This window comes from Trematomus bernacchii, unplaced genomic scaffold (assembly GCF_902827165.1).
Source record: "Trematomus bernacchii unplaced genomic scaffold, fTreBer1.1, whole genome shotgun sequence".
In the NCBI taxonomy this organism is placed as follows: Eukaryota; Metazoa; Chordata; class Actinopteri; order Perciformes; family Nototheniidae; genus Trematomus; species Trematomus bernacchii.
Genome location: NW_022987564.1, coordinates 4965427 through 5109605, shown reverse-complemented (window position 1 = coordinate 5109605; position 144179 = coordinate 4965427). Strand labels below are relative to the sequence as shown.

At 41.4% G+C, this 144179-nt stretch overlaps 9 protein-coding genes and 2 long non-coding RNA genes across 17 annotated transcripts; 4 read left to right on the top strand and 7 right to left on the bottom strand.

Annotated features, from left to right (window-relative positions):
* The first annotated feature begins 14871 nt into the window (after window positions 1-14871).
* Window positions 14872-22031, top strand: nfe2l3 (nuclear factor, erythroid 2-like 3). The gene is made up of 5 exons (XM_034124831.1): window positions 14872-15387; window positions 17162-17242; window positions 17783-17890; window positions 19177-19639; window positions 19740-22031. Exons 1-5 carry the CDS (start codon window positions 14872-14874, stop codon window positions 20513-20515), a joined length of 1944 nt encoding a protein of 647 aa, XP_033980722.1. The 3' UTR covers window positions 20516-22031.
* Window positions 22032-22429: 398 nt separating this feature from the next.
* Window positions 22430-25487, top strand: LOC117478248 (chromobox protein homolog 3-like). 4 transcript variants are annotated; one of them, XM_034125220.1, is made up of 6 exons: window positions 22435-22568; window positions 22688-22724; window positions 23331-23484; window positions 23684-23840; window positions 24065-24159; window positions 24870-25487. In XM_034125220.1, coding segments are annotated over exons 2-6 (534 nt in total). In that variant the 5' UTR covers window positions 22435-22568; window positions 22688-22723; the 3' UTR covers window positions 24997-25487. The 4 variants fall into 4 exon arrangements, with proteins under 4 accessions (XP_033981109.1, XP_033981111.1, XP_033981112.1 ...); XM_034125219.1 differs by having other exon boundaries at window positions 22463-22568; window positions 22658-22724; XM_034125218.1 differs by having other exon boundaries at window positions 22430-22724.
* Window positions 25488-29326: 3839 nt separating this feature from the next.
* snx10a (sorting nexin 10a) lies at window positions 29327-32331 on the top strand. Its single transcript, XM_034125102.1, has 7 exons — window positions 29327-29613; window positions 30452-30501; window positions 30660-30746; window positions 30827-30927; window positions 31028-31126; window positions 31539-31736; window positions 31831-32331. Exons 2-7 carry the CDS (start codon window positions 30469-30471, stop codon window positions 31904-31906), a joined length of 594 nt encoding a protein of 197 aa, XP_033980993.1. The 5' UTR covers window positions 29327-29613; window positions 30452-30468; the 3' UTR covers window positions 31907-32331.
* Window positions 32332-80558: 48227 nt separating this feature from the next.
* On the bottom strand, window positions 80559-95994 carry LOC117478269. The gene is made up of 3 exons (XR_004555404.1): window positions 95907-95994; window positions 93038-93132; window positions 80559-81015 (listed from the first exon to the last, which is right to left on the bottom strand). It is a non-coding gene; the product is annotated as an uncharacterized LOC117478269 (long non-coding RNA).
* Window positions 95995-97633: 1639 nt separating this feature from the next.
* On the bottom strand, window positions 97634-99020 carry hoxa1a (homeobox A1a). Its single transcript, XM_034125095.1, has 2 exons — window positions 98408-99020; window positions 97634-98001 (listed from the first exon to the last, which is right to left on the bottom strand). Exons 1-2 carry the CDS (start codon window positions 99012-99014, stop codon window positions 97634-97636), a joined length of 975 nt encoding a protein of 324 aa, XP_033980986.1. The 5' UTR covers window positions 99015-99020.
* Window positions 99021-102839: 3819 nt separating this feature from the next.
* LOC117478339 (homeobox protein Hox-A2a-like) lies at window positions 102840-107874 on the bottom strand. The gene is given in 3 exon segments (XM_034125341.1): window positions 102840-102993; window positions 102995-103670; window positions 104267-107874. Coding segments are annotated over 3 exon segments (1083 nt in total). The 5' UTR covers window positions 104622-107874; the 3' UTR covers window positions 102840-102941.
* Window positions 107875-107977: 103 nt separating this feature from the next.
* On the bottom strand, window positions 107978-121457 carry hoxa3a (homeobox A3a). 3 transcript variants are annotated; one of them, XM_034125340.1, is made up of 4 exons: window positions 121418-121457; window positions 116729-116789; window positions 112284-112860; window positions 107978-109685 (listed from the first exon to the last, which is right to left on the bottom strand). In XM_034125340.1, the coding sequence occupies exons 3-4, from the start codon at window positions 112741-112743 to the stop codon at window positions 108895-108897; spliced, it is 1251 nt and encodes a 416-aa protein (XP_033981231.1). In that variant the 5' UTR covers window positions 112744-112860; window positions 116729-116789; window positions 121418-121457; the 3' UTR covers window positions 107978-108894. The 3 variants fall into 3 exon arrangements, with proteins under 3 accessions (XP_033981231.1, XP_033981230.1, XP_033981229.1); XM_034125339.1 differs by lacking the exon at window positions 121418-121457 and adding an exon at window positions 118111-118353; XM_034125338.1 differs by lacking the exons at window positions 116729-116789; window positions 121418-121457 and adding an exon at window positions 114899-115267.
* On the top strand, window positions 115406-120344 carry LOC117478341. Of its 2 annotated transcripts, none has more exons than XR_004555410.1 (2): window positions 115406-115965; window positions 119743-120340. It is a non-coding gene; the product is annotated as an uncharacterized LOC117478341 (long non-coding RNA). The 2 variants fall into 2 exon arrangements; XR_004555409.1 differs by lacking the exon at window positions 115406-115965 and adding an exon at window positions 118499-119514 and having other exon boundaries at window positions 119743-120344.
* A 2345-nt stretch (window positions 121458-123802) lies between the features above and the next one.
* On the bottom strand, window positions 123803-125327 carry hoxa4a (homeobox A4a). Its single transcript, XM_034125342.1, has 2 exons — window positions 124823-125327; window positions 123803-124280 (listed from the first exon to the last, which is right to left on the bottom strand). The coding sequence occupies exons 1-2, from the start codon at window positions 125238-125240 to the stop codon at window positions 123952-123954; spliced, it is 747 nt and encodes a 248-aa protein (XP_033981233.1). The 5' UTR covers window positions 125241-125327; the 3' UTR covers window positions 123803-123951.
* Window positions 125328-132822: 7495 nt separating this feature from the next.
* On the bottom strand, window positions 132823-135308 carry hoxa5a (homeobox A5a). Its single transcript, XM_034125336.1, has 2 exons — window positions 134571-135308; window positions 132823-133959 (listed from the first exon to the last, which is right to left on the bottom strand). The coding sequence occupies exons 1-2, from the start codon at window positions 135151-135153 to the stop codon at window positions 133709-133711; spliced, it is 834 nt and encodes a 277-aa protein (XP_033981227.1). The 5' UTR covers window positions 135154-135308; the 3' UTR covers window positions 132823-133708.
* Window positions 135309-139077: 3769 nt separating this feature from the next.
* On the bottom strand, window positions 139078-142193 carry LOC117478336 (homeobox protein Hox-A7-like). Its single transcript, XM_034125337.1, has 2 exons — window positions 141720-142193; window positions 139078-140782 (listed from the first exon to the last, which is right to left on the bottom strand). Exons 1-2 carry the CDS (start codon window positions 142084-142086, stop codon window positions 140469-140471), a joined length of 681 nt encoding a protein of 226 aa, XP_033981228.1. The 5' UTR covers window positions 142087-142193; the 3' UTR covers window positions 139078-140468.
* Window positions 142194-144179: the final 1986 nt, after the last annotated feature.

Here is a 144179-nt window from a genome sequence, read left to right as displayed (position 1 = left end):
AACATCCCGTGAACACCTTTTGCTTCGAAACAACACACACACACACACACACACACACACACACACACACACACACACACACACACACACACACACACGTGCATTAAGACTCACAACTTGACTCCCTGTGGATTGCACCTCAAGGCCTTGCCAATCCCCTGCCTGTCCTCCCCTCCACTTTGCTCCCCAAAAGCCCTTGTTACTGGCAGGACGACAACCCAACGACATCTGCACAGCAGAACACACACAAACACAAATACATCCGGACATTCGACAGCTGGACAGTTAGACAGCCAGAGAGGAAAGACAGATTTGTGCATACATCTTAGCTGTAATTAGCCACACACACAAACGCAGAGGGAGATTGGTACATGACTAAACTGCGTATCGCTTACCTTCACACACACACACTTGCACAGGACACACACATAGCTCTCATAGAGAAGGCTTTGGCTACGAGACAGCACCCATCTGTTTTGAGCTCATTTAACATGGTCACTAAAACAAAGCAGACAAAGTCCCGTCTTGTGGATAATGATGACGTGACTGTCAACTGAACAGCACGTCTGGCTTTCGTGTGTTTGATTTACTTTCTATTGGTTCATGCAGCACAATGCGGCGTTTTAGTGGGAACATCGGCACGTTTGAATCACTGAGATGAGAGCTTTTGTTGTATACTTGGAATGACTAGAAGGTTTGAGAACTGCTTACATTCAATTTGTGTACATTACATATTGTAATGATATTTGTAACATACTAAAAAAAGATGTGACTTTATGTTTCATGTAAAAAGTTGCAGTTCAGTTTGTTACAGTCAAGATTGTTGCCATGGTTCACTCATCTTAATGCACAGGTAATGAACAATACAATGTACTGTATCATGTGTAAAGTTTCAGTACATAGAACATTGGATTTTTACAATATTATATGCAGTTGGGGAAACACATTTACTAATGTACTGTGCTTTTTGCTACTTTATGCCTTTTTAACTACATTTAATAGAGAAGTATTGCACTTTTACTCCATTGTTACATCCTTATAGTTAAACTCATTCTATCAGATATAATGCATTTGTATTTAACTACCCAAAAGCATATAAAGCATTAAAAAAAACTTGACCTCGTCCAATCATGTAACCTGCTGCTTAAAAACGTAATTTATAATATTCAAGTAAATTCATAATTTAATACTGACCAAAGACATCTATGAGTTTTGATAAGAGTTTTTTTTTTTTTTTAAGGCAGCAGGGAGTGAGTGTGTCATTCAATATTTGAACACTTTGGAGATACTGGTACTTTATTTTCACAACTTTACTCCACTGCATTTCCGAAGCAAATATTGTACTTTTCATTTTACGCTCATGTAAAGTTTACATACAAATATATCTTTGTTATATATTATGTTTTGTTTTTTAATTAGTACTTTTGAGTTCTATTTTAAATGCAGGACTTATAATGGAGTTCTATATTGCTGTATTGCTACTTCTTCTCAAGTCAAATATAAGAATAATGTACATCGTCGACTACTAGAATTTTTTTATTTTATTTTGTATATGCCATGAGATCAGGCTTGTGTACACACACACAGGCTCACATGTGTGTTCATGCAGACACACACTACACACACCGCAGAAGGGGAAATGGGAACTGTTGAACCATATCATTGTGACAGCTATTATGACGGATGACTGTATCATCTCAGAGAGGAAATCCCTCTTTCTCTTTGCTTCCATCTTCTGAAGTCTGATTACTCTGTCTCAAGTCTGATTACTCGGTCAAAAGGCGACATTTCAGAGGTTACGAGGGAAAATAAAGCCATTAAGCACATAGGAACACTTACATTTAATGACATATAAGAAAAAAGATAAAACATGCCTGGGTATTGCCAACAGGAAATCTAAGTTTATCTAACTTCTATTTGTCTTCTCGGTAAAGTAAGACGCAGATGATGAAAAGCTGTTTTTTCTTTGAATAGCAGTATTTTAAAAATAAGTTTGGGGTTTTATCTTGAATTCATTACTGATTGCAGGTCATAGTTTAGCCAACTATTTATTTACACTGGTAATTAGAGAGGGAAAATGTTTATTGTCTTTGTATAACCCCATTGATCTTGGGTGTACACCAATCAAACACAGGCACGCAGACATCCTTTGTGGAAGAGAGGCAGCTCTGCTGAATGTCCCTGCCTCTGTCTGTGATGTGTTGCCTGCTGACAGTTTTGTGCATATGCGAAAGCAGCCAGGAGGCTGTTCATGCAGCATGGCGGGCCACAGATTCTTTGAATGCCTCGCATGGATGCTCAGAGCGTTCAGAATGGTTGCCCGGACACTGTTGCTCACGGTTACATCTCATTTGGATCACATAAGGTTGCTACCCACAAAAGAACATCCTCCTTTCCATCATACTGATATTATCTCTGAATTGTACGTCTTGATGTATCAGATGAACGAGATCAGGCTGATGAACGTAAATCTGTACTCCTACGGTTATGACCTTTAGAGTAATAAAAATGATATAAAGCATGGACAAATCCAACGATTTCTCATAAGAACTGCTGAGTGAGTGGGAATGTTTGACCGCAGATACAATCAGAGAGCAGCGAGCCTTTTGTACAGATTTCTCGTTCCTTTCTTCTTTTATTTTCCTCATCTGTTTATCCTCCCTGGTTCTGCAGCTTAAAGTGATGTTGTTATTCCAGATGGCTTGGTGCTATATTGAGAACAGACAAGAGGAATACTTCATTGAAAATGGGAAAATATGTCAGCATGCGGACATCATTATGGCAGCCCCGATCATTTAAGCGCCCCTAAAATTACCTCCAGGCCTCAAGGAGAAAAATAATAAATGTGTGTGTGTGCCTGCCTGAAGGCTCACATGTATGCCTCCGCATCTGCACAGGACTCAGATGTGCAGATTTCAAACACATGCCTGCCTGTTTCTCAGAAACCTTGATAGCAAATCATATCTAGCGCTAAACCAATTAGCTTTACATCTGGCTTAGAAGCTTAAAACCTGCAACAACGTGGAGATAAAAAGAAAACACAAGACAAAGTGAGACACGCAGTCTCCAAGGCAGAAACCAAATAAACAGCAAGATGTATGTTTTACATTCGTCCTCTGCTCACTATTTTATATCACTCAGATTGGTGTAGAGGAGCCACTCTCCACGAGAGGCTCTGTATCTCCCTAAATCTGCCTCTGGTTGGTTCTGAAAGTGCCGCTGTGCCAAATGAGCAGCGTAAAGCATGCCCCAAGGCATGCCCCAAAACGACACCCAAACAGCAAAGCTGTCAGCCCATGAGCCAATGCACTAAAACATGAGTGCAGCCGAACCGTTGGGTTTTATGGCCTACAACTCCCAGTCACAAGCCCTCTAATGCCCCGTTTAACAAGCTGAAAATCCTCCATTTATTCCCACTTCATCTCCCTTTAGGAGCTCCTCCATTACCATTCACAAACAAAGGCTGGCTGAAATGCACTCCACGTAGCGCTTATGTGCTGGCATAAATGGTGTTAATGCATGTGAGTGAATAGATGGCGCTCCATGTTTGCATGTGTTGCATTCATGCATATAGCGTCAGCAGGGGAAAAAAGCTTCCCATACAGAACTTATATCATCAATGGCAACTAAACCTGAACTCATAACATTTTCCTGTATGCATGCAGGCCATCGAGCTGAGTAAGTGGAAAGTAGAATAAGGACAGGGAAGTGAGGGCGAAGAAGGAGAAGAAGGAGAGGGAAGTGAGAGAGAAGAAGGAGAAGAATGAAGGAATGAGATAGTGCTGTGGGGTCGAGGGGTTCAGGGGAGGATAGGGGTCACTCTCCCCGCTCTCCCATCATGAACACAGCAGATTGGATGAAGTCTTCATCAGCGTTACACTCCACCAGTCACAGTCCTGTGAAACCAGCACCGTGTCCCCAGTACACACACACACCTCCTCCCCATTCCACAATGGTGTCACTCATGGAGGCCGAAGAGACACAGGGAGTGCTCCATCATGGGTATTAGCTATGGGGATCAGTTGCTTTAAACAAGAGAGGAGGGGTGTGCTTTTGCAGCCTATCATGTAACAACCGCAGATTAATATACCTTTGAAGTTTTGTCTCTATTTATGAGTTGTATTTCCTGTTCAAATTGGTTTGTAAGAACCGTAATGTTGTACCACCGGCAGGACAAACACTCTGGATTGCTTATATAAAACAACTTTCCCTATTTCTATGCATTTAAATCATTTCCAGGTGTGTATTATAATTTAGTTTAATTTTCATCATAGGTTTACCACTTTCTATAGAAGTGGTGAATTCTTTCCACTTTGTTTCATTTTACTACACATACTGTGGGGTTCTATTTTACTATCTCTGGGAGAAGAAATTAAATACATTTTAAATGCACGACACAAAATAGCAATGAAAGCCCGGCATTTAGCAGATCTGGCTGAGGGGTTATTTTTTCCTGTGAGGTTTTGTTTGCTTGTTTGTTTTTGCTACTTTTCCACCCTGAAATACGGGGATGGAAACATGCAAACTATACCGTCTCAGTGGCCTAACGAACCAGTGGTCTTGGAGCTGGCAACATTCGCTGCAAATTGTTTTTCCTTCATAAAACCTTCTGTGATCCTCTAGTCAAGCATGGCAAATCAGGGGTCATCATCATTAATATGTTCGCGTGCCAAATCCAGCTCTACAATCTCAATTTAAGTCGGGCGATTAACGCTAAAATTCTACTCTTAATTTTCAAAAACGTTCCCTTTGACTGTCGATGGAAAAAGTGTAATTATAAGTGAAGAAGTGTGGAATGAATATTAAAAGACGGCCCAAACAGGAGTTGTCAAAATTGTAATTGCAAGAAGTGGGAATTATATTTCAACTAAAAGCATAGACTGGATTAGCCACACTGATTTTCACCAACACACCAACAACTTATTTTTTTGTGCTTATATCTTTGGGAGGACATGTTTATGTTCGACACCGTGACGGGACTAGAATTCTCCAGGGTGCTATGATGTGGACAGGAAACTCTGAATCTCTCTCCCCGACAAACATCGAACACATTTTCCCTCTCCTAACCCAGTGCTCTGAAATAACAGCTTTGACACGATCTGCGCCGGGATGCCGGTAACTCGAGAGCAGCCGTTTCTCGAACACGGAGCGCTGAGGAATCCTGTGGCTGTGAAAGAGGGGCAGTCAAGGAACCAGGCCACACTGAGGCGGGTAGATATCCTTGGGATGGATGGTATATAGGGGGCCTATACAGGACCCTCTGGACCTAGGCCCCTGGTGAGATAGACCCAGGCCATCTGGAAAGGGTAGCTGCCAAAGAGGCTGACAGGGGAGCACAGTGTTTTTTCCACAGCATTCACCACATGTCCCCTTACAGTGAGGATGGAGGGGACTGGGATTTTTGGTGGTCTCGGTGGTGGCACAAGCACACACACAATATCCTTTTCCCGTCTCATGGTCACAGAAGTGCAGTCAGGCCTCTGTAAACATCTGTCAGCCATTGCCTTCCTCGCCCCCTCCTTCTCCCCGAACCCCAGCAATTCAGCGTGCTCTTTGACCTTTCGTCTGAAGAAAGAGCAACTGTGACTTTCTGCCAAAGAAACTAGCAAAGACTTCAATACTTTGACAACTACCTTACCTCAAAAGGGGAGACAGATGTAACTGAATGTCTGTATATGGATAAATAAGTGTTATCATAACAGAGAAATAGTCGTTTGGCTCTGGGTTCACAGTCCAGCAAAGAGGACTTTAGGTTAGTGATTACTAAAGAATGTGATGAAGTGGAAACCCCCTCTGGGTGTTTACAAACGTTTACATGCTATACACTGTAAACAAAACAAATTGAAGCTCCTAGCTTGCATAAGAAATTAAAAGTACTTTTACTGCTAATTGGCAAAGTTGAATTTTAGGATCTTTTTTAAGTGTTTAAGTATGTAATCTTTTGTAAATAACCAGAGGGGTTTCCACTTGTTCACATTCTTTGGTAATCACTAAGCTAGTCCTCTTTGCTGGACTGTGAAAAATGTCTTAAAATTAAACAGAAATGTCCTTCTGAAATACCTCAACTTTGCCAATTAGCAGTAAAATACTTTTCATTTCTTATGCCAGCAAGGAACTTCAATATGTTTTGTTTACAGTGTATATAATGTTTGAATCAAACAACATTTAGATTGTATTCCCTTTTTGGTTAAGTTTGTTTATTAAGATTTTTCTGCAGTCTCTATCTTCCGTAAGTCTCCCACTCTGCCTCCCATTGGATTGAGACCCTCACCATAGCCCTGTGGACACAGACCAGAGCTCTCATCTCTCCGGACCTCAGGTTTACCCTCCCTCCCTCCCACCCTCCTCTGCTTCTACAAGCCCCCACAGGCCTCCCTCCCTCCCCACATCAATTACAGCCGATACCCTGTAGCGCAGGCCCCTCCCTCTGTGACCCTGGGGGTTACCGAGGGAGGGGGGTCAGAGGTCGTTCTCCCCACTGCTACTCCAGGCATCTCTCAGAAGTCTGTGCGTCTGAATCCCCGCGGCCAGGGGAGACAGGGATCCCCCCTTTTTAGTCAACAATGGTTTGTTCCTATCGGTCTTCACAACAAGATAATTGTTTCCCCTGAATATAAACCACATATGGAATTGTGCATCTCATTATGTTACCACACACTTTTCTAAAGTCACACTGCAACTAATAGCACAGCTTATAGCATCTTTCTCCCTGTATCACATGGTGCACATTCTTACTGCAATGCCATTGTTGGTTAAAATGTAAGTTTTGGTTTAGTTTCTACAAAGATAATTTTGTATAATTTTCAACTGTGTAATTTAATGTAGACGTGTTCAAACTAGAAAGGCACCATTAGAACATAAACCTCCTGCGAGACCATACCTTATCTCACATTGTTGACTAAAGTAAAAATGTATTTGTATATCCGCTCTGTGATGCAGAGTTGCTCCAAAATGTATGGATTCTTCCTTGGCCCTTTTTACACCATAATAACAGCAGATTTTCCATAAATCTGCTGAAAAACAACAAACAGACCAACTCAAACAAAGAAAAAATAGTACCTTTGGTGGATTTAAATATGTGTTAAAACGTTGCCATGTGCAGCGTGTTTTGGAGACCTATCAATAAACCAAATCAAATCAAACTAAGAGTGCTAATTATCACGATTTAAAGACACATTTTAGTTTTACCAAAACATTTAACTTTACACCTTAACTTTCTGAAGCCACCTATCAAACAACAATGATATGAATATGGAAAGCTTGCACCCATAAAAATCAATGAGTAATAGGATAAAAGGGTTTTACATCTGTTTCCTGGAAGATAGTGAGTGGGTGCCTTGCTGAGAAAAAGCGTCAGTATAATCAATTGTAATGCCTTTACATTCATATTCTCGTAAGGGGACGTGAGTAATCCTCAATACTTCATGTTTACATTTTGTAGCTATTTCTATGCGCTTTTAATCACTTTAAATGTATTATTAATTTTAATAAAGATATTAAAAAAGTGAAATTTGAAATCAATGTAGTGATTCAGAGGTAAATCTAACTCAATGGCCAACAGTGAAAGGATGTTACAGACAATCAAGCTGCTTAAACAGCAAGTCGATGAGTCAGGTCATTTCCCGTTTTGACTTGGACCTCGGCCTCGCAGAGCAAAACTGTATTTCTGTCATAGTACCCAGACTTTCACAGTGTCAATACCAGACACATTATCTCTAATGGGGGAGTCTGAGGGTGGAGGGAAAAGGAGACAGGAGAGAGAAAGAGAGAGACGTGGAGAGCGTAGAAGCACGGTCTCTCTATTGATTAACTGGAAGAGGACCTCCACCCTCTCCTGTCCAGACATATGGGGTAATAAGGACCACTCTTCTCCACTGCCATCCCCCTCTCTCCTCCTCTTCTCTCTCCTCCACATCTCCCCTCACCCCAGCTAGAAAGCCTTTTAATCAGCCCCCGGGGGAATACATGGATATGATATGGGAGAAAAAAGGAGGGGAAGAAAGAGGGAGGAAAAGGAGACAGGGTGAGAGCAGTCCATTAGTGAAGTAGACACAATAGCTACAGGAACAAAGTGGGCACAGGGATGTTTCCTTCAAACACAGAAAAGGCTTGAGAACACACACATCCTGCTTTCACTCACTTTAATGAACAGAAATGAATATACGTTTTGGTCTCTTTACTTTCTTCATCAAAGATACACCTATAAGGATGATTTGCAGCACTACGTGATTGCGTGCAGTCTGAACGCAACTGAGCTGATATTGTTCCAAAGTTACCAGGTCACCTCATACAGGATCTGTTTTTCTGCTCGCCCGGGGACATTTTCCTCTGTTTATGTAGGGCCTTTCTGTTTTCTTTTCCAAGGAGAAGGCTGCCAATCTCTGCGCGCCAGACCGACTTTATCAAGGCAGCCATCTCAGTCTCTGACATCAAATCCACAACTGCTTCTCAAGCTGAAAAAAAGTGAAAGAGAAAATCTGTCAGCGCCTCGCCCTACTGCTGGCCTCTGAGCGTCTGGACTCATGAGAGATGGTGAAAGAAAGGGAAGGAGGCAGGAGAAAGTGAGGATGAGCTATAAAAATATGTGCGGTTAAAACAGCTTTGATATTTTACGAGTAAGATGTTCATAATTATGTGTGCATTCAGCAAATAGCCTTATGGAGCTGCATAATTCAATAGTTAAACCAGTGGTTAAATTGTACCCTAACAGGTCAGGTTTTATAATCCACAAAACCTGGATGCTAGCGCCCCCTCGTGGTTAATGTGTCACTACCACATTTGGACAAAACAATTACTTTTCCAAAAATATTAGTATACGCCTGAGAGACTGTAAATGGAAATAAAAGTTGGGAATTATCGTGTCTTACATGGCTTAGTGTGGTAATAAAAACAGCAGTCCTATATTAGTGTCAATAGATGTATTACTGTTGCCGGTATAAAGTGGAAACACTGCTAACGAGCCTAACACAAAGCAGTCAGTTTCCTGCACACCAGTGGGACACATAACGTATAAGAGCTCTGCAGAGTCCATCAGCATTAAAACAAAAACCTTATTGAAAAGGAAGAGAAATAAAACCCTGGAAATAGCAAAGCATTTTTCATTATTACAACTCAATTTGCAGAAAGCCAAACCTATTTAAAATTGCTTCCATGTGTCTCCGCTGCGGGGCGCCACAGAGTCTGCCAAGGCGGCTATCGTGAGATTTATGTTGATTTACGCTCTGTGATTGGCTGATGCAGGGACATATGATGAACCAATAGGAAGACGGGAATGTGATTCGTTCGTTCTATTGGCTAAACGCAGGTGTCAATCAAGCAGCGATGGGGTCTGGAGGCAGAGAGCAGCCAGTCTGTTGTTTTGCTCTCTGGAGGACAGAGCTCCGCTGGCTGAGCCACACACACACACACACACTTCATGTCACAGTCAATGCACAAGACTTTCCAAATACATTTATACTTCATGGGTCAAATAAATTACATTTAGCCGGGCAAAATATTTTTAAGTATCGTAATTTAGTACAATTATACATCTATATATGTAAATCATTTTATGGCAATTTTGGTACACATTATTAAGATTATGGCATAGCTCCTATTCATAAAAAGCCTAATTATTGACAACACAATTAAACACGAGGGTAGATATAGTATTTTATATTTTATATCAGTATAAAAATTATTGTTATAATAATTGGGGTATAGGAAATTATAATATTGTACAGGAAAAAGTTTATTTAAAAAGAGTTGTATTTACTTTATGTTAATTTAAATCAGTATATTCTAAAGATGAGTTATAACTGTTACACTTGTTTAAACTATTAATATAATTGGATAGATATATTTCAACTGTATTATTAGTATTATTACTCCATAGATTATTAAAACAACTGTTTTGTTTTTAACTGAAAAAAATATTTTTCAAATAATTATTTAATAATGCAATTTCAAATACAGAGCTTATATCAGACCTGTAAAATGACTTGTTTAAATATGATTGTATTTACAGGATTCAACTTTCTATTGCTTTACAACATTCTCATACAGACGATGCCATAAAGCCTACAGTCCAATGTAGATCATTGAATAAGGTTCATTACATATTAAATCTGTGTGTACATTTCTTTTAGCCACTTTTAATGAAAAGTATACTGATCTGCTCCAAATGTCTAATATAAAATAATTAAATAAATTGATCAAATTAGGCTTATTATATTGTATGAAATACTCAATTTGTATGCCTACTTAGCATAGCTTTAAATCTGACTCTAGATCTTTATATAAGTAGGACTTAAAATCCGAGTCCAAATTGTAAATCCTGTGGTTAATTAAATAAATAACAACGACAAAATAGTTCCATGGAAGTCACCTCGATTTCCCTCAGGTTTCCCATGAGTCTTTGCGGGAACGCATGCGCACTGGCCTCCCACACATCATGAAAAATTCCACCAATCAGCTTCGTCCTCAGAGGAGCATGTGGGGGTGATTTAAGAGCTCTCCCCCCAATAAATCTGTCAGAACTTCACAAAGTTGATTTAAATGTGTTTCACATCGTTATGAAAATACTTGTGGATTAATCAAGTGACTGCACGCTGGCGTCAGATCAATTGGAGCAGATTACTCTTCAAGGCTTTTTTAAAGAGACGCGAATTTGGAGCGCGTATCTAGGATTTGTCGTGCCACCAAGTCAAATGTGCAAAGCTTGTATTAGGCGGACCGCAAAATGTCACTTGTTATTTTAAATGGGCTTTGATTATAGCTTTGCAGGACTTTGATGGGGCCAGGGCAATAAACAGCTTTGGACGCTATTAGACAACATTCCTGCCGGTGATGGACCATAGGCTACGATTTCATATAGCTGCACTATATCAGTCGACAGTTGCTCATTGTGTGAATGTAACATTATTGGTCTGTTAACACTGTTGCAACTATCTTAAACGAGGGGTGATGTAGCCAGCGTCAGATACTAAGCACTTTGACTTGTCAGCACTAGGACTTGTAGCCTACTCACCCTGAAGGACTCTGTTGCAATGTGTTACACTTGTTTTGTTGAACTAGACCGCTCCTTGTTGCTCCTGTAATTTAATACTACTTTCTGTGTTTGTGTTTAGACTATTTCCAAAAGGATTAAGGTGGATTCTCGTTGCACAGGAACACTTAAGTAAAGCAGCCAAGACGGAAATAGGCCAGTGCAGTAAAGACCAGGAGGAAATGTTGTTTTAAATCCATTTGGGCTTCAACACCTTACTCTCAATGTGTTTATGGTGGAGTATACTGTCAGTGTCATGATGGATTTTCTATATTCTTGTATAGCCTACACGCCATTCCATTTCAACTAAAGAAAAAAGATAACAAACCTAAATATAACCGGTAAAATGCACCCATGCAGAACATTACTCAGTTTTGTATCATTATTTATAAACAAAGACTGGTTAAACGCAACAAAATAGAGATCTAAACTAAATATATAAAGCATGTATACAAAACATCTCTCTTGCTCAAATCTACATGCCAGAAATCTACAAAATATGAGTTACTTTTTTGTATTATTACTTGATTTAATGTAGAATCCCGAAGAGCGACCTAAAATGATAAGCATTGATGTTACCACTGTTCACCAGCAGGGGTCGCAATGATCCAGATCTCTGACTCTCATGAGTTGAGTCCTTCAGCAAAGTGCAGCTGATGACTGAGAGCCTGCTGTGGCCAGACCTGTTTCCTGTTTCTGATTATTTGGATCCAGTGGGGGATTTGAACTCAGTAGGCTACTTATATAATGTACTTGAATATAATAAGTGTTGTACTTGAGTTTTTCCATTTAATGCTGTGTATTTTATGCATGATTTTTTCGGAAGTATTGCACATAATAAGAAATAAAAAAAATAGTGGAAAATTAACAATTATACAATATGATCAGATTCAGTGGTGGAATTTAACTCAATAGATTAACTAATATACTTTACTAAAATAATTCCGAAGTATACTTAAATGTTTCAGTTTCATGCTATTTTACTGCAATTTACTCCAATTTGGAAGCCAATATTGTAGCTACTTTTTTACCCCACTACATTTATTTGATAACACTAGTTATTAGTTACTTTGCAGATGTATTTATTTATGCATACATATAAATCAACTAAGAAATTATTACGTTCATTATATCTACATCTACCTGGTAGTAAGGACTGCCATTCAAATGAGGCACATCTTACCAACTGCCACATTAAAGTGTATGAACACATGAACTCATCAAAATTATCAAACATTTCTCCAAAATTAGCCATAATGCTGAATTAGTACTTTTGGTAGCCTAAATAAATAGGTGCAAATATCTTAAAGCCTACTTTTATTTTTGTTTTAAATGCAGTACTACATAACAGAGTATAGATATTGTTACTTTTTTCGTAATGATTCTTCCTCCACTAATTGTATTCATAGCCCACAGCGTAATACACACCCTGCTAAGGTATGTATTTGAGTATGACTTATTTAACCGGTGATTAACTTATTAGCGTATCAGTCGCTTTGAAGATTTCAAATGACATCCCAACATAAAAAAGATCCGTTGGACAAGCTTCAACGTCTAAATGATGATTAAAATGAACATTACAAGATAATCAATACTATATGTAAAGGAAATACTCTGAATGTGTTCATAAATTAATGTGCATGTGATATTTCACTTTTCTAGTAACGTGTGTATTCAAAAGTAAAGCATATTGATGTTAATTCCACCACTTGTTGTACAGTGTATGCATTTTACGTTTGTCTTCAACAATAAATGTTTTTTAAATGTGCAATCAATGTTTGTTTTTGATTTGAAGTCTGTACTCTGGTTCTGTTTTACTGATTCAACTCAAAGTTGTCAAACCACTCATAACAAGTTTGAGAAGGCCTTAGATAACGATATAAATAAACAGGTTTTTTTCCAGAGCGACAGAGACAGTGGATGTCATTTGTGTTTCATAAAATCAACCCACTTGATATGGTCTTGATAAAGTCAAAAGCCTGAGATCTTGGAAGAAAGATTGTGGCTCCTCTTAAACATGATGCTGTGTTACCTTTATCATATGTTTTGTGCATGTGGTTTTCGTCCTGCATGACTTTCCATTTCCTCTCAGGATCAGTTTGTTCTCTGTTGCATTGAAGTCGACTGTGCTGGATCATACAGGAGCTATCTTATTCAGTTGGAGGGTGCAACTTTAAAAGCTTCAGCTTGTTGTTGTTTTTAGACTAAGGGGAAATGTGCATGAACATTATGGGCAATGACATTGATGAGTATTATAAATGGACAGCCATAGAAGTATTGAAAACTATATAGTTGTACTTCAGACTTTAACATTCAAATGGTTGCTTCAAGGCCAGCCATAAACTGAGCTAGCGTCATTACATCACAACAACATTTCAGCATCTCAAAGAATATGGATCTTAAATTGCTGAAAAACATATGTGTGTGGTAAAAGTGTCCAGTCACGTGTGCTATCTTAGAACCATGGTGATATTGTTTCCTTAAACTGACATATTATTAAAGAAAATGTAGCTTAGCTTTAGCTTTGAAAGTACCCCTTTTTAGACTTTTGCACCAAGGATCATGAATAAGATAGATAGATAGATTTTAAAAGGTGGAATAAAGTAAACATAATAAAATAAAAATGAACTGCACATATCATAATCATAATACCTTTATTCATCCCACAGAGGGAACATTTGCATTGTTACAGCTAAAGTGAAGATAGGGACACAAAATAGAACGCTAATAGAAGAGGCATGCACATAATACGTGAAATTACAAATTAAACATTACAAAGTTATTTAAATGTACAAGTAACATTCGTAATAAATGTGTAGCCTACCATTTACATATTGCTGTTACAATATAAACATATCTAGTAGAAAATACATATTATTACAAATAATACACAATGTAAAATGTTCTGGATACATTCAAATGTTGTATACAAGACCCCAAAACTACAGCTACAGAGAGAGAACAAAACATATGATAGTATACATTACAGATGTCGTAAGGTATGAAGTAAATTGTTTAAGGCAGTTGTTAAGGTGTTTTGCAGACAATGGGATTCCGCTACTGGCCTGCCCCTTTGTGAGGAGGGGGTTAGTTACATAGGCTGCAGCACAGTTGAACAAGTTCAAAGTGTAATTCAGCCCTTAACCAGTAGTCCTAACATGGGCATGGGACAAATCAGGTCAGTAGAACAAACGTACCGGAACTGCATGTTCCTGAGAAATAACTTTAGATCATTGATCTGTTGGATAAACACAACACATAACGACATCTTATATGTCTTGCTGAAGTGAAATGAGTTCGGTTCCCTTTATTATTCCTGTAAACACAAATGTGTTGTTGTAAATGGGGGTGAGGGCTGGTGGTAGATAACAACAGTCTCTCGCTCTCATTGGTCAGGTTTCTAACGGACATTCTTATCGTCCAATCACAATCTGTTGTGGTGAGCGCTTGTGACCAATCTGTATGAGCTATGCAAATCTTGAACCGAAGTTTCCCCAGTAGCAGCACACCACGGTGACAGCATTTAGCTTCTCAGATGTTTCATTTTCTGTTTAAATTAGAAACTCCAGGGAGCTATTGAAAGCTAGTTGTCGCGGTTGAATAACAGAAAAGCAACGTGTTTGCTATGTCTGTGCCACGAGGATCCCAATAACCGGTTATTAAAGCTGATAGCTAACTGCTAACAGCTAGCAAAGCTATCTAACGATTTCGCCGGTACAGGCGGACCTCTTTGTCTGACAGGGAAGGCGTGCTCTTTTGTTACATTTCTCCCTTTGTCCATTCGGGAAAGAGGAACTGTTGGGTCAGTATTTCGCTATTATCTGCAGATCTAAAGTGTTTAGAAAATGCAAATCGCGAAAAAATACTTATCAGAAGGCCTGATTCAGTTAACGATCTTACTCAGTTTGATTGGAGTTCGTGTTGATATCGACAGCTACTTAAGCGGCTATTACACGCCTCTGATAGAAATTAACTTGGGTCCTAGCTCAGCCTACACTCAAACACCCTTTCATAATTTGAGAGACAATCTTGACGGATACAGTGTGCACCCAAAATGTCCTGAGTTGGAATATTTCTTTGCAAGTCGTCGGCTGCTAGACGAGGTGAGGACCCTTGGCTCACCACGGTTCCCCACACAGTTGAACGCATGGCTGGTGCACCAAGTGTCTGCCACTGACAAGGCTGACTGTGGGCCTTCAACCAGCAACAACACTGACACCAGCTCAGGGGTACAAAACCCCGGGGATGAGGCCCGGGATGAGAGGGAACACCTGCCTGAGAGAGGCCAAGAGGTGTGCCAAACATCCCCAGACCTCGGACCAAGGCCTTGTAGCCCTGGAGCCTGCGGGTTTCTAAAAAAGGCAAGTGTTTGTGTGTGTGTAACATAAAGGCAAACAGACTCTGCAATAAATACAAAGACGATAGGCTGCCCAGCTAAAGTACTGAAGTCGCCACAGGCGTTAAAACTTCCTCAATGGTTAACATAACAGCTAATGCTAACTAGCAGCACTAACCCATGTTATTAAATGATGGGTGTCTCTTTCTGACAAGTAACTTATTACTGTGCAACAATTCCTGGTGCACAAGGAAACAAGAATAAAAACAATGTTATGGCCACACTTTGTTTGTGCATTCACTTTCTCTTTGTATGGCTCTACCAGTACTGGGTAACTGATTGCAGATCAGTGATTAAGTTCTTGCCTAGTTAGATAAGGGGACATTTATCATGGTAATTTGGTATCTCAGTTAAAACAATACCTAACTGGTGTTGTTAAAAACGTAACTCATCATTATGACCAGTTAATAAGACAGCCATACAGTTGACCAGCATAACAAGTATTCAGCTTACTGACTGCTGCACCTGTTACCCTTCACTCAGGAAATTAAGCATTTCAGATAACATTAGCCTTACCTTCACAAGACCCTTTTAAGTGTATTATAGTATTGGTGGACCACACAGCTTTAAAACTGTTTGTTTAGAGGTACACTCACTTGTTGTTATTTACAACTTTTGAAAATAATTGCCAGTGATAACAAATTAAAACATGTGTTGATTTGTATATTATGGTGTTACTACCATCTGTAATCAGTGACTGACATTATATATCTAAGACTGTACTCAAACACAGACCTTTTATATTGGGCTGAGCCAGTAATCCATTGAAACAGCTGCCTGGTGAATGTTATGTCCTTGGGGTAGTTGATGTCGCCAATTGTGTAACTTTATCCCCTTTCTTCAGTCTCAACCGCCAGCTGTGGGCCTTGAGAGGTGGAGAAGTGAGGCTTAGACCCACACCCTGTTTGCTTACACAAAAGCGGTGGTCCATACTTGAGCACTGCCCCCTCTCCAGGGATTGTTGTTCACATGGATAATGTAATGTTGACATACCTTTTAATCCTTACCTAAAATAATGAATAGCTTAACTGCTAAGCTAACATTTTGTGGTTTTTAGAAACACATAGGTATAGTCTTCTTCTTTGAGGCTATCTACATTCACTCGGCTATTTGAAGCTGGAAACAACTCCAGTAGACGTTGACAAGCTCAGACAAAGCTCAGGCAAATCTGGGATGGTTTAAAATACAGTCTTACATAATTTTGCCTCAAGCATTAACGTCAAAAACAACAATCAGTCTTTCACTTTTTGGAATTGTGGAGAAGTCACCCCCTGTTATCACTTGGGCATTACAAATATTGTGTCAGTCAGCTGATGGCATACATTAAATACTGTACATCGTGTACCAGGCTTTTCTTACAACATCTAAAAGGGTTGGGTTATTTCTGAGAGTAATTACCCTGTATGTTAAAACATTATAAGCCCCTCTTTATTACACAAATACAGCTGCTAACACATTTTAGCTTGGGTGCAAAAGGTCCTTCCCAGGGTTAACAGGAAGCTGAGTTAGGTTAGGGTTAAATGTAATCTGTTGAGCTGGTCCCTCCAGAACAACAGCTGCTTATTATAGCAATTGTCTACCCTGTCGAACCAGATCTGTGAAATATTGCCTAATTATCTGCAATATCTGGATTGGGGTCACCAAACCAGAAATGTAGCCCACTCGTCTTCAAGATCTTTGGATGTCAGCTGTCTACCCCTAATTTATTTTCTTTGTTTACACCTGCCTTTCCTTACCAGGAGGAGGATGTTAAAGTTAAAGAGGAGGAAGACCCCGCCCCTCTCACTCAGCTGGCTCACAGTTCCACACTGGAGCAAGAGGTATGACTTGTCACACATGCCTTCATTCGTCTCTGAATACTGTTGAAAATGTTGCACATTGGTGTTTTAAAATGTTTGAGTTGTCTGAAATGTAGCTGTACTGGTTTTCCTTTAAAAGTACACACTACAGGATTTGTTAGTCTGATTCAAACTCTATGTCACGCTTGCATAAGATCTAGAGTCACGTGCGAGTGTTGAAAATTACATTGTACCTATTTTTAACCAGACAATTCTTGCTCTCACATGACTTCATCTCTCAAATTGCGCGGTTCTGATGACTGCGGCTTTTGGATCAATGTGTATGATTAGGCATGTTGAAGCACAATCCTTACTGTCTGTCTCACAGGGCACTAATCTAGCTAGCTTTTCCAAAATATTTAAGAGTATAATTGTACATTTTCAACTGTTTTTTTCACTTGTATTTTATGTTTTAGTCAAGCAGCTACTGTGGTATGATTTTAAGCATAAGCTCTATAATTCCCATTAGAGACTAATGCTGTCATTGTTGTTTTCCATGTTTCTTCTTTTTTCCTATTTCAGAGTCTGCTTGAAGGCATCACTGCTCTGTCTGATCCAGCACGCCAGCATCCTCCTACCATTGATATAGAACAGCACTGGAGCAATTTACTCTCTCTTACTGACCTTGATGTAAGTTTGTTTTCTTATGTTTATTAGTCGCCAAGAAATGTATTTTATAGGGAATTGACCATATATTGATATATAGCATTTATTTTCTGATTATCAGAATCCATAAAACATTTTTGCCAATAAACGTACTGAAAAGTGTGGTACTTCGGGTGGCACCGGCCAGTGTCTCTTGTCTGTAGTCATCACTCTTTTGCCTTACTCAATGTCCTATCCTCACCGCTATCGGATTGACTAGACGAGTAATACTCAATTAACACTGAACACCACTGTGCCACAGCATGCTAAGACAGAAGGGATCTTCTCTGGTGAGCGAGTGGAGCTCTGTGTCTAGCGTAAGGCAGCATCTTGAGCTAAAGCTATGTAATAAGTACAACAATCCGCTCCATGATGAAGTTGCAAAATCACAGGGTTTGTAACTTGTTGCCATTAGTATTGATAGTTACTGATGTAACCACTATTAGCAAATAGCTTTTTGCATTTTGGAATACATAAACTAGCCAAGTGGCTAGCTGACCTTTTCGTACTTATAACTCCTCTACTCCTACTTGGTTCAAGTTACTCCAAATATTGGTTTACAGCAGGGGTGTCCAAACTACGGCCCGGGTGCCAAATGCGGCCCACAAATGAAACTTGTGCTTGTCCTGTACTTCTTAAATATAGATGAAAACAGATATTACACAGTATTCATGTGTTAAGAGGCCCACTTTTCAAACATTCAGTCAATTAAAGTTGAAAACATTTTCTATCAAATCTAAGTTGATAAGAAAAAATCCCATTTATTTTCACAACACGCTTGAAATAAACCCTTTCTATTTCCTCTTCTGATAAGCAATCTGAGGCTCCTGTTTTAACAAATGAGCTGCTAACAAAGTAAATAAAACTCTATGGAGAGCTGTGATGTAGGCCGTTGTTTTTCTTAAAGCATATTCAAGTATTAAGCATAATGTACCTACATTTGATTCATTTTGCTAACTTATGAGGCAATATACCTCACCTCTAGTGAGTGGCCCAGCCCTTTGTATATTTTTCTGTATGTGGCCCTCGGTGAAAAAAGTTTGGACACCCCTGGTTTACAGTCTCCTTGAATACTAATCATTTGCATTATATTTGGCCCTAAAACATAATGATTGATCCCTAGTTTTTGACAATAATATTGGTTTTCAAACAGTGATTCAGTTGCATAATGTACAATATGACCCATCATTATGTTGCAATGGAGAATCTTAGCATCCAGTGATCTACTAGTTCTTTGAATATTTCAGCTAAATGATATGCCCCATGTGTAGGACTTGGACTCGCTTGTCACGGAGCGTCTGTCAGACCTCGACTCAGACATCTCCAGTGCCATCAGCCAAGATGTCAGCTTGCATGACGCTATGGTCACCAGTGCTGGAATGTTTGGCGTGGCGTCTGAAAGAGCTGAGTCCAGGCCAGTCACCCAGCAACAGAGAACCCTCTTCCGACTGGAATCCACAGGCTCCACACAATCAGACGCATCACCAGGGATGGCAATGGGCCTGGCTGCGCTCCCCTTTGCTTCAGTATGTAATTTAACTGGCAATGGGAATAGTGCACTGAGTGGCTGTCTGGACGAGGCAGTGTTTGACCAGATCAATCAGCTAGGGCTGGAAGGCCTGGACACCCAGCTGATGGGCTCTCTGGAGGGCATAGACCCCCAGGTCCTCGAGGACTTGGACTCCGACTCAGGTCTCTCTTTGGAGAGCAGCTCTGGAGGCCCTGTCTCCCCAGGTTTGTTTACATTTCTACAAATACTTAGTAGATGAAATGCTTTTTTTGCCTACACATAAGAAATTGTTACTAATCCGTATTTACCTCCTCACTCGTCCAGGCTCCTCTGAGATGTCATCGTCTTCCAGTTCATACTGTGAGGATGAGTGTGGAGCCACAGGCTACAGCAGTGAGGTGGATTCAGTCGCTTCAAAAGGCATCATCGACTACGACACAACATGGTCACCTGTAGATCTGAGTGAGAGTGTTTGGCATGACCACAGCTACTCATCCCCAGCTTTCTTCAACCAGCCACCAGTAACATTTCCTCACAAAGGGATCAAAGAGGAGCCCCTCAGTGATGTTGAGGATGACGAGCCACGGTTCCACGACAGAGAGATGAGTCGCGATGAGATGCGCGCCCGTTCTATGTGCATCCCGTTCTCCGTCCTGCAGATTGTTAATATGCCAGTGGAGGAGTTCCTGGAGGTCCTCGACAGTCACGGCTTCACCACTGATCAGGTGACCCTACTGCGGGATATCCGCAGACGAGGAAAAAACAAGTTGGCAGCGCAAAACTGCAGGAAGCGCAAACTAGATGCCATCACAGGGCTGCAGGAGGAGGTGGAGATGTTGCATGCTCAGAGAAACAAGCTACTGAGGGAGAAACAGCTCACAGCCAAGACAATGGGTGCTGTGGGCCAGCAGATAAAGCAGCTGACCAGGGACCTCGTGGCCCGGCTGAGGGACGACTCAGGACGGCCCCTGAACCCAGAAAGATTCACCCTGCAGTGCGGGGCTAATGGGAGGGTTGTAGTTCAGCCTGTAAGACGGCCGGCTGTCTCCACAACAACAGGCAACAAAACAGACAAGAGGAAGAAGGAGAAAAAGCAATGATGCAATATTGCCACTGAGACTTGAACTTTTAGGTTTTTGGATATTTCTGAACTTACTTTGCCTGACTATGGTTTTGGGATCTCCTCTTTTCAAAAAGTGTGTGTGGATTCACCGCTGTTGGGAGCCTAAATTGGCAAAAGCTGCGAACAGGAAAGAATACTCAGAACATCAATAAATAAAAAAATCTCTGTAAATAAAATTTCTCTTGGGGAAAAATGTAGCTTACACACTGGACATTTTTGCTTATTCAACATGGACACGGCACACGGGGCAGTTTAAGGGATAAGCTGAACTGCTGCCAGTGCCACCAGTCTCTTTGTGCCTGTTAACATTAAAGTCACTGAGTCCTAGCGTTTTTACAAACAGACGTAGGCAACCAGACATCTGAAGTCAACATGGCCAGCAGTGTGACACTTACTGGATAGAGATCTCGGAGGAGGATTTGTTTGTTTGTTTGTTTCCATGTAATCTTGCCTCTCAATGTATAACTATACAGTATAAAAAAAGAGGTTGAAGATTGTATTTATTAAAGTTTCTGAGGTTTCTGAAATGCTTATATGCATCATGAGACTGTCGATGGCAGTATCTTTTTTTTTTTCTTCTTAACGGTAAGGTTATCTCAAAGTGGTAAAAATATTGGGACATTGCCTATCTAAAGTTTACAGATTTGTTTCAGATATTTGAGGGCATGTTATGTTCAGTAGAAATGTATACTGAAATGTTGTTTTCCTTATGTCTTGATGACATACAATATACCAATGATTAAACTAACATGGCCTTAATTTGCATTGGATAAGTGTTTTGGTTATTGTGTGTGCACACAATCCACAAATGCACATAATCATAACAAAAATGTTTTTAAGTGGCTACCATCCAATTTTTTTTATATTAATGTTGAATAATTTGTTTCAAGCACATATTTTGCATAACAATTTCATTTAAATTACTTAAGCGTTTTGGAAAGATTATATTCTACCTCACGCCTTAGTTTGTTTTAGATTTTGGATTTAAAAAATATCCCTTTTTAAGGGAGCCTAAATGCACTCATTACACATTTTTAATTTTAGTGGGCCTAAATGGACCCTAACCATCCCATTTCTGGAAAAAAGAAAATTACAATCACCAACTATTTAATGATTGAATGTTGTTTGGATGTTGCTTTTTTATTTGAGATTATCTGGGAGTTGAAGAAAGTATTTAGTGAAGTTGCCATCTTATTCATGGAAACACCTTTATACAGTCAGCTGAGTGAGTGAGCGTTGACCGGAGAAAAAAAAGTGATAGTGCAACTCATGAAGAATTTTGTTTCTGGTCCCTCACAAATGTGTATTTAATTTTCTGGTTTGACCAAGAGTTTACTTTTGTTTGTATACATTTTAAACTGTTTTTCTTTGTTGATGAGGGCAAATGTGTTTGATTGCATGGTGATTGTTGACTGTTTATAGTATGATTTTGCTTAGGGAATTTGAAATGCTCTTGCTGACCTTGTTTTTTCTGATTAAAAAGAAAAAAAACAGCTTGTCTCATTCTTGTGTCACTGTTTTAGTAGCATAATCCCCTCTAATCAGGGGCGCCGTAAGGGGGTGAAAAATTAGGACGATTCTAAGGGCCCGTGACTGACATTTTAGAACATTAAGAAACAAATGTTTAAGTAACCAATGTGATATATTTTCATGGGGCCCAAAATCCCTGGCGGCGCCCCTGCCTCTAATACACAGCACTGATGATCTCATTATGCTTTTTGATTATTATGCAGCTTTCCCTTTATGTTGTAGTAAAATGTTAAGTAGTTATACACCGACCTTGCCTTTTAAACATTTCCTTGTTTTGCCATAACCTGTGAAGGGCGGAGGGCTAATGGCACCCACCCACCCACGAGGAGCAGACAAAGGTATGTGAATAACGAACCGCGTTTTCCTTATAGGCTCCCGTAGAAAACCTACGATTAGCTTTTGGCGCCTGCTAGTACTGCTGCTTCACACAATACATAAAGCGAAGGTTGTGACCGCGTGGTACTGAGGCATCATTCAAGCAGTTCCTCTTTGTTTTAAGGGTGCGTATGCAGAAGTATTTCATTTTTCATACGCTGCATCACTCCATCATGCAACACGTGGCGTAATTTTTTTTAAACGATTGACACAGGCAAGCTAACGATAGCATTTCTTTTGCAAGTCGGACGGTGAAGCAGGCAACGCAGCTTGCACAGAAAGTGAGATATAACGTTACGTTACCCCAATATGATTTAAACCTGCTTACGTGATAACGTTGTTACTCTATGTCAATGTATATCACAGTACTTTGCAATGTTTTGACTTAGCTTCATTCATGCTAGCTAGCTAAAAGTGTCTATTTCTCGATTTTGTATTTTTCTCGGGCCTTGAGCATTTGTATCTTAGCGTAACCTTAACTTTAATTTACGAATGAAAATGCTAATATAACATCACTCTAAGGTTATTTCTTTATATCATTCATCGTTATACACATTGCATTGCAGATGCCACAGTAAAGCCAATTACATATTCTCCACGACCAAGGCCTGCAATATTATTAGCTACAATTAGCAAGTATGCTAACCTACATAGTGTTATGTTGTGAGTGTGCTAGATTTGAATTGTGGTTGAAGTGTTGTTGCAACGTTAACCTGACTGCATAGACATTTTACTTCATAGTAACACTGGCATCAGTAATTACAAAGAGCTAGTTTATGGCCTTTTCATCTTATTTGGAGAATGTTGGTTCATCTCATGTGAATCATAGCCGTAGCTTGTGGATTGAAACAATCTTAGCAGTTATTACACGCATTCTTTTTTTCTAGTGAACAACATGGCGAAGAAGCAGAATACCAAGGGTAAGAAGGATGCTCAGGACCCGCAGGAAGAGCCTGAGGAATTCGTGGTGGAGAAAGTACTCGACCAACGCCTTGTAAACGGGAAAGTTGAGTTCTTTCTGAAGTGGAAAGGATTTACAGAGTGAGTTGCCTGGGACCCTCCCCCTGCTGAGCTGGAAGTGCTTCCCTGGTATGGGGTCGTGCTATGCTTTTGTCTTTAGTCATCTTGGTTGCATGAATAATCTGTTGTTCTGTATTGGAAGTTAGTTAACTATGTTGGCATCTGTGTAGAAATCCCTGGAGGTGGAGAGTAAATGGTGACCCTCTCCCCGCTTATTCAGGGCCGACAATACCTGGGAGCCAGAGGAGAACCTCGATTGTCCAGAGCTGATTTCAGCGTTCCTGGAAGCACAGAAGACTGTCAAAGAGAAGCCTGCTCCCGTCAAGCGGAAGTTATCAACAGAAGAGCCAGAGTCAGAAGCCAAAAAGAAAGATGTGGTGAGTTCACCGACAGTTTCATGTGCCTAAAATAATAATAATAATAATGCATTTCCTGTTGCTCAAAGCGCTTATCTACCTACTTATCAAACCAACATGAGATACGACACCAATTGTTTTTAGGATTAATTTTCAGAATCTGATAAATCTTATGACATGTAAACATTATCTTGGTGTTTAGAGCAATCCAAAATTAATAATGCAATTGTTATCAATGCTTATAGCCTGAGAAACCACGTGGATTTGCCAGAAACCTCGACCCAGAACGGATCATTGGCGCAACAGACAGTAGCGGGGAGTTGATGTTCTTGATGAAATGGTGAGTACAGAGGGAGAAGTCCTCTTTATCCTCAGGGCGGAGGGAGCTTATTCAGTAGGGACTCTGCTTGGGAACCGGGGGGGTTCACTTTGAGTTGCCAGTTGGCCTCCTGGGCATTTCCAAGGTTCCTTTAAATAAATCACAATATGCCAGCACTGTTTCCTGGGTTTTATATATATATAGCATATATATATAAAATATATATATATATATATATATATATATATATATATATATATATATATATATATATATATATATATATATATATATATATATATATATATATATATATACACACACACACACACACACACAGTGTCACAATTTATACTTTAAGGCCTCAAAGTGCAAACATTTGGAGCAAATTTAGATTATAAGGAGAACAAAGGGCAAGGGGGGGCCCAAACACCTTAACACACACACACCAAAACATTCATTCAGATCAATTTCAACCCTACGTTTCCATGATGTGCACACTGTAATCCTTTTATGCACATTATACAATTATTACTACCATCAATAAACCCATTATTTTGTGTGATAATACTACTGATTTGTAATATCCCTCAGAGATTACAAAAAATACATTCAGCCCAGTAGTGCTGCTGTAGCAGAATAAGGCTCTAGGTAGATAACAATGAGCTTAAGGGTAAAAATATTTGTTGAAACAGCATTTACTGTTATATTTTTCTTTCCTTTCTCCTTAGGAAAGACTCAGATGAAGCCGATCTGGTCCCGGCCCGTGAGGCCAACACTCGCTGCCCTCAGGTGGTAATTTCCTTTTACGAGGAGAGGCTGACATGGCACTCCTGTCCAGAGGATGAGGCTCAGTAGTGCTGTCGTCTGGTCCCGTTGCACCACTCGTACCCTTTTCCTCAGGACTGAATGTTCTCCTCTGGCTTGCCTTTTAGTTTTAGCAATGTTAGTTTTTTTCGAAGATATTTCAGCCCTCGCATTGTATGGCTGTTGAGGAGAAATATGTTGTTGTAAATAATAGCTGAACTGTTTGAAAGAGCGCAGGGTTTGGTGGCATAAGGACAAAAGTCTTCCGGTATATCATATGATGATTTAATGCGATGGCTATTTGGAAACTGTATTCTTTGATTGAACCCACCACTGCCCATATTCATACCTGATGACAGTTTGTAAATTCTAAATTGTTACTTTGGTCTGTTAAGGTTTCAACCACCTGCTCGATCACCATCGCAAAATATCGTAAGAATCTGGTCTTTCACAATAGTCTTAACGTTTTGTTCTACAGTGCATTTTGTATACTGTCTCTAAATATTATTTTGAAGTTCAAATAAAGTTTTATGTGAACAAAATGTCACTGCTTATTTTTTCATGGTTTCAAAAATAAATATGTCGTCATGAGTTTGCAAAATACAATACATAAGTTTACCTATAAATGTTCGTTTTAACTTTTGCAACATTATTCCAAACGCTTTGATCAAGTCGATTTTTTGGATTCCTGGAAATGTAGACAAATAAGAATAACATTTACTTGTATTGTTTGAAACCGAGTAAGATTTTATTTGTTTTCATTGTGTATCCAAATTTAAATCCTTGCCTTGATGCCACTTAATGCAATGAAACGACAGCAATGAGAAAATGTTTACACAGTAATAACTTTATTATTCAGCTGACCACAAAGAATGTATGACCCCATGTGTGATTTACAGGTCACATGTTTATCACTGGGTCCAAGACAAAGTATGCATGGAAATGTACCCTGTTTACTTACTGAAACAACATGTACTCATTACATGTTACTTAGACGCTTTTACCCAAAGCGACTTACATACTCAATACTGTGGACAGTCACCACAGGAGCAATTTGGGGTGAAGTGTCTTGCCCAGGGACATAACGACATGCTGACTGCAGTGGGGTTTGAACCTGTGACCACCTGATCCGAACACCTACGCCACACGCACTACTCTACAAGTAGTCAGTTGTCAATTCAGCACAGATTTGAGGCCACAGCACTTGAGCATTTTGATTTGAGAGGTTGTATACTTAATAACCAGTTCACTCTTTTCTTTTGACTTGTAAGATTTGAAAAGCATATTTTGTGACAGAATGTCTTTCCATTGCTACTTTAACCTGAGGAAATCTTTTCATCAGAGGTGGGAACTTACTCTGATGTACTTAAGTAGATTTTTCTGGTATCAGTACTTTACTCCACTACTTGTTTTTCTGACTACTTTTTACTTTGACTTCTTACATTTTGAACACAAATACCTGTACTTTCTACTTCTTACATTTTCAGTACAGGTTCGTCACTTTAGTTTTAATCTGTGTTTGATGGCGTGATCATTATTATTTAGAGTCATTGCGTGCCTATTGATTTGAACACGATCCGTGTATCCATCATTTCCTGGTCTTCTCTAAACAAAAGGGACCAATGAAAACTTTGTAATTTTGCCGTTGTTCAGCATTGAAACATTCATTAGCTAGCAATGACATTATTGTTCTATTATAAAGTGAGGTCAGTAAATTACTCTTTAAAACAGATTATGGGTACTTTTTACTTAAGTACATTTCTAAGCCCATACTTCTTTACTTTTACTTGAATAAAGAAGTGTAGTCAGTACTTCTACTTTTACCAGAGTATTTTCAAACAAGAGTATCTGTACTTCTACTTGAGTAAAGGATGTGTGTACTTTTGCCATATCTGCATTTCACACTTTTCAGCTCTAACATTTAAGAAACATCTGACTTCAGCTGTGATTGGTATCTCTCTCGGGCCAGACGGTATGTCTGCAGCAGTGTGGAGAACAGTCTCATGACTGGCATTATGGCATAGGAGTTGGACTTTGGACCTTTGGGCACAAGTGTAAAAACATTTTCCTAAAAAACCCACTAATTTTTGGGTTTTCTGTGGAAAAGTCACTAATGACAATAATAATAATAATTCATTATTTAGAGGCGCCTTTCAAATCACCCATGGACACCTTACAATTCATAAAATATTCTAAGGAACGGTTTAAGACCGTACAGAAAGTGACGTGCATCCTTCAAACATTTCGTCTGAAAGCTTTTCTTCCTGCAACTATGAACCACCACATGAAGGTGGACAGAGAAATGATGGCAGCTTTTACTGGAATATTTTTGATTAATCACATCTCCAATCAGTGAAGCACAGACATCACTTATGCTAATGTTAAATCATCAGATACTAATTTACAAGATACACCTATTCATGATAGCTCAACAATAAAACCCATGATCAAGCACTTGTAATGGAAAATGTTCTGAAAATATTGCTAGGATTTGTTCACGTCGCTGTATAAATATCAGGTTAAAGCACTTATATACTAATAAAGGACTGGCTTATCTAAAGCCAGTTGAGTAGCACTTGAAATGTTTTAGCTCTATGAAACCTGATGTACTTATATGATTCTGTTTTCCTCAAGTTTGTATCTTGTTGGTCGAATGCACTTATTGTAAGTCGCTTTGGATAAAAGCGTCAGCTAAATGCAATGTAATGTAATAATGTAATGTTAAAGCTGAAGAGTAAAGGTATATATGTAATGTTAAAGATGTGTAAAATCTGTGTTTTAAGATCTCATGATGAGTGAATGGAAGGACTTTGTGTTCCCCACAATGCTATCTATGGCTTTTTGTGTACAGCACATGACAGTTGTCCATAGTCCAGATCAAGTAAACAGTTCACTTCTTCAGCAGTTTTTTAAATGCATCTGATTATCTCTAAGAATAAAAAAAAAAAGAACTTTCAGTGAGAGAGACCTTTTATTCTGCTGACCTTACCAAAGATAAAGAGCCCTTTATATGCAAATGAGCAGACCATAATGAGGTGAAGGGTCTTTATATGAGTCCTCCTGGCACACTAGTGTTAGCCTACACTCCAGGCTGGATAGGATTTTAGAATTTACTCCTGAGGACTTTGGTAAGACATTTTGATTTATTCCTTAAATCGTAATTTTAGGTAATTTTAGTGCACAAATGTTAACTGTATTATTTCAATTGTGATAGCAATGCAGGAAATGACCTATAATAAGAGGATTATTCTTAATCAGCAGAGTAACGTTGCCAATATCTGACTCAGTAAAGGAGTAACAGTGACTGGTAGAAAAACAATTGACCAATGTAGATGTTACATCTTAAATCCCTTGTAAATGAACCCCTTAATGTCTTGGTGTTAAATAAGCTAAAGGTCTCTGTTTTATTTCAGTTATCTCTTTTTCTCTATGGGGAGTGTTTACTTTGCCTGCCTGGTGTCAAAATGCATTACCTCCTCAGCCACAGTTTACACCCTGCTGAATGTAAACTTTCTTTCTTACTGTTGTGGATGACCTGAACTACACTTTCTTGTCTTGAATATAAATGTTGTGGGTGTCACTCAATGGAGAGTTGGACAGCGAAATTGGTTAAAGGGAACCAGGTATTGTGTCTGTAAGGAAAATGTATTTTTGGGATTCAACAAAAAATGAGGGCAATAACCAGAATTCATAAAGTTTGCAAATAGCTACTTGATTCTTCACATTTTTCTATTCAGTGAACATTTACGTTAGTCTGTAAAATGTTACCTATATGCTAAAATACTTCTGTTTAGTCATCATAGGCTGCAACTGAATGCTTTGACTCATTGATAAAAAGCACGTATTAAAACAGAAACAGAAAACAATTATATTAGGTAATTAGGAACACATTGATTTACAGTAAGTCATGAAGAATGTGAATATTAAATAAAAAATAAAGCACCTGTGATTTTTTTTAAAGTGTGCATTTGGTGTCTGCAGTTGGTGGGATGTACACATATATCATAACTATTATAATTTTATAATGAGAGAAACTGAGTGACAGAGGAGACCTTTTCCTTTGTTTTAGTTGTCTCTGCACTCATTAAAACTTGATTTAAATAAGGAATTCACTGATCTCAAATCTTATTTCAGATATTATTATTTGTTATTAGGTCTGGTAATGGCACCTTAATTGTAATTTGAACAAAATGAAAGATTGAAAAGTAAAATATCTTTATTTGTGTCTACAGTATTGATGGTGTATGTTATCAATACATCCCAGATTTGATTGCTTTTAAATGTGGTCATTAGTTTTCACCACGTGCCATAGGCTCCTCCCACCAGGTGAAACCATTTAAACTGATTTCTCCACGTGATTAGGTACAGGTGCGCAGTGAGCACGTAGCCAGCACCTTTTACACAAGAGCGGTATCATTCTCCCTGTGTGTGGCTTGGTAACCTTATCGCAATTCATTTTTTACCACATTTTATTTCATGTATATTTGTATAACAATAGGGTGAAGAAGACAAGAAGTGATCAACAAGGAGGAAAAGGTCGCACTGAGTAGCTACGTTTGTGTGAGCAAAAGTTCAGTCCAGGCAGTGGTAAACCTCAAACTACCCTACTGAGCTGCTCCTTTTGGTACATAAACACCGGATTACTGCTCGGGAAGTGAAGAGGGAAAGGTAGGATACAAAACATATTGGAATTAAAGTTACATAAAAGTGTTGCGTTGTTGTACGCGTTTATTGTAGTTTTTTTCAAAACGGTTTTATCACAAACTATAGTAAAAATGTAATTGACTTAAAATAATGTCAGTGCCTCCTAAACTCTATTGGGTAATTGTATTCTTCCCTTTTTCTTGAAATAATGTACTTTAAAAAAATGTTTGTTTAAATGCCTTGGGGATTGCTCGTTGGCGTTTTAGGTTATACCTTTATTGTTAAAAAGTAGGCCTAATTTAAAATAACCCCAATTTGTATTAAAAATGTAAGACTTCATGGGACTAGAGCATTTTTTCAGTCCTGCTATTTCTGGATCAGTGTTGGGTTGAATTGAGATGCCTATTTATTTATCTATTTTGATCATAATTCAGTGCTTTAGTTTATTGCACTGTAGCAAAGTAATCTGTTATATAAGCATAGTGGCTGAGGAAAATAAGTGGCACCCTTTTGACCCTGTGTTTTTTCCTGAGGCTATTGTGTGGCCTTCTTTGATTTTCTTAAGCAGAACTGAATGAATGTGTTTGTGTTTGTGTGTGTGTTAAGGTGTTTGGGCCCCCCTTGCCCTTTGTTCTCCTCATAATCTACATCTGCTCCAAATGTTTGCACTTTGAGGCCTTAAAGTATAAATTGCCAAATCAGATCATTGATAACAAAAGGCTTTGGTTGAAGATCCTATTATTCAATTATTATAAACTGTTGTGAAAATGTTCAATCTCATGGCTCACCACAGGAAATCATTTGTTTGTGCTGAAACATTCTTTCATTGAAACCAACTTTTTCTCTTATCTTTTTTTTCAAGGTTTTTCTGTACCTGCCATGGAAAGTATGCTGGAAAATCTGTCAAACTCTGTAAGCGCTTTAGCATACTCCTTCACACTTTCCCTTGCTGAATCTGTGCAGTCACCACTTTTTTTACATTTTGATAACTTTGCTGAAGCACATTGTGTGTTTATTTTAAATGCATGCATCTTTACAATGTGTAACTGAACCCTTTTTGAATTTTATAGGACATAATCAGCATTTGTGTGCAAGATCCAAGGCTCTTAAAAGATTACCTCTGGCACACACATGTCGACTATGAGATCTGTTTACATGTAAGTGCATTTTGGAGAATTTCTTATTGGTAAATTCGACTGTGATAAAAGTATTGATTTGTTTTTCTGTTATTTTGCAGACCAATAGCATGTGCTTTCGAAAAAAGTCTTCATGTGTAAGACGGCGTTACAGTGAGTTTGTTTGGCTGCGACATTGTCTGGAACAGAACGCTCTGATCATGTATGTTCAAACCTCAGCTTCAAACCAATTATTGACTTTAATTTGGCATGCCATAGGTTTCTCTAAGCAATTTCTTTTTTTGGTTGGTTATTCTGTTCAGCGAGTTGCCCAAATTGCCGTCAAGGAACCCCTTCTTCAGTTCGAAGAACCCGGGACAGGTTGCACAGAGGATGAAGGGCTTCGAGGAGTTTTTAGAAAGGTGAGTTGCTGCTAAAATAATGGCAGCAATCAAATTATAAGACTGCCATATAGAGCTATGCTTTTATGCCCCCCCTCTTTAAAAGGCTGTTAAGAATTAATCTGCTGAAAGCAATAGCCCTGTTGAAGGTGACCTTACCTCACTATATTTTAACTATTTAAAAAGAAAAAAAGTTGTTAATTGTGCCATAATTATATATATTAATAATAAAGGGGAGGCAGTGGGTTGTGTGTTGGTGTTCTGAACAGGTTCAAACCCCACTGCAGTCAGCATGTCGTTGTGTCCCTGGGCGAGACACTTCACCCCAAATTGCTCCTGTGGGGATTGTCCACAGTATTGAGTATGTAAGTCGCTTTGGATAAAAGCGTCTAACAAGTGACATGTGATGTAATAATTATCCTTCCTCTTTTAGTATTTTTGAAAACCCTTTGTTGCTGTCGGACAGCCGGCTCCATCTGTTCCTCCAGTCAGACCTCAGCATCACGAGGATAGAGAGGTGTGCGAGTGGTAAGACAAGGTACACGGTGGCAGAAGCAATACAGCGATGCAACAGCAGCTTCATCAGCAGTTCGGAGGACAAGGCGGCCTCCTGTGACTCTGACTGTGAAAGGTAACGCTTGGACAGAAAAGTTTACATCTCTTTTGAAGAATAGTTTTCAATGTCTGATGCTAAACTGACCCCTCCATCACTTTCCCTCCCACAGCAGCTCTTCTTCAACAGGTTGTCACAGTGTGGACACTCCAGAGCAAGGGACCCCCGTCCCCTTCTCAGAATCATGACAGACACTCCCAGCTGTTCAGCTGTCTTTCAGCATGTCCCCCCCACGCGTCAACAGCAGCAGTGCTTGATCTGTTGGTGATCCTCCATGGAGCTCTTTCTTTTCTTAACCTTCAAACTACTTCACTATGCAACTTGGACATTTGTTGTTTTATTGTGCTTTATTTTTTCTCAAAGCATTACCTTGGTCATTTAATTGAGTGTGTATTTAAAAAAAGAAATCATGTTTTAAAAATGTATGATAAACCTGCACACTATAATGGTGATTTCTTAAACAATTCCGATGTATATTTTTATCTGCACTGAAGCTCTACCTATGTTGGCAAGGAATGAGCTTTGTATTGTAGACTAGGATTTTTAGACACATATTGGAATACTTCTATGCTGTATTAATGGTTGAATAAATTGTCTTTTTGATGAAAAAATATCTTGCTTCTTGAATAGTAATTGAACATCTTATTGAATTTTCCCATCACTTGTTTTCCTGAATACAGTGCTGTATTGTTAGAGCCCAGTAGAGGGAGTGTAGACATCATAGGACCTCAAAGTCTCTGAGTTAATACAGCGGGGGTTACAAGTCTGCAATGGTAACTTGATTTACACTGTCGTTTGTGCTGAACATTGGAGTAAGGTTATTTTTCTCTTTAAGGGATAGTTGATGCCATTGAGTCCATATCAATATTCAACATTAAGCTGCTCAGGGTTTAAGATGTCTGTATGTTATACACCCAATATTGTTATATTGTCAGTGACAATTAACACACACTTATGGTATGTTGCAAAACTGTCAATGTCCCTTTTGAGACGGTGAACATTTGACTACTAAACCCTAAAAAAGGTTTTAGTGAGATGTTTCTTTTATATATATTTAAGTCTGAATTGAATGTAAATGCCTTGACCAGAACCTAAACTGAACATTGCAAACTTCATTAAGGCAACATTATTTTCTTTAGTATATCCATTACACTGAGAACAGCCTGTATAACAAACTGTTCTATTTAACAACCTGCAATCTTTTATCTAGAAGGTCTATATCTACCAGTTGGATTTTAAATGTCTTCAGTGTTGTGATATTGGAAGAGGCTCAGTGCTGGTCACATTTCATCCCCGTGTCATTCCTGTCCCAGGTGAGGTGGTCTAATTAAAGTCAGACAGAAAATTAATTCAACTATTACAGACTACTCTTGGGAATCACCTGCAAGAAACAAGACGGCTTCATACTGTGTGTGTGTTACAGGGTTGAGATGGGGGGGGGCAGTGCAAGAGTGCAGGACAGCCCTGCAAATTGAAAGCTGATTAAAGAAGCGAAGGCTCATTAAAGGAGACAGCAGCTGTCCTCACCTCCCCCCCCCCCTCTACCAACTGCTGGACTGACACGGGCCGGTCCAACAGTAAACCTGGCCTGTCCCCTGTCTCTGTCCCCTGTCTCTGTCCTCTTCTCTCCTTCCCCTGGATGGTGCTGTCTCCCTTTGCGCACTAGCCATAATGAAGCTGTCAGTGACTTCACACCGCAGCCACTGAGCTGTATTCATACGGCAAACACAGACCCAGACACGTGAAAACACACTGACAGCTATGAGCACAAACACGTATACACTGTTGGGAAAGCTGTGGATGAATGAACATTTTCTCTTTTCCTCATCCCCTGTCAGTTCCTCGGTCCCAGTGGTTTGTGGTTGGAGCTCTCCATCTCTGTTTGCTGTTAAGGTTGACCTTATCAACGTACCCCATGACAGCCATAGAGCACGACACACACACAAACGCGTACACTGCTTGGTTCAGAGCCAGTCAATTTTCAGACAAAATTAAATGCAACCTCAAGTTGGTGGCATCTTGTGTTTTTGTGTGTGTGTACATGCACCCATCTGCCTTTTTGTCGCGGATAACATCCAGCATTTGGATATTGAGTATTCACCGTACATGTCTATTTCATCTTTGTAATTTATAACTCAATTTCCAATGTGCATTGATGCGCTTCATACCTCCAAAACATCAAACAAAGCCCAAACCCAATTGTGTTTCAAAGCAATTAGGGTGTCCACTGAGTTGTGAACGGTCCACGTTGCCGTGGCTCTGAGCCTGTATGATATTTTTAATTGTTAATTTTCTGTCACATTAGTCAACTTCAATGCTTCTGGACAGGTGACCGAGCTGCTGTAGACAACACATAAAATGACACGGAACATATTCTCAGTTTTTTGATGCGGCGGAGTCGAGGGTACTTTTATGAGATAGGGGGGGGGAAGGTTCAGCTGTATGTGACCAGTTAAATGACAAGATGGTATATCATATTTACAGCTGGTTTTATGGTAGGACTCTTTACTAATGCTTTTCAATATGTGTCTTGGGCCTCAATATTAGCATTAGTTTATGAGTCTAAATTATTAGCTCATTTGGACTTTCACCTGAAGCCACCGCGGGGAATGGCTTCACCCCCTTGACCTCACAAAAGCCAACAATGGCAAAATCCATATGAGCAATTATCTTGTGTAACTCTCTACCGGCCCCTGTGCTTACTTTGCACCCATAGAGTCTTTCCACCACTCTTCCTCTTCACTCTCTCTTTATTTCCCTCCATATACCTCTCCCCCTCAACCCTCATCATCTCTCTATAGACCGCTAAGTTAATTAGCTGTTCCCTTTTGTCGTTTTTTTGCTGACGCTACGTGCCCTGGCTCACTGTACCTCAGCTGTCCAACTGTTGAGAAGGAAGATGTCTCGACCTCGCAGCCAGCTTCTCTTCCTCCCCTACTCTCTCTCTCTCTTGCAGGAGGAGGGGTCAAAGGTGACGACTTGCATTGTATTTGTGATTATTACCTCTAAAGTGCTATTGCATAGAGCATCATTAAAAGTCAATGCATCTCCCTCTCCTTCCCCAACCCCACCGTTACACGCCTAAAACACACACACTCATTTTGCACGCACTCTGCACATCGGCAGCCATTTAACAGCTAAAATACGACCCGTGCGCAGATAAATGTCACAGGGCCATCTATCTGCGAGTGTTAAAAGTCGGCTAATGGAGATGACATATTAGCGGCCCAAATGACTGCCATAAAAACACCCACCATTCCTCGCCCGGCCACTGTGACTGCAATAGGATGTGGCACTGGCACTAGAACTATCCGTCTGCAGGAAGACGGAGAGGAATGGAGGGTGATGTCATATCTAGATGGACTTCTATTGATTCAATAAATTCTGCGAGGTTCAGCGCCCTGAAACAGTGATTGGGGAAATAACGACTGTAGCATAATGAGTGAGGGCCACCGAGTAATATCGCACTTTTCCCCATAACACGTGTGATGTAATGACCTCTCACCTTTGACCTTTCATAGAGTAGTTGGTCAGAAATCACGAGCCAGGTCAGCTTTGGCGTCGATGACTTGGTGTGTCGATAACAAAGCTGCCACTTCAATCAATAACACGCTCAAATCCTACTTGAAGATCCTCCACAGGTACGCGTTCACCTCCTCCTTCATACCTCCTATCTCTTTATTAATTACCCTTCTCTATCCGTGCGTGTCTCTCCTTCTCTGAGTGAATGGAGCAGTTGTAATTGCTTCTCTCTGGAGCAGTTAGAAGCGGGCACAAAGGAACCGTATAGAAACCACATTTGCATTCCAGATGAGCCGAGATGGAGAGGAGGGAGGGAGCACTGCCCTCCTGCCCTACACTGAGCTGCACCACTTACACACTCTCTCTCTCCTTCCCTCCCTCCTTCTCTCATTTATTGTCTCCCTCTCTCCATCCCTCCCTCCACCTTATCTACTCCCACCACCCCCACCTCCTCCCTTTTCGCAGCATGGCTCGCATTGTCTTTCCAGAGAGTTCCAAGGTCGACGGGAGCTTGCTCATCAGAGCAGGGTATTGTACACTTAGTGCTGCCTGCCATGGACGAGCTAATTTGTGTGTGCGTGTGTGTGTGTGCGAGTGTGTGCATGATCCTGGATGTGTTGCTTTGGTTTGTGCGCGTCCCGAGGCCTGCATATGTGAGCATATATGTGTCGAAATATATGGTTGTGTATGTGTGTGGCAGTAACTCTTATGGCTGGTAAAAAGGGGTGAAGGAGCGCAGGCTGTAATTAATAGCTCATAAGCTACGAATTGCATTTTTTTTTTATAACCACCAATATCTCACCACCTCTTACACCTATGCCATCACTCTCACTCACTCCTGTGGAGCACACACACAAGAACACACACACGCACAACTCCTGAGGGCTCTTCTTTTCCAGCTTGATAAGCATTTCTCGTTTGTTTCAGCGTTTTGATCAATACAGTTAAAACGCCAAACCAAGCATAATTAGGTCTGAGATGGCTCCCACTGTGACTGAATAGACTTCACCTAGGGAGGTGCTCACCATTATCATCATCACTCTGTGTGTGTGTGTGTGTGTGTGTGTGTGTGTGTGTGTGTGTGTGTGTGTGTGTGTGTGTGTGTGTGTGTGTGTGTGTGTGTGTGTGTGTGTGTGTGTGTGTGTGTGTGTGTGTGTGTGTGTGTGTGTGTGTGTGTGTGTGTGTGTGTGTGTGTGTGTGTTCGTGTGTTCATACCACACACAGCGTGATCTAATAGAATTGACAAAGTGCACATCGGGACGTAGATTAAAGGGGAACTCTGAGCTATAGGTTGATTTTAGCAGGTGATGGAATCGCCCATTCACCGTGCGCTCACTCACCTCCATCTTCATTCCCGTAATCATTTAGACAACCTTTACAATGCATCTCTGCCAGCAGGTTCATTTCAATATGTTATAGGCCACCTAAATCATTTTTTATTGGTTTATTTACTCAAAACGATACATAGATGGAGACTACAGAGATCATAAATTGTCCACAATAACCATTATACACAGTGAAGTGACTCTCCTTTGTGCCATAATCCACAGTGACAACCTTGGTAAAAATCCATCTAAAGAAGGACGACTTTGGGTACTGCACATTTACCCCTCATTAATACTGGACTAAGCCCTAGACTAAGCCCTAGAGGGAAATGTGAAAGTCCCTATATCTGCAAACGTTAGAGAAATAAAAACATTATCCTTTTATCACCTGTGACTTCACCTCTCTATCATTTTGCAAGGGGCTGGTTTTTATTATTTTCAGATAATAAATGTTTTAATGTTTGTACAAAAGTAAGATCTTCTTTCTTTAAGTTATAACATCATTCATACCAAGAACTACACTTTTTTAAGGGCTGCAAGTAATGTGTCTGATCTTTCAACCTACCTTGCACATTTCAATCGAACATGCCAATTTGTATATCCTACCATACTCTATCTCTTGACAAATGTGTAAGATGAAAGCGACAGAAATATGTCACTGACTGGGGTTTTAGTTGAACTGTCCCTTTAAAGACAGGGCCCAGGGAGAGCACATCTCAATTCTGATCACAGCCAACAAAGAGCTTAATATGATGTGTGTGTGTGTGTGTGTGTGTGTGTGTGTGTGTGTGTGTGTGTGTGTGTGTGTGTGTGTGTGTGTGTGTGTGTGTGTGTGTGTCTGGAGGGTGGAACAGGTGTATAAGAGAGAGACACCGAGAGAGAGGGAGACATACTGCTCTGTTTGGGGGGATAATTTCAGAGTTGAGGCGTATGCTGTGCATGTGTATGCATCTACAAGCATCTGTGTGTGTGTGTGTGTGTGTGTGTGTGTGTGTGTGTGTGTGTGTGTGTGTGTGTGTGTGTGTGTGTGTGTGTGTGTGTGTGGCGGGAGGATGCGTGGCGGGAGGAGGATTTAGACCCATCATAAAGGAATTCTCCCCCCCAGCCCGTAGCTCATCCCGACACTTTTATGCCTTTTTATTTTCAGGCCCATTGCAGCCCAGCCCAGAGATGTGATTTATACTGCCTGGCAGCATGGGCACTGCAGCAAGAAAGACAGATGGAAGGAGGGGGGGGAGAGGGGGATTGGGGGGGAGGGGGGTTTGCAGGGAGTTGCCGAGGGGAAGGGGTGTGTGGGATGGGGGGGTGGTGGGTAATAAAAAAAAAAAGGAGAGATGAGGATAGGGGTTGGAAGAGAAAGAGGAGAGACTGAAGTGAGGGAAAGACAGAAGGGGGAGAAAGGAGCTCGTCTCCCTCTCCTCCTCGCTCCCTCTCTGCCACATCTTCACCTCTACATCTTCCTCTCTCTAATGAGTTATTGGCCCTGTCTGACTCAGGAGGAGAAGCCCCCATCTCTCCACCAAACTGGCGCCCTGACAGGCTAAATCACCCCCAACCCTCAATCTCCCCCATTTTCTCTATTCCCCCCCCCAACCCCAGCCAACGACCGGGACACTCTTCCTCCTCCTCCTCCTCCAGCCTGAGGTGTGTGGAAGCTTCATGGCGCCCCATTGATTGGGATGGGAAGGTATTGGGGGGGGGGGGGGGGGGGGGGGGCTGAGCGATTGACGGGCACAGGTCTGAGGCTATGAGGAAGACGTGAAGGCCGCCGCCCACAAAGAGACAGCTCACTTACAAGGAACATGGGGAGGGAGGGGAAGGGGGGGGGGGCAGGAGATGAGTGGACAGAGGTGGCAGGGTCCAGAAATGGGAGGCTGGTGAAAGCCAGGAAGAAAAGAAGGGGATGTTGCATTCAGATGCATGCTTTAGATGCGTGTGTGTGTGTGTGTGTGTGTGTGTGTGTGTGTGTGTGTGTGTGTGTGTGTGTGTGTGTGTGTGTGTGTGTGTGTGTGTGTGTTGTGTGTGTGTGTGTGTGTGTGTGTGTGTGTGTGTGTGTGTGTGTGTGTGTGTGTGTGTGTGTGTGTGTGTGTGAGACACCTGCCCACCAGTGTGGCAGTTGCGCTGTCTCTGTGCTGTAACATCTCTCTCTGTCAACCAGCCGCCTGAGAGGAGATGAGCTGCCATGCCGACTGTCATTCATCCATCACAAAAGACAACACACACACACACACACACACACACACACACACACACACACACACACACACACACACATTCCATTCACGGAATACCAAGCTAGACACGTTTTCTTCTGCAAAATTTCCACTTAGATAAAACACTTTTTTTTTATGTCTGTCAATAGATTTCTTCTGTCTCATTCTCTCTCTGTCTCCCAACCATAACTGTCAAAAAAGTATTTTACAGAAGGTATTGCCTTCCAAATTCAGCTCTAAATGAGAGTAGGGATTGCAATAACGCATTTGGTTTATTATCCCATTAATCTGTGGGTTTTTCGCCCTGAGACCTGAAATTTGATAGTTAGCACTCATACATGTCCAATTCAAATCATCCTGTGTAATCTCAAAAGAGAAATGCACCGCTATCAAAAGCAGAGGACCACATTGGCTGATCTGCTCCACCACTAAGGTCAGTTGTAACATCAGTTGGGGTTAATTGTCACAATCATAAAAAGTGCTCATTTTCTAATTAAAATGTAATTACTTTTGTCATTAATATTTAATGGGGTCATTTATAATGTCTCAACAACAGAGAGTTGCATGCTGCATGCCTCTGCGGGTTTCCCAGAAAGCAAATATGGATACATGTACGCATATGTCTCTACCGCTGAAATGGAAACAGCAGGACACCAAATTAGAATCTCAGTCTTCAGTAAACTTGTTTTGATCTCAGAATGCAGCGGCAGGGCACACGTCACTTTGCTTAATGTTGATGGAAATCAGAAACAAGCGTGGCAGCAGGAATCTGTTTGTCGAAAAACAATGTTTGTTTGGATGGCACATGGAATTATGGTCTTGTGGGACTTATCCGACATCAACTGCCATAATACTTTCGTGCAAGGAATACAATCCTGTGTGGTTATGTTAGGGTTCATCTTAATGGATTTGATTATAAATAAGAAAATACTCAAGCTGCTTGTGATAGCAATATTTCTGATATTTAAAAAAGAAAACATTTTAAGGCTAAGACTGGAGGTATTCTGTATTTCTTTTATTGACAAGAGCCAACAACTTGTGATTCTGTCCTTCAATTAGTCCATTAAAACTGGGACACAAAAAAAAAGCTAGGCTCTGTATTTCTACCCAGACAGGTGGACATTTTTAATTTCTTGGGGACTATTTTCAGCTTCTGATCAATACATGTTTGTTTCTGGTTGACTGCAGAGGGAGATTGTATGCAAGATTGCCTTAAAATAAACTACAGTGCCCATCTTCCTATCATTAAGAACCAGATTACCACCTCAACATTGTGTCTCGTTGATTAATTTTAAATCGTTTTGGGACATCAATGGAAGTTAATGGCACAGAAAAATAATAAGAGCTTTGGCTGACAATGCAAAAAATGTATAATATAATCCCCAGCCTTCCAATTCGTTAGTAGACATCAACAGTACAGTTACTCAGGGAATTTCTAAATATAAGTAAACTATGATATAATAACCCTGAAACACCACTCCGTAATTCAGGGTCACTCTTTAACCTTTTTAGTGCGAAGATTTTAACCATGTATTTAATATTTATCCCCAGTGCTTCCCTTTTGCCCAGAACCCCATTTGGCCATCCTTACAGCAGAGGCAAATAAAAAGAATCTCTCTCAATAACTCCTCCAACATCCTGGTCTCTGTGGGAGAGCACTTGTGATGTAAGAAAGGTCAAATAGGTCTCCTAACATTACAGTGTGTTTAGGTAAAGACTACGTGGCTGATAACAAGGCAATGTCTCTGCTGCTGCTGAAGACGATACCGCCGTTTTATTGTTATGAAGGTAGTGATTCTTTTCATAACGACATCAGCCGTTGAGTACCACATACCTGCTGAGTAAATGGTTTTCAATCACTGCTTGTTGTTGTTTCCGATTTAGCATCTCTTTAGTGTTTTTACTTACAAGAGACCAGTCCATGCATCGGGTTTTATGAAACCATAACAGTCAGTTGGCTCTGGATTTGTTTCAGCTTGGCACAATTTATGACCGCTCTAATTGCTTGGCCATCCTGTGTCATGGCGCGTATCTTTGAACGAACAAACACGTGCTGCGCTGTTTCTCCAACTGCTCGTCGTCGTGGGCCTAACAGCCCTTACTGGCACGATGAATTTGATAAATCTCCTTATCGCCCCGGGAGACAATTAAAGCGCATGTGACAGGGGTCCCTATCTCCGCTCTCCTCCTGTAGCGCTTCATTTAGAAGCCATTTGTCTCCGCTATGGATTTCCTATTTTTAATGGCGCGCGTATGCAGGGGTCGGGGCCGTGCTGAATAATAGATGCCTTTTTTCGCTTTCTCTCTTTCCTTTTCATTCCCTCTCTCGCTCATTGCCTCATAGCCGAGCCCCATGGGAGGGTGTCGGTGTCACTCTGGAAACCAAGGTGCAGCACTCCTGGTGCTCTCCAGATCCTGGCAGGAGGCTATTCAATCTAGCCGACAAGGCTTTTGGTGAAAGCCAGCAGCAGACAGTGAGCTGATATCAACGGGCACACGTAAACCCTCAGCCTCCCCCCTACTTCCCCACATCCCCAGTAAAGGACGTTTATCACAGAAAGCGGGGCCGCTGCGCAGTGAGGTGATATATCGCCCTGGCCGAGCGCGAATGAATAGACTAGTAATTATCCCGTTAAAAGGGTGGCCAGACAAAGAGAGAGCCTCGCTATAATTTAAATTGTTTTGTTTCCCCCACAGCCGAAGCCGGGCCCGCTGACTGACATCACAGAATGGGAAAAGTGAGCCTATTTATAGCTTGAGACGTTCAGCTAATTGTAGAATTTAATAAGGTTTCTGGAAGAGTGGGTTCTGTAAAAGCCATAGGCCTGCACCTCCTCTCAAGTCGGCTCTTATATCTCCTTCACATCTTCCTTTGCCTCGGCTGGCTCCCATATTTCTATCCGTATCTTTACTTCAACATATCCTCCCATCTTGCCATTTTCTATCCCACCATCTTTTATTTTTGGGTATCCTGACCTATCCCCCTACACCTCACCTCCCAGCAACCCCTCAATTTGTCTCCCCTCCTTCATCGCGTTATCTCCTATCACATAAAATCTACCTTAGAGTAATACCCCTCTCAGTTTGCCTGCGTGACTCTGATTGTGTGATTCTCGGCATGTCACAGTGGCTTAAGGTGTGCATGGATGTGAGTGTGCGTCTATGATTACAAGTGAAGATGTGTCCAAGTGTGTGTGCATGTCGGTGTGTGTGCACGGGGTCTCGTCTGGTGTGTGTGAGATGGGGGTAATTGAGCTCAGAGGGTTTTCTGTCTTTGGTGGCAGAGGGGAAATTGGAATCTTCAGAATCCATTAGCGAGACCCTCTCACAGTGTGTGTGTGTGTATGTTTTGTGTGTTTGTTGCCGATCTGTGTGTGTGCACGTGTGTTTGTGTGTGTGTGGTGTGACATGTATGCATGTTTGTATAGTGACAGAGAGAGAAAAAAAGCACAAGGGGTATGGGGGAACTTCACCAAAGAGCATGCAGCACACGGAGAGTACAAATATCAAATTTGGAGTCAGAAATTCACTTAGTACTTGCTCTGTACTGTATGTGCGTCTGACTCTATGTGTGTGAGTCTATGTGTGTGAGTGCGGGGTCCCTGGTGTGTATATGCCGGCTCGCTGACACTAACTGACTGAGTACCTTCATAGACTGCAGGGGAAATGGGGAGAAAGAAGAAGAGGGAAGGTGAGCGGGGAAATCGGGAACAGCAGGTAGCCAACAGCAGATGGTCTCCTGCTTCCTCCCTGCAGAGCTATCACTCTCCTCTCTCCCTGCCTCATGTTCTTTCCTGCATCGCACATCGAATAATGTATAACCTTACCTCAGCGTCCTTGGTCACGTATAGTATTTTCCTTATTTGCTGTCTTACACTTAACTCATACCTTTTGGCAGGGTTTTGTAGGGATAACTTGCTTTTTGTGACTGATGTGGTATTGGTCTCCGTAAAGGATAATACTGGTGACATTCCATATTTTCTTTATGTCAACAAATCCCATAAAAACGCCAAAATTGACAATTGAATCACCATCAAGAATTGCCTGTGGAGACAAACCCTGATATAAGGTTTCCCTCTGTGCCATACACATGTACATCTTCACTCGACATGTTTTAGTTATTTGTTGCAAAGTAACACACCCCCAATTCCAGATGTGTTGCTTTTGCTCCAATGTTTGAATGCAGTTTGGACAAAAAGCATCCTCCAAATAAGCATAATGATACAAACTGAAAGGGCAGTAGAAGAGTGCAGACTTTCCCTAATGCAATGCCCTAACTTACAATCTTAACAATTGTGAAAATGAATCTGTGTATCTGCCTGTGATATGGATCAAATCCAAATTGAATAGCCTTTACTGACCAATGCTTCACCTTTCCAGTAAGTTTCATTAACACTGGGCAGTGTTGTTTAATGTTTAAGAAAAGAGCAAATGCAAAAATGTACTCTTGTATGAGTAGTTTGCTCACAGCTATCCTGCCCAATTTCAAAGATTCACATTTTTGGGATCTTTTTTAAAATGTTAAAACCCTAACCCTAAACCTAGATACCCAAATACCCTAAAAGGTATGGCAATTTTTTTGTTTTTGTTTCATGAGATTTGTTGAGAAAAAGTATAGCACGAAGTAGGACATTTAAATTAATCATAATACTGTTTCCCAGTTATCGTTTATCAACCCAATGAACAACAAAGGGAGATTTTGACATGGAATTTGTGTGGCAATGCTCTCCAACACCAAATGAAGAATATCATTTATTTTGTAGAAATTGCATCCTACCAATTGAGCACCAGACCTGCATCATCCAGAAAAACAAGCTGTTTCTGAGGCTCATCGTGGCTCTAGATTTTAGTAGGACATCATTTGTTGGTTTTCCTTCAACCTTTGCCTCCTTCTCAACCCAATTGGGTTGGCAATCCAAGAGAGAACTATCTCAAAACAAAGGTACATAAACTCAAACCTATCTGTGTGGCAGGATTTGTGTGCAGTTAAGGTGGTCAATGCTTTAAATGCAAATCAAATTTATAAGATCAATGTGGATTTTCCTATCTTTCATTTTCACCTCAGCATTATATTACATAAATGACAGCATTGCATGGGCAATAATCCAGGGAAATTCCTGTCGCCTTTATTTCTTTCAGGATTTACATTGGTAATAAAAAGTGAAAAACCAATTAAATGTTGCATTCTTGTCAATTAAAGTGATGAGTGGGGGTTTTGTTCAAGACCGAAGTGTGTGTTGTTGAGTGGAACAAGCTCAGATCAATGCAGTCAGACTGTTAGCACTTTAGTCACAGCTTCTTTAACCTGTGTGTGGTTTTGTGTGTGTGTTTGTTTTAAGACGTGCCACCATGTATATAAAGTCCTGTTTACGTTGCTAACTGCGCTTAAATTGATATGAAACTGCAGCCATGCAGTGCAGTGGGAACTTATGCATATGTATGTGATTCAGAGAGTGTGTGTGTGTGTGTGTGTGTGTGTGTGTGTGTGTGTGTGTGTGTGTGTGTGTGTGTGTGTGTGTGTGTGTGTGTGTGTGTGTGTGTGTGTGTGTGTGTGTGTGTGTGTGTGTGTGTGTGTGTGTGTGGTTTGTGTGTAACTGTGTGTGCATATGTGAGTGTGAGTGTGTGTGTGTGTGTGTGTGTGTGTGTGTGTGTGTGTGTGTGAGAGTGAGTGTGTGTGTGTGTGTGTGTGTGTGTGTGTGTGTGTGGTTTGTGTGTAACTGTGTGTGCATATGTGAGTGTGAGTGTGTGTGTGTGTGTGTGTGTAATGATTAGCCTTCTCTTAATGGGAAAATAACGTCAGAGCCACTGGGACGTTTAATCCATCTGAGCTGATTCTGTTTCCATCAGAGCTATTGATCAACTCCAGTGACAAATCAACAGAGGGGCTACTGGTGTGTGTGTGTGTGTGTGTGTGTGTGTGTGTGTGTGTGTGTGTGTGTGTGTGTGTGTGTGTGTGTGTGTGTGTGTGTGTGTGTGTGTGTGTGTGTGTGTGTGTGTGTGTGTGTGTTGAAGGGGTTAGGGGAGCACCTTACACAGCATTTTACGACACATTCTCCTAATGCAACAAACTCAATAAGGTGTCTTCCTTTCTCTTTCTCTCCTTCAGTTCTTCTTTTATTTCTTCTTCTCTTGTTTTGTCTCTATTTACCTGCTCACACTCATCTTCCCTCCATCCCTCCCTCCCCCCCTCTCTCTAGTCGTTAAGTGGTATTGGCTTTAAAGGGGCAGCAAATCAGTTGCTGATTAATACTGAATTTTTGGGGCCATTTGTCTGCACCGTTGCCCCTGTCTGTGACACCCACCCCCCCTTTTTATCCCTCTCTCTCTCTCTCTCTCTCTACGGCTGCGGCTCGTTCTCCTTCCCTCAGCGGTGATGAATGACCGGCCGATTGCCGAGGGATTAGAGTCGTCACGGTTACCTGTGCCTTGACAAAGTGGTCCTGATTGGTGACCAAGGCACTTCAGGGGGGGTCACGTCTAAGAATGGACTAATGTGTGTGTTTATGTGTGTGTGTGGTCAGTTTATGTGTGTGGTCTGTATGTGTACAGGTAGGGTTAGTGTAGGCCTATGCAGTTTATCATGTTTGTTGCTGTGATTAGGGGCATTGCACTGCTGTGTAAGTGCGTGTGTTTGAACGGGGCAGGGGTGAGCTCCAGCCCTCCCAGACGCTGATTCGGCGTGACAGAGATTGCCGAGGTCCCGGCAGCGATGTGACCACAATGACACCCGAGAACTTGGTAAACGGGTGCCAGTGGACACTGATGAATCGGCACCAGGAGGAATCGAACACAAGCCTAATCAGCGCATGGATCTCCCTGCAGCAACATTTTTCAGTTTTGTCCTGCCTTATCAGGTGCAGGCCGTCAGCCATGTCAAATCCCATTGGTCAGATCCCTCTGTCACTAACGCCCGTTTGTGATTAGGTGAATTACAGATTATCAAGCAGGGTCTGGGATTCCTGCAGTAGGTCTGTGTGTTTAAAGCTTAGCAGGAATTTCACAGGTGCTATAAGAGCAATGGCATCCTTGACCCTTCATTTAGGGGCTTTTTGCCCTTAAAAAATGACATGCCCTGTGACCACAGTGGCCTTGATGCCCAACTAACATTGCCACAGCAGATTTTGCTGTTTTCTTTTTTTTCTTCTTTCCTTTCAGTATGGCTTTTGGAAACCAGCTTCTTTTGTTGATATCCTTATCATGAAACGTCAAATGAAATGCTGTGTTATTAACCAGTGGTTGGTCCATTTTCAGTCTGGTAGGACCAATGTTTCTGCTTTGTACTTCCTGTGTTGGCTTTGCAAGATGCTTGGCTAATCCAGGGAGCATCCTAAGAGCAGAGCTATCAGCAGCAGATATACACGTTTTTCTATATGTTGGAATTATTGACGAGTACATATGAAGAGTGTTCCTAATTGAAATGAATACTTGTGGGATTTATGCTTTCAGATTTACATCGTTTCACGATCGGACTAGCTTTGTTGGAGGAATAACGACCCCCAACGATTCAAAACAACTTTTAAGGATTGTACACAGAAAACCTTTTTTTTTTAAAACTTGGTCTGATAAGTTGAAACTCAAAGTTGAAACTTGCTTCAAAATCATATTTTCTTCTCGGCCCTAGGAGAAAATATGAAATATGATATCGTGTTCCCATAGAATCACGATTTCCTAATGAGACGTGCAGAAGAAAGGAGACAACATTTAAATTGACTAAGGAAGAGGGTCTTTCTCTGGTGGGTTTTTCTGAGAAGCTGTCAGAGAGGGGTATCCTAGGAGGTGGAGGAGGAGAAGATCCCTCCTGTCCCTCCAGGCTATAGAGGGATGAAGGATGGAGAGACGAAGGGATGCGCAGTTTCGTTTGGAGAAGATTATGTCAGGGCAGAAGAGGCTGAGGAAGAGCCTTGACTAATTATAGTCATCTATTACAGACACAATTAAAATCAGGCTAATTTACTGCAGCCCGACGCTCGCGCACCCAGCTGATTTATACCAGAGCTCAATGACACCCGGAGGACACACACGCACGCACACCTCGACACACACACGCACACACACACACACAGAGATATGCAGGAACTTGCATGAACGACAAAGGGAAGATATAATAGATATTTTATTTTTTGCATTTTTTAAATCCATAGGCCTTGTTGTGAAACTTGTATGACCAACTTTTTCGTGCAGGATATTTTGACTGGATCAGAAACAGCGACATTTCATGAGGGAACTACTTCATTTGAGATGCAATTGTCGCAATTAGTGGATTTGCTTGTGAGCCAAAGCAACTCTCTCCATTCACCAGAGGCAGTGCAGACCTTTGAGGGAACAGAAAGCCCAAATGGAGGTAGCTATCATAAATGATCAGCTATGTTACACCAACAATTTTTATTTAACCCTCATTTCTCATTGTAACCTGTTCCACAAAAGAAGGAGGCTTTCCAGACGAGGTTCATCATATGAATACATTTAGAATACATTGTGATTGGTATTGCTTCTGTTAGTATACGAGTGAACCCAGTATTTAGCAAACATCGTAGCTTCCGGTTAAACTCTTAATCAGACAAAACAATACCATCTTGAGGATTAAATGCAAGGGACAATAAACAACACAGTGCAGGCAACAGTATCAACTTATAGTGACTATGAGCGCTAGCATCTTCCATCTGTATGGTGTCAAATCAATTAGCTACTAGCAACAGTAGTTTGCCAACTAGCACCACGTCAGGCGGTGCAGGACAAGCACAGGTGTAACTCTCAAAATTAACAATGGTAGCATGCACAAAACCAGGACCTTGCAGATGGCATTCTTAATGTTATAAGTTACACCTTTGATTCGTGATGACATGTCAAAATGTGCTCCTAAAAAAGGTCTGTGATGTATGATCCCCTGTATGTAATGGGTGACCTTTTGTGTCAACTACCCCTAAAACACAGCGAGGTCAGATCAAAATACAGTGTGTGTGTGTGTGTGTGTGTGTGTGTGTGTGTGTGTGTGTGTGTGTGTGTGTGTGTGTGTTTGTTTGTTTGAGTGTGTGAGAGGGAGAAAGAGAAATACAAATAGAGAGAGGGGCAAAAAGAGATACTGAAAAGGGGAAATGAGGATGTAAGGGGAGTAAAGAAGAAGAACAAGAGCAATATGTCAGCAATTTTCTGTCCTCCAATAGGTAATCAAGGTGTTGGGTTGCTGCGGCAACCAGGCTCCACCTCCTGCCAGGATAGGCCATGTCAGTCTGCATTAGCTCCTCCCTTAAATTTACCAATCAAGGGGAAATTGTGACAAGAGACCCGCCTATCTGGGTGGCTCTGCCAATAGAAATATCTCTCTCTCCTTCTCCCCCTTCTCTCTCTCTCTCCCTCTCTCTCTCCCTCTCTCCCTCTCAATCTCTCAGATAGCAGCCCTCAGGTGATGCAGTGCTTTAAGGGTTAAGTCGGCAGCATGCTGGATCTCTGCAGAGGTGACAGATGCTTCCTATCCCACCCAGCACCACAGGGGAACCGGAGACACTCAGCATACCAATGAGCCACCGTCTGACACACACACAAACACACACATGCACACACAGGCATAAATATGCATATGTGAACACACAGAGACCTCAAACGTATCCAAACACATACACCCCACATGCATATGCTCAGATGCTACCTGCTGGGGTATATAAAAGATGTCATATTTATGATAATCATCTATATGGGCATCATTTGAACATCTTTCTGCTTTGTACGACCGGCTCTAAAACAAATAGATGGGCATGGCTTTTTTCCAGGGGGAGTCAGGCAGAGGAGATCCTTTGTCTCAACACATGACCTGCTACAGAAGGCCACTGCACACAGCTTTACAGTAGCAGTTACACACACTCACATAAAGGTCCACATGCTTGCAGATACATTCAAACATATGGTACAAACACAGTATATGCACACAAGCAGACGCATACACAGGCTATAAAAGTGACAGCTGTCGTTATGATGGAGCACTCGGAGAAGGGGAAGTGAAGGCTTATCCACCGCTCAACATGGTGTCGAGAAGACCTGCTATTCATTTTCAGCTTAATATGTTCCAGCCCATTGGAAAAACATTGCAGCATATAATGTAAGCAATTTCATATGCGCACACCACCTCTCACAGCTTTCTCTCCGAAGCGCCCGGCAAAATGAAGAGACCAGATTTAGCTGATGGTTGACTGGTTTCCAAAATAACACAGCCTGGGAGTGTGTAGATGTCTGCTTGGTTTGTGTATGTGTGGGTGCGTAAAAGCATTGGAGTTTATCTGGCCATGTGCGTGTGTTTGAATATGTGTGTGTTAATTAATCTAGTGCCATTCATGTCTCTGTTATGCATCTCTGCACATTCACTCTCCATCGCAGCATCACTTGATTGTGATGTTTATCCACCAAAGCAGCACAGATGATCAGCAGAGTGACACTGGATGAATGTCTCTACCATCACAGATGCAAATGTAATATAAACATACAACACACACTAACACATTTGCACACACATCCACACATCAAGCATCGCCATTTGAGGGACCAAAGTAGTCATTCTCTCTTTTTGAAAACAAAACATTAGTTTACACGTGCACGTAAACACATTCCCATGTGATGAATACAATTATTTTTCTCGCTCGACAAAAATGCTCACACACACATACACAAACAAGCACAGTGAGCCCCAGCCGGTCCCCTAGCATCTTTATATGGGTAAATAAATGGTGTGCTTGGCAGTGGGTAAATGCATGTGCTCTCAGCCTGCGGGCCCAGATGGCAGCACAGTCGTTTGCTTTACCTTGTTTTGTTTAATTACTACAATCAACTCTCTATTTCTTCAATTAATCACCACCAACCTGTTCCATTAGTCTCTCTCCCTCTCTCTCTATCTCTCCCTATCTCCCTCACATGCACACACACACAAACAGTGTTATGCACACATCAAATATAGAAGCATGGCAAACACAAAGACATGTTAATATTAACAGAATCCACAAGGAAGGCATTGATATACACACACACACACACACACACACACACACACACAGCTGTGCCCCTTGACAAGTTATTAACAGTTTAAATGATTCAACTTTATATGAACCTTATGAAGGGAAAGACAAAACAGGCAGCCGGATGAAACAGTGATGGAGAGATGGAGTGGAGAGGGGGAGGAGTGGAGCATCAAGGCGGCGTGGAGGTGGCTGACAGCGGCCGGGCACACGAGAATAACGGGGCGGAAAGCACTTCATTACGTCCTTTTATTCCGTTATAATCACCGCACGGCCATCACTCCTCGGCGACACCGGGGCCCAGGCACTGACACGAGGATTGATGCACCGGAAACGCAGGGCTCCTGCAACACAATAAACAACACCATTAAGCAACGTGGCCCCGTCTACGCCGTAAACAGTTCATATTAATTATAGTCTGCCCGAAGCGCGCCTCCACGTTGCATTTAACCCGCCCTAATATGAAGATTGTCAATTATGGTTTTATGTGTAGATGATCTCGGATGCAGGTTTAGCAGCTTGTAATAGAATTAGATGGAATCAATTTGAAACACAAAGCGGGGCAGAGATGAATTGATATACAAGCAGGTCCCTGTAATGTGATAATCAAACAACGATACATTTAGCCTTCTCCAAGTAAACACTTTATACTCACTTCAGAAATTGGCTTTCTTGAGTAGAGCACTTTTGTGAGTGTCCCTATATGTGTTTGGATAATGAGGTGTACATGAGAACTCGCTGATGCATCCCTTTAAAAGCAGACCTAATCAGTTTTTTCTCGATTATCAAAACGTTACAGTGTTCATTTAGTGTAGAAACTTTAGAAATGTGATCTCTGAGTCTGTGTGTTGGGTTTAAGCAACCAATATGTGAAATGAGGGCACCATTACCTCGTGTTAGGAGGTTGATCAGTACGCCACCTTGCTGTCAGGTGGATGAGTGAAGCAGCCACTGGTTGTCTTCTACTGCCATCTACAGGACGAACTGCAGCACACTCCCTGCAGATGCTCAAAATTCAGGTAATTTAACCATGCCTCTGTAAAAATCTGCATCTATATCTTCTCATGACATATTATATTGCCAATCTATTAAAATGTAGTTGCTTTGACAGTTATTTTGGTAATAGATTAAAAAAACAGGATAATTTGTATTTTAGACATTTCAGATGTTTCTGATTTTCATGTATAATTTATTAGAATATTCTTCAATCTGTTCTTTGTCATTTCTTTTTATTGGTTGTTGTTTTTCACATAAAAAGCACAGGTGCATTATAATAATGTCCTGTTTCCATTTAGATCGGTCAGTTTCAGGGGCCTGGTGTTGTGCATGCTGACTCACTGTCTCACTTAGAGCATAAGTGTTACTGGGACACTTGAATAAAACAGAGCTAACATTAATGGTAATATTAACAACTGTGCTTTTCCTACTCCAACAAATCAAGATGTTTGATGTGAATAAAGTGTATAGTGAAGCACCTACTACGTTCTAATATTCATTCAATAATATAAGTAGTAGTAGTAAGAAGAAGAAGAAGAAATCAGTACCTCTACCACAATCATCAACACAGTAATCCCCAGCACAAAAAAGGTGGTTACTTGAATACATCATCTTCTTTGAATGTTGCACTTATTATTTAGAGGATAAAGCTAGTTTACAAATTGTTAGGAAATACATACAATAATGTTTGCATGTGACCAACTAACACAGACATCATGTGAGGGCTTGATGTAAAGAAATGCATTTGAAATATGCTTAATTTAGCTTTCTTTCATTTGCCCTGATAAAAAGGGAAACATAAATGAGCGATTCCTACAGTGTGTTGACATCAATCAAACTTCAGCTCTAAGGGTTTTGACACCGCGGTGTTTGCTCTCTATGTAAACTATCCCAGAGGAAGAAGCCTCTGTAAACAATGATCAGCAGCATGCATATCTCTGCAAACCCGACACGCTGTTCAGTTTATTTCACGGCTGCAAACATGAAACACAAAACCTGAAAGCTAAAATATAGTGAGACTTTTTGGCTGTAATGATTTACAACCACCTCTCCACCAAGCTCAGTGCAAAGGTATTTCCCGTGTGCTCTTTGAACTCTTGAAAGCAGCAATATTCAGAGAAAATATAGGCAGAGGATTGACCTACTGAAACCCCTAGATTTAAATTTCCAAAACCATAAAAAGTTTCAAATCCATTCAAAAGGAATGTAAAAGATAACAAATGGCCATTAGAGAGCATTAAAACTCTAGCTCATGTTTACTCAGCAATTCCCAAAGGCTATGCAGAGTAAAAACTCTGCACCACTCCCTGCTTACACAACCGTCATTACTGCAGAGCCATATCAGGATGAAACAATGCAATGATTTTCTGTAACTCTATCTCCAAAGTGATTGTATCCTTTCTCATAGGGATTCAATAACCTGAGAGGAATCTTTTGTTTACTTGCATTATAAACAAACTGTAAAATGATCCAGCGCAAAGATGCATCTGAGGCCATCTGGGAAACACTTTCCCTCACACTATTAACAGGATCTGTACACATTGTGATGTTGGAACTGGTGGAAAAACTCATGTCAAACATTTTGGGATGGTGATGGCGGCTTATATTATGAGCTGTGAGTTATTTCCTCATCCGTTATATGTTCCCTTTGGTGATTTCAGTCTTCTAATTTCCATTGTATCAAAGTTTAAAACTGCTTTATGCGGCATTAAAAGTGAGGAATTACAGATAACTGTGATTTTCAACATCAATATAGAGTGAAATACTGGCACAAAATAAACTGTTATCACCCTCCTCTTATCACATTAGGAAGACAGTAACACAATCTTTAGCAACATTACTGCTTTCAATTCAGTCCAACGATATGGCCTTGGCCTACATGTGCAACCCTCAGTTATAGGCAATAACCCCCGCCGCTCTCTTACACACATGCACACACACACATGTGCACACACCACACACACTCACACTTAAAACCTTTTGCCTTTAGCCCTGTTAAACTCAGGATATGAGTCCTGAGTGAGAGCAATAAAACCAGTCCAATAAAACAGCGCTCTGTTTCTTCTACTCCTGCAGCTCCTTCTGTTTGTTACGTACACTTACTGTACGCTATATATTTATATATATATGTTAGTGTGTCTATCTATCTATCTATCTCTCTACTGTATCTATCCATCTATTACATTGTATATTGTACAGAGTAGTCTAACACTGAAGTAATCCTAATGTTTGGCTATTAAAATAATAAAACAGCAGTACTTTCAGCGACCACTATGTATATATAATATCTCCTATAGTCCCTTTTTAGACATTTCAAATATACAGTATCTCTTTTCCAAAATAACCTGACTCACTGTGCACTATAGGCAGGAATGGCTTAAGTGTTTTTGCCTAATGCACCAGGACACATTTAAGGAATCTTGCCTTACATATACTTGCTGCAATTTAAAGATTTAAAAAAAAATCTTTATGTACTCTTTAAAAGGAAATGTACCAACATTTTAGCCGAGGACACCAACATACCAACATGAATATAATGATATTCTTAAAGGAATATTTCGAATATACAAAATACTTAGCCTATACTCAACCCTATTGCTGTAAAAGTAAATACTTATAGGGATAACATCAGAAGATTATGCTGTAAGGATGTTATGGGGATACTGTCATATAATAAAAAATACACTGAGTTTGAAAACGTTATCCATCCACTTTGGTCTATGGTATAGTATCCCTATTTTGTGGAGAAATACAGACTCTCAGGACTCACATGTGATGGTGTAATTGCGTTTTTACCGTCGGTAGATGGCAGACTTGAATGAGTAATTGTTGCAGGAGCAGAGGAGCGCGCCTGGAGCTGCAGGGAGCGCGCAGCCGCAGACCGCCTGCCTGCTGTGACTGCCTTCCTGCTTGGATATTCAGCCTCCGTGCGTCGTCTCGCCGCCGTGCCTTGCCCGGGTGAAGAGTTCATTGTGCGGACTCGTCGGCGGATGATGCGGGGCCCATGTCAGAGTCTAATCTCATTCTGCAGCGCGGTGAGACAGCGACATGTTATATTACTGGAATCAGAGAGGGGACCTAAAGATGCATGCCAATAAACAAAAGTAACGGGCAGCCTCTCATTTATAACTATTAGGAACACTTAACCTTATAGTCAGGTTATGGTTAAAGATAAATCTACGAGCCATTTACTGCAGCGTTTTATTGAGAGGCTACATACTGAATCATCGATATTAGATTTAAAAAAATAACACATATTTTATTGAGCCTATTTGCATCTTTTAGTGTCCACTGCAACTTATGATGAAATCTCAGCTCGCACACATGATCCACACACACAGAGAAACAGACACTTACCCACAGCAATACACAAACAAACACACACACACACACACACACACACACACACACACACACACACACACACACACACACCACACACACACACACACAGATGCATTGAATTATTCCACTTTTACTCACAGTTGATCAGACTGTCCTTAAAAAGTCACATGCAATATTTTGTGCACCTGCTCACTGTTTATTCCAAACAAGAAGTTGTTTCTCCATCACACACACTCACACACGCACACTCATACACAGCCACAAATTGTACCATGGTGTCAGAGCCAAACAGGGTTTGCAGTGTCCTTCAGTGTAAAGATGCACTTGAATGATAATGGCCAGCAGAGAGCACTCTGTGTAATCATAATGACCTATCTCCTATGAGTTATATCAGTATTTGTCCATATGAATCATGTTTCTGCATCATATACATACATTTGGGATGACAAAGTCGACTTTTTGGTTTCATCAGAGGTGTGTTGTTGTGCAGTGGAAATAGGCGAAATTGCTTCAGATAAGATAATAGCAATGGTCATTGTGTTTGTTTGGTTAGCATGCATAAAACAAGATATAGTTTGATTGTATTGTCCTATGTTCAGATATACATATTGGATTTTGATGAAATATGTTTTGGCAGAAAACATCAAACATGACACAACAAATTGAGGCTTAAGTGCAAAAAGTCAAATTTAAAAAACGGTATTATAAGTCACTCTTATCGGCAAACTCAAAAGGAAATATTTGCATTACTTAAAAACATGTGGGTACAAAACAAAAGACTAGAATCTCTCAATCTTGGACGTAAGTGCATTCAGCAATAGCTTTAGATGTCTGAAAATTAAACTTTCGTATAGTGTAACAAGTTGTATTTAATATAGCAGAATAACATTTTTAGAAAACTGTGAATTTAGAGGAAACAGTTGCTGCTTCTTTGCCTTTAAATCCTTGATAAATTGTCCTACTATCAGCGCTGATGCTTTATGTCTGGATTTAAAACCAAGACTAATAAGAACTAAAGCTGTTTTGCAACGTGGACCATCTTTGTACATTGCATTTGAAATTCTTACATAGTTTTTTTTACCAAGGGTACTGCATAATACACTTATGTTGTATACACAGTGCTTAGGTTTTACTGAGAGGGAGTGAGAAGAGGCTCTTCATATTCAGTGTGAGTTTCTGCTGTTCCAATTTCCCACCAATAGTTGGCAGCAGAGGACTAAAGCTGTGGATCATGGCCTCATCCAAAAACTCACTCACACTTCCTCTGCTGCTAACATTGCTGCATCTTCATCACTTTTTGCACCTTTTGCATGCTGCTAACTTACATATTTTGCTTATGCAACTAATATATTCAAGACTTTGTGCCACATGTTATTCTGTGAAGGGATTTTAGTGTTACTGTTTTAACACTTTAGCAACACTGTTAATGAGACATTACAAGTAGATGTGAAGAAGGCTGAATTGAAGGTTACATTAACTTCTATTCCTCTTCTCCTGCAGGGATGGGGTTAATGTTCTTTCCCACACATAACAAACACGCACACACACACATGCACACACACACACACACACACACACACACACACACACACACACACACACACACACACACACACACACACACACACATACACACACACACACACACACACACACACACACACACACACACACACACACACACACACACACACACACACACACACTACACGAGAATAAGAGAATTAGGCAGCATGTAGGCTGTGCTGCATGTGTCACCGGTCTGACCCAGACTGCACTTCCTGCTCACCAGACAACCATTGCCCTGCAGTGATACACACACACACACACACACACACACACACACATACACATGTACACATGGAAACACACACGGAAACACACACACACACAGAAACACACACACACACACACACACACACACACACACACACACACACACACACACACACACACACACACACACACACACACACACACACACTGACTAGAGCCAACACCAGATGGAAGTGCTGACATAGACAGAGCTGATAACGGGGTTACCCTCATCATTCCCACTTACACCCTGACGACTAAGGGCCTCACACAAGAAAACACACACACACACACACACACACACACACACACACACAAGTCAGTGTGTTATCTTTGGTCATCGGCCCCTGCTCACGTCACACCCCTGTCCCCTTATCAGCACCTCCTTGCCCTGAGCTGTATTACTCGTCCTCCTGAGAGAGACAGTGAGACAGAGCGAGTGTGTGTGTGAGTGCATACAGTATGTGTGTGTTGTGGAGAAAGGGGTAGACGTGTGGATGCCGGGCGAAGTGATGGAGGGAGGAAGTGTGAGAGATAGGGTGGGTGCAGAGGCCAGCAGACAGACACCCAGCCTGGCAAGAGAGACGTTGTGAGGGAGGACGGCGAGTGAAACTGGAGAGGATGTGTGGTCTGATTACTGAGGCGACTGTGTTGACGGCCAGATGTGCTACACCTCTGTACGTCTTCCTCGCAGCTCCCCTGCTCTAATTCTGTCTCTCCGCAGCAGTCGGTACTTTCTCACTGACTTTGACTCCTGGCCTTTTGCGAGGCTCGGTATCCTTCCTGCTGCAGGGCCCCTTCTGCCTTCATTCTTTCCCACAGCCGCTTTCACTCATCTGTTGTGTCCTCTCCCCCTTTTTTGCTGTAACTATCTCAGAAAAGGAAAGGAAAGCAAAGCATTAGGGAATAGATCATTATGTGCTGTTTTTATTTTAAACTGTGAAAAAGGAAGTTACAAGCAGCTCAGGCATGTTCTGTCTAAATCTGTGTTTTTTTTCCACCTCAGAGATCCCCTCGTCTCTCACCTTCCTCTTCCATCCCCCACCTCTCTCTGACCATTTAGCCCGAACAAGTGCTCTCATAGTTAATGAAATGTCCCTGTCTTTGCTCAAATTTCTGCGATTAATCTTACTGTCCCTTCTCCCACTTCTCATCCTCTCACCTCTTAATAACATCCCACCTCCTCTCCTCAGAGAAACTCCTGCCTTCCTCTCTCATCTCTTCTCTATCCCTCTCCTCTCCCTGCCCCCCCCCCCCCCCATCTTAATGTGCTTGTGTGTAATCATATGCACAGAAGAAGAGGATGAGGAGGAAGAGGAGGAGGGCTCTGCCAACATTTGCCTAAGGCTCCGCAGCCTGGATCGATAAGTGGTCTTAAGTTTATCTGATTTTTATCAACGGAGCCGACAGGGGGGCAGGTCGATGGGCTGTGCCCGCGTCAAGTTGACCTTTTCAGGGACGACGGCGAGAGAGCTCCCCCCGGGACCCCCACGGTCCCCTGTCACCGTCTGACTGGCACAAGTCTGTTGCGCTCCACGACAAAGTCTGCAGAGACGTCTATATCAACGCCCGGTGCGGCTGACAGGGCCTGGCTGTTGTATTTATAAACTGTCCTTTGGCCATGACACTTTGCCAATGATCAGGCCCTAATTTATGCAGGCAAATCTCCTCGGTGCAAAAATGAAAGCTAATAGAGTCATTAGCTGCTAATTCGAGCCGGGATACCTTGTATAAATTGGCTTACTTTGTAAAGCCCTCCCTCGATAATACCCTCCCTCCTCACGCCACCGCTCTCCCCCTGTCTCTCTTTCATCTCTCACCCGGACCACAGCATAACATCATCTGAGCACACACATTATTTTAGTGGCTAAATGGTTGATGGTGTGTGTTTGTTTAATGGTGTGTGAGGCAAGATATCTAATGTGTGTGTGCTTGTGAATGTGTGTGGTGCAGAGCAGAGGTTGTTTCCACCTCCATATCAAATATACATACTTAATGTACCAGAGATGTAACACTAAAGAAGTGCCTGTGCATGCATGTGTGTATGAGCATGTTGCCATCCGGCCGTCCGAGACCGAGAGCTGTTAGTGCTGATGTGTTATTGTCTCGCCTGATGGCTGATTATGACATTAAATGTTTATGAGCATTGATCAGCGATAGCCCCAAAGTGAGAGCCATTTCATATCCTCACTGGCCACTGCTTAACGGCATACTGATGGATGCACAATAATCTCCAATACGACAGAGACTTGCACACGCTGCATATAAACACATGCACACACAAGCACATAATCAAACACATACACAAAGGCTCATAATCAAACACACACACAAAGGCTCATAATCAAACACACACACAGAATCATACTCAAACACACACAGGCTCATAGACACATACAAAGACTTGAACACCCATGATAAAAGTTACTTAAAGTTACATTCACTGTCTTCCTGCAGGGTTCGATACTGGTGTGTGAATGTGTGTGAATGTTAGCTTACTTGAGCTGAGCAAATGGCACATTGCTTTGTATGAATTAGGTGTGAAAGGGTGAATTATGACTTATGACTATGCACTTTTAGGGGTCGTAAAGACTGGATAAAGCGCTATATAAAAACAGTCCATTTACCATTTACCATTTACAACAACATTACAGGATGCAAAACTAACTAACTAATAGGTCTTAAGTGACACTAACATTACTTATCGATTGCTCACATTTTCTATACTCATTCTGTTGCAAATTCTACATCTTGTGCTCAATCCCATAAAGATTTGACACTGGATTGTAAATGGATACTGCATGTTTATAACCTACCACACAGGAATTATAAATGACAGACACCATTCAGTTACATCATTTGTTTGTGATAACACACAAAACGGTGCTGCATGTGCCTACTAAGTGGTATGTTTGTGAATATTGTCAAAATTGGCCATAGAGAAAGTAACTTTTCATGAAGTTAGTATAAACAGTAAGTGTGAAAGTCTGGTTGGATAGGCATGTGGCTTGTCATTAACCTGTTTATTTACCTTGATTACAATCTTTCAGTATAACCATAACCAGGCATTTTAGTTGGCTTACCTGAAAGGCAGAATGAGAAGGAGTGTCTTAAAAACTAAACAATGCATTAATTAAACGCATGCATGCCAGATCCTGAGAATGCATCCAAGAGGAAGCTATAGCATGGCAGAAATCCACTGGCAAGCACCATAAACTTAACCACAGCCCAAACAACCACAATATAAGCATATTTATGATGTGAGTAATTGGACATTTGAAAAAGCTTTCCATTTGAGTCAATGTGAAATTACAGCTCTAATGCCAGCTATGACATATGCAGAAGCTCATGGAGGAAGAGTACGCCAGCTTCTGAAAAGCAGATCCAAAATTCCTGCTTGTTTTCCCTGGAAAAGCTTTCAGTCCTGACAGCAGGTCCAGGAAACATCCCACACACCCCGAAACAGCAGGCAGCAGATGGAAAAGGCAACGTGGAATCACAAAATCTATTTCCAGACGCATTGGGAGTCACATATGGGAATAGGATCACCGACTTAACTCTTCATTAAGATAGTTAATCATCTGTATTATTAACAATATGAAAAAGTGAAACAATTGTGTTTGGCTCAAATTGGAGAGCTCATGGGACGGGCTGTCCAGATGTTCATTAATCTGATTATCTAAATAACAAATCATCCCAAAACTTTGGAAACCACTTTCACTTTGTCATGTGCAGGGATCTGCTTCTAAACGTCCCTGAAATGTACAGAAAGAAAGTAAAATATCAGGGGTTTATTTGGCTAAATGAATGATACATATACTCGATGCTTTTGATTTGTATACATGAGCAACACTGACTAAGAATCAAAAAGCAGAACACAGCTCACCTCATTGCACCCCCTAATTTGAATATGCAATCAAACTTTTCTCTGAATACAAGGATTGAGAAATAAATAATTAAGTCAATCCAATTACTTAATTAATTATTTCATTAATCATGTGCTCACACATTTCCTTCCCCTCCATTCGTCATGCTGCTCAATGGCTTCATTACGGATCAATGTGGAGCCGTCCACATCAAGAGTCGCACTGTCATCGTCAAGATTAATCAAGATGTTGCCTGCATGCAAAATGGGCATCCGAGCCATTTCTATGGTAACCAGCGTGTAACACAGATGACAAATTGATTGAATATTTGCATGAACTTACCAGTGTTAAATTCCTATTATGGTTTTGTGTTTGTCTGGCAGGATCAATGGTAGACTATTATATTTGTTATTAGTTTAGGATTAGAAAACTCATCAGTTGTTATAATCAATGCAACACAAGCAATATACATTGAATATAATATGTTAACGTAATTCATTTCAGTTGCTGTCAGTGCAACTGTCCTGTACAAAGAATAAGAAAAAAAGTATTTTTGAGGTCACCTGCAAACCAATATAAAAAATACACACAATGGAAGCCACATTATGAAAAATAGAAAAAAGTGGGATTAAGTAGCCAATTAAAACCTCCATCTAATGCACAGAGAAAATGTAAAGGAAGGCAAGCTGGCTACAACAAATGTTTGCAAATATAACTTGGATTTCCCTCTGCCAAGATTGTGAAGAGGATATTGTTCAAAGATTGAAGAATGATAGAAAAATCCAAATTTCACCCCTTATGATATCACAGATTGGTAAGGGTGTATAGTTTGGTCGTCCAAAAACAGCCAAATACTACATCTTTACATCAAGAGATCAGTTTGTTCAATATCAGTCTGTTTTTAGCCATTTACAGCAACTGGGGATTTGAAGTTCCATAAAGAGCAGAGGGGAAAAAAGGAAATATTTGTATGCATTTCAAATGCCTAATGCGCAGGCAGTCTCAGCCTCGCTGCAGCTAACACGACTACTAAGCTTTATGCAAGTGTCCTTGTAATGATATGGCCAATATACAGGGCCGTCCCTCTCCCTACAGGCCGATCATGCAGACTGCGTTGGGCCTCACCTTGCGGAGGGGGCCTCACCTTGCGGAGGGGGCCTCACCTTGCGGAGGGGGCCTCACCTTGCGGAGGGGGCCTCATCTTGCGGGGGGTGCCTCAACTGAGCCACTAGCACCCCCCCCCCTCGTCGACGACGACGCTCGCAAAACAGAGGGGGGCCTCCAGTTGGCCAGGGACGGCCCTGCCAATATGCAAATGATTGAATGAATTCATATGGCTACTTTTGGAGCAAGTGCTATACCTACTTTCATTAGAAAATAGATTGCAGCCGTGCAGAGGAGACTGGCCATAAAGCAACCCTTCATTTTCTCAGGATAGCATGAACTAGTGGCAGATTGTATTGTAAAAGTGAGGCTTTTAGGGAACCAATGTTAATACCATACTGTAGTTGTCAGGGAATAATTTCACCCTACATGTTTACCTTTTGCCCTCTGACGCAGATGCCCAACCTTGGGCAGCCACTATCTCCCTTAAAGGTGGGGTAGGTAAGTTTGAGAAACCGGCTCGAGATACACTTTTTGTTATATTCCATGGAATGCTCTCAACATCCCGATAGCAATGAATATCTAAGTGCTTTGACAAAAAATCCATAAAAAAATGTCATCTGTGGAAGCCGTAATACTGTAAAAAGTACGACCAATCATTTTAGCCGGCCCGGCTAAAATAACTGGATGGCCTACCTGCCTGTCAGCCTTCCATCTCTGCACAAACTTATCTCGTGCCCTCATTGGTCATGTGCTCGTTCGTGTGTGTTGGAGGAGGGGCTCTGTAAGGAAGTGGCAGATTTTCTCCGGTTGTGTATTTTCAAATTCTAGCGATCTCGAGCCGGTTTCTCAAACTTACCTACCCTACCTTTAAGGAGGGGCTGCCCAAGCATTTTGTTGTTGTTACCAGTTTATGACCGGGCAATTCTCGGTCAGAGATAGTTATTGTTGTGGGACAACTGGAACACATCCTTCTCGGGGTGTAGATGACCCCGAGCCATAAGCGACAACAAATGTGATTCAGTGTCCTCAGCTGTTTAGTCTATCTATTGAAGAATGTTGATTATTACACTCTGAACTAGTTGAAACCTGGAACTACAGGAGGATTCTTCAGAATTTATTGTGGCATCTCATCCGTGTGGTCAGACCGTGGCCCTATAACTTGTCTTGTGAATTCTCCGGCCGAAGCTCCAAATAAACCATCAGTGTTTGCCATCAAAGCTCCAGCTCTCCATCGTGTCTCTCTTTGAGTCCTGACTCCAATTGCTTCAGAAGTTTCCCCCACAGTAGTTGCTAGTCGTACATTGTGCAATCAGCATCTACTAAATCAGAGAGGGAAATTATTTGAATGTATAGGACTCTAATACGAAAAGGAATCATCAATACTCTCAACATGTTCAGTGGCTTTGTATTTAACCAATCGCTGTAGATACTCCCTCTTGTGACTGCCTCCACTGGACACAGACAAAAAGACAGCCTCTGGAGCAATCATTATCACATTGATACAAAATAGCATGCTACGGAGCATACCATAACATGCACAGCAAGATCATCAGTGATGCTACAGTTGTCATGCCTGTTAGCATTTCAATGTCAAAGGTCTTACCATTTTACAATCTGTTGACAGAGTAGGAATTGAAATGTGTAGTTTGACCAGACTCATAGGAAATATTTTTTGCTGGAGTAAAATGTGGATGGAAACCTTTAAGTAAGACATTTGAGTGCCAGCAGCAACCCACATTTGGTCAGGAGTAAAAAATGGATTGACTGAATAGTGACAGCCCAAACTAAAAAAGTAAATGAATAGAAAAAAGGTTTGATAGCTGCTTCTGAGGTCCTTGCTACCTTCCCTGTTACCTTGCAGGAGTTATACGTTCATGAATGTGTTCAGTGCATGTTAGTGTGTTTCAATCTGCTAGTTTGTGTGTGTCAGAGTGAAGCAAGAACAAACACAGGAGCTGTGAGACGAGAGAATAGACGATAGAGGAGGGAAGGGAGGCAGAGAGCTTCCCTGTTTATGTCTAAATTCCTCGTTTATTTATTTGATTAATTTGCCCAACGGCATACTGTAACCCCGTTCTGTCACATGCTTCCTTCACTGGGGTTTATTTTAGCAGGGCGGTAAGTGGCCCCATAATGTCACTGTAATACTGGGTCAGGCTTTTCCGAATGGAGGGATGGGATTAGGGGGAAAGAGAGAACAAGGCATGCGAATGTGTGAGATGGGAGGAGGGGGAAAACGTCCCTCGTTCATCTTCTGAAAGTGAGTGTTAAAATAACACCTGGCCTGACTGGATTCACTGTGGGTGTGCTGGAAGGATCTGCACAGCAGGCTAACAGGAACTGTCAGTGGAGATGCACACACACTCACTAAGAGAGAGGCCGAAGCTGATGCTGGATATTTAAAGTCACAATTTGTGTTGCTCATACAAATACGAGGGACCTGAACCTGCAAGCCTTCATCTGTCAGTATCCTCAGAGGTCAAAACCTCTCGGTGATAATGCAAATGGTTAAAAGTAGCATTCACAGGGTTGTGTGTGTCTGTATGCATACATCAGTGAGTGCATGTGTGTGTCTCTGAGGTAGATGGTGGAGTTTAGAGGGAAAGAAGGAGAGACATCTTGCATATTCAACGCTCTGTCGCCTGGCTGTCATCGGCCAACTGAGCGGTGAGGAGATAGGGAACTAGTCAAATTACCGGCCATGCTCGATTCTGTCTCCTGCAGTGACAAGTCTGTCAGAGATGGGATTTAATCTCTTAATAACGAACAGGGCTTGGGATGTTTTTTTTCCCTACATCTCTTCCTCCTCCTCCTCTCACTCTTTTTCCTTTGAATGTCTTCTGATCACATCTGGTCATGTCGGCAAATCACACGCATCTCCGAAAGAGAAATATCCATGTCTGAATATCTTATATTCCCCACTCTCTTCCTCTGTATCTCTCCATCCCTCCATCTCTCCGTCTCTAATACAAGCTGTCGTGCTAGATCATGATTGATCAGGGCCTTAGTGGCCAACGCCAGCTCTCCCTCTCCCTGCTGCGGAAATGAATGGGGATCAGATGCGCTCTAGCTATGAAGTTGGACGCTGAGTTATTGGCGACGCGAGCTTGAGAGAGGAATAGAAGGAGAGAGGAAAATGAGGAGGAGGCAGATGAAACAAGATGAAAATCTACGGTCTGGGATGTACTCTTGAAGTTTTGTGATTTCCGGGAGGACTTTGGAAACACTTGAATTCATAATGTCAAGTCCTTGTGACTGTGATATAAGAAAAAGCTCTTATCTCTCTGCATTTTAGTTTGAGCTTACCCTACAAACACATTCCTTTGCACATGATCCTGATGACAGACACTATACTTAATGGAGATCGATGTCTTTTTGATAATGATAATCAACTGAAGCACTATTGCAACAAGCAAACCAAATATGTACATTGCCCATAAGTAATCCTCCAATTGCTGTACAGTGGACCACAATTCTTTGCTGACCTCACAAAGATCTGGTCTTTGCCATTAATCACTGATAGGAATCTTATTGCTTTATTTGCATAAAATGGAGTGCTTATTAGATCGTATAACTGGAACTGAAAACCCTATTTTTGATGGCGCAGGTGTGTGGAGCTGTGAGAGTTAGCAATGATCGAATGCTGAAACTGTCATTCTTCACTCCACTACTTTCATAGCATTTTGCATTTTCATCCGATCGAGGAATCATGAATGTCTTGGAGGAGAGAAGGTCTGAGAGTTTGCACTAACTATTTTTTGCAGGTCACCCAAAATGTAAAGCCAAGGGAACTTCAAACCACCTCCTCCTTACAGGAAACCTGCTCTGTAAAACAATTCAGATTTAGCTTTTGTATTTCGTGTTACTATCTGCAATCCACACAAATGGTCCGATGATCAGAAAGAAGATACAAACAATCCAAATGAAAGTTACCGGTAGGTCTTTAAACTGTGATGGATGCTTACAACTTCAGTTTTGATAATATCTTTACTGTTCATTTTCAGGATTGATTGTGTTTGTTGCTCCTTTCCAAGACACCAACATATACTTCAGTTACCACCATGGTATCATTGCCTATACAGAAACGATGAACAGAGCAGAGAACATTAAACCAAAGTTAAACTAAATCCGACGTTTCCGCAGCCAATATGTGTGACAGGTTAAGGTTATTAATTGATGAATATATCAGACAGAGGTTTGTTATACAATAACAGCTTTATTGCTAGCTGTTTGATCATATAAATGTTGACACACTTCCAATTCTCACACCACCCCTTCCCACTCCTACCTGCTGGCTGTAAACTCAGAATCATATTGTTCCAATTGCCCCAGAGCTCACATATGTATCGTCTACACCTCTCACCCTCAGGGATACAATTTACCCCCCCTCCAATCCCTCCATTCCCGTATGGAAGTAACTATGGCGACAGTTGTTACTCTGGTGATTAATGCCCCAGGAAATGAAAGTGTTGCCAGGGACAATGTGGGAACATTGTAACTTCCTGTGTTCTGCGGGGGCTCGAATGCTTTGGTGTCCGACATCAAGCTTTTAGCTAATTAGCTAAATCAGCTCGCTGGGGCTTAATTAGAAGCAGCTCGCAGACACACCCGTGTCCAGGGGCTCTTTAATTACCCTCAGGTTCATTAGGAGAGAAGGGCCTCAAGCTCTAATTAACTGGCTCTGTGCACTTATCAGTGTGTGTGTGTGTGTGTGTGTGTGTGTGTGTGTGTGTGTGTGTGTATGTGTGTGTGTGTGTGTGTGTGTGTGTGTGTGTGTGTGTGTGTGTGTGTGTGTGTGTGTGTGTGAGTATGTGTGTGTGTGTGTATGAAAGCGTGCTTGCCACCCTTATGAAAACTAAAATGAAGTGATCCACTAAACTGTGCTGCAATATGGTAAACATATCACAACTTTTCATTAACACTCAGGAGGGAAGAGGATATGCAGTGTGGATAAAAGAGGGAGAGAGGGATAGAGGGGGAGCGAAAGAGAGAGTAGTGAAGGACAGGGTAGATAACTGGATAAGAGATTGTAATAGAGATTTCTGCAGCCAGTGAACGACAGCTTGGTAGAGGGCTAGAAAGGGGATGGAGAGACAGAGTGAAGGAGTGTAACAGAGTGTGTGAGAGGAAGTGATGAAGATGGAAGGAGAGAGATGCTGCCAGTCTTGTGTAAAGGAGGAGTGTGTTATCTGTCCTTTCATGGTGGTTGTCAGCGGGAGAGGCCAAATGCCTTCATGTTGTCTCACCATAGACAAACAGCAGTAATTGGAGAGACAGGCTGATGGAGTGACAACACACTCACACTACAGTGAACAACATTATATACACAGAGAGCTGTGAAATAATATGTGTACATGATCATCTGGTTTGGAATTGCTTATTAACCACGGAAGATAATTGAGAATAGTCCTTTTTCAGAGTGGAAAAGTTCACCTTTTGTTAGCAATACAATTTACAATGGCCTTGGTCCTTGGTTAAACTTACCAGGGAGGAGGTCACCAACAAAAGTAACAAGGCAGGAGATACAGCAAACACCACAATATGGTTATTTAAAGTTATTAACACTTATGTAGAAGTCACTCCCAGCACATCCTACTGCCATGCCCTCAATAACTCACTGCACTGCAACAAAGAGCAGCTTTTTATAGCCCTCCCCTTAGATCCATACCAAAAACAGGGGAGCTATAGTAATACCTGTGTTACATAGACTACCAAAACATAAGTCACACATGAATAAACAAGACATAAAATACTTAACAATGACCTATATAATGAATACATACAAAATTACAACAAAGCTACCGACCAAAAATCTGACGCATTTATGTTGCACCCATACAGTCCTATTGATTTTCACCCCCCCGGAACAATATACAGGTTTTAGTTTCCCCGGAGGTCTTTTCTTCGCACACCCTGGGAATTGGAGGGAACACAGGTAAGTGTTAAATTCATGATACACTGTTTACTTTATCTTTACCTTTACATACACGCTTATAAACTGCATTCAAGACACTTGTGTTGTTTATATGTGTTGTTTGATTGACTGAGCCACAGAAAAATCGCTCTTAGATCCAATAATCACATTACGTAATTGTACAGTATCTATCTAACAGGTGTGCTGTTAGTGAAGTTAGTTTCAAGTTGGATATCCGACAAACATTAATTTCAGTCTTTCTTAACTCAGTTTTACAGACTGTTGTATAATGTTGCAAACCTTTTTTGATTGTTGGTGTGTCGTGAATTGAGTTTAGATAAATACAATATCTTAAAAGATAGTTTTCGGGTTGTTTTCAATATTCTCCATGTCGTGATCCAGGGACTCCCAATCCATACCAATTATTATGAGTACACCGAACTAATAAGACATATCTCTTATTTTATTGGATTTTAGTCCAGCTTTAATTATAATGTATGTTCAGCTTTTTTTGTTGTTGAAATATCACTTTTTCTTTCAATAGCCTCCATGTTGTTTGACCTATTGACTACCAATCCACACCAACTATATCACTACACTGTGATATGTTCTTTAAGACACACAACTTATAATTGGAGTTTAAGGTTTCTGCTTTATAATGTTTTTAATAAAATTCAGCTCTTTTATTTTTCTGAATTGAAGTCTCACATTGTTTTAATAGCTTCTGTCATGCCCAATACCTTCAAATCAATACAGCATTATTTTACTAAACTAGACAAGAAGGGCATAACTGTTTTATTAGATTTGAGTTAATCTCCTATCAAATATGAATTTTCATTATGAATAAGCATTTCCTGTTATTGAAAACTCTTGGTTCTTTTAATATAACTTCCATATCATGTGATTGTATGACTTCAAATCAATGCAGGATTATATTATATACTGAACAAGTATGACACCCTTTTTCTATTGATGTTAGTGCTTTTGCTATTTCATTAGAATATTGTTATTCAGCCATTTCTTTTTAGAAAAGTGCATCCAAATCCACATTTGGAGAGTAAGCTGTCTAAATCTGATTAAATGGCATCCACACTGAAAAGTCTGTATAATCGAAAATCTGAAAATTCACTTTTTCCTGTTCTTTTGGTCAGCAAACATAATTTAGCCTCATACACCAAATATTAGGATCTAGTAGTAGTGGTACCTTGGGTTCCTGGTGCTGACTAATGTTTGCACATCATCCATTTTAACTCTAAACTGTTTTTTTTAACTGAACTCCTTGATTTTGTTGTCTTTGTTGACATATTTTCTGATTCTGTTGTCAAAACGTAACCACCATGAAATAGTGTTGTGATTATAGCTCATAAATGCTGCCTGTGAAAAGCCGCGTTCACACCGGAGTACTTTTCCCCGTACTTTTCGCGTTTAGTTCCGTTAGTACCCCTTAAACACTCTTCACACCAAAAAGAGTACTTAGTGCCGGGAACTTTTACCCCCATTTTTAGTGCCTGCTGAGAGATGGTACTTTCCTGGGGGAAAAAAGTGCCCCAGTTCTGATTGCAAACCACGCCCCGTAAAACTCTGAAATGTTTTGTAGAGCCGCCATTTTATTATCCTCGCATTAGCATTATTAGCATTAGCATTCGCCCAGCGCACAAACGCAGAGAGACTAACTTATGGCAACACAAAATAAAACATGGGAGCGGTAGAGATGAGGAGGTGTCGGCGTTCTGGCGATTTACTCAGAAGGCTTCAGTAGAAGCTGTTGGGAGTCCCAGCAGCTTCTACTGAAGCCAGTCCCCAACTCCGGGGACTTCCGGCCGGGGACTTCGGGTGGCAGTATACGCCGTGAAGTGGTTTGCGGCCTGCCAGTAAACCCAAAGCAGAAGAAGACGAAGTGATGTCAGCGGCTCATTTGCGTAATCTTCCCTCAGGGAACTTATTCCGGTGTGAACGCGATCTGTACTAAGTGCCCTGGGGTAATAAGTGCCCTGGGGTAATAAGTGCCGGCACTAAGTACGGCAAAGTACTTGGTGTGAGCGAACGCGGCTAAAGACAAACATGATACCTGCGGTGCTCCAGGAGAAATCTGAGAAATCCCCATTTCATCATTGCGGAGTCACAGCTCTTTGATTGATAATGGAGAGATGACGAAGCAACAGAAAGTTGTCATCTTAACTTTACAGCCCCATTGCATATATCCATACCAGGCTGGCGTTTTGGGTCTTTTAAATGTTTTTAAAAAGCTCCATTCTTAGGTATTAAAATAGCAGGCTCAGTGCGTACTGGGGACCAAAACAGAGAGTGAATCTGTTTAAACAGTTTTGGAAACCCTTGCTGTCAGTGTCTAGCTAGCAGATATGTTGTGAGACTCAGAGAAACTGTTGCTTCTACACTGTGAAAGGAAAAAGCACAACTGGATTTATTGGCCGAGGTAGCAACAGTAACCAAGTGTCGAGGCTTTGGAGGATCCACATGTTCAACGTCTCGTTGTGTTAGCCAGTAGTGGGAAAGAAAGAAAGGAACTCTTCGTAGTTGTGAGTTTGGGTCACTAAAGTAATTGTAAATGCTGTGATCCGAGCTGACCAGAAGGAACTAAGTCAAACTTCAACATCATAGTCTGTGCCATTGTTGTGCGTGTGAAAGGTGTATCCACGTGTTTTTGTGCTCTTCAAAAAGTGCTGTGCCATACTGTGTCAGGCCCGATATGGACACGCCTGGTATGGATTCATTGATTGACAAGATGACTGGAAGCTGCCAGGATTGAAGCATTGAGTTAGTTCAGTCGATTTGTCCTTGGCTGACAGAGAGGACTGTGATGACACACAGAAAGAGCGCGTTATCAAAACACAGACTCAGGGTAATAGAGTACAGCAACACCGAGAGTGATGGGAATGCATACAAGGGGTGGAGAGGGAGGTCAGAGGTTTGATAGTATTGATGATTGTTGTAATGGTGATGAGGGTGAGGTTGAAGCAATGATTTTAATGATGACGAAGATATTGAGGATGTTAATGTTATCATAATAATTCAATGTGTCTACTTCCAGTTACAGTCATTAAATCATGGTGGGCAAATAGTGTCCATGCAGTGAGGTGTGCAGATTTTATATTTCACGAAAACAGAGTATTGTATCGGTTGGGGTATCATTAGAGAAAAAGGTAGATCATTAGGATCCACCTTTGACAATGGTAATGTCAATGATGTTGAAATGTGTTATAATGATGCTGCGTTGGTTATGACAGTAATGATGATGATTGAGTTAGTTATGATCTCGGTGATGATTGCGATGGTAAAGTTAATGCCAATGATTTGGATTTTGGTGTATTACGTAAAGTAACGCGATGAAGATGTTGCTTTAAATGAAAATTGTAATGATAGTCATAAATATTGAGAATCACACTGATCATAATGATGAAGTTATGATGATGGTGATGATGAATGATGATTATGATATTGTAAACAACAATACGATAGTGCGGATGGGGAGCACGAAGATGATTATAAAAGTATTGGCTGATGATGATGATGATGATGATGAAGACGCATGTTGCTACAAGGATGTTAATGGTCATGATCACGGTGATGTTTAGGTGACGAAGATTAGAATAGAGTTGTCAACAAAGAGGATAATGTAGATAATGAGGTGATGACGATAACTTGTTGACCATAAAACTAATGCTAATGATGATCATAAAGATGTTCCTGATGCGGATAGTAAGGACAAAAGCCCTGATTCTAGTAATGATAATGACGATGGTGGTCATGATAAGCAGAGTGTTTTCTCGGCTAGGATCCACTCGCTCTTTGCAAAGAGTATGGTAATGATAGTATATTTGATGGTGATGCTATTTTGTATGGTAATTCTGTATGCATATTGTGGATCTAAGTGATCCTTAGAGTGCTAGTGATCTCACACACACACACACACACACACACACACACACACACACACACACACACTCAGCGCACCGTAGCAGCCTGACAGTCCTCCCTCTCCTACCGACTGTAGAGAACGCACCTTCAGCCATTCATCAGTGTCACCCTGTCGCCGTCGGTTACAGCCTGGGGCCCGTCGCGTCTTCATTACGGTCCGAATAAATCTGAAATAAAACCACAGATGATTTATTAGCTTCCGATGGCGTCGCGCTGGTTAGCATGGTCTGCCGCCACTCGGGCCTAGAGAGACAGTCCTCAGAGTTGAGCAGCAGAAATCCGATGTGACAGGGAGACGTTTGTGTGATGATATCAGTCTGTGATCACAAGTTCTGCCTGATGAGAGGAGGAGGGCATCTGGGAAACTGTCACACACCAGCAGCGTTTATTTGCTGCATGTATGTGGGATATTTTGTCAGTAATGCTCAGACCACAAGGTGCCTTTCAGAGGGAAGCACAGAGCTTTCGATGAATATCTTGGCCTGTGGTTATGCCTAGACACCCATCAGTTTTTTTGTTTTGTTTAGAAATGACTGATTGATATCTTGTTTATTAATGGATTAATTTAGCATTTGAACAGGGAAACGTGTAAGAAGTTGCTACTTGCTAATGCTAAAATAGGGACTTTTCTTGAGCCATGAGAAAATCCAATGGTCAACAGATTTATCTCATGATCCCAAAATTGAATAAAAAAAATAGCTGTTAGATCCAAAGATATTTCTCGCATTACTTCTCAAATGGTTCACTCTCATATCAATTTAGCTTGACTTAGCCTGCTAGTTTTCTTCATTTGATGTTAGCAAAGAGTAAAACTTACGGAGCTAACTTACTGACGGAGCGCTAGTGCATAACTCGTGGCTGGTAAGTCAAACCTTAATTCTAAATAAAGGCAGATTATTACAGATCAGATAATTAAATCAACAGTTATTTGAAAAAACGGTTCAAATATTTAACAAAAAGTGAAAGCATTAGACGACTGTCTTTGCTAAGTTAATAAAAACATGTAAATCCAAAATATCCAACCACATTGCGGCCACAATAATCTTTGTGTGCATCTTTTCAACAGACTTTTTTTTGTACTCCACTTTATTTAAGTATGCATGGGATTGAGTGTGGAAAGTAGCTGCTCTTAATTGCCACAGTTATTTATAGTATAAGGTGTATGTCACATAATCACTTTCTCTGTCCTGTATCGTGGCTTGTGTCCAGCTAAAAGACAAAAGGTTAGTATTTTGACTGATATTTGTGTTGTGCGCAGTGGAGCCTCTAACCCTGGATCAGTCCCAGAACGGCCATTTCATCTGCGGCCAGTCCAGATGACAGAGCTCCAGCTGACTCCAGGCCAGTTCAGCGGGGAGAGACACAGCTGAGACCTGCAGGTGTCACATTGTCCTGGTTGTCACTAACCCAATTACACCTGGATCGCCGGGGACAGACTCGCTCCAGTGTGCAACGTGAGAGCACAGACACATAAACACACGGCATACATGGGGAAGGCATGTGCAGAGTGTGGGGAAAGATGAGGTAAGCCTACACCTGACATCCAGGAAATTAATGTATTACGTGTCGTTAATTAATTATGCATTAGAAAAAAGGCAAACAGAATAGATGATGTCAAGAGAAAGAGACGTTAAGGAAACGTAGATTTTTTTGTAATACCCTTCCAGCCTCCTCTATATATTAATCCATACTTTACCATTGCTCTTTTACATTAAGCTACAACCAAAAATTATGGAAGTAACTATCATGAAATATATGGTATAATGGTGTGTGTGTGTGTGTGTGTGTGTGTGTGTGTGTGTGTGTGTGTGTGTGTGTGTGTGTGTGTGTGTGTGTGTGTGTGTGTGTGTGTGTGTGTGTGTGTGTGTGTGTGTGTGTGTGTGTGTGTGTGTGTGTGTGTGTGTGTGTGTGTGTGTGTGTGTGTGTGTGTGTGTGTGTGTGTGTGTGTGTGTGTGTGTGTGTGTGTGTGTGTGTGTGTGTGTGTGTGTGTGTGTGTGTGTGTGTGTGTGTGTGTGTGTGTGTGTGTGTGTGTGTGTGTGTGTGTGTGTGTGTGTGTGTGTGTGTGTGTGTGTGTGTGTGTGTGTGTGTGTGTGTGCGTACGTGTGTGTGCGTGCGTGTGTGTGCGCGCGCTCTAATGGTGTTTAATGCCCAGACTAATGGTTTCAGCAGGGAATCCTTGTGCAGAGCTTGAGTCCAGGCTCGGGCTGATCGCTGGCAGGACCATCCCTCATCCTGATACCGCATGGAGGTGAGAGCCAGGGGAACACGCACACACACATTCATGCACACACACACTCTCACACAAACTGTCTCTGCTTCTCTCTAGCTTGCTTGCTCACACTCTCAGATTTGCTTCCTTTGTTTGCCTTTCACCCTGAACCTGCATCTATCGCTTCCTCTTCCTTTTACACTCTTTTTCAAATCGCTCAATCTATTCTATGTTCAGAAGATATTATTATATTTTAATCGTTCTTAATTATTAGTTTTTCACACGACAAAAATGAGAGCTAAATCAAATACACCAACACACCTTTCAGTACAATTAGCTGAAAATTGTCATAGCTTTGGTTTGCTTTTTTCCAGCACCTATCCTTTAGGATATTACAATTTATATCGTTAGCCTAATAATATAATAATAATGAATCATTGGGGAGGGATGAAACCCACTTTAATGGTCACACATGCAGAGCACACAGCACACACAGTGAAATGTGTTCTCTGCTTTTAACCCATCCTAGTACCAGGAGTCTAGTACATTTAATATAATAATAATAATGTAATATATTTAATTTAGTATATTACAGTATAAATAAAAAGTTCTTACATGTTTGCTTAAAACCTTAAAATATGACTTAGGCAATTATGCTATGAGGCAAACGATATGTAGCACTAATTTGATTTCACTTGGTAATGTGTTCCAGAGTTGCAGCCTTTTTTGGAAATAGCAGATGTTCAAATCAGGATCAACGTTATGATATTTTACTTTCAGCATGAGCTCTTCTAATAAGTATGTGTAGCTACAGCCTGATATAACGTATTCCCACAGAACTTTGTTAACAAGAGCATGGCTTTATTTTTTTGTCATTTACACACAATATGTATTCATCCACATTTGAAAATACTTCTTATGAAATACACTGTTAACTCCTGTTTGAGAAAAAATAAAACGACAATTCCCCGCAGTTTTATGAGATTATTTAGTTTTTTTCATAATAAAGTATAGAGTTTAAGGATTTACATTAGGGACACGAGAGTCACAGACAGGATTGTTAAGTCTGATGATGACAATCTTTTCATGACATGTGCAAAATATAATATAATAATATTGAATAAAACAAGATTTTTTTATATACTGTATCTTGGACAAATGTATGCTTAATATTGCTCATATTGTTTACTTATTTCCCTACACTACAAACACTGATTAATACAAAGAAAAACATGACTCCATGACCCTCACCCAAAGTATACCTGCAGAGAACTAGAGAAATGTTCTGGTTGAAAAATAAGCCTCAAGGTTGCTTGCTTGTAAGATTAAGGGTTGCTTTAGACCTCGGGGACTTGGATCACATGACCTCAGCTGGCAGGTGGAGAGGGCTAAAGATCCTTTTAGATGCTGGAGCTGAAGTACAGAAGAAGCTTTTGGCTTGATTCCTTGTGTGTGTGTGAGGGAGTGAAGAAGATACATTTGGAGGCGAGCTGAATCAGATTAGGAGAAAGGGTTAGTGTGGCTGGTGTATACAGAAGAGGGATTGGAGGGGTCATAGCTTGTGGGAAAGAGGAAAAACAGCGAGGCTAAAGGTGATAAGATCAAAACAGTAAGGCTGCACAGAATGGATTGAAAAGGAAAGGTTAGGGGAAAGGAGCAAGATGAGGGAGTGCGGAGGGGAGTGCAACGGAAAGATATGCGGTGGTGCTGGAGTTTGGGGAGAGGGGGAATAGGAGTGGGAGGGTTGGGCCAAGATAAAACAGGAGGCAGTGGAGTACAAGGGAGGCAAGACTGGTGAGGAAGCAAAAAGGTAAGGTGTGTTGTTGGGGGCGAGAGAAGGGCAGAAGGTAATGGACTGCGGGGGGAGGAAGTGAGGGGAAGGTAGGGGGTATATTGGTGTGTGTGTGTGTGTGTAGGGGTGTATGCGGTATGGGGGTACGCTGGAGCAGGGCAGTGGGGCTAGGGGGGTGTGTCAGTACAGATGCTCTGTGACCGGGTGTCACAACTCGGGCCAGGAAGCTGAATCCAGCGATTAATCACCGGGCCCCTCCGCTTGTAATCAAACGGGCTCTGGCCATGATGTATGAGCCATGTCACAATTACTGACTCACACTCGCACGCTTGCACGCACACACACACTGCACTCAGAGTTGATCATGTGCACACATGTATGAGGATGAATACACACACACCCACACACTGCACGTTGAACAACCTCTGGCGGCTCACTGGGATTATGGCTGTCTTCCAAAAGGCCACTAGGGCAGACTTCAAAGACACAAACATAAACATCCTACAAAGCCAACACATTATAATCTTAGTCAGCAACACAGGGGGAGCAGAGGAGAGACTGTCAGCATGGAGAAAGAGAGGAAGAGGAAAAAATAGAGAAAGAAAGTGAAGAAGTGAGTCAGTGTGAGTTCAGGACTAATGAGGAAGACAGATATACTGAATAATGGGAGTAGAAGAAAGACGGATGAAAAGATAGGAGAAGTAAGGAAGACTGGAAGTGGGAGTGAGGGCGAGAGAGGTTGTAAATGAACGAATCAGGTGAGAGATAATGAGAGAGAGAGACGGGAGGATGTGAGGGCCGAGGAGGGGATGAAGAGGTGAATCCGTGGGGATGAGGGTAAAGCTCTTGGTCAGCGGTTTCCACGGCGATGGTGGACAGGCCAGCTGACAGGATGAATAATTTAGGACGAGGTGTGGACATCGATCCCACAATGCACTTCTGCCTGACCACATTGTCCCAAGCAGACACACTGGATGTACGCACGCATACACACAAATCATCCTCAGCAGATCCTCAGATCAGAGCTGACCTCTATCAGGCCGACATCCAGACAAATGATTGCTCTGTTGCACACCTTGCCTGAGACACCAACATTCTAAAAGGTTATTTGAGCAGAGATGGAAGAAGTACTCACATCTTGTACTGAAGTAAAAGTAGAACTACCAGAGAGTAGGTTCAAAATCTTACTCAAGTAAAAGTACTAGCATTAATATATACTTAAAGTACCAAAAGTAAAGTAGTCAATATGCAGATCGGCCCCTTTCAAAATGATTTATATCATATGTTTTGATTATTAATATGTTTGTCAGAGCTGGTAAAGGTGGAACTAATTTTTTGTATTTTATTTACTGCTGGGTAGTTTGTGAATTTAGTCCGGGGGATAAAGTATTATTTAAGTCTTGATTATGTTTTATATCATTAATCTATATGTGCAAAGTAACTAAAGATATTAAATACATGTAGTGGAGTAGAAATACAATATTTACCTCTGAACAGTAGTGGGATAAAAGTACAAAGTGACAGTAAATTGAGATACTAATGTAAAGTACAAGTACTTCAAAATTCTACTTAAGTACAGTACTTAAATTAACTTAGTTACTTTACACCCCTCGATTTGAATTGGCTTTTTTTTTGGTAAAGATTTGATAACACATTTTAATCATTTGAAATTAGACGAAATCCAGGTTTTAAGTATAGTTATAATGTTAAAACATACATCAATATGTAGATATAGATATAAGGTAAAACATAATCTACACACACACACACACACACACACACACACACACACACACACACACACACACACACACACACACACACACACACACACACACACACACACACATTCTATTTTCTGTCCCGTGCTGACAGACACTGATGGCTGTGAATGCTGCTGGCTTTCAGTAGCCTCCTCTGCGTAAAGTCCTTCCTGTTTGAGACACAGACTTCCTGTCTATTGCAACATGATACTTCCTGGTTGAGTCAAATGTCTTTGACCCCACCGGCCTGCCGTCCAAACCAAACAGAGCCACTTCCACCCTCACTTCTCCTGTAGGAAAAAAGATAATGGACATAGAGAGGGAGCACATTTTGGATTCTTCGTTTAATTGGAAAATCTCTCACTGAGCAAATCTGCACAATCGAATGGCTAATGTTAATATTTTATGAGTTTATTACTTTGCCGAGGTTGATTTTCAACACGGAATATGATGAACATCCGCTTGAGTTGCAGCCTTACATTATTTTGGTAACATTCCCTCAGCCTCTGGCACAACACAAGACCATTTTTAACCCTGTGGAACAATGTTTCTCCCAAATCTCTCCGGCTTTGCAGGCACCTCTCCTCTTCATTCATCACACAGCCTGAACGAGTGACCGGGGAATGACCTCGCCTGCGCGCAGATACACACACGTTAACACAAACACACACACACGAACGCACACAACCCTATACACACACAAATCCACAAACACGGTATCAGCTCACACAAAAGCATGATTCATTTATCACAAACGATGGATACCTTGGAACACATGCTCAAACACGCGTGTGCCTACACACACACACACACACACAAGCGTACACACACACACCTAAATGCACGCACACTCACACGCAGCGGTTTCTATCACATCCGTTACAGATGGGTTCTCCTCCTCCTCAGTCCTAAATGAATATAAATATGTCTGTTTGACATCATTCATCTGCCAGAGAGGAACACATTTACCACATCCAGCCAAGAGAGGCAGTGTTACTCTGCTTTGCTGGGGAGGGATGCATATGTAGAAGAGAAACTGAAGAGAAAAGGCAAATGGGAGCAAGGATGAAAAACACTTGCAGAGATAAGAATGATCTAATACAATTTAAAAAGGTAGTATATTTGGCTTATTAGACTCATTTAGTTTCCCTTTTTCTTTCTTTCACATGCATACATACATGCCGCGAGACAATATTCCCTCTCTTTTTAAATACACTTTATTCTGCCTCTGTCGTTCCCTAATCAAATCTGATCCTATCTCTCCTCTCTTGACAGGTTGCATTCACAATAAAGCATTTGAAAGCCCATTAGCTCCACTTTCCAGTGGCGTGAAGCCAACGGCAATCCGATATCATCAGTAACAGTCCACCAGAAGATGACGGCCAGACGACAAGTGAGATGTGGACGGACTAAAGGAGCTGAGAGAAGTAAGAGATATCGGTGATGGGAACAAATTGGAACAAAATGGCGGGTGATATGCCGCGGAGAGATGCTTAGGGAGATGTCATACAGGCCAGTGGCGAGAATTTACAAAAGAAAGTATATCATCCTGTGGTGTCTTAGAAAATGATCGCAGGGAATTTATGTTTTTGGAATTGAAAAAGAGAAGAAATACACCTGTTGAGAGCCGCTCATAATGAGATGTAGAGATGTTTAAGGTCATGTAAAGATCCTCTCAGTTATCTCCCTTAACCATTATAGTTCACCAGACTTGACCTGTGTCTTCAGTCACGAAGTCTTCCTAATGCAGTGTTCTCCGAGCCCTGAGGGAGGCGACAGTGGTTTCAAAGTGAGCCGGCTCCTGCTGCAATCTGTGCTCCATATGTCATTAAGCCCATTAGGGAAACACTAGGTTAACATTACAGCTAGAGCACCAGCCTTTGCTATGGAAGCAGCCGCGGGTCGACATAAAGACGGCGCCTCACTTTGTCTCTCTTTTTCGCCGACCGCTGTATTAACAAGCCATTGTCTTTTTCTCACCACTACGCTTTCTGAACTGCATCCTCCATTTCCTCGCCTTCAGTCATTTCTCTTTCACGCAGCCCTTTTTATGCTTTTTGTTTCACCTTCACTGGGCGTACAATGCGCCACTGGGGGCAGTAGAAGAAAAGATGTCGGCTTTTTTGAAAAGCATTAAAGCAGCACTGTCTGTCAGCGTGGAGTAATGACGTCCAATGTAAATGTCCTTCCTCATGCTGTCTTAGAACATCTGCTCGTTCTCTTTACTGTATACAAATGCATATGATCTTGTACGGAAACATTATAAGTGTGTTAAAAACTGCGAAATTGAATGTGGCAGGACTAGTTGGGACAAAAAATGACCAATCTCACACCAGGAAAGCAGGAACCCAATACTGCATGTTCACCTAGAGGTCAGGTGGAGGTCAGCCTGGAGTGTCATGCCTCCACTCGACTCCCCCTTCCTCCACTCCCTCCTCCGCCTCTTTCCCCATTCCTGTGACAAAGGGAGCCAGTTCGGTTGCCAGGGAAACAGGCTTTTTCCATGGCGATGTACGAACACGTGGGAAGGGCAGGGCGGCTTTGTTTCGCCAGCGTGATGAAGAATTCTCCCCATGCATGTTTAATCGGCAGACTTATGGTCCCTAACCCAATAGCCGAGCCCATCTACCACAGCCTGATTATGTTCAATGGAGCTTCTGACACCCTCATTTTGCCAGTTTTATCACGCTGTGCAGCTCCCTCCGCAGGCACCTTAGCTATTGTTGCACGGCGTTCCTGGCGAGTACAGCTGAGACCACAGATAGTCAGACCAAACAAGGAAGGTACGCATGGGTCTCTTTAGCATTAACCAAAATACGCCTGACCAAATAAACACACAATGCATACAAACACTCTGAAACATACATAAGACCAGGCACACAATCCTCATTGTTTTTACCCCAGTATCTCGGCACCCACCCACCACTGTTTGGCTTAGCAAAGTGGGGGGAAAAAAATGGCAGATCACCATAGCAACGGGTGTGTGCCGTTCTGCTACAGCTGTGATGTATGTGGTGACACTTTTGACCCGCTAGTGAACTCTATAATGCAAAGTGTGGAGAGCCCCTTGCTTTTTCTTGCATATCCCAAAACTATAGTGTACTGTTAGCTCCATATTAACTAATCAGACAAATTAAGGATGCATGCCTTTGTCCCCATAATAAAATACAATCTGTGACAAATACTTGTATAACAGGGAAGATTTGGTTTTGCGATAAGGGCAATTCTTAATAGACTTTGTAGATTACAATGTACCTGCATCACCTTTCTTATTGCTGTATGTTCCTATTCACCTTTACAAGTCACTGTATACATTTCAAAGTGTCTTCTTGTGTCAAATATTCAGAAAGGAGTCAAAGGTTGACATCAGATACAGATCTGCAACATTCACTGTCTTTACCTGAAAGGCAAAGGCAGTCTGTTTTGGAGGATTCAAGGTTTGTTTGGCCCTCGCGCTTTTGTTTCCGACTCGCATCACAGTTATGTATGTCCTTTATTTTCACACAACAAAACACTTCTTCAGAATCTTTTTGTGGCACGCCATTTCCACTGACATTTACAAATCGTGCACACTACATACATAGAAAAGCCCGGATGTGACAATGAACACTCAGTGCCAAATATAGTCTTCACATACACACATAAGGGATCACACACAGTATTGTTGTGTGATGAGACACAGAAAAGTCACGTATGCATGCCTCTTCAACCACCATCATCACACATACACGAGTCACTGCCACTGCTAAATCACAACACACAATAACAAGGCAATGCAATACAAAGCAATACTCCTGCACACAAGCTTTCTCAATCAGCACTTGTCTTCTCCTGTCTGGTTGGTTTTGCAATAATGTTGCACCTTTTCTGTGTTTCCACCACTAGGAGTGCTGCAGCTTTGCAAAAAAACAGTGCTGCCCAAATCTGCCACAGCTGCTGCTGCCTCACACTAAGCTGCTGTGGAGCAGAAGAAGGGGAGCTGACACCCAGTAAATGCAGACACGCAGACACCTTCTTAATCATTCACATTGGCTTTTTTATTAAGAAACAATTGGTTCCAGATGGTTACAGGCGCATGAAACATATATAATATGGGACATACTAAAAATACAGACAAGTGGCTGTGCTAACACCAAAAATGTGTTCACAAAGAAAAAGCGGCGTTCTTAAAATAAATCATTTTTTCAGTGGCTTAGAAAAGAAGAATAATGCATCCCCAGGTAAAACACAGAGCTGCCTGAGCTTTTATAATTTCTGTAAAAGCCACAATACAAATGTTACGTAAACTCTAACTCAGGTTGCCAAGAATTTTTTTTCTTTTGCTCCTGCAAGTGCAAAGGGAGGACATTTCCACCTTTTCAGCAAAAATTGTTAACCAAAACAAAAGGGACATTCCATGTCCTCTTGCTTCTCGGTCCTGTTTGTCCAGGTCACAGCCTGGGAGGGTCGTGACCCTGTAAGATACACTCAGACCTGTCATACCACTGAGAAGTCAACCTGCAGGTTGGTAGAGATTGAGAGAGAATGTCAATGTTAATGCCCTTATAGTGATTCATATTCAAATAGTTGCATGGTCTGATTATAAACGTACATACTTTACATGTAGATTCTGCACATGTTAAAGGACAATGCTGTTTTCTTTACAACTTGGATCTCCTTTTTCTTGGCTTGGCAATCGGTTACACAGGTTAAGACAACACTAAAGTTGTTAAGTTAATTGCTAGGTTATGGGAACATGCCAGCATTGCTTAAAGGAAGTCAGGCATTTGATTAAACCGTTCATTCTCAAAGTAGGAAGCCTTATTACTCCTAGTTTTTACTCATCCAAATTGCCTGTTGACTAAACTCTTGGTCTAACTTCAACAAACGTTACTTTCTGCAGTTCCTTTAGTTTCCTTTACAAAGTAGATGAATACTTAGATTGTAGATTTTTCCTCCAAATAAAGGTGTCTACACTGCGGGCTTGTTTGCAACCTGTCTGAACGATCAAGTTTCTTTCCCAGTCAGATTTCACCGTGTACCCAGTTCTTCTTATTACTTTTGTGAGTACAGTGATATCATAACCAGTAAAGAAATGAAGTAGGAAACTACAAAATAGGTCCAGTTGTTGTACAATTGAATTATCCTTTGTCAATTTCTGCATGTGCTCACATACATGACTTAGATGACCCTGCCAATCACGCCCTGTCACGTTTGGGGACAGTCCCCTCGTCACGTCCACCCGTCCCTGTCCCTGCTTGTGGTCCTGCCACTGATGTTGAGCGGGTGACCTTTTCTCTCAGCTAATCCACACCAAAAAGCCCTAATTACTGCTGCCGCTCCACCAACCTCCCCTGGCCCAATAATCAATACAGCCGATTGGCCGGCGGATCACCCGTCAGACACCAGCGCTTTACATGTTACTCGTGTGTGTGTGTGTTTGTCAGGATGCAGTGATGTGTTTTTATGGGCAAGAAACAAGCAAAAAGAAAAAAACAATAGAAAAATAAACATTGTTAGAGCCACAAAACATTTGAAAGAGGATTACTGCAAAGTAACCATCACACATGCACACAATTGTACACACATTCCTCCCTCCAACCTGAGTGTTGTGACACCAGTTGACCTTATTGAGCTGCTGCTCTGTAAAGAGTCCCTGATTAGAATATCTTCCCTTTAACCTTTAGCAGAGTGACGCGTCTCTCGAAAGCAAAGAAATAAGCCATCGGTTTATGCAGAGAGGGGAATGCATTCTGTCGTTCTTTCATTAAGCTTTGACATTTCACAAAACGTCCTGATCACATTGCAGGAAATGCTGCTTTTCAACAGTAATACTTTCCTTTGAATGTTTTCTTGGAACATGCAGGTGTGCGCTTCTGGAGATGATGAGCTGACACTGTAGAATGTGCGCTACCCAGAGAACTTGTGCTCCGATCACTACATTTTTCTCACCTGCACATGTGTGTATGTGATACATCGGTGTGTGGGAATATCGCCCGAGGACATTTCAGAAGGCCAGACACAATGTTATCAAGAGTAAAAGGAAGTTTCAGTTTAGATGCAGCTGCCTGCACAGAGTCATATCTGTGAAAAGAAGGAGACAATCTCTCTCTCCTTCTTGTCTTCTTTTTCTTTCTCCTTCTGTCACTCTTGCTGACAGTCTTTGATTGTATGAGACAAGTTAATGAAAAGCAACACAGAAGAAACGACTGGCAGCCCTTCGTGCAGCCTGCACCTGCCAAAGTGTATGTCTGTGTGCATACCTGCCAGTGCCTATGTCTGGCTGCCTCATGTCCTCAGGCGTGCCAGTCAACATGATGATGAGACAGTAAGAGAGTGATGAGAACCTCGTCCATAGCTGCGGGGTGAGGTCCGTTTGGCAGCTGTGAAATGGTTATGAAATATTTTTCCTACACAAAAAGTGAAGGGAAAAAATTAAAAGATTGTATTGCATTGAGAGACCCCATCATTACTACTATGTATTTTAAATGAGAATGGTATCACATGATTGAACATGCATTGTTGTAGTATAATAGTCCATCAAAAATGGTAAACTAATTGACGTTATTATAGAACTGCAGGTACATTGCATATCATTGGTTAATGGTCTTATGCAGCTAATTAAATCCACAAAGACCCCCTCAAATGGTCCTAGACACGTGCAGCCAAAACAATGCAAAGTAGATGTTGTCAGTGTGTTTGTTAGCAAGAGTAACCTTAAGAAAAAGGTCCTCAGAACTGTCAAGAGCTCAGTATTACTAGTACAATTAGTTAAATTGACCAAAATATCTATAGGGACATTTCTGATTTGGGTTCCAGGTTTGAACGCTGAACCGATCAGAGCTTGTGTCCGGAACACTTCAGTATTAAAGCAATATGTGATGGAGACAGCCGTCACAACTCTACTGCTGATTGCTACTGACAAACTTTTCCTCAGAAAGGTACTGTACATACAGTGGCTACTAGATTTATGATGGTTTTGTCGCATCAAATACTTTTTCTACAAGTAAATCATTTTTGTCAGTGGCATCATACTTTTTATATCAATAACTAAGCTACTTTTTGTCTTCCTATCACAAGTGGTTGGCGAGACCTGAGGTCGGCCGTGGTTAATCTATCGACTCCGGCTGGCGACCAGGTCAGGAGTCAATAACTTGTGAGTATCCACTGTTGTGAAAAGTCATATTCCTAAAGTATGTTGACATGTAAACATAGTTTCCCTGATATGTTGTTGTAACTCTTGGCAATATAGTGTGCTGTAATAGTCATTGATGATGAAATAGGGAGCTCAATCCCATCCAAGTTAATGGTAGGCATCAAGGCTACACCTCAGCACCTGCAACAATAGGTTAATTTAATGGGAGCTCCACAAGATGGAAATGACTATCCTATATGTGTTAAAGCTGCAATAAATAAAGCACAGCACACAATGACTAAGTATTTAGAAGTTAATGGACATAGCAGTGTCTCAACTCTGCATACTTCAAAACTAACATTACATGAAGTCTTAATCAGTTGATGTTGCAGGTCCTTTGTTGCTGATTGAGGTCAAGTTGAGCCACAAATTACTTATTGACCCTTTTAAGAAGAAAAACAGTGAGCCTGCACATTTAAACCAACCCCACAACTTCTTAAAGAAGGGAAACACTTAAATTACGCTCAGGATCATATTGTTTGCCTAGTGGTGTCCACATAAGCAGAATCTTACTTGCACATTAGTCTTGAAACATTCTCTTGCACTATTTTTATAGTTGTTTTCGTTTACTTTATTGTTGTGTCTTATATATATTATGTAACAATGTTGGAGGAGCTTTGGACTTAAGATTTTCATTGCCATAACTACACTGTAGCTATTGTGCATATTAAATTAGAGCGTTTGAATCTTGAATGTTCGCAATAAAATCGGTAAACAGTGGTAAACAGTGGTAAAAAGTGGTTTATAAAGGGCATCAACTCAAATATTTTTTAGTACCTAACATTTAAAAACTGGAATTTCCCCCTTCTAACTTAAAAATGATTCTGAAGGATTGGCAGTAGAGAGTAGGCTACATGTGCTCCTGCCAACTAGGGCATTTATAAGCATGTGAAAGTTTCTGTGTGATTGTAAGCCGTGTGAGCATATGATGGTGGACTGAAGACAAGCAGCCCCACAGAGAGCTGCCCTCGTCAGCCTGGCCTGCTGAGTGAAGCCCTATGGTAATGTTTAGCTTAAGGGGTGAAAAAGAAGGTGAGTGGGGGGAAAGGAAGGAGAGAAGGATGAGAGGATGACAGGGTTAGGGGGGGTCTGTGGGTAGACAGAAAGTGAAGAGAGCGGTAGCGGTAGAAGGAAAGGAGGGATGGGTCACGGAGGAGTGACAGCGAGAGGGAGGGAAGGAAGGATGAAAGGTCCAACCGGGACGGAGCGCAGGAGAGGTCTCGTCAGTCAGTCGTCTCTCTCTGACACCTGAACCTCCGCTGACCGGGTCGTGACTGCCTCTCTGGCACAGGAGATATCACTAGGGGGGCTGACCTTTGACCTTTCACCTCACCATCGCCACCACAGCCCTTGCCCCGCCTTCTCAACCACCCCTTTACTCGCTTCCCCGCCTCAATTTCTTTTCAGCACTCTCTCCTTTGCCCTTTCACCAGCAATTTGTTCAACCATAGCTTTAAAAACGTTACTCGGCTGAATCGTCATTGAAAAGTAACAGTCAGATCATTTTAAATATGTTTTTCTAGCGACACAGTGTGATTTTGATCTTAAAAATTATACAAAAACGAAATAACTGGCATAGCATAAAAACATATTCAGATATTTTATATTTAATGAAAGCCTTCCTTCCATTACACAATTTCATCTGAAGTATGCCTAAGGCCGTGTTGAGACACACATTAGCAACGCACATCAAAAGGCCGCGCCACATTCATGTCAATCATGCTGCTGTGTTGACATAGCTGGGATCCTGATTGCTAAACAGGTATTTATACTGTTTGCCTAGTGATGAGTAATGGAGAATAAAATTATTAACACTGTAATAACTTGTCAGAGTTGTAAAAGTAGTGCAATAAACTGTAGTGTTTTTATACGTTGAAAAGCCTTTTAACACTTAGATTCATTGTTTAACCGGCCTTCCTGGATAATGTTACAACATCTCCCCAGCAGGCCTATCTAAAACAACACAACCCACACAACACAGCCCCATATGTATTTTTAGCACAGTGGTGTTTTGGGTCTCAAAGCCCCTTTAAGACATCATGAGTTTTTGACTATTGTAGTGCTATGGTGCATTTTACAAGTCGGCCTCCTTATTACTGTATTATGCAAAGGGTTGAGCAATCTGGCAGGGCGATATGCAATCCTGTTGGATTACACTGATGGACATTTAGCACCAACATGCCGAGAAGAAAAGCACATGAACCTGCATAGGCAATTTAGAAGTTAGCTAGCTAGCTAACAATGATTACAAACAAGATTATAAACAATCTGCAATAGAGAACCGCAGTGTCCTAAAACCCGGAAGTAAACTTCTTCCGGTTCCTTCGACAAAAATGCAATGCAATTTCTCCATAGGATTTTGGAAAATAGCTTGAAATAAGGTCTGTGGTTGACACACATTTAAGAGACAGATCACGTTTTCTTCAGCCGGGTAATCTCCACATGTCTACCCATCTTTTATAATTTTCTAATCATAAATCTAATCGATAGATTTATGATCGATAGATTTATGATTCCAAATCCTATGGAGAAATTGCATTGCATTTTTGGCGAAGGAACCGGAAGAAGTTTACTTCCGGGTTTTAGGACGCGTCACTGCGGTTCTCTATTGGCTTTGTTTAGTGAGGATGAAAAGGTACACAACCTATTTGCTAGACCTCAAGGATAATCCATAATACATTTTGTTGAGGAACACCACCTCCTGTTTATTGTCCACAAAAAACATTATATTAAGTAAAAAAATATATATATAATGTAGAGATGCACATTTTACACATAATCTGTGCAGCAAGCTACTGAGACCTGACATGCTTTAAAAGGCAGCCTTTTCAGAAAAGAGGACATAACACACACACACACACACATCCCTAGAGAGTTAGGCTTAATCCCAGGTTTACATTGTTAGGACAACAGGGATAATCCTGCTAACAGGGTGTTTATCTAGAAACGGCAACCACTGAATCCCAAACACACACAGTATTGACCCAGAGAAAAATTGCAAGGGAGTGAGAAAGCAAGACCCGAGAGACAAAGACATCGTAAGACAGGACAACGCAAAAAAGGTGAATAATGAAAGAGAAAGGGCATTACGAAGAAATTATAACAAGAGGTTGCACTGGATGAAGCCCACAGACAGCAAGATTGAGGAAAGGGGGTTGGAAGAAGGAAGAAGAAGGTCTGTGCTGTCAGGTATGCAGATGAGATTGTGATGGCATCAATGCAGGAGTGGACACAGCCAGTCCCTCAGGACCAACACTAGAGCCAGAACACACACACCAAATGGCACACTAAAGAGCATATAAGCCTGCATTAGAGATCGAAAACACGGACGCATAAACAGAAGAGAAGTGTCAATGCAATAAGCTAATATAGGTTGAGATAGAGACTTTCTATGGCCAAACACATAGGAACTTAAAGGAAACTCATTTAAACCTCATTGGCTGTAGGGCTGTCTGCGTGTTTAGCCTTAGCCTTGTGACAGGATGGTGGTCCCTTTAGTCACAACAAGTAGAAGATATAGAAGAAAATGAAAGTACAGACGGTTGAACCTTCCTGGGGTTTCCCAGTATGCCCAGTCATGACTTATTTTGCTTGGATTTATCCATGAAGTTTGACTTTGTATTGATGACGCTTTTCTTTATTGTTTGGCTGAGGTTCCTATGAATGGTTATGCTAACAACTGAATTTGTCTTTCCACACAAACTGTTGAGTCAAATGCAAAACACATTGTTTCCTGGGTAGAGGATATTTCTTGAAGATGTTATGAACAAAAGTTACAAAATGTCATTTATTTTGGTATACCGTATCTTTCAGGTAGCTGCCTCCTCTGCTTTCTGACTGCATGGGATGATCCAGTATGTGAGTACTATCTATTGTGGAAAGATTTGAAAAAAGTTTGACTTTTTCGCACAGAAAATGTTATTTAAACGGAGAAGGCTACTTATAATGTTTTCTTTAACAAAACTAACATAAATAATGTTCCACAAATGAATTATTGACATCCGATTGCTGCTGCACTGAAATAATAGTTGCACCACATATTCATGCACACACACAAACCATCTATACTTTTCCCTACAGGGGCTCGAACTTCAGTGGCTAACTGCCATTCCGGTATCTGCTGTCTGAATATTGCGCTGGCTGGCGTTAACGTCCTTTTGGGGGAGGTAAGGCGAGCAGTGGGGTTTATCGGCAGAACAACGGCAAGCTTTAGCATGCATGTCAGGGCCGGGGGACGCTCGCTGAGCCAAATGCCAGTCTATAGATCGCAGAGGGGACTAAAGATCACATCATCGTCCACCCGGACACGGGTGACACCGGACAGCGGACGTGGGAGCGAGGGAGGACCAAATGATCCCTGCCAGGACGAGCCGTTATAGACAGCCGCTGTCATTACAGGGCAAACATGCACCCGTACAAGCGCACACACACACACACGGAGTAACACACACACGCACACGAGCTGTGACGACGCCATTATAGACAAGCGCTGTCATTAGAAGAGTCTCTGTGGAGCTCAAATGATAACGAGCGAGGGGGAGTGAGAGGAGGGGGGTGAAGACGAGGGTGACTGTCCAGCTGTCTGCAGGTGAGCATGTGGTGTTGGAGAGGTCAGCTCCCTTTAACACACATACACACACACACAAATATCTACTTTCAACAATATACTCTGAGCACATTTCTTATCTTTGCTGTTTTTGTACTCCTTTATCAACTGATGCTTAAAATAACATTTGGTTTCTTGGGGAGTTTCAAAATGTTTTACTAACTTATGCTGAATGCTACTTTACAGAAATGTTAACCTTAGGGACTAAATAACCCTCAGATCCAATGGTGAAGGTGTTTATACACGTCCAACAGAAGTGAGCAGGCAGCATAACTGGTTGTGCTACATAACAGGGTTTCTGTGATAGTCAACCAAGCATCTGGTGGGGTAAAAGGAGGAGGGGGTGCTAGGAGGTTTGTAGTAAGTAAGCCAGCGGGTGCAAAATACTTGGTGGTTAGTTTAAAAGTTATAATACACAAATATTTGAATCCCTTTGTACTGCGAATGTTTACACAGATTGTAATGTGATTTTAAAATTGAGACCTTCCATGTCTTTCTCAGTTAACTAAAACAGCCTTTGGATAGATCTCTAGAAGCTTCAAAACTGACACAAGACAGGGTCGGCCAACTAGATAACTGTAAACTAAGCTATCCACAGGTTAGCCAGCTAGCTGTACTTTAGCTTTGTGGCATGGTTGTTGCAATGGTTTCTTTGAAACATTAGCTGATAAAGGTCCAACTAAGATAAAGGGACATTACAGATAGGGACGTTACTCTAAATGAAATTCCAATGTAATGACATGTTAATGTTTTAGCTGATGATCATAGCTCTAACTTGCTTTTGGGAAATCCGGCCGTGGTTCCCGCTAAGGAGAAAACTGCAGACTTAATTACAAAAGAAGAAAAGAAAGAAATCAGGAAGACTGCTTTCCCAATATCATGGTTTACGTAAGATGAGGTTTTCTGATGGCCATTGCTGCTCTGTCAGCAGCTCAACTGCAACAGCGTGATTAAAAGCTTTTATCTGGTGTGTTTACACAACCATAAACATACAGTATCTCACAGATTTTGAGTGAGAATCAATTTGTCTTGCTAAGCTCACTGTTACGAGTGTTGTGAGATTCAAATCTGGACTGCTCTTTGCCTGAAGGGGACAGGCACCCTATCAGTGCATAGTTTCACTCCGCCTCTCAGACTCCCACAGTGTGATGTGCTTCAGGGCGTGTACAAACGAGAGGCTTAGAGTTACACCGAGTTACACATCTGTCACTGAAACATCTCCGTCATTCTTTACAATAACAAGCTGCTGTATTAACTCTGCCTGCTTTAACACCCATTGTGGTTTTACAGCTTGTGTGTGTGTAATTTTTCTGGCATCAAATCACTAATGCGTTAAAGCAGATCAGTGTTTAAGATCTGAAAACTTGAATGTGTTGTTTGTTTGTTTGTTTGTTTCTGAAAGAGGCCATTACCGCTATTGGCATCAGAAATGCTTTAACATGTCAATCAAACAGCTACAAGACTGAACAATCTTGACAAACGCAACTGTGTGAAATGTTGCTGAAAATAGATGACATTTCTTAATGTGACCTAGTATGCTAACTCTTGTCAGCAACCATCAAAGAGGTCGCGCGCTGCATTTTGTGTCAGTTATCGCACAAATTGCTCACTAATCCCCGCAGATTGTATTTTCAGTGGTTTTCTGTCACAACACACGTGAGCACCATTGCTCTTCCTATGGGGCGGACTGACAGGTGGTTCACAGGTAAAACAGTGTCAGGTGAGCTCAAAACGTCCTGACAATCGCTGCATGTCACCCCGAGCAGATTCTAACGCTCACACGCTCTCCAAATTCTCCCTGACATGGAGACGTTTAATCTGAGGTGCTGAAACCGCTCTTCTGCCCCGCAGCTGTGTGTGACAGTAGTGGCGGTTGTTCTGTGTTTCTTTCTGTGATGTGCTAACTATGGCTATCTGCTTGAGGCCATTTTAACACAAGCTTCTTCACCTGTCTAGTTATTCATGAGACCAAAGGCTCAGGTCCTTAATATCAAAGGCTTGGCTCAGGCTGTACTCGCTTATTGACAAGCACTCAGGAAATGCTGTCGGGTGTGTTTGCTGGCTTTGCCGTTTAGGGTTTGGGATTATGTTTTAGCTTTGTTTGTCTTTCTTACATCTCAGGCTCAATAAGAACATGACAACAAGCATAACAAAAGGAACAACAGTGTATAAAAGCCCACAGTATTCTCTCCGAAGTGACTGGTGAAAGATTGATTTTAAGAAGGTGTGTTTTGATACTTATGATTATTTAAGGCACACTGAGGTACTGAAGTGTCATGACTAAGCATTTCAAGCTTTTCAGGTGTCATTTATGGCTTCCTTCTCCACTTCACAACTTGTCAAATAGGGACGCACAGCTGCAGTTTAAACATGTGGCAAATGTTGTGGATAAAAAAAAAAACGAATTTCTTATATTAAGGCAACAAAAAGATGTGGTTAGTTTTAAGAAAATAATTATGTTTCTTATATGAAAAGAGTTATGTACTTCAATAGCAGTCAACATAAAAAGGTCAACAGCTGACTTTTGGTTTTACACAGGACAAGAACAGCGGTCTAGTTGCATGGTAAAGTGTCATGTGTTTTTTGACCTATCCATCCAACCCTTCCTCTTCCCTACACTCTGTATGCAACTCTGTTGAAATAGCATTCCCATATGACTAAACTGCATCTCCCCATATTATGGAGGAAGCTCTAAACACCCGGTTACCATTGTTATTTGAAGCTAAATTAAACAATAGCATTTGGTTGACATTTGGTTTCAAACCAGACACGGATAGTGGCCTCATGGTTGAAAGTCCTATATAATGTTTTAGGTTTTAATACACAATTGTTGATATCCGGTGGATAAATCATCTTAGCCTACATTCAGTTGGTTAGCTATGAATTGAGGACAAGACTTGATTGCAGTCAGTCACCGAGCCTAAGCTAACATGAGCTGTAACGGGATCTGTTAATGTCTCCTAACATCAACCTGCCTGTTTGCTAATATACAGTGTCTTTGCTTTTATGTATACACTTACAGAAAATATGGAGTGTAGTTTTCGAGGACTTTGGATGAGGAAAGACATTTGAGAAAAATGTAACTGTTGAGTATTTTAGTATTTAGTAAATCAATGTTACTTATTGTTCAAAACATATACGTACGACGTACCAGATTGTGTGTGTGTGTGTGTGTGTGTGTGTGTGTGTGTGTGTGTGTGTGTGTGTGTGTGTGTGTGTGTGTGTGTGTGTGTGTGTGTGTGTGTGTGTGTGTGTGTGTGTGTGTGTGTGTGTGTGTGTGTGTGTGTGTGTGTGTGTGTGTGTGTGTGTGTGTGTGTGTTTCAGAGAAAGACTGAGACACGGGATGAACAGCCTGTCTGTCAGGTGTTACTCACATTAGTCACGTAAAAAACAAAGGATTCTGGGAAGCGATGATCGCCAACACAAAGAGCATCCAGACTCCACTCAGCGTCACCCGATCTTTTCTGTGTGTGGGTGTGTGTGTGAGTAGGTAAGTGTGTGTGTGTGTCTGTGTGGTGGGGGGCTTTCTTTAGGGGGTGCGGGCGCCTCATTGGCTGCCCTGCTGGGGTCAAGCCGAGGTCAGGACATGTGTGATGGATGGACCTCTGTCTCGAGACCACGGCCCTTCTCCCCATTCCTTCTCTGGGCCTCAGACCTGCTAAAGCGTCCCGGCTGAGCTCTCTGTTCACTGAGAGTCTCCCCACAATGCAGGACTGCTTCTCCATACAAAAGGAGCCTAAAGAAAACTGCAGACAAGTCTTTGAGGTGAGTTCTGCTGTGGACGTACAGCGCTACAGTCGGCCTCTAACCTCATCTCATCTCCACTTTTCCTCACTCTAAACACCACAACACTGTTTCATCAAACACATACAACTGACCACATGATGTCATCTCTCCTCTCCTTCCCTGTCTTCTCTTCCTCCATCATACTGTCAATCCCTCTATCGGCTCTGTCCCTATATCGGCACTTGGAGACGCACATCTGTCGATGGAGGAATTCATTTTGGCTGCCAATCACAGCAGGGGAGTGGTCAATGAGCTTGGATGTGCCAATACCTCGACTAACCTGATGAGTGACTTCTGTCTGTCTGCCTCTCTGTCTCTATGGGCTGCCTGCACTGTTGTGTGAACAAATGGACAAAGAAACTGTGCCTTGTTTTTGGTTTTAACCATGCCCATTATCTGTGTTAGAGGCATAGTACCGCAGCTGACCATAAACAAACTACAAATAAGATCTACGTAGGCACAGACTGATCACAGCCACTATATTTTTGTCCATATCACTGCACTTTCCATTATGACCTAGGACACATAGGATGTCTGCATTACCACACAGAAATTAGCCTGAACCTAAAAAGCCTTCATCAGTTAGGTGTGATGACAAAGCCTTTTGAATTTCCTTTTTCTTGTTCTCAGTGGCTTTTCCTCCTCCATGGGGATTTCTTCCATCGTATTCCCAGGTACAAACACACACACACAAATCCTATACAATTATTAAAATGACATCAACAAAAAAATAATTTAGAGGCAGAGGTGGTTTGACACTCCAACCCTAACACTATTTCTCCCTCTCTCCAAGTGTCTGCACCTGTGTGTGTGTGTGTGTGTGTGTGTGTTTTTGTTGTCTCTAACCTTAATATCGTTAAGCACCTATATTTTTGTATATTTGTTTCTGATAAGCCTCACAGTATCACAGGTGATTTCATTTGTGTGTGAAAGTGTGTTACTGAGATGAATACCTTCACACTCTCAGGTGGCGGCGTTTGAGTCTCGTGGTCAACTCGCATGCTTCCCCTTTGGGTCTCACAAATCTTCTTTATGTCCACCGATAATGCTGGAAAAAACAATCAAATTATCATAAGCTTCTTGTTCTGTCACTGCTTCAATTCAGTTTTAGTTTACTGATACGTTGTTCTGTGATGCCACAGGAAGGACACTTTAGTTTTGCTAACTGAAGCTCCCTTCTTCACAGCCTTCAGATTTTGAGCAAAATGACTTAACATTATAGGAACAAGATATAAATCCACAAACAATGCTTGTTTGTTTGTTATAGTTGCAATTATGTAAGTAAAACAAATAAATAAAATAATATAAATAGATATTCTATTTCTGCTTTTATTTCTATTGGACAATTTTTTTGTTGAATGTTATTTTTGCTGTTTGTTGCATTGGAGTGCGAGAGCCTTTGATGCTTTTGAAAGGCTTCTGACATCCTACAAAAAAAGTGACTATTCACAATTTAGATTATATTATTATAATGTTACTATATGTTATTAGTTAGTAATATAATAAATGCACATTACGTTTTTAATGATATGGATAAGATAAAGGAGAATATAAGGAAATCAATCCAGATATTTTTTAATTTGAAATATTAAAAGACTACATTTCCCTGTGATGATTGCAAAATTAACAACATCTTCCAAATATCTAATTCAGGTCCCATTTGCACAAAAAATGTAAGAATGTTAAAATAATTCATATAAAAAACATAGTTTTAAAAAGACAATTTTCCTAAGTTTCTAAATTAGGGTTTTGTGGCTTTTATTTATTTGTATGCAATCGGAAATGATATTTGATTTAAAAAACAAATATATATTAAAGTTTCAATTCAAATATCTTTCAACACCTCATTTTTTTTAAAGTATCCTAAACACGTCACTGGTAGTTTTTCTTCTAAAGCTTCAGAATATGTATTATGTTTTTCCCGAGCTCTCTCACTAAAATTCAGATGAATGTATTTTAAACAGGGATTTACTTATTTCCTTCAGGTCAAATCAGCAGCCTAAACTTTCTTTCCGTTTGCATAGTTATTATGACGGCAGACTTGTTCGACCAGTCGTTTTTTTCAAATGTTGTAAACAAATCATTTCCATGGCACACATTTTAGTTGGCTCAAGGCGCATATCTATTTCAGGCCCATCAAGGACGCGCAAATGAATCCTCCATCTAATTTCTGCGTCACCCCCTTAAGTCAAAAAGCTTTAAACATATATTCCTCCTTCACAAAGCCTTAATGGTTTTCGTCAAACATCTGTCATCGTCCGTGTGTTTATCCGAGGGCCCTAATGGGAACCATCAGCCGCGCGGGGGCATATTCTGGCGGTCGGACCAGTACAGACGTCCTGATAGACTTTCTTTGAAACGCTGAGGTCATTTTTAGCATTTAGCAGCGAGTGTGAGGGTGTTTCGGTCAAATAGGCCGTCGGAGCTGGACTGTGACTGCGTTGTTGAGGTGCTTGTTTGCCCAGTGTGGTCTGTAAACTGTTGTTTAGGTGTGGGTGGTGCTATGACAACAAACTCAAACTGTGACCGAGGGTTGACCCCAGGCTTTCTTTTGAGGATCAGCTGCGTTTTCTAATCCACTCTGCTCCTGCATAGCGCACAGGGGCCTGAGGGAGAACAGTGGAGCTTAAACTTCCCAAAAACGGGGTCCGGGGACACCCAAGGGTCCTTTAAGAGGTCTGTGGAAGTCTCGAACACAGGCTTTCATTTTTACTAGGGGTTATAGTAGAATACAATAGAAAATACAATAATACATATCAATGATATGTCTTAAATGTGTTATGAGAAAATGACCCATTTCATTCTCGGTTACAACTTCTAATTTGTATACATTTAGCGTCTTAAATCAGTTTTGGACTCACGAAAAAAAAAAATTATTTACAAGATGCAGGAAAATTAGTAACTACGCAATGTTGTCCCTATCGCATTTGAGATTGCAAGCAAAATAAAAATACACCAGATGTTTAGACTCAAAGGAAATACGAAGAAAATATGTTGCATGTTGGGTTTATGATTAAAATAGAATTAGATATATGAAAAATACAATTTGTGTTGGTCTTAAACGGAAATAAAATGACTTGATAATACTAGTTGCCGTGACAAAATATTCAGATGAGGCGGAAATAAATTGTGCAGAAGCTTTTAGTTGAACATTTGTTGTTTGTGTGAAATAATATGATGCATTTTGATAAGAATGAATTGTTCGAGATTGAGCGTTGAAATAATACGCTATTAAAACAACAACCAACGATACCCTTTGTTTAAAAAAATAACATTGTATTTGAGTAACATTATTTTAATGAAACCGTGTCAATCTAATTCAGGTCGTTTCCTCGACACTTTTTGTATAACCCTATAATATAACACTTTTCAAATGTGCTAAATAATTTAACAAAAAATCAGAAATGTTTAAAGGATATTAAAATAGGGAAGAGCAAATTAATACTTTTCATTTGCCTTAACATATTTACAATCTCCTAAAAAATATATACATAACGCATTACATTTTGTTTAAAATAAACGAAAATCTTAATTTATTTGCTGTAAAGAAAGAGCATGGATTGTATTCTATCCTTTTCAAATATATGACAATGTTTCACCTGATTATCCAAATTGGCCTAACAAACACAAAAAGGGAGGTCTGTGTGCTAACTTCACTATTTATACTGAAACAACTCCTCCAACAAAATGAGGGTGTCTGAAGTTACCAAACAAACCTTGTCACAGGAGCAACAACTGAAAAAACACCTTATAAAATGCATAACCAATATCAACAAAGAGTTCGATTAGATTAATACAACAGAGGTTGGCTAAATAACTTACTCTCTTTGCTGAATTAGACTGAGCAGCCTCACGATAAAGCAGCTCCGATAAAGCAGCTCCTGCAGGTGCATCGCAGGTAAAGGTGCCGTCGCTCATTAATCATGGCTCTTTCGGCGTTTTTTGCCCTTTTATGGTGTGATGGCCTCGCAGCTTGCACACCAGGAATTAAATCAGCTAGAGAATCAGGAAAACCCCCTTTTTTTGTTTGGATATTGTCACACGATATAGGCAACTTTGAAAAGGGCAGGTAAAATAAAACTGTTGAGAGTCCATTAAGAAATAGTTTGTTTGTTTTTAAATAAATGCTATTAATAATGTAAGCTGATTTTAAAGATAATAATATTCACTCTCAAACCATTATTATTAAAAGAGCAGATTATCAAATCCGGTTTAATTGGAACAAAGCCTCAAATAATAACTTTTGTTAAAGCACAATTGTGGAACTGACTGTGTGACATGCAGTGCTATAAGTTTTCACTGTTCTTCTTGTCATCAGGTGGGGATGATGACACCTTGTGACTTGGGGAGCTGAGGGGTTAACGCTGACAGGGCCAGAGGGGCACAATCCTTGTCAATAGCCTAACCTCGATGTTTTTAATCGATGAAGTTTCTTTTTTGTCCCCTCAATAAGCCGAGGGCTCAATAAGGTTGTCATCACAAATGACGCTGATGTCCGCGCTCTCATCTCCTCCGTGGATAAACATGCCTTTATTATGCCAATAACTCTTTACCCCAGGGATGAGTGCGCGCACGGCCGCATACATTGAGGGACTCTGCGGTGCGTAAAACAGACACGTGCAGCTTCTCGGGCGATAGTAAAAATTGACACAGAATTCATTTCCTATCAGCAGAGCTTAAGATAAAGGTCTGATAGTCGGATTTAGATGGAAGCTTGGCTTTGAAATCCTCAGAAATCTCTCTAATGCTGTCTCTCTTAAGATTTCCCCTAAGCAATGACACATGAATAGTGTTTTTAGAGGTAAACGCACTTTAATACACATGATTGACCCGTAAACGTCTCTCTGGACAAACACTTTGTATGTGCTCCACTGGATTAAATAGATAACAGATAAAAGCCTGGAACAAACATGGCCTTGAACAGTTCCCCAACTGATAAAACTCAGCTAATACATGAAAGCAATAGGCATCATGCAAATCTCACACAAAAGACATTCAGACAGTCGTGACACACAAACACGCAGGCCTTAAACACAGAGGGGACAGTGATTAAGGAGGTACTATAACAATGCACTCTATAACGATTAATAAACGAGGTCATCTCGCTGATTGTGATGGCTAATTGGCGACATTCAGTGCAATCACCCAGGCCGTGGCCATTACGCACAACTTTGGCACATTTGAGGTATTTGTTTGTGGGTGCAGCTGTGTAACTTTACATTGTCACACTGCAGCACTGCTCGGGAACAGGTGTATGTACTGGTTCTTGCACCGTCACATTCGTGGCACAACGCGTATGTTACGTCAAATGTTAAAGAAAGTGGTCTATGGTTGATTGAACAGCAATGTAATCGTTCTTCCGAACACAATATAAAACAAATATTTAACTCAGACACAGTCCATATTATTGTCCAAAGTCCTAAATAGTGCATTAATTCAGTCTAGATGTCCACACATCCATTAACCAGGACTTTGGCTTTGATACACTGGTTATGAGTTTTGATATACAGGCCGGCTGTGGCTTGAAGAGTTAAAGAGGCAGTTAGTTCTTAGTTGGACGAGTAAGGATCAGACACAGTGGAGGGTGTGGGAGACGGAGTAGATGGAGCTGAAATAGATTTATCTGATGCTGCATCGTCCATTTTCTCTTGTATGCTCTGTCCCGGGTCTGAGGATGAAGCTTTGGCCGGAAGCAGCCCTTCTTTCTCCCTCTTCTTCTGCTTCATCCTCCGGTTCTGGAACCAGATCTTCACCTGAGTCTCATTCAGCTGCAGAGCTGCTGCGATTTCAACGCGGCGCGCACGTGTCAGGTACTTGTTGAAGTGAAACTCCTTTTCCAGCTCCGTCAGCTGCTTGGTGGTGAAGTTGGTCCGGACCGTGTTCGGCTGACCCCCGTAACCGTACTCCCCAGACCGGCCTGCAGACAGAGAATCAAATCACTGTGAATGTATTGTATAAGGTTCCCTTACATGTTCACTGCTCACAACACGCATGGGGTATTAGACAACAGGGTTTGGATTAGGTTAAACTTTTACGCAGCAAAAAGCAGCTTTTACGCAGCAGATAATTAATGTCAGCTGCTTTGAAACATGCTGTATTACACATACATTGTCTAATATAACACTGAAAGATAACATCTGCTACGTTATTTAATATATTACAAAAACATGACTATTCCCAGCCTTCTGTCGTTCAATTAACAACAATATAACAAACGTGGCCCATTCAAACACGAGTTGTTGAATATAAAGCCTACATTTGAACTCAGAACGCTCATTAGACATATTTGTTAACACTTTGTACCATTGGCACTTTGCACCCACCTGTTTTTGGTGGGTTCCTCTTGACTTTCATCCAGTCGAAGGTCTGAGCAGAAGATGCACCCTCAGACAGAGGCGAACAGCAAGCCTCCAGGTGGGCTGCATGCAGTGGTGACAGTGGATTTGAGCACCCAGGAAACGGGGCAGCTTGCTCGTGCCCGCTGCCATAGGCAGCGTGGGCATACTGCAGCTGACCCAGGGGGGCGGCACTGTAACCTTGGCGATGCTGAGAGACCATTGAGGAGGAAATGTTACCCGAGTACATTAGTGGACTGCACTGGGGGAATCCCGCTGTGGAATCTACTTCCTGATTGAGCGCGTAATGGTTATACGTAGCACAGAAACCTTGGGGTCCATAGCTGGAGCTGCAGGCCGGATGTGCTCCATAGGCGAGACCCAGAGAGCTCGCAGTAGACTGGTATGACCCCGGCTGGTGAGGAATGCCGTCAGGGGAAGCCCTGCTCCCCATGAAGCGGTCATCAGTCCCGCAGTTGTTGACAGTTACCGCGCAAGACTGAAAAGTTGTAATCCCGTGATCTGAGTGGAAAGCCCTGACAGAGCACGAGCCACCTTCACCGTTCATCACCGAGTAGTCTAAGAAGCTGCTCATTGTAGCATTGTTCTACCGGGGGGCGAGGGACAGTCCGCTCTACAGACACCCTCTGATCCTCTCTCCCCACTTACCCTGAGTGACCGTGCCAACCTTTACCTATACTCTGTCCCTATCAGGGGAAGGAGGGGGCGCGAGGGCCGATATCAGTGAACGGGTGCTGTCACGTGGACCCAGGTCAGCCAGTGAGGTAGGCCTACTTGTCCTTATCCCCTTAGCCGGTGACAGATTGGTGTTTGAGTGGCTATTTAAATTCCAGGCGCTCGTCGATCAAGGTGACGCGCGTCGCCACTAATGTATTGGCCGAGCAAACAATGAGCTGGGAGGCAGACGGCGGCGGACAGCACCGGGGTCGCATGAAGAGTGGGGAACGGCAAACACGGCGTCTTCTACCCCCTGCTGTGTGCCCTCCTGCCCGGGGAAAGATTAACGTTCACCCCCTGCAACTTCCCCATGAGGACGACCTAGCAGCCTGACCTCAGGTACGGTATTTTTCTGAATAGAGGGGAAAGTGTGCATGCGTGTGTGCCTGGACCTGTTGGTGCGTATATGCTTGGAAGCTGTCGTGCATGTGCCCCCGTGCGTGTGTGTATCCTCTCGTGCGTAACAGTCATGATCATATGTATTATGGTGTCATTCTCTCCTGGATGGATAGCTGTGTGTGTGTGTGTGTGTGTGTGTGTGTGTGTGTGTGTGTGTGTGTGTGTGTGTGTGTGTGTGTGTGTGTGTGTGTGTGTGTGTGTGTGTGTGTGTGTGTGTGTGTGTGTGTGTGTGTGGTGTGTGTGTGTGTGTGTGTGTGTGTGTGTGTGTGTCACTGCCACAGGCGATGTCCCATTCCAATGCGAAGTGTTTCACGCTTTAACACTGTGAGGGATTTGCTCAGCAAATATTTTCACAGTGAGGGAGGCTTCACTCCTGACTCGAGCAGAAAGAACTCCTGTCAAAGAGAGATTTGCTAAAACTTTGTTCCTCATCATGCAAGGTCGAGTTGGAAATGTTTGACTGGTTCTCTGGTTTTCTGCACTTGCTAGCAATGCTATAGGTCACAGGTGATGTAACGACAAGAAAACCTATTAAACGTTAAGATGATTTAGTATTAAATGTTCCTCTCCCGGGGTCACAGGGTCTGCTATCTTCTCTGATTTCACTCCCACGTGTATTCATTATGCACGTATAGTGATCAAATGATCTGATAATGCGCAGCCCGTCGTGGACCTAATGTATAGCCCGAGGTGCGACTGTGGGCTGATTATCCCGTTAAGTTCATCAAATAAAGCTGTTGCTTTATTGCCTGAAATTAATGGCGACGAAAAGCTCCGCTGGAAGAAAAAAAAATAGACAGAGCTGAGCAGGGGAAATGTGTGTGCGTGGGAGAGCTGCTGCGTATAGCAGAGTGCAGAGGCAACCTCTCACTGAGGAAGGAAAATAAATGGGAGGGGAGGAGGGAGGGGAGCAGGGAGGGGAGGAGGGTGATCATATCGGGGGAAGAGCGCCCCTAATGGCTGTATGTGGTCAAACACTTTAAATGTTTTCAATCCTTATGGTTTATTCATGGCAGTCTTCAGATATGCAACGATGGATGCATTGATACATGCAAAGGGATAGATAGATAGATAGATAGACGGATAGATAGACGGATAGATATACATGTATGCATTGGTATTCTGCTGCCAAATGATTTGCGCTTATAGTTCTTTATGTTAAATATGACTTAACTCTGTCATGGAGTGTTAATGAAGTTTTTTTTTTTTTTTTGGTAAAGTATCTTAATACTTGTTCCACCACTGCTTTAAGATTTAGATGTAAACAAATATAACATTTTCCAAAAATTGAGTATTGATACCAAAAGTTATCAGCTATTGCAAAACGTTATACTATAGTAAAAAATCGCAGTGGGGTCAATAATGCCCCCCGACTCCCTTCTCTCCCCCTCTTCCCAGCTGCCTCTGCAACAGTAGTGAGTGAGTGAGTGAGTGAGTGGGCGCAGGGGATCCTGTCTGTGGAAACTTCGCCAGGCCTTGGAGCTTTCTTGGCTCTTTGTGTGAACACATGTGAGCAGAAAGGGCGCGCTGTCTCGGAATGATTTGGTTATACTGGCCCTGTGGTTGGTCACTGGGCGCTGGAGTGCAGAGGAACTGCCCCCCTCCTACACTTTTTTCTTTACCCTCAAAACCCCCCTCCTTAAATACACACTCACATTGCACACACTCACAGTTACCCAGTAGGCTAATATTAAACCATTCGATTGGCTTCTTATGGTTTCCAGATTATTCGATAAACCGCAGTTGAACCATTGAGTTTATGAATCTCAGATGAGTTTCTGAATCGATCCATGGAGGCCAGCGTGGCAACCGGTGGTTGTTTTTGCTGCTCGTAAAGCTGTTGGAGTGGAATAACCTATTTCAAGCTGTGCATGAGCTAATACCCGATTCCCATAAATCATCTCAAGTGCAATACAATAGAGCAAAATCATTAATAATCCCTATATTACTTCAAGACTTCCTAAACGAATATAACTGCTCCAACAATGTTGCAAAAGCCCCCAAAACAAACTCTCTTGATAAAGTTATCCAGACATTGCATAATGAGCCTCTCTCTGAATCTATGCGTAGTACATTTGTGTCTGATAAATTGCTTCTAATCCATAAGTAGTCTGTTTTGAGTTTGAGCTACTTTTAACACTCGGGGAAAAGTGCAGCCTCACACCCTGAGCAGCCTGCTACTGCACGCTGCCGCTGTCCCCGAGCCAGGGCCGTGTTTAAACAAGCTATAAAAATGAATTATTACCAAACGCATGCAGAGACTCAGCCCCCTTTTAGCACACGAATTGGGGAGTCCGTATGAAAATGTAAGTGGAATTTTATTTGTGCACATTACGCCACAATTGGTCTCCTTAATGTCCGTCTCATTCATGCCACGGAGTGATTTATGAGCTCCTGAAGGCAAACATGGCCTGGCTATTCGGCTGCAACACGCACACAATGTTAAGAGCCCTGTCATGCTAGGATTCGTGCAGACGTGTTTGCTTTTACTCTCCAAAGTATGAAGTGTGAAGGTGAACATTAAAATAATCTGCATTAGGGTGTAGGAAGCTTGAAACAGTGCCAATAAGATACCTGTGTAAATCTAAGAACATCTAAAAACAATTCCAGCAAAGCAAGTTACACTTTTTAACTCATTAATTGTTCGTTTCTAAACTACAATTTAGCAGATATTATATAAGATATAAGTTATTTTACTACATTTAAAAATAAGTTTATCTCTGAAGTTTTTAATAAAATATGTTTTTGTGCCTTTAAAAACATGTTGTAAAAATTATTTCAGTAAACTAGTCATATTTAAAACAATTTCCGTTTTGTTGAAATGTAAACTTTACAAGTAAATTCCAATCCTGTGTGTGCCTTCACTACTGAACTCAATCCGGACTAGGCTATTTATATTCATTGCCAACCTGTTGTGACATTTGCATAACGTCTCTATATTTGCCCTACTTCTTTGATTTTGCATATTTGCAACATGAATAATTCTAGCTAAAATACCCAGTCTGGAAATAGATATAAAAAACGACTCAAAACACCAGGAGAAAGGATTGTAGCAAGTTAATTGTATTCTAACAAAAATATCCAAGACATTGGAAGCTATACAAAAATAAAATGACCAGGATCCATAGGCCTAATATTGTATAATTATTCACATACACTCATAATTTCCATTCCATTAGATCAATTTGTTATGGTAATTACAAGTCACGTCTTGAGTAGAGCCATTTCAGTGATTTAATTTCATCCTTACCTTGTATTAATCGTCAAGTCAAATATCAACAGAATAAATGTGCCGAATATACAAATAACATCAGAGTTAATACCATCGCAGCCTGATATGTATTGTCCCGAGAGAAAGGAAGAAAGCTAGTGTGATTGATTTCAGTTAATAGTTCAGATGCTGCAGGTCGATTGTAGTTAGGGACTCCGAGAAAAAAAGAACTGTCTGTAGAAATGTCCACGGAGCTGTCCAGAGACTCTGACAAGCTCGGCGAAGCTGCATCGGAGAGCTGTAGGCAGGAATCCGAGGAGAAAGGTTGAAAGTCGTGTATAGAAACATCCAGGGCCGGGGGACTATCGCCATTGTCCGGGCCAGATGCCGAGCCTGGGCCCATTGTTGACATGCATCCCGGAACAGTGGGTGACGGGTTGGGAAAATGTTTCAGATTTTTGTCATTGCTGTTCAGCGGCGCAGCAGCAAAGCCCATGGACTCGCCATTGTGGAGCTGCTGTATGGAGCTCAGTGAGTTATTCTGAAAGGAGCAGGTATCTCTCTCCAACAGGGCCCCGCTCCTCTCGTACAGGGGGCCCTCATCGTCCTCCTCGTCGTCGCTGTGGAGGTCGTCCTCGGCCCCCGGCCCTTTCGCCTCCCCGTTGTGGTTCTCCTTGCTCTGGGTCTGTCGCTTGTGCTTCATGCGCCGGTTCTGGAACCAGACTTTGACCTGTCGCTCGGTCAGGTCCAGCAGGGCCGCTATTTCCACTCTCCTCGGCCGGCAAAGATACTTGTTGAAGTGGAACTCCTTCTCCAGCTCCAGCAGCTGTGTGTTGGTGTACGCGGTCCTCAGCCGCCGGGAGCCCCCTCCTCCCCCTCCGCTCTCCACCATCTCTGGCGAGTCTGGAAAATAAGCATTACGGTAGCATGGGATTACAAACGCAGGACACAACAGTTACATAACCCCGCTGCCCGTGAATATAACATTATGGCTTTCCCAAACCACCAGAGAGAGGCTCACAACATGCTGCAGCAAAATGGCCGCTGGAGCTACTGACCCAAGCCTGTAAACCTTTTTATCCCAAAATCAATACAACATAAAGATACTAATCAGACAGTTTTAAACACAACAATAATGTCCAGCATGAGTGTGAAGCTAACACAGTGCACTAAAAGCAGTGAGGTCCAGGCTGCTGTGGGATACTAATGAATGCTCCAGCTGCCCTCCTCGGCAACGGCACTCCATCACTCTTCATTACTGTCACACATCAAAACTCTGCCACGGCTAGGGGAATAAATCATCTTACATCACCAAACTTTATCCAAACTTTTTTTTTCCTGTCTTCAAACGCAATCACAGCAAAGCAGTAACCATAAATCTACCAGAACAAAACGGATGTAGCCTGTTTGATATTAAGGAAAGGCCTGAGCTCTTATTTAGCAAAAAATAGTCTAGTCAACACATTTGCAGTGAAGGGTCCCTGTTTGTAAATACCCACCTTTTGGGGAAAAACACACAGGTCCATTGGAGATGGTGGAAGTCGGCAGGTGATTCCGCTTGGAGGCTTTCTTCTCCCGCATCCAGGGGTACTCCGGGGGTAGAGAGGCTGTGGGCAGCGAGCTGCATCCGTCGGGGATGTGTCTGGGCCGGCCGTGCCGCGGATGGCTGCCCGGATTCAGGCTGGGAATGGTCTGCTCAAAGGGAGGAGGAATCAGTGTCGGGCGTGAAAGCGTCGAGCTCTTGATTGATGAACTTTGAAATGAATCAGCGACAGGGGGGAAAGATGTCAGGCACTCAGCAAGCGACGGCTGACTATTGATAAAACCGCTCTCTCGCTCGAATTCGTAATTCATCTCCGCTCCCTGAGAGCCGAGGAAAGTTTGCACGCGTATTTTTATAAATGTTGCGGCTCAATGAGGACGAGAAAGAAAAAATCATTTAAAAAAATCTCCTGGTGGTGTTTTTTCTATATCACTGATTACGGCCGTATGGGGACCGAGCTACTATTAAACTATTGAATTCATGGAGACAAGGTTGAAATTGGACCGAATTGCCTGTCACATGATTACCTCTGCCCAATGACAATTTGGGGTTTAATCAAAAGGAGCCACTGTCTGCCTGATTGATCCAAAAACTCTGATGAAGAACGCCTCGCTCAGCTGGGGGACGACTGTTTTTATTTACATCTTTGTCCGCTCAGTTTATCCTCCTCTCGCCCTTCCAGTCCAGTCCACTAAGCCACAAAATGTGTTTTTTAAGAATGGCTGACGCTCACTATTACACGGAAGGAGCCCAGCCTAGGGTGCGCGGATTCGTGCACTCCTCTTTCTCGTATTGTTTGAGGATGTCAGTCTAGAACGCCCCCACACCACACACACACAGACACACACACATTTCACGCCAGCTATTCAAATAGTCAAGAGTCAGGCTTTAGATGTGTAAAAAACATACCCCAAAAACTGATATTGAGACTTTTCGACAGAAACCAACCCCAACAATCCAGTCTGCACAGTGAGTGTGGACTCCAGAATAGATGGGATTTTTCAAAGATGCATAATAATGAAATATGAAGTGCATCCATTGACATGTGTTGCAATAAAAAGCCCATCCATTGAGTTAATAGTGACGGATATGACATGTACAGACCATTTTGTACACATAACAGCTGTTTAACATTTACAGATCAGGTCCAGAAATGTGTACGAAATTACACACGCACATATTTTATGTATGTGTACCCATAAACATTGTTTTACTATACACTTTAATATGGACACTTTGGATATGATATAAAAGCACATACGTTTTTCGTTTATTCCAATAAAGCTCGATTTTGAAACGAGGTCATCCCCGTCCATGTGTGTGCACAAACCCACAGACATGAGGCCAAAAAAACAAGGAGCATTTTTCTAATATGATAGGTAATTTTCTAATATTTCGATCACCAAAAGCTGCCATTGTTGTTTAAATATTGTGTTAATAATTTGAAGAATTTCATGTAACTGTTAAAATTAGAAACCCACAAGGCTATAGCAGAGTTTACTGGGAGGACAAGAGATATAATGCCGAGGAAACCATCCCTCTGTATTTCCAGAAATCAATTCTACCTGAAAATGCAATGAAGCAAACACCGTTACATTTACAATCGACCATTTGCAGCGTTATTATGTAAATGGTATATTCTTATTGAATGGCACTTCCCTGCAGTGTGTGGTTTTATAGCCCTTCCAGAATCCTAGAAAGCCACATTTGGGATGTTTTTCGTCAAGCAGTACATGTTGTATTTTCATTTCCAAAAAATGGTTTGGAGAGTAAGAAAGAGGAAGAGGAGAAGTGGTAGGCCTCTCTCAGTTTGTTGCTTATATACCAAACAAAGAGTCCTGGAAGCCTGCGCGCGATCAATCTTACTCGCCAAAAGGTCTGACAGCTCGGTGCCCTCACAACACATTTAAGGCTTCTAACTCTCCCCCGGATCAAATGCAGCCAGGAAGCGGCGAGAAACACTGGCCACTCAGATTAGAACCAGTTTCTGCTCGCAGTTGTAGCCGGGCTGTCGCTGGAGGGATCTTTTAGAAGATACATAAGAATCCATCTACACAAGATGTGACCATTTCCTTTTTGAGGAGGCTGTAATGCGCCAACGGTGAGTATGGCGAAGCAGCTTCTCCACCTGGCTTTTATCTTTAAATCGTGAATGCATTCACATAAAAACGTGCATTTGTCGTTCTAGAGGACATGCAGGTTTTTGAGCGGACCAGGGCCAGGGGCAGGACAGAGTTGCTAGGGAAGAGATGGATGGCTTTTTTGGAATTACGCACAGGCTTTGTGTGAAGGAAAGGAGTGGGTGGCGGCATTTAGTGGACCCCATCCTGTCCACTGGTCTTTACATCAGGATTGATTTAGGACCACTTTCCCACGGATGGATATGCATAAGAAGAAATACAAATGTTCTGTTTAAGTTAAAACGTTATTTATGTGCTACCTGTTTATGGCACATATGGGTCATATCAGTAGCTTGCTGTGAGTGCGTGTGCGCGTGTATGCAGTGTGTCTGTGTTGGATGCAGATAGTGCATCAGCTTTTTTTTTTTTACTGAGACACACCATGGTTCAATTGTTCTAGGTGTCCCTGCTAACCATATGTCAGGGTTAGTAATGTTCATGCCCTCTCATATCAATCAGATTGGGCTGACAATTATTTATAAATGTAATATCAGTGAGGACAAATAATACTGCAGTTGCACAAAGGCAAAATATAAAAAAAGAAATACCATGGTGCAAAAATGGTTTTGGTAATTTGATAAGACAAACATGTGAAGAAATATCTGTGCATTTTTGTCATGAAAAGAATTACAAAACCATGTAAGCATTTTAGCTCCATGTGTGAATGTGTTACATGTCTTTATAGGAAATTACTGCAAACAATTAAAACATGTAGAATAATTCTTATGCAGGCCCTTCATTTTAACAAAAAACGCACACAGATGAAATCACTGTCGTGCTTCAGCTTTTCATGATAATGTGCTTTGTATCGACACCACTGAGGTTTTTCGTTTTGAACTGGCTTTGACACTGGCATCTGTAAATCTGTAATATTATGAGACAAATAATCCCCCTTACGATTTCTACTTCAGTCTGTATCCTCTCTGACCGAATTTGAGTGACTGAACACATCAGGAAATTATTTTTCAAACGATTTCTCATTTAGCTTGTTGTCTTCTTGCAGAATCTCCAGAAGGGCCGGGGTGACATTTTTATTATTATGGATGTGCCCACGCGCATGAGAGGAGGGGAGAAGGCCACCGAGAGTTTTCTTCACGTCGAATATAAAGGGATAGAAAAAAGGGAGTATATGTTATTCAATATTTGACTTAATCTGAGGCCAATTCCTTTTCTGTTTTTGAATATTAAATATGGCCACGGATTTCACATTATTTTATAAGCATAATACAAAATATAGAGATCTACAAATGTTCGTCCATGGATTATTATGCTATTGTTATTGTCTTTTATAATGGCAATTTTGCAACCATTTATTTCCCCCTTTTTGTGATCACCTATACAAGTATAAAACGTCATGAAATATATAAAAGGAACAATGGGAAATGTATTTTTGAAATGTTTTATCGAGAAATTGTCTTGAATGAAATGTTGTGTAATTGTATAAATGCTTATGATGTGTCTGAATTAAAACTACAAGTTTTATGCAATTGTATTTCAATTATTTTATTTATTTCTTCGAACTGGGAGCAGCGTGGAATGTATAACATCGAAAAGGAAATTAATGATGCCTGTTTTTTTTTTCTTCAACAAAAGAAATTGCTAATGTGTGTCCTTCTTTCCACCCTTATTGCATGACTGATTGATTTTACATTCACTGAGAAAATAAAAACACCTCCTTGAAGAAAAAAAGAGAAAACATAGCCTATAACAGCAACATGGTGCTTCTGCTACTGTGGAGTTCCTGCACGCTACATGTATGGGCTGGAAAAGGGCTGAGACGCTTACTTTCCACCAACCTTGTCACCACACATAGATCGCAAAGGTGTCAAATAATACTAAAGGACTCTTTTATCGTAACACCGAACACAAATAAATAACATTATACAGTCCAATAGAGCAACATAAGCAAGGGAGGTTGCGTGTAAGCTCATGACCCTTGTTCTTGAAAATGTTTTCCCCTCATAATCCCAACTCGTGTCGTTTGAAGGATCCTTACAAGTGCAACAAAATGCAAAACACAATTCTTCAACTGCGGATAAATAAAAGACGAACAAATTCACATTAAAAATGAATAACATATGTTCATAATACCCTGTTTGCGTTTCAATTTTAAAACAATATTAAAAAAAAGATTAAATAGTCCTATGCTTATACTGTGCCCCCCTCCCTCCCACTCTAGACGTCCTACAGCTCAGTCTTTGTGAGACAATGACACGAGCAAATAGAAGAAAAATTCAAGCAAGTCGTGATTATTTACCCTACGCTATACTTCACACATCAAACTATAGAAAACATAAACAAAAGCAGAGAGAAGGTGGACGCCGTGAGGAGGCGCAGAAACAAAGCAGTAATGTGTCTGGAGGTGGATAAGACAATGGGCGGAGTGATCCGGGCTGCGCCACCGCTACAGATGCGTCAGTTTGGGCGCTTCCTGGATTCTTCCCTGAGAGTAGTGCGCTGTTAGGTCTGTGTACGTCGGTGTCGGATCACACACTCCGTGATGCTGACTGTTACCCATTGTGATTGCTCCATTGTAGTCCATGTTTGTGGACGGCGGGTGCGATAGATGGGTCAGACCGAAAACGGAGGTCCCAGAATTGGGCATTGAGTCGATGTAACCTCCACCGACATAAACGGGGCTGCCCTGCATGTGACTCCCGTAGTTGCCATTGCCTTGAAGAGGATGCGCGTCATACTCGGGCGTGGCCGAGTCGGTCCCGGGATACCGCTTCTGGGAGGGAGGGCAGTTGTTGAGGGAGTTGTTCAAAGGAGGGGGATATGACGTGGCCATACCGTATGCATTTTGATGAGGTTTATTGTAAGACGTCGGCGACTGGGATTCGTAAGGTACACTGTTTACAAGAGAATGCATAGAGTTGAGGTATCCTCCACCACCGCCAACCCCGGAGCCTGGGCCCACGGGACTCCGAGGGGACTGTCCGCCAGGGGAAGGCATCATTCCGACGCCTTTCTGATCCTTCTTGTATTTCATCCTGCGGTTCTGGAACCAGATTTTGATCTGTCTCTCGGTGAGGTTGAGCAGGTTCGCCATCTCCACCCTCCTGGGTCTGCAGAGGTACCGGTTGAAGTGGAACTCCTTCTCCAGCTCCACTAGCTGGGCGCTGGTGTAAGCTGTCCGGGCCCTCTTCGATGCTGCTGACCCCGGAGGACTCTTGTCTCCGGGGCAACTCTCCACTGTCAGGGAGAAGGAGAGGAGGATGTCAATCAGTAATCCATTACAGACAGATAGAGAGAGAGCGACAGAAAGAGAGAGAAGAAGGGGGGGAGAGAGATAAGATAGAGAGAGAGCCAGATAGAAAGAGAGGGAGAGAGAGAGGCAGTGAAAGAACACAGAGTGAAAGCAAAACCATCTGACAACACTCACGCGGCTGATAACAGAACTTTCAACCATAACGAGGGGGGTTTTACCAGATAAATATGCCCTGCTTCACTACTTAAATAGGGGTTTCATCATCTACTCTTTTTCTTTCTCCACCTCCTCCCACCCCTTTATGTGCGAGCGTGCATGTGCGCGTGTTCCAAACATATCACCATTTTGATAAATTCACTGTCATACTGCAAAGCACAAGGGTTATCATGGGGGCTCCATAAGACAATTAACAATCAGTGTATGGGCACTGTGTCTGTGCACCAAGTGCAAAGAGAAAAAAAAGTAACTGAAGAATAGTGGGTCAATATTTGATATGGGACCAGGTAACCTGAGATTTCCTACTAAAACATTTTGACCCTCATCTTTCCCCGTTGTCCCACGCGTAATGCAAACACAAGCGTTATGTATTCCTCAGGGTGTATAGGGCTGCTCGCTCTGCCCTCACTGATAAGCCTCCCCTTCGAAGCAGGAGCTTGGCTGCAGAATAGCAAGGTGTTGGTCTACTTGCCGCTGTGGCAGGCAGCCAACACTTAATAAATTTCACTACCTGTCGCCTACGTGGAGCAAAAGGAATGCAGCATGACATAACCTGACCCATTAGATTATAACGGAGATGAAAGATAACTTAACACGAGGAATAGGGATACCCATGTATGTAGGGCAACACTAACGATTATTATTTTACTTCTTAGGAATTCATTTTTTCAGGATATTAGCTTGATTTATAAAATACTAATTTTGGAAACATGTTTTTTAAGTGCAGGGTTGTCATTTTCTGTCTGGCGCATGTGCGTAAAACGTGCGTAAAATGATTTTCACGAATTTTAGCACCTCAATGTGTTGTATAAATTAATGAAAAACCCTTCTTAAAGATAAATCACACAATGAAGGTCGGCTAACTGATTTGCATTCATAACTCTTACAGCAAAATATTACAAATACATTAACCCATTTGGCAATATGAGAGGGCCAAGGGAAGGTAAGCATTTATCCATTTTGGGATGTTATTACATAGAACAAAACAAAAAAAACACCATGACCCAACAAGTGTTCATCTAATCAAACAGCATGATTTGGCTGTGAATCAGTAAAGAATGTGTAAAACACCCCAATAAAGGCATGCACAATGTGTTTCCCTTAATATAAAACACTTTCTCAACTTAAATCACTACGACTGTTGCAATACTGCTTATCATTTACTTCTTACTAGACTTCCTATAACGTAGTTAGAAGATTAACAACTTAATTTACAAACAAGAAAGGTCATGAGAAAGATTAGCATGTCTGATATTATAAACAACACAAACTCCCCACTCTGACCTATGACGTTTGTCTGCAATTAAACAGCAGGATGATGCCTGCATAAGTGTGTAAAACGTGCGTAAAACGTGCGTAAAACGGTTTCCATCCATGTCAGCACGACAACCTATAATCAAAAACTGATGAAAAATATTTCCTTAAGAAAATTCATATTCAGATAACCTGGATTTGGATTTCAAACTTTGACCGTAATAAGTACCCGTTTATGGTGCAATAAAGAAGTTCATTGTAAGATAAGCATAAGTTATGTTTATGTAAATTACTCCTAAACCCCACAACCTTACCCACCCCGTTTTCCTTTCATCCATACGTCTTTTCTTAGTACAATTCTAAATCAAGCACCCAATAAGTTCTGTCAAATATTATCTTAATTAAAATATTCCCTAGAACATAAAAAAAAAATCATGGGAGGATGAGCATCTCTGAATTTTAAGATTGGCTCTGTAAATAAAAACAGTTAAACCCAAACCCCCCACTCTGGTCCACCAAGTTTCCCTCTAATCAAAACAGCAGGACAAACTGAAACAACTGTTGTCCGTGTTTGTTTGTTGTCTCTCTGGGAACATTATGTGATCAGTGGAGATTTGTGTTTACAGTAGGGACGGGTCAGCTGCAGGGCACAGGGACAACACATGGTGGAATCTTCTCCCAATGTAAGAGCACATATACAGTCTTTAACCTTACAGTGAACTTATATTTGATAATGTTTTTGGTATTGATTGATACAGGATGTGTTATAATGAAAGTAACACTTCTAATGTGGATCGTGTCAGGAAGGAGTTGATTAAACTCTGTGGTCATTTTTTGGCTGCATTTCCTGAATAACTCAAGGATCCCCCAGTGGGAACACAATATAAACATAATATATATAATAAACATCTGACTTGAAAAATCTAGATGAACACCTCTCTGCCCCTGGAATAGGGAAAAAAACATTTTAATCCTTACATAATTGTCCTATTTTGGACTGCCCCCTATATACCCACCCCCATTGTGTCCTCCCTCAAGTAAACTTATGCAACTTTCTTGTCAGAGGCTATCAATTTATGTGTTTGCAGCAGCAGTGTTTTGGTTGAAAGTACCTGAACTGGAGCTACTGTTGGGTTTCTGCTTGATGTTCTGACGGGATTCCTTCATCCAGGGGAAGATATGTTTGCGAGTAGCAGAGGTCGGGGAGCCGTTCTTGGCACTGGGCTGGTTGGACCCGTTGCTTGTGTTTTGGCTGACAGCACCGGGGGATATTGACGGAGGGGGCGGGCCTGACACTGGCACCTGCGGTTGATTGCTTTCGGGATGAACCTTGGACTGCGCCGCCTGAATGGCTGTGGTCCTGTCGCAGCTCTCCGCCATCTCCCCCGGCTTCTGCAGAGCCACGGAGCCGTCAGGAGACTGCAGGGAGCAGGCAGGTCGATGGTACTCACTTTCCACATGAGAGGCCCGGGGATATTGGACCTGATTGGCATCATAACTGAAGCCATTTGCGCTTTGATATGGGTAGCCACTGTAAATTGCGGAGCTGTCGTAGTAGGTTGCCTTTTGCATCTCGCCGTTTCCCAATATTTATTTCAGAAACTGACAGGGTCTTGACACCCTTGTAGAATAACATTGGCACCCCGTGGTCACGTGACGCCTCTCCGCCAATGGCCTCCTCGGGTGAACCTAGGGTTACAAGAAGCACTGTGAGGAGAAGAAATGGTGGCGATCCATCTTACTTTTCAATACAGGCCTGACACTGGAGACTATGGAAGCAAGATAGGGCCAACAGTCCTGTAGACTATTACCGTTTACCTTATGGCTTACACAGGGCACAAAGGCACGCACTAACCTTGCATTACCATCTGTGCCAAAACACATCAAAACAAAAACCTGTTCAAACGCTTTTCAGATTGCCAAATCAATTTTAGGACCTAACCAGAAAATACAATACATTTTAAACCTGTTTGCCTATTAACAATAATAATAATAATAATGAATGCAGTAACACAACACCTTTTAGACAAAATACTGGATAAAAAGGGTGCTGTAGGGAAATCCAATTAGCGGGTTACCACACAGGAAAATAATATTTATGTTATATTGTTATTCTACCAACAGGGCTGTCAACAGTATATCTAATTTCCCATGTAGCAGGTGAATGCATTCCGTGTGGTCCACAACTTTTTAACCCTTCTTTGTTTTCACTGAGTACAACAAAACATCTTTCTTCAGTAACAGGATAAACCTCAATGCGCTGTGCTTCCACGGCCACCTGACGCAAAGCAAAAGCAACCGCATTCTCTTCCTTCTCTTTTCTTTTTTGTTTTACTTCTTTGCATTCTGGAAGATAAATGAAAGGGCTACGAGGAAACCTGAAAAACCGGGCGGGCATCCGTGCATCTCTATGACCACGGTGTGAACTTTTCCTTGCAGACCCATAATAATGGCTGCTGTCGGTGCTGTCTGCTCGGCGGCCCTTCGCCGTGATATATGGGGGTCAGTGGGCCGGGACGGCCTGCTCGGAATGAGCGGCCCGGTGAGCAGCCAGCCCGGTACTGAGAGACAGAATCCCGGCATGGCACAGCTAGCCTGCTGCTAAAACACCATAATTCACGCAGGTAACCATGGGGATCACCCTCTTAAAGATTATTGGGGAAACTATAAACCATAATAGACACAGTAACAGGGTCAGCTTGGGGAAATCTGTTATAATGTGGAATTATTATTGAAATAGTGGAACATTTAATGTGGATTCCTGTTGTTTTAACCAATGCCATCAAGAAATAGTATGCAATGCATAATAATAATAATAATAATAATAATAATAATAATAATAATAATAATAATAGGCCTACTTATAATAATAATAATAATAATAATAATAATAATAATAATAATAATAATAATAATAATAATAATAATAATAATAATAATAAATGCAGTAGCCTACTAAATATATAATTAGAAAGATAATTAACTTTATTTTTAAGTTAAGGAAATAATGTTCAATGCAAATAAAACATAAATCCATCCTGTTTGATAACTATGAATGTGAAATCATGCTATTCTTTGTCAGCGTAGATGCAACTATTGCAGAAGAAGCGACAAAGGAAGCAGCTCATTTTTGGAAATAAACACAAACTTATTAAAATAAGAATATATTTTGGAATAACAATAACTTCACATTTTAATTGCTTGAATCAATGGATCCGAGTTTAACATCAACGAAGTTGTGAAATACAAAATGTGATTTCAAGACAAATAGGTGTATAGTAGTTCCGGAGCATACAGAAGGCATTTTCAAAAAACGAGTACAAGGAAATGAAAGGAAAATGTGGAGCAACTCAGGTTTCATGCAACCGTTTAAAGCAAATCAGTTTAAAATGAGCTCTAAGATTGCCTTCACTGCAGCTTAACCGCAGAGTGAGAGAAGGTGCCTTCGCTATATCTGCACTCACAATGACCTGGAAAAGATATCAGAAGGCTTTGTAGTGTATATCTCCAGGCAAGCCATTGCGATAGTCATAAAAGACAGAGAAAGAGAGACAAATGACAGGCTTTCTGCTCAGCCCTCTGCTCGGCGTTAGAGAAATCTGGCTGCCTGACTGCGTGTGTGTGAACTCTTCCTGAACTGAGATCTAAGTCATACGGTGATAAATCACCGAGCGACACACAAACTCCGCCATTTACAACCGAGGGAGCCTATTCCTGGCCTGCTTACCTTATCCTCTGACGACGAATGCAGAGCACCAAGCGATATTTTCTCATTCAGCGACGAAATCGATCAAAGCAGTAATCCAGAGAAAAAGTTTAAGGGCAGGGCAGGGCTGGCTGGGTGAGGCAGCAGCAGCAGAGTGCTCCCTGCCATGCACCAGGCATTAGCAGCCACAACAAAAAAGGGAAGAGCCGAGAGAAACCCCTTTCCTTTCCTTTTTTTCCTACTCGACGTGGATGGGTAAACCGAGATTACGAAAGCAGGCGTGAGCAGTCGGGTCAGCGAGATAAGAGTTATCTGGCCTCAAGATTGAATTTATCGTCATGCTATAGAGCAATGCCAGGGCTTCATAGTGATATTTAACTGAGCCAATGCAATGCTATAGACTATGTGATCCTTCACCAGTACCATGCAGACACCACTGAACTGCCCCGAACCAGAGCGTCACCATAGACAAAAAAGATTATGCAAATAAGAAGAGCCTTGGAAAGCCAGTTCAAATCAAGTGGCTCCTTCTCCTCCTCCCCCAACCAAATGAGGTAGTGTGTCTAGAAAAAAATTATGCCTCGTTACAAACTAGCAAGGAATCTATCCCCTAAGTGTTTTAAATCGTTTTAGTTATTATTTACTCCACGCTCTGCAGTAGGGTTATGAGCCCAGTGGATGAGATGTAAGAGAGAAGGGAGAATACAAAGGAATAATCGGCCTCTGACCATGCTGCATTTCCATTTCCACGGGACATAAAGGGCTTCTTTCTGCGGCTTAATCATTAACCCACATTTTTACATAAACTCCTCAATCTTTTGGCACAAGGGATGCGCAATTCGTTTTCATTCCAACGGCAGATATTCTGCTGCCGGCATGGCTTCTTGTATGACACACTATTATTTTAACATTAGAAATCACAACAACTTGAGATCAAAGCCGTGTTCTATGTAGATCAAGAGAAAAACCCCACCAGGAGCAGGGTGTGAAACATGGGAAGAAGGTTGATCACCAAAAGGCAGAGAGGAGGACATGCAGCGAGGAGCAGGGGAGAAGAGAGCCGGCAGCAGGGGGAATCCCTCTGCATGGTAATGCTTCACTCTTGCAGCCAGAGAGAGAATGAGAAAAAAAATAGATTTATGTCTTCTCAGCTGCCATAGGCTGTAAACACGCTCATAACTGCAGCTTCTCTGCTGGTTTCAGGCTCTGGGACAAATTCAATGACACAATTAAAAAGGTAGAGCACACGGACGGCGTGGGAGGGTGAGTGGGACACAAATTCACGTGTGAGGTTTCTTTTTTTAGCCAACTCGGCTTTTTCTTTTCGAAACCAAAGGAGTCACATTGTATAATTATTTACTTCTTTGTGTTTTGCTAAAATGCTGATTCGTCTCTCTCTTTAATTTAGCCCTGAGCTAAGGGTGAAATGTCAGCGAGTTGGTGGTCCTATACGGCCGTGCAGAATGTGCGTACAAATCTAGGAGAAAGAAACCAAATCTGAACATTTGATGAAAGAAAATATTTTTTTAAAACTATAGTGCAGTTAACTATAGCAGCTACAAACAGATGGCTTTCACTGAAAGTACTTTTTGAAAGGAGTAAGGCACCGCTCCAAGGGCTGAGATTCCCCTCGTCACTTTTATAGTGACAAATTACACCACAAAGACAAGTGGAAGAGAAGGAATTATTGCTTTCGGGCTGGTCATATTGCTGTTACAAGGAAATGTACAAGCCCTGCTTCTCTATCCTTGCAAGTGCTTTGGTGGGCGTGTGTGGTACTTATTAGAAATTGAATAAGGATATCACCATCAAGCATTCATAACACAAATCAATAAAGATATATGGACTTACCGAAGGCAGTTTGGAGTGTCTTGGAGACCGTGCGATGGCCTGAATTTACTCGGCTGGATTTCTGCAATGAAAAATAAATAAAATTCAGAAGAAAATAAAACCTTTTAATGTCGACAAACACACGCGTAAATGCTATTTTAGACTAGCATCTCCCTATATTGTTAGAGAATTAAATGATAAATAATTCGTCTAATTGTATAAAACACAATAGGCCTTAATCTAAAAATGCGCAAAATGAAACGTTTTGTGCAAACCAACTCTAGTTAAATTAGATGCAAGTGTTTTAAATAGAATTGTTTGGTTTATGATTTATATTGCTACACACTGCTATATTTAGGAAGGCTCCAAGCCTTTGTGTTATCTGTTCAGTTTAGAGAAACCATTAAAATCTAGATTCCTTTTAGCATTTTGCTACAAAATATCAACCGAAATATATCCATCTAAGAACAACAGAACCATCCAACAATGATAAACAAACTGCATAAATAAAAGCCAGAATGCAACGATTCTCCTTAGACAAATATAACAATACAACCAAATATTGCTGCCTGTATCAGGGTAATATCACTAATAACATACAAAGGGGCCAATGCAAATAACGTGTTTGTTGTTTCCCTGCATGCCGGTAAGCATTTTCTCCACAAACGGATCGAATAGTCATTAGCTCTCGCGCACCATCTTCCCCAAGTCCCCGCGCCCATAAATCAAGCTGCAGCGCCGTGACCTCAGCGGCCGCGCGGTCCTGGATGGCACTCCGTCTTCCATTATATCCTCGTTTCCCCGGCGGAGCGACACAACCCCACCGCTTTCCTCTACATTTTATGGAGCCCATCTTGATGTATCATTTACGCACAAAAATCTCACGTAAAGACACGAGATGTTTTGTTTTATAGGACCGGTTGCACCTTGGTCTGGCCGTGCTCTATGTTTGGAGTTTTTCTATTTATTATACGGCTGCTTTATTTACAAACAGTTGTAGCCTACAGGCCTATTTATCATAATGACTGCTTATGCTAGATATAAATAGAGCAGAAATATTTCATTATTTACTGCTCTATTCTAAGAGTACAGGGGAAATAATATTGGCATTATGGTGATTAGCATAGGAAGCATAACATAACAATAGTATATGTCATTGGCCCAGACAAATCGTTACAATTACTATAAATACTAATACTATAATTGCCATGTGTACATTTTAAAGGCCTATTTATGCTTGATTATCTATGATAAATCGGATATATCACTAGATAGGTGAATATCGATAGCTTCTTAGTACCTGTCTAGTTTCTCGCCCTGCAGAAACCCTGGACCCCTATTTTACTGACCTCTGCCTCGCGCAGCAATAACTCACGACAGTAATGAACAATTGGCGGAAATACCTCAAAATAAAATCCATCCTCCCAAAGCTCGGGCTCTGACTCTGTCCGCGTGGAAAAACATATCCGTCCGTGACAGCAGTATAATACATCCACAAACCCGGGATCCTCTTTCTCTCTGTCTGCCTCTCTTTCTCCTTTTCTCCCCTCGGTAAACAAACTACAGAACCCGGACTCCCCTCACGGAAAGTGGGGGTAACCCGCATATAATCAGCATCATATGGCCAAACCGGGGCTCCGGTTTTCTTCCCCGTGCCATAACATCTCGCAGTATTATGCGCACCGCTCACGTGACGCAACGTCAACTTAAATCCCTTTTATTTGAGCCCGTGAATCATTAATGGAGGCAGTCATTGCCCCTGAGGAGAAACGGATCAGTTTGGAGGGAGAAAAAAGAGGGGTATGTGACACTGCAATGTATCTGGCAGAGGAGCAGGTCTCTCGCAGAGAAGCAGCTTTTCCACGTGTCGCCCATTCAGAGCCAAAGCCTGTTCTGTCAGTTTTAAAGTGCCATATATTTGGTGCCTGTTAGTGGCTGAAAGAGCTAATCCTGCCTGCCTGTGTGCGGAGTTTCAAGTGCAGCCACAGCTCGGAGCCAGGCTACAAACCAGAGTGTTTTGCACTGCAGCGTGATAATTCGCACTATCTTATGGAGAGGGCTTTCCTTTACAAAATACCATTTAAGAATGGCATAATGATTACTCATCACTCCAGCAAAGGGCTACTCTGTTCTCTTTACAACACAGCAGCCAGGACTGCCGAGAGCTTTACTCAATATCGCCCCCCCCGTCCACAGTCCGGTTGAAGTACCACTTAATCAGCATTTGGTTCTCCATCAGCAAAAGCCTGCATGCCGTTTGCCAAATGAGGTAAAAAATGTCACACGTTTACCTGTCCTACATAAGGATGGTGTGCGCCCTGGTGGTCGTGGAGGTGTCTGTCACTCAGCAGTAAGCGGAAAGTGGAGGTGAGGTAACCAAAGAGTGGCTGCTCGACCCCGCTGATCACTACATGGACCCCCATTCGACCTAAGTGCGTTTATGCGTTTCCTATGACCAGCTGAGTGATGTTAGAAATTATAGGTTTGTGCAACAGGAGAGTATTTGAGCTTTTGAAGGGGGGTTGGGGCTACGGTGGCAGAAATGCCAACTAAGACATAATTGTGCTATTGGCCAAAACCACTATAAAAACAGCATAGTAGATATTTAACTTTTGCCACTCCAGATTTTGCCAAAAGTCTAGCCCGGAAGAATGATCTTCTATCGGCACCGTTTGGCGCTTGTTTTCCGTCAACACAGAGCAGCAGGCGTGGAAAAATCCCACCACAACTATTAATCATTCGGGGCGGACATAGACAGCATCCCACTCCCACACCAGCCTTTGTCTTCTCAAACTACAACTTGAGCGGTAAACTTTTAAAGACAGGAACGGAAGCAGACCAGCTCTTATTAATTCACCTTCAACACTTCTAAAACTGATGAAAAGAGGAGGAATATTAATGATAACGACAAAAAAAAAGGGTTTTACGCACAGGTTTTAGACTCATGTTTATGTAAAGAAGACTATTTATCTTTTGTTAAACATTGTTTGACTCTGCGTTGTGTTAACTTTCTCTTTGTTTTTCTACAATTGCAGATGTGGAGCTGTCACTATGATTTTATGGCTGGACATGACCGTGCTCTGGAAGTTAATCCCATGTTGCCTTTCGCCACCGCACCTGAACTTTTCCCTGACCCGAGCAGAAGCAGAGAGTCGAGTGCGAACTTATTTTGGGATCACAAACAAGGAGACGATGGAAACCAAAGGCCCTCAGCTGGTAGTCTACTTTTTTCACATTTGCCCTTTCCTCAAAAGTAATAGTTGAGCAATTATGTTTTTAAGTTTAAACTTTGTTTTGCATGAAACAAATGTAGAGTTATTTACACAAATCAAGGTTCCTGATCACTGTCAGCGAAGAGGAGTTAGAGGCGCAGACCTCTGGATGTTGGCCAGACGGCGGTCCATATCTTCCCACAATGTTGACACTCGGAGCTCTTAACAGCCAGGCTTGGGTTACGGATACACTCAGACAAAGATAACTCTTTCTGCGAGGTTTACATCGGCCAGTATCAAGGCTAATGCGAAATTCAACGCCTTAAGCAAACTTGGAAACATCGCTCATGAAGGCAGACTGACTAGGACAACTTAATTGTTTGCGTAAAGGTGGTTGTAATAAAGCAATTTTCATGTTGAACTAACTGGCTCTTTTTTATGACTGAAAATTATGTATAATATGCTTTTGTTTAACAGCTGCCAGTAACAATTTGGAGGTAAGTGCAAAACAGCCCATAAATAAAAATAAACATTTGTATTGTTGACATTGTAACACACTCTAAGGACTCTGTTAATGTTTGACCTGTGTCTATATTCTCTATTGTGTTCATCCTCATTGAAAGGCTCTTTCAAGCAGCAGATGTAATTTGCATTGATATTGTTGTTTAAAAACACTAACTCAAATTACATTCAACTGTGAAAGTCATAATACAATTAACAAATAGAAAATTTGCCACAGTCAAAATCCATGAACAACAACTATGGTTCCATGTTAGAAGGCAAAGTGTTTTCGAGGTTAACTTTGCAAGCACAAATGCAGAGTGTTGCTTCTTATCGTTATTTTGCAGGTCAACTTTAAGTGATTTTATTACTGAATACTCAGAAACGTTTTAAGATAGTATTACTTATCCACATATCAACCTATTTTAAAACATATTTGCACATATCTTATTTGTCTATTTAGTCTCATAAAGCAAGTATTTGCTAAATGAAGGTTGTTGTGATTCACCTATACTTTATGTAAAAACACGAGTTTGTACTCTGGGCAAAGTGCATCTGTTAATGAGCTGTCGATAAATAAAAAAATATAAAAGAAGAATAAAAAGAATGAGGGTTGAATTGTATCATGCTAACTTCTCGTGGTTCGAACATTTAGGGAAATTAAGACCAGCCGTCTTGTTAAATATTTACTGAGATGTCCAAAATAACGTTTTCTGTCAATGAAAATGCTTTTCAATCAAATAGACTTATCAAAATAGGACCGTTTTAGTTAAATAAGCTTAACTTAAAAAAGCTCAGTTTAGAAAAGCTCAGAAAGTGCAACAATGTTAGGTTGGAAATAAAAAAAGATTGTATTGTATACATTAATAGTCGACAGAAGATAATTAAATCACGCCCACTTCTAGGATATTTTATATTTTATATATATATATATATATATATATTTGTTTAACATCTACAAAAAATGTAAGAAGGAAAAACAACCAAATCTACTCACAAGTCATGACGGTCTGTGTCCCGCAGACAGAGTTCTGTCAGGGGAGAAGAGATCTGACTCGCACCCTGCAGAGGATCTCTTCAAATGAAAATAAGGTAGATTTTCAGATCTATTTCTGACCCCGGGGCATTCATTATTCAACAAGTCACGTGAACTGGCGAATTAAAATTTCAGTACATTGGAAGTGACCTCTATTCGCGAATCAAATGACTTGACATCTTGTAATTTAACTTTGGACTTGTTGGAGTCTGTGCAAAATCGGTGCCAATCAGCCTCAACGCCATGTTCTGTACAGCCTTCATGTCAGCAACTGATTCACAGAAAGATGAATAGCATGGTATATTCTAAGAGCGTTTTTATTATTGCCGTAGGATTATTTCTCTAATGTGCCAAACAAGTGAATAAATGTAAAAGATGCAAAAAAACGGTATATCAAATAAATAAAGCTTCTACTGAAAGATTGTTTGAACTCGGAAAATGTGGCTTTTACTGTGGGAATTTTGGTGAATATCAATTGTATCTACTATTAAATGCAATGCAACTCCATTCATTACGCTATTGGCATATATATTGAGCAGAAACCATCAGTGCCACAACATATTGGAAATCATAATAAATTGCATGCTAAATGCCAGCATGTTTCAGCTCATATCTGCACCCTGACAGGAGTGTTTCGGTGATATATTGCAGAAGAGCTGTCTCAAAGAATAACTTTGGGACAATTCATGGCTCAGATTCACACCTTAAAACCGTTTTTGTTTCCGCGCTGTCTCTGGGTAAATCTTAAATGGGAAGAAAAAGCTCGCGGAGGTCTCAGCACTGATGTATGGTCTGAACATTGTGTGTGTCGAAAGGTCAGGGGGCAGAAGAAGTGCTCTGAGCCGGTGATTGGCCAGAGCCTGCCGTGTCCCCTGGTTGAACTCCCTATTGTTTGGATGAAGCAGGTAGCGACCAACACTCACACTCCGGTGCACCGAGGTTGGCTTCGATCTCCTTATAATGGCAAGAGATAACAATATGTTAGGCCTGATACATTTAAAAATGTAAGGTTGGTTTGATTTCCGTGAAAGTAGAAAAGCCAGCAATGCTCAAGCAGCTGAAATCTGCCTCCTTAATTCAAACCTCGTCTCAGCTTTATCCATGAAATGTGCATGACATTCTTGCGCATTTTACGGATTAGAACAGTCAGTTGAGCATGATGACATTATTCAGTCAGCGAAAAAGTATTTATGGTAGATAGGGAGACGCTTGCCTAAACATAAACATGTTACATTAATTAAAACACCTGAATGTTTTCCTTTATGTAAATCTTGCTTTAACAGAATTTGCGTAGTGTTTGCATTGATTAACAAGTTAAAACTCTCTGCAAATAACATCAAATATAGCAAATATATTTTGATTATATTCAGAGAAAGTAAAACATATAAATATAAATTATTATGCAAGCGTGGGGCAGTAAATTATCCAATGCTTGGTGGCATGCAATCACAATTTTACGCACACATCTCCAAACACAGATAACGGATTAAAGGCTTTAAATACAAGTAATAAAATAAGTCCACAACCACGTATTGAATTGAAAAAATAGCATGAGCACAAAATATATGAGTTTGGAAATGCAATCTCCTTTTTTTCTTTTTAAAGGGGGCACGCCAATGCTCTTGCCATGTCAATACGCGCGGCTTCGCAAGTACATGTTGCTCTCAATTGAAATCAGTATTTGCAGTGACAAAATATCCAAAGCCAATTCGACGTTATTAAGTGAAGTACATATTTATTTCACAAGGACACATTGAACCTACACTAGCCTACATCACAACCACAATACTGGGACAACACATACAAATATTCACAGTTTAGAACACAGCACAACATGGGACGGACTAGCACAAATAAACCTAGACTTTACAACACCAACAAACATAATTCTACTTGACGAAATGCTTTCCTTATTGTGCCTTCATTATGATTTGCCTATGTACATTACATGTGAATGTCACCTGGACTACATTCAACAGTAAACCAACCCACTCACACACAAACACTGTTACTCTGACTGATGCCTTACCTCTAAATCAGCCGTCTGGTTTTCTAACAGGCATCTAGAGTCTCGCTAAATATATTTCAAGTATATTAGAGCTTTCCATGAGCAATAATAAAAAAATAATAAAAAAACAATACTCAGAGAACATAGAAAAAATACTGTTTACCTCACTGAATGTTAACTGTAATGATACATTTTGATCCTACATTTGAATGTGCGTTATCCTTCTTTCATAATAATAAACAAATATAGAAACACTTCAGTTGCCACCGTGGCAATAAAAGGTGAATTTCAAGCTTATATGAAGAGGGCGAGGACGACAGGAGAGGGAAAGGGTACAAAGGACGTGACAGGGGCCCAATGGCAGAGGCAAGGTGAAATAGATAACACCATGTGTGTAAAATACTGAGAATCGGTCCATCAAATTCCACTTGTGATATTTGCCATCTCAGTCTGGATTGGGTTTTGTGGTACGGGGTTAATTTCAGCACTATAGACCTGCGGTGCACGGCGTGGGGACAAGCTGCTGGCCTGTTTTGATCTGCTGCTGCTGGGGCCCCGAGGCTGAGGACGAGGCCGAGCTGGAGGAGCGGATCTTCGTGTTGGGAAGCTTGTGCTCCTTCTTCCACTTCATCCTCCGGTTCTGAAACCAGATCTTGACCTGGCGCTCGGACAGACACATGGTGTGCGCAATCTCCACCCGCCTGCGCCGGGTCAGGTACCGGTTGAAGTGGAACTCCTTCTCCAGCTCCAGAGCCTGCTGGCGGGTGTAGGCAGTGCGGGACCTCTTGGGCACTCCTCCAGTGTAATTGGGATTGACTGGAGGAGAAAAAAGCCATACACAGGCATGCAAGCAGGTGTTAAACGCAGGCTGATAGCGTTTAATCCAAAGCCCTAGTTCCTCCAATGGACACATTACATGGTTGAAAAACGATAAAACATTTCTGGGTTTGTTGGGAAATCACATCCGCTCTGTTTGTTTTACTCTCAAGCCTTGTTTCAGTTTACGGACATGACCTTAATGTGGAGATGCCGAGTGTACAAGCACTCGCATCCAGGGACATATCAAGCTTAGAAATGATTAACAAAACAGCGGGGTTGGATATTACAGTTTGGCTCGGCTCCAGTGGTGGAGGTACTTTGGGTTAAAAAGCAACAAAGGCACATGGCCCCGACAGACGAACACAGGCAATAAAATTTACGAGGGTCCTTAATTACCGACCCTGCTGCTCGATAGTCGTAAATTGCTGTTGTAAGGGCTGCTACTAGTGCTGCCTCAATAGGCTTGCGTGTGTTCCAGTGGTTGTTTCCCAGTGGTTGTTTCTCAGTGGTTCTGCTATTAAACCGTGACGATAACTCACCGTTGTTAACGTGGACCTTTTTCATCCACGGATAGACCACCGGCTCCTTGCCCTTCGCTACGCCGGGATATGCCTCACTGGCGAGGCTGCAGTCTTTGCTGGCATTTTCCCCTGCGCCACCGTCTGGGGCCGCGGAGAGGCGAGGACCGTGGCTCTGTGGAACCGGCTGCGGCTGTGCGTGATGCCCATCCCCGAAATCATCGAGTCCGGTAGCAGGGACGTTACCGTAATCGTATCCCGTTTCTGTGTAGTTTGACCTCGGATAGGATGGTTCTTCGTGATGGGGGAAGCCCGTATCTTTTGGCCGCTCGTAGTAATCACCAGCGTTGGGGATGTATCCGCTCTGCTGATATTCGTCGCATGGAGGAAAGGAAGGCTCGATATAGTTGGAGTTTATCAAGTAGGAACTCATGGTCATTAATTTGTGAAGTGCAACAATACTAATTTTTATCGCGCTGTCGTTTTTCTGATCTCCACAAAACCCTCCTACTCCCTGTCAAATGTACAAAGTTGCCTGGTCACGTGTGAAGCGCCACCAATCACGGCGTGTCCTGTGGGCATCATGTAAACAGGAACCAATGGAAAGCATGGCATTGGTACCACCAACACTGCTCGGACTGGCTTACGTTGATGTTTTCCTTATTAAATCACCGTATATAAAGCAAAACCAATCAACTAACTTGTTTACTGCATGAGGCCAAACTTATGTGGGTGAGGTATTCCTGCTTGTGCAAAATAATTCCACCTCATCTGAAACAGAAAGTGAATATGAAATGAAAGCCCTGACAAAATAAAGGTTATCACAAACAAAGGAATATTTCTCACTGTGACGTGAATGTCTGTTGTTGGAGTTTAAAACGTGTTGAATCCCAAAAATGTCGCTGAACAGGGGCACTGACAGCATGCCAAACAACAGTGCAAACGATATTGTTGTATATCAGCTTATTTAAATGATCAAAAAAGAAACCCGTGCACAAGCTTCCTGCAAGCAATGACATTATCACTGCGGACACACACGCCTGCATATAAAGCATAACTCTTGTGCATCCTTGTGAATACACGCCTATGACAAACACACACACACAAAACACTCTTCTCTCTCTTTACACACCGGCATACATGCATATGGCCCCTTTTTTCGTTTCAAATGCAATGATGTTTTCTGCACATTTGCCAGGATATAGCAATGATGTCAGGCTTGACTTTGTATTTATTTTACCACATGAAAGTTATCAGGCTCTGTTGGCACGGCCATCACGTATTACCAGTTATATGCGTTACCTGCCACTGAAAAGCAAATCCAAACACTGAACAAACACTTGCAAGTGGATCTTTCATTATGGCCACACGCCAAACCAAGGCGTGGGATTGTGAAACAGCTCAGACATTTTATTTTTTAAGACATGCCACAATTCTCTGTCCAGCACAGACAATCTCACACCCAATACAATTTAACAAATCTGTTTGAATTGTGAAATATATAAAAAGTTTTCCAGAAACAATTTTCCACTATTTCAATACAAATATGCAATATCTTGATAGGTCTCTCCTACGCGTGCCGCTGCACCACTTTAATGCAAACAGCCAGGCAAAGATACTGATATTAGCCTACGATGTGTTAGATAGTGGGTACTAAAAGTTAAAAAGGGCAAACATTCAGGTTCATTAAGAAAATGAAATAATAATAACATTTAATATAATTATTTGAGGAAAGACTCACATAGATTTTAGAATAATTTTAAAATAATTTAAAAAAAAAAGTCAACTGCACATTTTTTAAGGTAGAGAATATAAAAGTTTCTGACCGTGCTCCTCGCCATCGGCCATCACGTCCAGGTCCTGTTTCTTCTCCATGTCCGAGGGGCCTCACTGTATATGTGTCCCAGGAAGATGCAGCAGCTCTTCACAAAGCTGATCCACACTGTCCACGTCAACAAGGCCTCTGCATGGAGAAACAAGAGGCCAAACTTCGGAAATATTGAAAGCTTTCTTTTCTCTCCTTTTTTTCTTTTTTCCCTGGTCCCCCCTATTCTATTCGCTCCTCTAAACAGAGATAACTTCTGCCTGACCCCAAAGTGACACCGTTTCCATTTTGTTTCTGATTAATCTTTCCCATTGACAGTCTTTGTTAAACAACAAGGCGTGCCCCCTTTCCAAAGAGGCGACATTTTCATATCTGTTAGACGCAGTGACCTGAGGTTCACCCCGGACTTGGACTTCAGTTTTGCATGGTCTGTTCAGCTCTGGAGTTGGGGGAGTACTTAGCGCAGGTCAGCACCTGGAAAGGTCCCTAAAGGATTTTAAAACATGTGCAAAAGACCTCAAACTATCCCGAAAATCACACGTCGTACGAGTTAGACAAGGTGGAATAGGGGTCTTCCAACTACAGATCTGCTGCAAATGGGCTGATATATTTAGAATAAAATACAGCAGATTTTTTCTTTGCATTGCTGATCTCCATCACTGAATCTCTAGATTTTGGACGCAGAAGATTTAAAAACAGGTGAATTATTGACTTTCCCACAGCAACGAGAGACATGCCTCAGTTTATCCTCCTCAAAAATGGCTTTTCTCTCATGTTAGCACACTGTTGCTGCAAGGCAAAGCTGCTCCTATCTCGTGTATCTTACAGGCTTTCTCACACCTAACTCATTGTAAATGGCAGCTGATGTACTTTCCGCCATACATCCACTGTATCCGTATGGCCGAGAGACCACCTGAGAGGCAATATGTCAACATAATGTCAGCGGTAAGACTACTTCACATCATATCTAAATTTACAGTCTGCTGCCATTCTATTATATATAGGTCCTGAATAAATATGGGCCAGATCAGCTAGGCTATTATCCACTCTGATTTTACAGGTCATTGTAGCTACTTGTTGCTATATGGACTACTTTTTTTTCTTTAATGCTTAACCTGTGAATAACTTTATTAAAACATATTATTGTGATTCAAAAATCCGGCTCAGCCATTCAAAAGAAGCATTTTAGATAAGACTGCAGGTAATACCTCCGTTATCTAGTCCAGGCCTGCAAGCTGCTGCTGTGTGTTTCAATATAATAAAGCATCTGGAAATCACTCGAACTATGCACAAAATATAATAGGATCATAATCCTCCAATTGACCATTGGAGCAAAAGGAAGCAATGGCAAACTAGCTTACACTATCTAAGCAATTTTCCACTAAATTTAATAATCCATTTTACTCTTAATGTGAATAAAACCCGTTAGAGCTGTGCGTTATGGATTTTATTTAAGGTTATAATAATCTAACAGCCAGATCACGGTGTTCCCTTTCAGAGCATATACTGTGAGGTGAAGGTCTATTTAAGCAATATACATCATGCTGACAGTTTACTGTAAATTTAGATTATCAGAGAAGTGCTGAGACGATAGTGACAGATTGCAGATGGTGCTCACAAGGTCTCCTGTCTATACGGAGCCCTGACGGTGGGATAAAAAATCTTCTTTGCATCCAAGATGTGGCAATGATTCGGGCCAGAAAATACCTTTCACAGCTTTATGGACATATTTTGATACAGGTAAACGCTCATAATAAAAATGTTTTCTTTTATACAGTGCACCACTTGTGATTGTCCTTTTAAACCACTTCACAGCAAGGACTGGCAACGGAACGAGCTTTCACAATAACTCAGGATGGGCACTAGCTTTTATATACAGCTTCAAACTTTGATTAGACTAATAACAGTGACCTTCAGGCCTCCAATGATCGTTAATAAAGGCAAAGACAAGCTGCTTCTTCCTTTAGAAAGTGCATAGACAACTTCTTTATTCTTATCAAATAAAGAGGGCGTTTCAACTGATAGTACTGTGCCAGTATATTTCAGAGATGGACGACACAACTAATGTTTCCAAAATGGTAGAGAGGTACATAAACTGAAAGGTTCAATACATTAATATGTGCACTTTGGAGTTAGTTAACAATAAGACTGCCAACGTTTGAATTAAAATAATTGAAGACATATGAAATTGTGCTTTCTGTTAAAAAATGTGGATTCATTTGGAAAGTATTTAGTGAAGATAGCCGTTTATCTGGTCGCTTTCATTCTTCATTGACAAGCTTTTACTTTTAAATTCAATAAACAAAGTTATGAATTACAAATGACTCGATTTTGAGAATTTCATTTACACATTTTTGCATTTTAACACTTTTCAAAGTGCAATATATGTTGTGTCCGCGTGTGACGTGTCTACAAATGTGCTAAATGAAAATGAAATAAGATTGTCTAAATATAACTTTGTTTTATTTGATGCTCAGATGACAGTTAAAAAGTTTATGTCAGAAAAAGTCCGAAATGATTGGGCCTTTCTATAAAAAGGATCCAAGATTTAAAAAGTGTTCAGTTTTGGTTGGATTATTTTTTAAACAAGTTGTTATAATATTGTGTGAGTTGCGTTCAAGAATTCATGCGATTTTGCCGAGACCCAGTTTTGGACTGTTTAAGCATAATGTTAACTGAAGTATTTAGTTTCTGGTGTAAATTAGGTTTAGTTGTAATCTATATTTGTTCACATTTATTTTTAATGGGGTCTCCCTACAAACATCTAAAGGTTAAACATTTTAGTTATAAGAAATTGCATTCATTCCCCATGCGGTTAAAAAGGCCCAGCAAAACAAATTACGTATATAGCGTAAAGCCTATTTATTAACAAAAAATGTGTTTAGTTTTTTTTGTATTTTCCCTCTACGAGTCACAAGAAACATCTGTGCCATTTCAGTTTTCTTAAAAGGCTTCTATTCAGAGGATCAGGAAGAGAGGGGCTAAATGTTTTTTAAGGGGTCCGGGGGCTCAATTTGGGGGCTGTGGGTCTTCCCATTACCCTGTGACCGGGTCGAGAGTATCAATCCTCAAAATGCAAATGTTGCCCTCGTCCCTAAACATATCAAATGCAATTTATTCAAAGGAAATTCACCAATCAACCGCCCTAATAAAACGCCAGCCACTCAATCTTGTTGCTGGGGACGGGTGGGGGGTCCCCTCCCCCGGTCCCAAACGCGAGGTCACCGCGCTTTCAGGGTTCACCTGGAGTGCACTGTGCAACATATGTAATTCAAAGCTATTCTGTCTTTTGTGTGGAGAGTCAAGATCGCTATTATAAGGCTGGCATCAAGCTCCGAGTGAACAGATGACGGAGACTTGTTCAGCGCGTAAACTTTTGACCCCAATTTTTCCTCCTCTTCTGCAGCTATCTCGCTCTCATCTGTCCCAGCCCAGTGAGATATCTGCCCCTCTCAACGAAAAATGTATTTGAACAATGTGTATATCGCTTGCCATCACGATGATCATTTTCACAATTTTCATAATTAGAGGAGATGCCAGCACAATACCTAAAATGCGATTGTAGCTTTATGATGTTTCCAACGAGGGAGTGAAAAGATAAATCCAATAGGCTCCCACTCAAGACTAATAGGGCTGTAAAATATGCAAATCATCCATTAGCTTATAGAGAAAATAAAAGCAGCCAACATTCTTTGTTGGAGGCAACACGTAAAGTTAAACTCCCCTCTCTCCAGTTTCTCCTCCAGTGCAGGATGTTACCACAGGCTCTGTGTCCCTTGGTAAATTCATTTGAACGCATTATGCTTATAGACAACGCCAAGCAAACTTGTCATTAACGTGAAGGCGTGTGTGCGCTCGGTACGGTGGATGCGTGAGTAGTTTCCCTCTCTCCATACTGCAGGGTGACAGTGAACTTGGCCTAAAGCGAGCTCTGCTGGTGGCTCTGAGAGGATGCAGATTTATCTTGGTGCTGTGGCTGACCTCCAGATGAACCTGCAACGCTTCTCTCTCTCTGCCTGGCAGTATGCCGCACATGGGGCCCTGTCGAAATGTCTCCTCATGAAATATTGGCAATGGGTTTATTTTCCAAACAGCCGCACTCTCAAAGTGTCTTATTTTCAGTGTGTCTAAAATCGAACTAGAAAGATGCAGCATCTTCTTAGGATGGACTCATATGCATAACAATGAGTATAAACCGAGCGATTGCTGCAGATTTGTAAGGTGTTAATTAAATAATCAGTGCACACCCACATCCTACTGCTTTCAGTTTGATAAAAAAAGAAACGAGGAAAAAATGTAATAGATTTTGGGAGAAATCCACCTTGCATTTCCAGGTTTTTCCCCCACAATGTTGCCAGATAATACATTCTACTACCGAATTGGTGGAAGTACAAAAACTAATTTTAAGTAATAAAGAATATTTTTTCACAAAAATGCAATGGTTCTAGACATAATGATGCAGGCAAACACAAAGAAAACGTAGTGTTAAAGTTATGATGGCTGGCCGCCCAGTCACTAACTCAGAGAAATGTAGTCACAAGTGATTTTGGTTCCAAAAACTATAGGCACAAAAAGGTAAATCCACCAAAATGTATATAGGATTTCATATTTGGCCTCGAAGTTTCGAATTAGAAACGGCCACACCGATTCACACACCTTTTAGTTTAAAAAATATGCAGGAATCTAAAACTAAAAATGAAAATGAGTTAAAAAAAAGTCAAAAATTATATATTTTTCCCCCATTTTAGTCCATGGTCTTTTGGCATCAGGGTCCGGCTGGTGGCTGGTATGGCCCCGGCACTGATCGGACAAGAGGTCACTACAAAGCGAGAGTGACTTTTAAGAGGTAATTTGAACTTTTCAACCCCAAACACAAAACAACGAGGCTGACACAAAACGGAATTCCTTTTCAAATGTTTGTTCCCATGTTGTGTTTACTTGACACTGTTTACAGCCTTTCCTAAAGCCATACACTGAGCCAACATGTGGAGCGCAGAGCTCAGCACAACAACTACTGCAACTTTTTTCCATGGATGGACCTACAACTTCCAAAAAGTCATAAGCAGATATAGAATCCAATCAAACGGAGCTAGCAGTAAATCTGTAGGCCAGCATTAACGCCTAACTTTATCACGGAAACCTCCACACACACTTCCCTTTTCAACTTTCTGGTTCACGGTCTGTGAATCCTCCAATGTAATAAAACGACAACAACTAGAAGTTTGTGGGGGTGGAAATGGACACTGAGATAATTATCCAACATGTAAAAATGGATTATGAGTTACACCACAGATGGAGGGAAACAAGTTACACGGGGAACGAAGCAATTAAATAGCCATGAGCCGGACCCAACCCTGCGCAACATCTGCCGAGACCAGGATTCAGCACTGCACGACTGACGAATTAGTGTAATGGACTAATAGGGACAGATAGAGGGAGCAAATACAATAATAAGGCTGTTTAACACAGGCGGGCTGTTCTCTGGCTACCGGATAGTCTGCAGAAACTTACCCAGAGACGCGGTCCTCATCCTGGAGAGCGTCCGGTCCATTCTGAGCAACACAGAGCAATAGACACGGTCTGTACCGGTCAAGTAACACTTACAGCCTGCAAAGAGAGAGTCAGACTAAGCTTCGCCGTCAGTGCGATTATATGTTATGTGCAATATACTGTCAACTCCCCAAAACCATAAAACTTACTTTAATGGCCACCACGTGACCGTTTATGGCCAGTGAGCCTATCTGGCCGCGCTCTGGATGATTTTTACGATCTAATTCATAGACAAAACCCCCCATTCATTTAGCACCCAAATGTCAGAGAGCCAGAATCGGCCCTAATAAAGTTTACAGCAGAAAAAGTCGAGCTGATTCTCCGGGAATAGCCCATGAGTCTGTGCGCAAAGGGGACGCCCGGCCATGCAGCCGGTTAGTGGCCAAGGACCCCAAAACACCCCCATCTCCAGAGCAAGGTGAGTGAAATATGAAGTTTTCATTCGAGGGGGACCTGTTGAATTCAAGGATTTGATTTGACAATTTTCTGACAGCTCACTTAAAGATTTTAGACCAAACAGCAAGGTCTGACTCCTCGCTTCTTTTACGCATTCGTGGCAAATGCGTAAACGAATCTGGATTTCACAAAAAAGTTCACTCAATATAATGTTGCCGTTCCAGTAGAAAGTTTATTATGGCCATCATCATCATCATCATCATTATTATTACTATTATTATTATTATTATTATTATTATTATTATAGTATATTCTTGACTTCCAGTCTTTGAAAAACATTTACAAAAAGCTAAACACGATGGAGTTATACACATAGGCAATGAGATTTACTGTGGGGAACCTCCACATAAAAACAGCTATGAGAAAACAAAGATAAAACACGTTTTACTCAGATGTTGCGTCCAGGTGAACAACGCAAACAGCAGCAAAAAAATTATACAAAATAAAGATGCAAGGCACAGCTATACTGTACATACAAGACTGAGTCTGCACCTCTGTCCATACATGTGTTTACAATGCACACAATGACCACACAAGGCTCACGCTCTGCTGGTTCTACTTTTGGAAGCAAGTTATCTGACAAATTGATACAATACATCACACAAATAAATACATACATATACAGTACATATATAGAAAACGAAGGCTAAACAGCTCAACCTCAACCCTCTTTTTATTAGGCTGGTATTGTTCTTATCACACAACTTTTACTGGATTTATTTGCGGTGAATAGGTAGCATTTCAAGCGTTTTTCTTTTTTTTCTTTGTCTGAACAGGAAATAATTTAAACAAACATTTATTTTCTTTCTTTTTCTTCTAAATCTAGACATAACTGTACATAATGTATTTTTTTCCTTACATAAGCATTACCACGGTGGAAATAAAGAGTAAATAATATTAAGGAATATAATGGGACAGTTGCTGGACATACAATGGGCTCAGGTGGGGTGTCCCTTGTCCCGCACACGGCCCGTTCACAAGTCTCTGCGCTTTTTGAATTAGGAGGAGAATTTGATATGACAATCTTTGTTTTATTTTTTTTATAGTGCTCGTTATCAGGGGTAGAGGAGTGAATATCAAGGCCTGTAGCCTCCCCCGCCTGCAGACGCCATGTTCATGCTCTTCAGCTTGTTGTCTTTCTTCCACTTCATCCTGCGGTTCTGAAACCAGATTTTGATCTGTCTCTCTGAGAGGCAGAGGGCATGGGCTATCTCGATCCTCCGCCTGCGGGTCAGGTACCGGTTGAAGTGGAACTCCTTCTCCAGCTCCAGGGTCTGGTACCGGGTGTATGCAGTCCTGGCTCTCTTACCCTCTGGTCCTGACAAATCTTTTTACATAAAGAGAGTGGGAAACACATCAGATACAGTAAATGTAAAAACAAATAGTGCAGCAACTTTGTTTTATTACGATTCTTGCATTTTTTTTAAACGTTGCATGTTTTAGTTTGTGGTTTTAAAGTTGGAACACGACTAAGTAGATCCCTTAGTTATTGCAGAAACAACCAGTAGCGTTAGTAAGATTTACACATTTTCAACTGCACCTTACGAAAAGTAATTCACATGGTCAACTTTGGGTATTTGACCTTAAAATAAATACAGTATATTTCATTACAACACATTCTCAACGTGCAGGTTATATCGAAAACATTTGAACTGACTTTAAAGTTATATTTTATCTCATGAAATGATTGCGTACCTAGTCTATGGTAACAGTAGGCTACTGAAAAGCAGAAATACACCAAACAGGTGAGATGCGCATGGCGCCACATGCCCCTTTGTATAGTAAACATATTTTCTACTAAAATAATCCAAATCTGTCCTGTTTTGATAACATTTAAAACGTCTCAATAATATAAACACAATTACACCTTAACCCAACAATAACACAGCAACAGATCTATAAAATCAATACAACATTACTAAAAGAAAATCACTTTACCATGATTTATATGAAGTTTTCTCATCCACGGGTATATTTGTGGCTGTGATGAGTCGGTGACATTTTGAGGAGTTGTTGGTGCGCTTCCCGTAGGTTTCTCTTCCTCGAGGGGGGAAGATTTGGACACACAGTCCCGGCTGAGCAGCAGCGAGCCTCCGTTAGAGCTCGAGCACGGGGTGTTTATAGAGTTTTTCACGGCTCGGTGTTGAGATTGAGTTTCGTGGACAGGGGAAGAGGTGGCGACCGAGGAGCACGGTAGTGGCTCAGGTGGTGGCGAGAGAGACGGTGTCCTGTTGTTGCTGGCAGACTGGTTGTACCTGACCGGCTCCACCGAGGGTGTTGTCGCCGCTGAGTGACTCGGGGAGTAGCCTGGTGTCTGCTCGTCGCCCACAAAGTGTCCGGTACCGGTCCGACCAACTGTTAGGTCCATCCCGTTGTAGCCATAGCCATACCTGTTCGAGTGCATGGCTGTTGAGTCTCTGTATTGCTCGTTTTCCGTATTATGGTCTCCATAATTATGTAACTGGAAGTCCGCGCCATTGGGATACCGACCGCAGAATGAGTTCACAAAATAGGAGCTCATTTGTTGACAATTCCTCCGTTCGCTCGTAGTAAGTATTGTTGTTGTTTTTATAAAATTCAAAGGTAAAATACTAAACCTGTGTGCTTGATTTGTGGCTCTTATGGTTTAGCGCGTCCTATAGCACCCTTGCACAATTTATGATGAATTATGGAAATGAGTGGGACATGGACTTGATTCTCTCTTACGTAGGCACCCAAATATGGGGTACGGCATAGTATCACGTGCTTTTGTTGACCAGTCGTAAATCCTGCTTGGTGACCTCCAGAGGTAAACTCGTGCACGGAGGAAATACTGGGTGGGATGAGAAGGGAGCGCGCCCCCATGCGCTCGTGGCTAGGGCCAACTCTGAGCTACGGTTTGGGTGTTTTGAATTGTCGTGGTGCGCCATCCTCTGGCCAAACTGGCGCACTGCCTGTCTGCGGAGCTCTGTGAGGCGTGGGCTCCACACGGGGTCATTCGGAGGTTAACGACCATTGCGGCAAAAACCAACGGGCTCCTAAACAATACAACAAGTGACATGCTGAGCGTGCAATCTCTGCGAGGACAGTGTACAGAAATAATTCGATCAGAATCTGTTATTCATGTTATGATGAGGCGATGAGTGCAAATAGTGTGCGCAGTTAATAGAATAAAAGCCCATTCAAAACAGGGCTGTGTTTTTTCTCTACACTTTTTTTTATAATCATAAAACAACTGAAGAGCGACTAATGTGGGAAAATGTGAATACATATTTCGGGTAGGATAAAAGCTAAACATCACATTATCGAATATTAACACATAAACTTCCATTCGAGGCCTGTACTTTATGCCACGTTGAAGAATGAATACATTTAAGTATAGGCTATGAACGCGCGTAAAGCCACGATACTGTCTATTTTTGGCTATTTCCAACAAGCTCTCCAATGATATAATAAGTTGTTGCGTGCTACTGGGTTTTATTACGCTTTCGTATAAAAGCAAAACCTCATTATATTGAATTGTAAACACTCAACATCTTTTCAATTGTTTTTTTGTGTGCTTTTATGCTTTGGATATATCAACAGATCGAGAACAAAACCCAATATGGGTGCTATGGGCAGCTTGGTGTCGAGTTGTGTGCAGTCACCGTGAAATTTATAAAAACAAGAGACGCAATTTGAAGTTATTGAAAAAGGAAATATTCGAAACGATGAATGGATGAAATGGGGCCAAAATGTTTAATGTAAAATTATTTCCCGCCTTATTCAGATGATAATTAATAGTTTCGATATTTGCGTTGTGCCATAATGCATCAATTCGGATGGCTGAACGTTACATCACAAAAAGGTATCATCGTAGTATTTGATGTTCCTTTTAATGCGTTAAATCTTTTTATGATATACCATTTTTTGTGATATTGCCATAAACGTTTTAAAGCAATTGTCTCATCGGTCGATTACAATACAGCAGAAGCATGAGATGGTTATCAAAACATAATTCAAACTTTCAGGGAAAACGTTGCCTATACGTTAGAAATAACTAAGTATGTCTAGCTCTAAATGTACCCTGGTCAATGCACACAATATAAATAATCTACTATTACCAATGTTCACCCTGAGCAGGAGAACAAAATCAGAAGACCCGCAAACAGACACGACGCCTAAATGGTGGCATGACGCCTCGTCCGTTTGGTTTTCTCTTTGTGGAATTTTTATGGCACTTTTGTCTCTTGAAGACAGCGGCTTGTCCTTTGCTTTCTTCAACATGCTATTTCCCAACAGCAGCCCCTTTACTCAGCACAAGCCCCATCATGTGTTTCTGACAAACATAGTGAACCAGAGATTATTTATTCTGCTGCAGGTATGTGCTCCCTTTGCGGTCACAAGCCCCCAGAAGGCACGGTGTGAGGAAGGGTGAACACCGGGCTCACACAATCCAGTTGGCCCACACTGAGAGAAGACCTACGGGGTGTGTGTTGGCTAAACAGTCATGCTCCAACAGCTGATTTATGGCTGGCCAATGGCAACAAAGTTCCCACGAACATTATTTCCCTGAGTCAAGCCAGGGACACACCCAGGAACTAAATAAGGAGCAAAAAGAAAGGAGATGAAAGAAGTGAGTGCGCACTGGTGTCAAACATGTTGGGCTGGGAGCGAGGGGGCCAAAGCTGCAGAAAACAGGAGGGCAGTGCACTCTGCAGGCATCTTTGCACACATACACACCAGCGTCTTAGAGTATAGCAATTCAATACTTACTGAGAATATTTTAATTTCACTTTATGCCTAAACGTCAATACGCACGGCTGTAAAACGTCTTGAACGCACTGTACTCACATTCAGGCTAATTATTTAGATAGAAAAATATATATTTTATAGAATACGAACAGCAAAGCGATCCTCAAAGATACTGGAGAAAGAAACTACTGGATATTGAAAGCAACAGCAGTCAAAGCAAAGCTAGATTGGTTTTGTGCAGAAAATAGACAGAACAATTGTAATATGCAGATTTCGGATATGGACAATGCACACCATATATGATTAAAGTAACTATACATTCCCTTTTGCAGGATTAATATCTTGCAATAATCTGTCCATGCTTTGAATTTAAATCTTCAGAAGTTGATCGACTAGTAATTTATCGCAAGAAACAAATCACTGCAGTGTCTCAATATTCTACATTGGGCTCGCTAAATGCATGCAAAGAAACACCATTAACCATGTTTATGTGCAATTACAGAGTGCAAATCATTTATATCCAACAGAAATGTTTAACTTGTCTGAATTCGATTGGAGGGAAGCCTCTGTATGTTTATTTAAGGTCATTTACGCGATAAAATAATCCTATTTATGTCACTGAAAATGTGCCTGTTTATCAATTCAATGTGCATCATCCAGCATGCACCTGTGTGACTAATAACACAGTAAAGCATGGTGCATTTAAACACACAAGTTAGACTTGTCTCTCCAGCCTGCACTGCAGGACATTTGCAGCAAAAACGGACTAAGCTGCAACCAAAGCAACCCCAGTGTGTCCACAGGAGGGCGTTAAAGAGCACCTCTTTTAGATGGCATCTGCCTAATGATTTTTGCATCAAAAAGTCCATCCACATTCAAATCCAACAACAAACAAATACGTTAAAGCATGCAAAAGCCAACAGGAAGATAAAGCAGCACTTGTGTTAACTAATTTCCGCTTCATCAGATCTTAAGCATCCGCAATTTAAATCATAATAAAATAAAAATAAAATGTAACCATGTCCTCCAACCGCTGGATATTTAACCAGAAAACAATAAGTAGCAATACTTGAACACAACTGTATTATTCTAAAGGTTGATCATTGTAAATTGATAGAAAAAGCAACCAGAGTAATACGTTTAATTTGTCTTACCTTGTGATGGTTTCTGCCTGTGAACAGGGGGAGGTGAGGAGAGGGAGTTGGCAGGTGCTGACGGCCGGTGACGGAGGGAGGTATCCAGCTGAGTCCCCGGACGGAAACTGGGACTCCTGGGGGTCAGTGACGCACCGGGGCTCCGTCCACCCATCATGCCCAAACGACAGCAGGGCACCCTCAACGATCCAGTCATGACACAAAGCAAGCTCCTGCCCGACCGAGAGAAAACTCCAAATTCCAAAACCGGTATAAAACTGTAGAAGGTCGCTGGTGGAAAACAGCCGCATGGAAGCCCGAGACCGTTAAATGAAAGGCTGCTCTATTCCGCTATTGGAAATTATATATAAAAAGTTCATGTTCATGGCTCCCTGCCACGTGACAAGCTGCGACCAATGGGAAGACGAATCCGGTCGTAAAGTTGTATTGCCATGTTGTAAATTTTCATAAACAACAACGGATTTATGACCCAGTGCTGGAGGAGATGGGAAGCGAAGGGAGGGGGGGAGAAGGGGGAGAGAAAGGAGAAGGAAGGGGGCAGGTCACCGTCAGGCGCCATCTTACCGAGGACAGAGGGAATGCAGAGTTCAACAGCAATTTCCCTTCATCTGCAGCCTGCCCCATCTCGCATCCTCATAGCTCACATTCCCAAACTAAAGTGTTTACCTTACACTCATAATGGACTGCAACAAGTTTCATTACATGCAACCTGATATTGGCGTCAGTCAACAGCACTGACTGGAAGCAACATATTATTACTCAACCGGTACATGTTATTATGACTGATGATTATGATCATATTTGCTGTGGGTAACTTAATATTACATGCAAACAAATGCTTGGTAATAGAAAAAGCATGTAATGTCATGCAAATATATTTTCATTTTCATTATTTAAAACATCCCCAGAGGTATACGGTTTTTTTATATTTATTGGTTTACATGTTACTTATACAACTAAACGTTGGCACTAAATATTTATACATCACAGTTTTTGCACATTTTGAGTTTACTTATTGTACACGAACAAAAAGAAATGCCTTTATAGGCTACTAAAATGTACTGCTGTTAAAATAAAAGTGCATGCGTTTATTTTTGTTTTAGCATTCACAGACAATAACTCATTTGACCTGAACATATTTCTTAATGAAAAAGGCAAGAATAGTTTATAATTGCACGGATAAGACTTAAAATGTTCACGTGAGGGTGTTGCAATAATAAGCTATAGCTGACTTTCCTGGAATCTGAGGTAGGTTACATATGAAGGTCATATCAACACAAACAAATATAGTTGTTATGATGGGATGTATGAAGGGCAAATAGTAGCTATAGGTGTCGAAAACAGGCACATTTACATTCTAAGTGAGTTATATTTAAAAATAACAATAAAAAGTAACAGTTACTGAAATGTACAGAACCATCTAAATCACAGTTGGATGCATTTAACTAACAAGACATTTATTTGTAATTCGCCTACTCAGAATAAGGCACATATGCGCAAAAATAATAGCCTACTTGTTTCATAAAAGTTGCAATAGTCTGGAGAAAAATACTCGAATAGGTAGATTCGTTTATTTTACAATCAATTTCAAATTGCGCTGAATTCATTGTGTCGGTGTTTTAATGCGAGCAAGAAAATGTGAAACATAAAATAGGTAGTCTTTCGTTAAGGAATGTTAATTCAGTAGATAATCAGGTTACATTTTCTTGCATATTTAAAAAAGATATATCATTTGGATAGGTAGTTCATATCGGTATTTCATGCGGAGCCTTATTATGTATTTTGGGTTTGAAATAGTGACATAGCCTACTGTTAAATGTTTATTACATTATTGCCTTCAGCTGTCGTGTAATTAATCAGCATACCGAGCTCTGAGTGCATGAATGGTATGTGACATTTGGGATATATCCCTTACGCATTCTAATGTTGTGGTTCTTCCATTTAATCCTCTGTCCGTGCGTGTCTTTTGTTACTTTGCAGCCGTTTCTGACTCCAAACCGGGGCTCCGGGTTTCTCCAGCTTCGGGCTCTCCGGCCTCTGAAACCGCCTGGATACCATCGTCCTTTTCCCCGGGGGCCGGCACCGGGTGCCCCTTGTTGTCCTTCTTCCACTTCATCCTGCGGTTCTGAAACCAAATTTTGATTTGCCTCTCTGTGAGGCAGAGGGCATGGGCTACCTCGACCCTCCTCCTGCGGGTCAGGTACCGGTTAAAGTGGAACTCCTTCTCCAGCTCCAGCGTCTGGTACCGGGAGTAAGTCTGCCGTCCCCGCTTTCTGTTCGGATCTGTAAGATAAAATGCACTAGCTCTGTATCACTTCCAATAAAACATTTGTCTCGACATGTAGGAAATGTGACGCTTCATAAAGCATTTATAAAAAAATTAAAGTGGTGTTGAAATTGATGACGACAATAAAAAACGTGTAGGCTTACTTGGAATTATTGTGGGGCTCATTAATTTAGTTGTGACTGCGCAATTAATTGTGGCTTACATTTGTACATTACACCTAACCAAATACACACACATACGAAAACACTCCTCAAATCAGTAGGGGATATTATTATTTTTCAAATGTCTCTGCATCTGCATCTAAGTAGTCCTGCTGGGATACTTGGTGCATGCCTCCTTTGAAACTCTGCATGCTTTTCCAATTAAAAGCCAGCGATGCTCTGTGCACCTAAGGAGCCATAAGTAATTAGATTACAGCCTCAACACCTTCACCCTCAAAATTATAACAAATGCCAATGTTCCAAATTATTTTCATTCTAAATCCACTTGACTTCTTTATGTAACAGACAATACTGGTGCATATTGATCCAGCAATGTGCATACAAAATAGTTTTAGAAAATACCAGAGCCTCTGCAGTGCAGACCCAATTAGAAAGGAGCTGCAGAGTGCAAGAGAACTGATTTACACAACATGCCTTCTTTTTTACAACCACAAAGGGGAGAAGAGGCTATAAGAGTAATAGAAGTGCAGAGAAAACCCCCAGCGGCAAGGTCTCTGCGTACTGAACACACAGAAGCGCTGGCCAAATGAATTTATGGCTGCAGAACTCATTAGTTGCGCAATAAAAGTTTTACGATTCTTCCCATGCAACACCAATGGCTTCACGAAATTAATTGAACCACTAACGGCCAATGTAAGTATCCCAATGTTTTGTAAAAGCATTGACCTGAGGGGCTTTCATATAGCACATAAGAGACAGTATCAGCAAATACCTGATCCTCTCATCCAGGGGTACATCCGGTATTGTTTGTCCGGCGGCGAGGTGAGGGGTCCCGGCTCCGGATGGCAGCAGCTGTCGGTGAACAGGCGGCTCTGGTCAAACAGGCTGCAGTGCAGTGGGTGTGCGTCCTGCCCCCGGCCATATCCCGAAGTAAACACGGGGCGGCTCTGGTACACTGCATTGCTGACGCTGTAAACTCCGGACAGAGACGGTGCAAAGGCGATGGCCGCAGCAGTGTGAGCCGAGCCATAGTCCTCTCCACTGGGTCCAATACTGCAAGAAGCCCGCTCCACGTTTGGGAAGAGAGAAGTAGCCGTCGTATATTTACTAAGAAGACCATCCACATAATAAGAACTCATATTTTTTCTCTCTGATTTGTTGGCCCAGAATCCTCAGTGTCGTTTTTACGAGGTAGCGTGATATATGACAGCAATACAGCCTAGATTTACACCAAACCCCATTTTTACTCTGGACCAAAGAACTCATCCACGTGACGCAGGCCTGGCAGCTCTCATCCAATCAGCATGCAGACAGTGGTTTCATTATGGTGCAGGACTGCAGAGTGGGATTAACACTTCACACACAAACACATACATGTAAACACACACGAGAGAAATTCTCACAATCCCAGTGATCTAGAGGTAATTTAGGTTGTATAAGGTCATGGGCTTTTGTCATCTTTCATAGTAGTGCACTACAAATAATCATCTATTTAAAAGATGTATTATTTTATTTGTGTTTACCTTCGTGGAATACATTGTGCCTTCTTGAAGGTAATAATCAACACACACTCGTTCATACACTAATAAACAATACATAATAGCTGGATATAATATAGTTTGATATTCGAACTAAAAATATAATAATTCCGACAGAAGGTGATTTTTATTGTTACTCTTCTAAATTATAAATTGGCCTACAGTCGCTTGGTAAAGAAAATATTTTGATTATATCATTTATGTAAAAAATATTGGTAGAGAAATAATGCACAATGCAAGTTTCGATTTTTAAGTTTAAACAAGATAGTGTTTAATACTTTCTTCCAAAATATGCTTCGAGATTTTCTTAGTTGAGAATTTAGAAACATTATACATAATATTTTATAATAATAATAATAATAACACCTAATTCATCCTCCAAATTTGCTTTATTTTTAACGGCTTAACAATGTTATCTCAATAAATTGGCATAAAGCATGTCTTTAATAAATACGCAGAGTTACAAGAAAGCAAATGGTTATAGTAACAATTAAAAATAACTATTCAAATTTGAAAAATAATAATGGATAATATACCCTGAATTTGCCAAATATTTTAAGGTAAAATGTTGATTTTAGGACATGGAAAACTGATTGCGTTATTATGTGTTCATAATTTAAATTGTAAACCCCTTTATGGAAATGGCATATTTTAGGACATTACTAATAATTATTCATGTTATATTTCATCTAACTATTGCTTTATTATTTCTACTATTACAAGTTCAGTTTGAAATGATTTGCGTCAATTAAGCCGTCGAAACGTTAAAGAAATAGAAACATTGGACAGAAAGCGTCCTATCTGAGGGCGGCAGCAGTAATCCTGCAGTCCGCGTGCTCACTGCTTGCTTCTTCTCTGCTGAGCCATAGGCTGGAGAAACAGTTTCTGCACTGAGATTGTAAAAAGGTGTGAAATTATTTGCGTGGTCTCTTAAAAAATGTTACTACAGTTTGTTTCCCAGTGCAGGTTCATTGGGAGGAGTGTTAAAAATGGTGGGGTGATGTTGTGGAACAGTGTCGCCACCATCTGGGGACTTGTGGGGACTGCAAGGTGGAGAGGCAGCATGTGCGCAGGCATTGTGTTTTTCTGCTGCAATCAAGGATTAAATACAAGATAAAAAGGGAGAGAAACATATCTCAAAATGAAGCAGTATGTTTCTTCGGTTGTGATTTTATCCAAAGTACCGATTTAACAGAAATGTCCAGATGTATTTTTGAATAAGCAGTATCTGTAGGCCTACCACTGTTTGGAGCTAGCTGCTGGCTTTATGGCTCTTTCTCCTTTAGGAAGGGCCAAGCTAAGGAGCAGAGGGCGGAAGGTTCCCAGGTAGAAACAAAGGATCTCTCCAAATGACCATGAGTCCTGAACGTCCCCGTCGGGGAGAGTCCAATAAAGCTGATCATTTCCGCTCGGCCTTTTGTCCAGGGTGCAGTCCCACGTAAAGAGAAGAAAAAACAAATGGGTGCCATTCTGGAAACGGCCTAATTGTGTCTGGACGGCCATAAAGCCATTACAACTGCGGAATGCCAGACAGTGTAGCAGACCAGGCGTTTTATTGCACTGTCTCTGCTCGAGTCTTTGAAGTTTGGGTCCATCTGCGTCCCCTAACGCGTCACAACAGCACTCCAGTTAGTTTGACTAAAGTCCTATTTACCCTCTAACTACAGTAATCTCCCAGTGGATGTGTTGTGTTT

Excerpts from the sequence above, each read along its gene's own strand:
- nfe2l3 (XM_034124831.1), top strand. The coding sequence starts at position 14,872 with ATGCAAATCGCGAAAAAATACTTATCAGAAGGCCTGATTCAGTTAACG. Across the intron at positions 15,388-17,161 it reads CCTGCGGGTTTCTAAAAAAG|GAGGAGGATGTTAAAGTTAA; the intron begins GCAAGTGTTTGT and ends TTTCCTTACCAG. Across the intron at positions 17,243-17,782 it reads GTTCCACACTGGAGCAAGAG|AGTCTGCTTGAAGGCATCAC; the intron begins GTATGACTTGTC and ends TTCCTATTTCAG.
- LOC117478248 (XM_034125218.1), top strand. Across the intron at positions 23,841-24,064 it reads AAGCCAAAAAGAAAGATGTG|CCTGAGAAACCACGTGGATT; the intron begins GTGAGTTCACCG and ends CAATGCTTATAG. Across the intron at positions 24,160-24,869 it reads TTGATGTTCTTGATGAAATG|GAAAGACTCAGATGAAGCCG; the intron begins GTGAGTACAGAG and ends CTTTCTCCTTAG.
- snx10a (XM_034125102.1), top strand. The coding sequence starts at position 30,469 with ATGGAAAGTATGCTGGAAAATCTGTCAAACTCT. Across the intron at positions 30,928-31,027 it reads GAACAGAACGCTCTGATCAT|CGAGTTGCCCAAATTGCCGT; the intron begins GTATGTTCAAAC and ends TATTCTGTTCAG. Across the intron at positions 31,127-31,538 it reads TTCGAGGAGTTTTTAGAAAG|TATTTTTGAAAACCCTTTGT; the intron begins GTGAGTTGCTGC and ends TTCCTCTTTTAG.
- hoxa1a (XM_034125095.1), bottom strand. The coding sequence starts at position 99,014 with ATGAGCAGCTTCTTAGACTACTCGGTGATGAACGGTGAAGGTGGCTCG. Across the intron at positions 98,002-98,407 it reads GAGGAACCCACCAAAAACAG|GCCGGTCTGGGGAGTACGGT; the intron begins GTGGGTGCAAAG and ends CTCTGTCTGCAG.
- hoxa3a (XM_034125340.1), bottom strand. The coding sequence starts at position 112,743 with ATGCAAAAGGCAACCTACTACGACAGCTCCGCAATTTACAGTGGCTAC. Across the intron at positions 109,686-112,283 it reads CAACAGTAGCTCCAGTTCAG|TGGAGAGTTGCCCCGGAGAC; the intron begins GTACTTTCAACC and ends TCTCCCTGACAG.
- hoxa4a (XM_034125342.1), bottom strand. The coding sequence starts at position 125,240 with ATGACCATGAGTTCCTACTTGATAAACTCCAACTATATCGAGCCTTCC. Across the intron at positions 124,281-124,822 it reads AAAGGTCCACGTTAACAACG|TCAATCCCAATTACACTGGA; the intron begins GTGAGTTATCGT and ends TTTCTCCTCCAG.
- hoxa5a (XM_034125336.1), bottom strand. The coding sequence starts at position 135,153 with ATGAGCTCCTATTTTGTGAACTCATTCTGCGGTCGGTATCCCAATGGC. Across the intron at positions 133,960-134,570 it reads AAAACTTCATATAAATCATG|ATTTGTCAGGACCAGAGGGT; the intron begins GTAAAGTGATTT and ends TTATGTAAAAAG.
- LOC117478336 (XM_034125337.1), bottom strand. The coding sequence starts at position 142,086 with ATGAGTTCTTATTATGTGGATGGTCTTCTTAGTAAATATACGACGGCT. Across the intron at positions 140,783-141,719 it reads CCCCTGGATGAGAGGATCAG|ATCCGAACAGAAAGCGGGGA; the intron begins GTATTTGCTGAT and ends TTTATCTTACAG.